This window comes from Myotis nattereri, assembly GCF_964212035.1.
Source record: "Myotis nattereri genome assembly, chromosome: X".
Taxonomy (NCBI): domain Eukaryota; kingdom Metazoa; phylum Chordata; class Mammalia; order Chiroptera; family Vespertilionidae; genus Myotis; species Myotis nattereri.
Genome location: NC_138078.1, coordinates 98,276,058 through 98,420,236, shown reverse-complemented (window position 1 = coordinate 98,420,236; position 144,179 = coordinate 98,276,058). Strand labels below are relative to the sequence as shown.

Below are 144,179 nucleotides of genomic sequence, written 5' to 3'. Positions count from 1 at the left end.
TTTGTCTGAATCCAAAGTCTATGTGTTTAAATACTATACTACATAGCTCTTCACCTTCTACAACCAGAAAAGAACAATCCAAGGAGTCGGTGATTAAGTTCAGATTTCTGGTAAGTGAATGTCTTAAGCTAGCATTTCCCAAATAAGTGTTCCTTGGAACACAATTTTGCAAGATATTAATAGGAGAGCTGAAAAACTGTGTCCTGTGGTCAAATGAGTTATCCCCTTTTATTAGAGTTTTTCAGTGCATATTAGCATATGAAAGGCTCTGAGATGATCTACAGTTAAAAAAGAAAAAGGCTGTTTAATTTTAATTAATCTGGCATTTTCTGCTCTTAAATGATTACAGAACCCATTTGTAAAAGCACAGTTTCTAACTCCTGGAGAACAGTGTTCAGTAGAACTCGGTTTAGAGAATACTGATCTAGATGTGTTGGCAAACGTTTTCTGTGAAATTCCATAAATAGTTTAGGCATTTTGGTCTCTGATGCAATTTACTCAACTGCCATCTTAGTGTGAAAGCAGTCATACACAATATGTAAATGACTGAGCATGGCTGGCTCCAGTAAAACTTACTTTACAAAAAGGCAACTGGCTTGATTTAGTCCACTAGCTATATATAATGTGTTGACCTTAATTTAGATTATTCCAGAAGCAGACCAGTGAATTCTGGCCATAAAATTCCATACAACTGGTGCTTGACTACCATCAGTAGTCCTCCCAGTACTCAAATAACTATGTTATGTGATATAAAAGTTCACCCTAACCAGTTTGGCTCAGTGGATATAGCATCGGCCTGCAGACCAAAGGGTCCTGGGTTCAATTCTAGTCAAGAGCATGTACCTCGGTTGCAGGCTCCTCCCTGGCCCAGGACCTGGCTGGGGTTCCTGCAGGAGGCAACCAATCAATGTGTTTCTTTCACATCAATGTTTCTCTCTGTCTTTCACTCTCCTTTCCACTCTCCCTAAAAATCAATGGGAAAATATCCTTTGGTGAAGATTAACATAAATAAATGAATAAATAAATAAATAAATCCTACCTGTTATGAAAGCTTGAGACTTCATCTTACCAAAAAAGATCAATGATTTTTGCCTAATGAATATGGGGGGACAAAATGGGAGAAGGGTGGGTATGAGCAGCCAGTTCATGAAAGGTACTAGTCCCAAGACAGAAAAAAATATTAAAACAGATAAGACATCTACCTGTAAGCTTCTTCCATGAAAATTAAGCCAGAGAATTTAAAGCAGCTGTGGGAGACAATATGGGGGTTAAGAGTAACACAAATACATCTTAATGCCAACACATGAAATATAAAGAAATTTAGCCACACTGGAACAGCCATTCATACTGTTCCCCAAACACAGATACAACTAAGAAAGTAAGTCACCTCACGTCTATTCTAACTTACAAAGGTATTTTATAGCTAATGTCCAACATACAGTAAAATGTAAGAACTTCCCACTTAGATATATTTAGGGTACAAACGTTTAAAGTTATATGATCAATAAGGAAAATTTCAGGTATTAACTTAAAGGGGCATATATTATTTGAAGAGACTATAGGGTGTCCCAAAAATGTATCACACACTTTGAATAATTATAAAGACAGTGTTTATTAAAATACATTTCATTTGCAAAATTGAGCTATCAGCTATTAAAGCGTGTACACATTTTGGGGGGCACAATGTAGTTCTGGTATTTTACTTTCCACTGAATATTAGCCTACTGCTTCTGTTGGAGCTTTGGTTGCAACTAACTTAATGTGAAAGAATAAGGCATTGCTGATGTTAGTTTGAAAGATATAAACAATGACCTACATTCAACTTAATTGTACCCACATACTCAATCCAAACACTTACGTGTAAAGGTATACAGATCAAAATGCACAAGTACATGCACACATACTCATATTCCTATAGCCTTTAGTATTTGCACACATTTAAAAGCAAGACTGAGACATGTAGTTGGCAGAAGGTGTGACTAGGTGGATGGGAGAAAGCAAAGTCTGAAGAGGCAGATATTAGAATATAACAGAAATGGGCAGGCAGGTAAGTGGTATGTTGAAGACAACCAGTTTCTATTCTCATAACTAAACATTCCTTAGAATTCAAGAATTAGCCACATGGGCAAGGACTTCAAGCAATCTTCACTCTTTGTTCTGTTTCCTATAAAAATCTGTGGTTATAGTAAAGGGAGAAACTTAAGAGTCTTTTATAATTATAAATGTTTTGGGGATTATGGAAAACAGTAGAAACCACAATTGCCTCTTCTCCTGGTGTTTTTTTTTTCTTTTCACATTTGGGAAAACACAAAATTGTGGAGACATTCTCAAGAGATTATTAATGGCTAAATACTGTATCCATATAATGTCTTAATATGCACACACCTATACACTTGTGACACTATTTTAAATATTCAGAAAAATCCCAAAGTCTATGAGGAGGAGTAGAGGAAAGAGAATGAACAGGATTATCTAAATTGTATCTTCTCTTACCTCATTCAGTTACTCACCTTCATGTTCAGATAATAATCTCCAGGTACAAGCAGATTCCATATCTTCTTTTCTTTTGACTGTTCATCCTAGCATATCATGAACACTGTAATCCAAAACAGAAATGATGACTATATGGCCTAGTGGAAGCCTGGAGTAAAAATACAACTAAGGCACTACAGAATTGGGGAAGAGAGAAGGCCCAATAAGCAAGTGGATAGCTGGAGTGGAAATGGGGGGATCACATGAAGATAGACCAAAAGCAACAGTCTTTAATTTGAACAGAAGAAAAAAAATAAAAGGATAGACTGTCTGCAAACTGTTATAGAGTATAGGTATTGGTAATGTTATATTGGGCTCTGAATTGGGTTACTAAGGGAAGTATAGGATTTATGGAGTATACCTCTAATGTTTGAGGACAGGATAAGAGAGAATGGCTGTGTCTTTCCACAACATGTTTTTGGAGCCATTGGTAAAAAGAGAAGACCATAAATTGAAATACTGGTATAAGAGAAACAGTCTAGAGAGTTAAAAGACCTAGGCCCCGGTTCCATTTCTATAACATTCTACCTATGAACCTTGAGTAAGATTCTTCTACTTTCTGGGTCTGTTTTATTATTTTTTAAATGGCTGGGGAAATGCTAGCCCAGGGTTGTTTCCAGGTTGAACACTGTATGATCAGTGGTTCTCAGTCCTAGCAGCACATTAGAATAACCTTCATATCACCCACCAGAATTTTTTTTTCTTTTTTGCAATATTACATATCACTTTTTAACACATTTGATAATTTTATTATATTTATGGTTCTTTTTTGGTCTTTTCCACTTACATTGAAATAATGGCTCCAGTTCTCAGAATTTACCATGAACTTTGCACACAAAAAAAGTGAAGCTTATTTTCCCATCTTTTACCTTTGAGCTCAGCCTTGAGACTTGCTTCGGCTAATGGAATGTCACAGATGTGACTTAAGCAGAGGGTTGAAATGAAATGTGCTTGGACATGTCCCCTCTCATGATTCTGCCACTGCCATGAGAGAAACAAGCCCCAGCTAGGTCACTGGTCTGAAGATGAGAATACATGAAACAGAGCCACCTCAGTTGACTCACAGTTCTACAGCAAGAAAAGCAGAGTAACTCTAGCCTGAATCAGAGTTACCTGCCGGGAGCCGGTCCATCCTTGCTGTTTCAAGGGACCTGGCATACATGGCATACTGTTCTTAATATGTTTGCTCACCTTCTTGGCACTATGTGTTTTAACCAAGGTCACCTCTCTGAGAAAGGTTGTTTCCCCAGGTAGGGATTTTCCCCTGAAGTTAGGGAGGGAATAAAACCCCTTAACTAAGTGCCAGGCGGGTAATTAATCACTTTAACTATGAACAATCATGCTTAAGCTACATAATCTTTACTCCCTGGAATGGAGATAAGAAACGCCCTAACTTTTGGAATAGAGATTGATAGGCTTGGAATCAACTGGTATAAATACAGATGTAACAAGACAACAGAAGACAGAACCTACACAGAACCTAGAGACAGAAGAACTTCGCTGGAGGGAACACGGCAAAAGATCCTGGACTGAACCTGACTACAGAAATTGGCAAGAGAACCTGACTAGAACCTGGTGACTGAACCTGGCTGGAGAACCTGGACAGAACCTGGCTGGAGAACCTAGCGAGGGAACATGGCTACAGAACCTGGCTGGAGAACCTGGAGAACCTAGCAAGAGAACATGGACACAGAACCTGGCTGGAGAACCTAGCGAGGGAACATGGCTACAGAACCTGGCTGGAGAACCTGGAGAACCTAGCAAGAGAACATAGACACAGAACCTGGCTGGAGATCCTAACCAGAACTTCGCTGGAGATCCAGACCAGAACTTGGCTGGAGATCCTGGCTAGAGATCCTGGCTAGGCTGCTGATCAACTGAACACTGTCTCCGTGTCATTCCTTCTTCGCCGACTCCGTCTACACCTTTGGGGACCCCTAGACCTGCTGGGGCTGGACCCCAGCAGTTACCCAAAACACACAGCACTACCTAATCAACTGAATCCCAACTGCCTCCAGATCTGTGAGAATAAGTGCTTAATAAATTGTTAATTTTTCATACTATTGAGAGTTTGTAGTTGTTATGTATGATTGTGGCAATATCTGATATATCTTACTAGAAAGTAAATGTCTAGAAAGTATTTGGCATAGAGAAGACATTCATTAAATGTTGATTGAATAAGATCAACCGAAGGACTTATATGCAAGCATATAGGCCTAACCAATGAACACGGACAACAGGGTGGTGAGGGCATGAGCGGGGGGATAGGGGGTAACATGGGGATAAGGACACATATGTAATATCTTAATCAATAAAGAAATATATAAAAAATAAAAAGCATCTTAAAAAATGTTGATTGAATAAATTGAAGGAATAAATAAAAGCTTTCTATTAAAAAATCCAATGCCTAGTCTATATCCTGATAAATTAAATCAGAATTTTTGATGATGAGCTTTGGCATCAGTTTTTTTAAAAAAACACCCCAGGTAATTCTAATATACAGGCAGGAAAGAGAGCCACTAGTCTAAGGTTGAGCACATAGGCTTTGGAATCAAACTGACTATTTGCTATGTTACAACCATGAAATTAACATCTCTAAGCCTCAGATTCCTCAATTGTTAAATAGGGATCACCTGCAAGGTAATTAAGAGGATTAAATGAGATAATGTATACAAAGTATTGGTATTTATATGGTACACAGTAAGAGCTCAATAATTCTAAACTATAGCTAATGCTGGTATTGCTATATCTTTTGATATCGAGTAGAAATGTCTTTGAACTCAGGCCTTACTTCAATCCCTTTCCACTGCTTTCTAGCAATATGACCTTGAGTAAATTGCTTAAACTCTCTGAGATTAAAGTAACCCACATGTAAAATATAGTGATAATAATAACTACTTCATTGTGAGAATTACTTAAGATGACATACATAAAACACTTAGCACTAAGTGAAACTAAGTGAAACTAAGTGAAATATGGGGGTGGGGAAAAGCAGGTTACCGTTATTTGTATGGAAATAATACAATTAATAAGTAATAATACAAGAATAAACTATGTTTCATGTACTCACAACTATAAACCTACTTTTGTCCATCCTTGTATAAATAATAAATTGTAGAGAAAAAATAAAATGGCATTTATTGTAATTGATATAAAGAAGTTACATTTCATTAAAATCTTCACATAACAACTTCATTCTTATGAGATGGAATGTTCTTTCCCAGCACAGTGTTATATGTTCCCATACTCTGGACTCTGCCCAATCACTAGGAATATCACATCTTCCAAAAAATAGAAACAATCCTGTAGTTTCAAATTATTCCAGTAACCATTCCTACCCTGAGGTAATGGAGATGAAGGGGTGCATGGCTACTCACTCTCTTCCTGGGTACTCTCAACGATGCCCATTATTTCAATTATCTTCCGATTCCTAGTTGTTTATCCCAGTCTAGCCCTCTCCTCTGATATCCAAATTTATAGATCTAAAGGCCTATTCAGCATCTCCACATTGATGTTGACAACCCTCTTTTTCTTATCTCCTTTGGTAGCTATTGCTTGGTTTGTCCAGCATTCTTTCAGAGATCCCATCCCTCTGAATGGAATAATCAGATCCTCTGTGCCTAAATTTTAAACCTAAATGGAGAGCACAGAGACTGAGGTTCTGCTACCCAAAGGCCACAAGCTTCCTTAGTCCCTGACCTCTTTGAGGCATTGTTTGTTCAGCACTTCATTTGGTTTTGAGCAACTCCGGGGTCCTTCCAAAACTGTATGTTTTTTTTTTTGTTTTGTTTTGTTTTTTTTGCTTAAGTTACTCAGAATAATTTTCTGTGGCCGGCAATTAAAGAACTCTAACACAGAAATTACACAGGAGAGTGAATTATAATCAACAGACCTTTAGAGAATTATGGGGGTGTAATTTATAACTTTTTATTAGACCCAGTTAAAGTAAAAGGCTGTGGAGATGGCCCAATTTTCAGGATGGGAAAGTAGTATCCACTGTACTAGGATCTCCACTAGACTGCTGCCCTTTCTAAAAAGACAAATCAAAGTAAGATGTCTTTCTCCTCTGGGCAGTTGAATTACAAAGTGGTAAAATGGTACTTTTTCCTCTGGGCTGGGGTAGCACCAAGCTAGAAAACACCAAGTTAAAAAAGAATGGTATGGGTTAATTTCAGTCTCATTCACACCTTTGGCTGTGTGCCTTTTCCATCAACAAACTATACTGCTTTTCTTGGGTACTCTACCTGGTATAATGCTGTTAAAAATAAAGGAGAGAAATGCTATAAATTTAAATATCAAATATCATCTCTAGACCTACAATGAGACACTATGCTTTTTAAAAATTAAGATATAATTCACCTATGATAAAATTCACTCCCTTAAAGTGTACAACTCAATACTTCGTAGTATATTCACAAAGTTTTACCACCATCACCACTATCTAACTCCAGAACATTTCCATCACTCCAAAAAGAAATACTCTACCCATTGGCAATCACAATTCTACTTCTATCTCTAAGGATTTGCCTATTTGGGGCATTTCATACAAATGGAATCACTCAATATGTGGCCTCTTGTGTCTGATGTCTTTCACTTAGTATAATGGTTCCCAAGATTCATTCATATTGTAGCATGTATCAGTACTTCACTCCTTCTTATGATTAAATAATAATCTACTTCACGTCTATTAAGATGGCTATAATTTAAAAAGTGGAAAAATGGGAAAAATGTGGAGAAAGAAATTGGAACCCTCATACATTGCTGGTGGGAATATAACATGGTGCAGCCACTGTGGAAAAATTTGGCAGTTTGTCAATAAGTTAAACATAGAATTAACATATGACCCAGTACCTCCACTCCTAGATATATACCAAAAAAAAATTGAAAACAAGTATTTAAACAAAAAATTGTACAAAAATATTCATGGCAGCAAATGATGAACACACAAATAAAATGTGGTATATACTTAAAATGGAATATTATTCAGCTATAAAAAGAAACAAAGTACTGAATCATGCCACAACATGGATGAACTTCAAAAGTATTATGCTAAGTGAAAGAAGCCAGATACAAAAGGTCATATGTTGCATAATTCCAATTATATGAAATATACAGAATAAGCTAATCCTTAGATAGAGAGTATTGGTTGCCAGGAGTTGGGAGAAGGAGGGAATATGTAGTGACAGATAACCGTATGGGATTTTTGTTTGGAGTATTGGAAATATTCTGGGAATTAGATAGTGGTGATGTGTGCACAGCATGGTGAATATAGCGATTGAGAAGGTGACTCAGCTGTGAATCCAGCAAGAACCAATAAGCATGGTCCGAATGACTACCAGGAGTCAAAACATCATCTCACTGCCTGATAACTAAGGACAATAACTAACATCTGTGGACCTCCAGGGCTGCACGTAGCTGCATTCCTTTCTCAGTCTCACCCTAGTCCATTCTCCTTTATAATCCTGTCCCCTGCACCTTGCTGTAAGACAGGATTTGAATGCTTGTAAGCGCCTTGTCTTGGTTGGCTAGCCTTTTCAATAAATGCCTTATATGTCAACCCTGCCTTCATTATTAGACACAGCGACAGGCAGCCCGAACCCACACCGGGGTTTGCTGGTAACATATTTTGGTGACTCCACAGGACTCTCCTCTGAGCCCTAAGGTAATACCCTATGGGGAGTGGCAAAGGACTCAGGGTGGTTGCCTAGACTTGGGAAACTTCTTGCAGGCACCTGTGCAAACTTAATAGCAGCTCTGAGTTATTTAACTCGGGGACTTTCCGTAAGTGCTTACAAACTTTCCCAGTGGCCTTTGCTATTGGTTGAATCAGCATTCTGTTTGCGCGCCTGTTATCTCTGTATGTCCTGAGCACTGTAAGCCAGGAGTGGCATATTTAAGGTACCTTCTGTTTCTGTTTCTGGGTGTTGAAAAGCATGGGAAATGCACTGGCAACCCCACCTGGCAGCCCACTGGGCCGCATTCTGGCTGATTGGTTGACTTATGCTTTTGATTCTATGACTAAAAGTGAAAGGTAACATGTAAATTGCATTGTAATGAAATATATAACCACGCCATTTTAAATTTATTTTTTTTTGTCATTTACAGCCAGTCATTGTTTTACTCTGATACATTTACAAAGATGTTACATCTTCTGAAAGATCCATGGAAAAGGGCTCTGATTTATTTTAAGCTACATATCTCTGAGACCATTCCCTCAAACTAGATAAAAATTATTAGAACTCTATAGCGTATTTGGATTTATATAAATACTGGCAAGAAAAATCAGGAGAAACAGAATTTGATTATAGGACTGAATGAAATAAAAATAATTGTATGCTTTTTGTAATATTTATTAAAAATATTGATTTTAACCTTCTTGTTTTCCAGACATAGAGGAACTTGTTTCTTTTCTTAAAGCAATTTAGTAAATTATACTTTCATAAGCAATGTTGAGGCATTTATATTTTTCTCCCTACTTTATCCCTCTAGAATTTAGATACTCTTAATGAGTATTATTGTTCTCATGACAATGTGTTTGTCTGCATAAATCCAATAAGAATTAGATTTCTTCATAACAGGACATAATCCAGTTTCCAACTGTGGTTTTATTAACCAAGGCTTTGCTGGAATATCATGTCTAAAAGAGACATGCCAGGACTCTGGATGTTACCAGAAAGTGCTAAGGAATAAAGATTGACTTTGAAGCCAATAAGTCCCTTGGATAAATAGCCTGGTACCTTGCTTGGTCACTGGTTCATGGCAATCTTTCCAGGTAAAGAACAAAGGTTGCTTTCCTAAAAGATATCAAGAAGGAATCTCAAGATACCTGTGGGTACCTCAAAAACTTGAGGAATATACCCAAACCTATAGGTATTGCAAGCAAAGCCTGATGGCAACTGTGTGGCCTGGCTTCTTTGCCCTGAGAGGAAACTTTCTTGTGAGATTCCAGCAAGGCAGATTTTTTAAAAAGTCTATGTAATCAATTACTATTTCTGTTGTGTTTATGCAAATAATTAGGCCAAACTGGAACTCAACTGAATACAGTAAATAATTTAGTCTTGATTTGGCTCTTTGATAAAAATAAGGGTAATCTTAGGGAGAAAAACTATATTTCGATGGAAACCATAATCTGAGTTTGCCTATTTTTAGCTTCTTATTACAGAGAAGCTAGAGAGTAGATTTAGATGTGTTAATTAATATGTCTTACTTTTTTTTGAAATATAGCTTTTAAAAATGTGAATGTATTGCTAATCTGAGGAATGTTATTGCTTCCTTGTCACCTAACAATTGTTTCTAAGAGTTAAGAATTTTAACTAGTTAGAAAGTAGTTATATTTCTGAATGAGTTAAGAAGAAACAAACTAAAAGGGACTAGGCAAGTTACAGAGGGTCTGTGTAAGCTGCAGGAGGTCTGTGTAAGTTAAAAAAGAATTAGAGTTAAGGAAGTAAAAAAGTGATAAGGGACATAAAGAAAGGGATATAACAGGAAGAAAGGATATTAGAATAGAAATACTTAAGAAGGGAATAGAAAAAAGTTATAGTGTTGGTAATAGAAGGCATGAGGCATAGAGATTCATTTTGAAAAAAAAAAAAGAAAGTGAGTTAAAGTTATAAGAATGTTTGTAAAAGTTGTAAGAAGGTTTGTGAAAGTCATAGAAAGGTTGTAAAGAGAAATCTTAAAGGAAAATTATAGGTATACTGAATAATAAATCTAATTAGATAAAAAAAAATCTAAAGTAAACTAAAACAGAATTTGTTTGGTTCTTTTTCAGTCTGTAAAAAGGGAAGGCTTCTTTACAAAGGAATTTACTACTCTTACTTCATGGCTACCCAGCTGGGCTGGTATAAAGGAAGACTTCCTCATTTTTTTATTCATTACTGTAATTTGTTTAATATCTTGTTGCTGTATTCAATGTATGCCTCTCTTTTCTAGAGCAGCTGTCAATTCAAAAGACTTAAAAGGGGGTAATCGCCACATAGCAGGGGTGAAATTAGTGGCACAACCCCAGCATGTGGCGCCCAAACAGGGACCCCTAGGTAAGCCCCCCCCCCCATTGAGAACCCCACACTCGGGACGGATAGGACTCCACCAGGGTACTGCAGACCCCCCTATAGAGGATAAGTAGGGTAAGAAGGTGGATAGTACAGAACTTAGATTGAGAAGATGTGCCATACTGAGTCCAAAGAAAGAAGACTCTGTATTGATCTTTTAACACATATGCTTGCTAGCAGAGGAATTAAGGTTACTCCCAGTCAGACAGAACGTTTTATACAAGAAGTATGTCCATGCTTTTCTGAAGAAGGAAAGGTAAATGTAAAGGCATGGGAGGAGGTAGGCCCAAGGAGCCTTATCCTTAACCCCACTGCAGCCTTTCCACCCCGGGAAAGTGCAGGATTGGCAAGCTCTCCCTGGGGTGATAGATCAGGACTCAGGTAATAGCGGAAAGCACCAATCCTACTCTTAAAATGGATACAAGAGAGCATTTGGGGTTTTTCTTTTTAATGCCTGCTTTTAAAAAATAAAAAAGGTGGACTTTGCCGGGAGCCGGTCCATCCTTGCTGTTTCAAGGGACATGGCATACATGGCATACTGTTCTTAATATGTTTGCTCACCTTCTTGGCACTATGTGTTTTAACCAAGGTCACCTCTCTGAGAAAGGTTGTTTCCCCAGGTAGGGATTTTCCCCTGAAGTTAGGGAGGGAATAAAACCCCTTAACTAAGTGCCAGGCGGGTAATTAATCACTTTAACTACAAACAATCATGTTTAAGCTACATAATCTTTACTCCCTGGAATGGAGATAAGAAATGCCCTAACCTTTGGAATACAGATTGATAGGATTGGAATCAACTGGTATAAATACAGATGTAACTAGACAACAGGACACAGAACCTACACACAGAACCTAGACACAGAACCTACACTGAACCTAGAGACAGAAGAACTTCGCTGGAGAGAACATGGCAAAAGATCCTGGACAGAAACTGGAGACAGAACCTAGAGACCGAACCTAGCGATAGAACATGGCAAAAGATCCTGGACAGAAACTGGCCACAGAACCTAGACATAGAATCTAGCGAGAGAACATGGCTGAAGAACCTAGAGACAGAACCTGGCTACAGAACCTGGATAGAACATGGCAAGAGAACCTGACTAGAACCTGGTGACTGAACCTGGCTGGAGAACCTGGACAGAACCTGGCTGGAGAACCTAGCAAGAGAACATGGACACAGAACCTGGCTGGAGATCCTAACCAGAACTTCTCTGGAGATCCAGACCAGAACTTGGCTGGAGATCCTGGCTAGAGATCGTGGCTAGGCTGCTGATCAACTGAACACTGTCTCCGTGTCATTCCTTCTTCGCCGACTCCGTCTACACCTTTGGGAACCCCTGGACCTGCTGGGGTTGGACCCCAGCACAACAATATAATGAATTTAAAAATAAAATTTAGTATAGTATAAGGTTGATAGATATCAACTAATCTACCTAATCAGAGAGGAGAATGATAGAGGGACTTATAATCTGATAGAGTACCTGAATTAATCTGAAAAATAATCAAATTATTTTAAATCTTAAAACACATATACTTATGTGTATAGGGGGTTACATTTTTCTTAAGTTTCCTTTTCAAAGCCTGTGTGAAGTGATTGAGGAGGTGACTCAGCTGTGAATCCAGCAAGCAGAACTGATAAGCATGGTCAGACCAACTCACCAGGAGTCAAAACATCATCTCATTGCCTGATGACTAAGAATAATAGCTGACATCTGGGGACCTCCAGGGCTGCACGTAGCTGTATTTCATTCTCAGCTTTACCCTAGTCCATTCCCCTTTATAATCCTGTCCCCTGTACCTTGCTGTAAGACAGGATTTGAATGTTTGTAAGCACCCTGTCTTCTTGGTTGGCTAGCCTTCTCAATAAATGCCTTATATGATTCAACCCTGCCTTCATTATTAGACACAGCAACAGGCAGCCCGAGCCCACAGAGTGGGGGGAAGGGGGAGGTTCCCGTTAACACTTACTTGAAAAGGTGGCAATTACAAGACAAGAAAAAGAGTTAAGCATTTATCCTCTTTCCTATAGGAACTGTATTTTAGGCATACCAAAGAGCCCTAGTAGATGAAGGACAGAGGTATGCTATCTAATAAATGCTGAAAGAAGGATAAAATCAGAAAATCATTACTATGAAAACCTAATGAAAAATTGATTCAGATAACAGTTATTAAGTGGGTGGTAAACTCATTAGGTGAAAAAATGATAAAGAACTTTAATTTGAAGGGATCAAACTATCACCATTTCAATCCATTTTTAGTATCACTAAAAATGAGACAAGCAGACATCATGTAAAAGGAAGCAAATAGTATCAACTATGAAATTATCTTGCCAAATAATAATAAATAACCTGAATCTAATCACGTATTTAGATCTAATTTCCAGTCTACAGGTGTTATGCCCAGATTTCAAGATCCCCAACGACCACCAGGGAGCCAAGTCCAATGCAAAAGCAAAGAGCCTTATTCAAGCTCGAGCTCGGTCTCTTCGCCTCTACCGACGCAGCAGCAGGATGCAAAAGAGCCTTGAGTTCCAGAAGTATAACAATTTTATATGGCTTGGGGTCGGGTGATGGGGTGATGCTTGGACCACTGAGTTGGCTGACTCCGATTGGTTGGGTGAGGGCTAGGGTCCAGTTACACAGTGACGGGATGCGGTTAGCATACTTTTGGCCTTTGGTTATTTCCTGTGCGTTCCTATTGGCTGATTCTAGGGTGGGTTGGGTAACTGACACATTCTGTGTTTTTTTTTGTTTGTTTGTTTGTTTTCAGAAAAGGGGTCATGTCGGGGACATAGTTACACAAGATGGAGAACGCAGTACAAAATGGAGTTAGTCCTGCTCTGCTCTTTCACAGGCAATATAGAGACAGGTAAAACAGATCCTCAAAGAAGTTATCAGCCAAATCTAGAATGTAAGAGAGAGTCTAAAAACAAACAAACAACAAAAAAACAAAAAGAAAAAGAAAAACTTTAATGTTGGCCAAGCAATAGGAAAAAAAAAGAGAGAGAAAGTCTACAGGACAAATGTCAGGTTTCTTCAACAAGCCAATGGCATGAAAATAAAAGGAAAGAGTTATTGTTCTGTTTTATCTTTTTAAAAACTTAAAGTAACTTAAGCAATATAACTTCATACAATGAGTTGATCTTGGTTAGATCCTGATTAGAACAAACCCTGATGTTAATAACATTTTTTAGACAACTGGAAAAAATCTGAGTACATGCTGGGCATTAGTGTGATAATGGCATTATGATTACATGAGCTATCCTTTTTGGTATAATTTTGTGTGATGCATACTGAAATCTTTATGCATGAAATCATATGACATTCTTGCTTAGCCTAAAATACCCCAGCACAAAAAAGGGGAGGAAGATAGCTGAAAAAGTATGGCAAAATGTTGACGACTATTGATGCTGAGTCATGGCTCCATGGAGGTTTATTATACTCTGTACTGTCATTTATATTTGGAAGTTTTCATAATAGAAAGTTTTTAAAAACTTCTTAATGCAAGTCAATGCATTAACAATTTAAAAGGGAAAAACTATATGTCCAACTTATAGGTGAAAAAACAATTGCATGTGTTGTTGGCTCAATCCTTAGAGTGGGGTGTGCAGGAGGCAGCTGATCAATGATTCTCTCTCATCATTGATGTTTCTATCTCTCTTTCCCTCTCCCTTCCTCTCTGAAATCAATAAAAAATATTTTAAAAATAAAATAATTATGTTGTATATGTATATAATAATATATGTATCTATATGTGTGTGTGTGTACATACATATATATTCTAACACACACAAATACAAACTGGGCTTTTACAATTGATATATTTCTGTGTTGTTTGATTATTTTTATAATTAGCAGCTATGCATTATTTACAAAATATTGTGTTAATCATTTGCAATATATACAGATATCAAATCATCATGCTGTATGCCTTCAATTTATACAATGTTATATATCAATTATATCTCACTAAAACTGGGGTGGGGGGAAGGAAAAAACCCTTTAAATGAGTACTTCCATTTTTCCTAGGATAAAGTCCAAAATAATTAAGGGGGCCTGCTATTCAGCCTCAGCTCACAATACTCTCCCCCTTCTTTAATATGCTCTAGTCATAGGAGATGCCTCTCAGTTCAAGTCCTTTATACATGTTCTAGCTTCAGGTCTCTCCACATGCTGTTCATTTCCTCTACCTAGAACACTTCCTCCACCCACCCCTCATCCATCTCCATCTATCCCAATTGAATTTTCAGTTCTCATCACTTCTTCAGGGAAGCCTTCCCTGACATTCCAAACAGGGTCAGATCCTCCTGTTATAAGCACTTACAGAACCCTTATTTTTCCTTCATAGTTCTTACCACAATTAGCTGTTTTCTATTTACAGATGGGATTATTCATATCTGTTGTCACTCCTACTAGACTATAAGCTCCATGAGAGCAGGACTGTTGTCTGTCCTGCTATGTCCTGATATCTAGTAAGAGCTCAGTAAATATTTGTGAAAGAAGGAACTTCTCCCTGTTAATCAGAGTGGACCGTGGCTTTGGCACTAGTTCCATTTTCTCTCCATTCCAACCCCTGCCATCATATAAGTAGCCTAGATGACTATAGATGACTCACACAACATTCTAGCCTCACTGTCCTGTGACCTCCCCTACTTCTACAACCTCTGGCCACATGCCATTAGTGTTCTAATCTAGACAACCCCATAACCATGGAACTGCTCCACTTCAAAATCCCTGAACTCCACTATCCCAATCTCTGGCTACAACCTCCTATCCTTATTACTTCTTGGCTCTCAAATACTCACTCTTCATTCATCAAAATCTCCCTTCCTTTGACTTCTCACTGCTTTACTCCCTATCCAGTCTAGATGTTATAGTACATTATTTTAACAGTATCTTGTTAGCAGCCTTACTGCTCTTACCATTTTTAATCTACCATTTACTGAGCAGTTACTGCGGGCCACCATAGATACATTATCTCTCAAACTTCTCACACATATATGAGGTAGAAACCACCATTATCCCCTTTTACAGATAAGGAAAAGAATTCTTAAAAAGGCAAAGTAACTTGTCCAAGGTCACACAACTAGAAATTGGTAAAACAGGGTGGAGGTGGGATTTGAACGAGATATATCTGACACCAAGGTCTATGCTCTGAACCAGTAGGTTATTTTGTCGCTCAGAGAGAAAGATAACTCTGACTGCAACATGCAGAATGAACAGGATGGAAGCAGGCAAGTTTGAAGGTTTGGAGATCAGCAATCCAAAAGAGTGTTGTTGGTGGACTAATAATCATCTACCCAAACATAGTAAAAAATTCAAACTTACTTCAGGTGTGTGATTTTATAGGATGGACTTAGTGGGCTTTGTCTGAGGACAGCACAGCTAGGTATGCCTAGAAGAGACCAGAAAGAAATCAGCAGTTTAATACATTCTTTCAGAATAAAATTTTTCCTTTAACTTCTCTTGACATATACATACTGTATATATTGCCATGTATTCATTGCTTCCATGTACTGAGAATTTATCATAATCATATTTACACTTACAACAACCCTGTGAGCTACTATCCCATTTTATAAATGACAAAAGGGAGGCACAGGAAGACCAGGGAAATTGCTTTTGGTCACACAGTTAGTTAATGGTAAAGATCGGATCAGAACCCAAGTCCGCTGGTCTCCTTTGAGTCACTTACCCAGCAAAACTCCAACCTGAAGATCATATTCCCCATACTACTCACAGGCTGTTGAGACACTTGTGTGTGTGGGGGGGGGGGCAGTAGGTGGTAGTGGTAGGGATCAGACCAGGACACTACAAATCCCTATGCTCCAACCTTGGCAAGAAGCCAATGGGCAGATCTGAGGCTGGTGAAGTCACCAGGCTGGCACACCAGAAAGGGCCTTGTTGCAATGTCCAGCACTCAACTTTATGGGGAAGGCCATGAGGTCTTACACCGGGAGTGATCCCATTGTATACCCCCACTCAGAGAGCACTGTGTCCCTGAGGAGCATCAAACCTAGCCTGGAAGCCACACCAAGCCCAGGACATGCTCACAGAAAGAGTAAGCAACAGCTCAGTCACCTGTTCCTTTTCTCCTCTCACAGACTCAAACAATGTATGGGAAGTACCAAAGTAGCCTATTTGGGTTTTCTTCCCCTCTTTAAGCAGTAATCTGGGGTCCACGGGTGGCTATTGTGGGCCCTGGACCTCTCTCTGCTTATGAGCAAACCATTTGCCCTTTCTTTTTTTCCTTTTTTGAAGAGATGGTCAATAGTTTTCCTCAGTATTTCAAACAGGTCATGTCCACCCTCCCTGCCACCTCAAAAATAAAAAGTCAGTGAGGCAGGATACTTAGATATTAGGAGAATTTTTGACAATTGGGAAAAGGGAAACTGAGACAGATGGTTAGCCAAATAGGGCCAAACAAGTCAAGCAATTTACATTCAGCTAGTAAATTGCAAAATCTTCCACAGACACTTGAGAGCAAATGGTTTAACCTCTCCTCCCTAACCAGAGAGTAAATACGTAGCTTAAATCACCCTGATCAGGGAGAGAGATAACAGAGACCCAATCAGTGCAATTAGTGCCAGCCAAATCCAAGGATGGATTAAAGTCAGGGAAATAAATAACAACAAAAACCAATTAGAACCAAACAAATCCAAGATAGAGACAAAGCTGACCAGAAAAAGACCCTGGTCTCTCTATGCACTCATTTGGGTGCACCAACATATTACAGTATTTGAAAACACACCTGGAAAACTGATGAATATTCTGCAGAAACCCTCCCCTGAGACCTCCTCTAGGACCTCCCCTCCCTCCCCAAAGATAAATAAAAGCCCTCAAGATAAAGGATGCCAGCGGCTCTTTGGCTCTTTCCGGAGCATGGCCACGCTGTTTCTTTCTCCCACGTGAACTTTCTTCTAAACTCTAAGGGTCCCCAGGGACCTGTAACCAAGCTGCTCCTTGGCTAACCCTCTGAACCTGTCTCCAAGCCTTTTCTCTAACTTTTCTAGAGAGCCAAGCAGCCCGCCTAAGCTCTCTCCTGTTGCTTCTTCTATCTGAAGATTTCATTTCACTGTTCCCAACTTTAATAAAGTACTCTCAAAGTCATCTAGACTCGTATTGTGGAATCTTTCCTGCAGGAAATCAAGAACCCACACACTACAGGCAACCTCCTACCTCCTGGCTGGTCAGGTGACATTAGCATTCTTTTCCCTTCTCCCCTCCCCCTACACACCTGTAAATCGACACAAACACACACACACACTGTCCCTCCGCACATAGGCACATCCCCAAAATGTTCATCTATACAACCCTCCACACGCTCATCCAGGGAGCCTCTCCCTCCCCCCTCACCCCTCTTCCTTCTCCAGGGCTGGCTTCTGGGCCCTGCAGTCCTTGCCCTCCTCTGCCCCCCAGCTTTGCGGGCAGCGATAAGTCCCTCCTAGTAGCCAATTCCCTCCTCACATCACAGAATATACGGCGCTTGGCCAGAATATACGGCAGGGAAGCGAGTCACTTGGCCAGAAAGAACTCCCCTGATTTCCTTTCCCTCCAAATGGCTTCTTGCTCGTTGGACAAAGAGCTCACCAGGTTCCCAAAGCTGGCTTGCCCTTCCTCTGCTTCCCGTCAGAGGGGGATTCAGAGGGAAATACAAGCTTTTTGGGGCGGGGAATTGGAAATGACTCACAAAGGAGGCGGCTCCAAAGGAGGGGTCAGCCTGAAAAGGGGAGGGGGAATTGGGAGGTGGGAGAGAAAGGCGAGAAAAAAAAGAGGGCCGAAAAACCCTGGCGGGGACAGTTTTGAGGTTGTTTAGTATAGTCCTGGGAATCCTGCCTGGTCAACACTGAAACTAGGTGTCATTGGGCTGGGTCATTTCCTCGGTGCTGGCCTTAAACTCGTTTACCCCACACCAAAGACAGCCATGCCAAGACCTTTGGCTAGGAGCTCACCAGGTACCACGGAATCTGCTGGTCTGGGACAGGGCTTGGAATTAATTCTTCATGGGGCCAATAATTTTTGCCTCAAAGGGTTGCTTAGAGGATTAAATTAGTTACTACATCTCAGATGCTTAGAATAGTGTCAGGGAGAGTGTAAACTATCATTGATAGCTCCTATTATTACAAAAGTATTCATTTGTTGATGATCTGTTCCCCCTCTAGGTTATGAGTCTCATGAGGGCAGAGAGTATGTGTTTCATTCATCACTGAACTCCAGCACCTGGCACAAAGAGGTTATCAATAAATTACTTGGATAGATAAATGATTGAATAACTGACTAGTGGCTATGCCAAGACTCTCTCCTCTGCCATGTAGGAGGTATATTTGTGGAGGTTTGAGGAAGAAAGACTATGATTGGGAAAGGTGGCACAAAAGACCCCTGTTGTTTGCTATATAAAGTGACTTGTTCTACCCTTGGAAAATGGAATGTCTTTGGTAATTTCCTAAATGGACACATTGAAGACTGTCAGACAACTGACCTGAAATTTGAAACTGAGACATGTCTAGCTAGAGCAGCATTTGCATCTTTTGCAGTTAGTGAGTAAAGCAGGATGGGGGAGAGGGCTGAAGTGGAAAACTCAAAAATAATGGTGGCAAATATGTGTTCCAAGTAAATTGAAGTGTGTATGGAGGAGCATAGTCACCCTCAAAGGGATTAGGATGGAGGTCCTAGATTAACAATAATGTTATCCACCTCTCTGTTCTAATCATAGGGTTTTTGATGATCTGCCCTGATGTCCCAATATTTGGGGGGTAGGTATGCAGATTAGGCTCCTACCACTATATTCAATAAACTTGCATTTATGGAAAATCATACTGTTAGAGCTAGAAGGGACTTTAGAAATTATTCATGCATTTCAATTCATAGCTAAAAAACTAAGAATCAAACTAGCAAAGGACTAGAGGGCTTTGGGATTCTCTGACCTTTGTACTGGATCTTGCATACCCTGAATTCATTGTGTGTTCCCTTACTCCTTTAATCCCTGCACCACCCTATCCCAACCCCAAAGAAACTTAGAAAAATGAAGGGAGAGGAATAAGAAGGTCAGCAGAGGGTATGGAGAAGGGAAGTTCCTCAATAAACCTTACTTCACCCCCTTTTACTAATTCCCAGGGAAGGTAGCTGGGCCTTCAGTTAACTAATGTAGAATGGCTTCCCCCATGTACCCTGGTAGCCTTGCTCTATCCACATAAACTCCACAGGCAAAGATTTGATTACAGCCAATCTGAGTCTTGGCAGAATACCTGTGATCCTCCCAGAGCACAAGAGGTTTGGAGGCTGGTTAGAAGATGCTTCAAGGCCATCTCTCACTCTCCTCCTAACCCCCTCTGCCCTGGGAGACTGTCAAGAAATGATTTTTCAAAGCTTCCTACCTACTGGGATCTGATAAGCTAAAATTCTTTCTAATTCATCCCTCAGAATAGAGCTACAGAATATGAAGCCATTTAGTTCAGTACAGAATTGGCTTCTTAGCAACAGAATATCCCACAACTACCATTGCAGTCCTCTGGCCCCTTTTGTTTAAGTGTCCTCCTTTTTGGTGTTTGGACAAAGACTACTAGGAGCAGGAACCATTGACTACTTTTTCTTTCACTGTGTAAATAATAAACTGTTTGAATCTAAAAGTGATTTATTATATCTTTACTGATGAGTCAATCAGACCTTGGATTCTTGCTTTGCCTTGTGTGCTTAACAGCTGCTTGCTGAGAATTTCACATTTCTGGTAATTAAAGCACTCTCTCCCATCACTGAGAGCATTGAGCTGGACAAAAGTATATGTAGACAATTGTCTATCCACTATGCTGTACACTTGAAAAGAATATAAATACATTTTGAATGTCAATTGAAAAATAAAAATTTAAAATTGTATCTTAAAAAAAGATATGTAGATCATAATGGCTTTTTCCTGTCACTGTTCATCAAAGAGAAAGTCAGCCCAAATTCTATTGTCCGGGACTTACACTCTGGCTGCACATTATTAATAGCTAATTTATTAATTCTCCTAGTTGTTTCCTTTGGAGCTGACTGGCCTTAAAGAACAATAGCCTCTTACCAAGTAGCAGTTGTGAGAATGCTGGACCAGGAATATGTGTCTGAGGGGGATCATAGAAGTGGTGGAGTGGAGTTCACCTAAGACAAACCTCACAGTGTAAAAGGTGGCCCATTTGTTGTTCCCCTTATCAGGTTCTAATTTTATTCAACCAGCATTTACTAAGAATCCCCAATGTGTAACCTGGTAAGAGCTTCCTATTCTCATCTCTGCATTTACAGTAAAGGCTTCCATTTTCAGCTACCACTAATAACTCAAGTTCATAGAACAATAACTACTTGGGAAGAATTATAAAATTAGGTACCTCACTAGACTATAAATATTAGGAATACTTTCATCTTAATATGACTCCACAGAAATGAGAGGAGTACTGGGAACATAAAGAGTGATCAGTGAATGCCTTTTGAATGACCAGGCTAGACCAGCCACAACTTCAATTTGTATACTGTGCCCAACAGTTATAGAAAAACCACCTTGATCCTTCACCCCTGGGAATTCAGTGGAGGAGGAGCTTCCTCATTAGCTATTATGCTATACACATTTGCAATATCCATGTAACAACCTACTTGGTCTCTGTTACTCCTTTATAACAGACCACCTCTCTCCCACCTACAGATTCAGCTTCTCTGAGACTATAGGACCAACCCTATTCCTATGTGGGGGAACACAAAGGACCCAATGTACTCTGGCCTGGCACATTAAATGGAGTCAGCCTTTCCAAACATTATACCCCCAAAATTATATAAAATCTTAGCTGTGGGTAATAGCCCCATATTTGGAGAGCCCACATTGCTCTCCAGTTAGACTATTAACCCCAATATTCCAAATTCTAAACTCTTTTGTATTTTAATCTTCCTTCTTTTCAGCTATAGTTCCTATGGGCTCTTGATCTGACAACATGTTTCCAGGTACTTCTCCAGCTGCCACTCTTGACTGGCCTGCTTCACTTCAGGCTACATGCCCCCTTTAGTCTCAGTGCAACCACAACTCTGATTCACATATGCCTAAACCCAATTTGAGGCGTAGTGTAACCCTCCCAGGCGCCTCCTACAGAACAGCAATTGAACAGCAAGTCAGCTCACTTGTGGCTCTAGCCCAACCTTAATCAATACATTCTAGCACTGAGATTTTCTTTGGTCTTCCTTAATTCCGAACTTCTGCCCCAACCCCTGAACTGAGCCATGTTTTCTGGGGCCTTATACCTTAATATCCTTAGTCTTTTTTACTGTTTACTGCTTCTGAAACTAGTCTTCATGATTGGATCTCCATTTCCATATGCCATATATCCTCTCTGCCCAAATCTCCAGCTATTTCCCCCAAATCATTTAGACAATTCCAGTAACTCATAGCTGTCTTTCTTTTAATCTCCCCCCAATTTAAATTCCAGTAAGAGACAATCAAGAACTCATTAATACATATATATTTATTTAATTCATAATATAGTATTTTGGATGGGCTGGGATGTTTTAAGGGATGAGGCTGTGTAATCTACAGATGCTCAGATTTCTATACTAGGAGAGAAGCTATTGGTCCAGAGCTCCCAGTACAAACAAGCCATGGGTAAAATATTTGATTAAAAATATTCTAACAATATGTCCGGCTGGTGCGGCTCCACGGTTGAGCGTTGATCCATGCACCAAGAGCTTGCTAGTTCCATTCCCTCTCAAGGCACATGCTGGGGCTGCGAGCTCAATTCCCAGCTGGGGACGTTCAGGAGGCAGCTTATCAATGTTGATGCATCGATATTTCCATCTCTCTCTCTCTCCCCCTTTCCCTTCCTCTCTCTCTAAAATCAATAAAAAACATTAAAAATATTCCAACAATAGTCTAATAAATATTTTAGCCAACAACAACACAGCATATGTATGAATGGCAGATTAGACCATAAAAAGCAGTTTTACCTGACCTGATGACAGTCAACCTATAATACACAGCCAAATACAGCCCAATGGATCCAAAGCTGCAATTGGCTTTAGGAATTGAAACAATTGTGGGAGTGGTTCTTGTCTGTCAGCATCACATTCTCCATTCTGTCGAGGAAAGAATGTCAAATATTGGAGCTTATCAAAAAGTCCATCCATGGATTATTCCATCCAGGTAGTCCATGTATAAATATGTAAACCATGGAAGCTTAGAAAATTCACCTAGTGTATTTCAGCTGGAAATATGTAAATGATTTTGCTGCAATCTGAATGTCACTGCATCCAAAGTTACACAATGGAAATACATGATAAAAACAGATGCAGTTACTCTTACTTACAAGTAGCCTGAACTCCAATGTGGCATTAAAATTTCTTTCATATACTCGAAACAGGTTTAACTTTATATTTTATTATTTTTGTGCTTTCTTCAATAAGACAGTACAAAAGTGGAAATAAGCATAAATTGCAGACAGATAGAACAATTTGCTAGCAGAAAGGATTGTGGGGGAATAAACTGAGTAGAACAAGAGCAACGAAAATTTACGGAGTTACCTTCCTTGATGTTAAACAGGTCCTATTTCCTTTGTTCAACTGGGTTCAGCTAAAGGTGGTCAATGATGTCTTTTAAGGTCCCTGGCATTACCAGTATCCTATGAAAGTCTTAAGTTTACTGAAGTAAGTATCTGGGACTCACCACACCCCCACTGAGTACTTTGTCACCATGTTGTCTCTTGGAAAGCAATTATCGTTTCATTATTTGGCTCAGCAATTTAATTGTTTATCCCAAGCCCAATTTCATTTCCTACTTTATTCAGTAGGCTTAGCTCTGATTTTTGGTTGTAACCAAAATTTAAATCTACTTTCAAAGAACGAATTTGGAAAATATTGAAAAGTGATTGAAAAGAATGGTGCCACATGCTCCAGACAATTCCCCAAGCCAACTTCCAAAGAGCTTTTGAGGAGGACAATACTCGTACTCATTTATGCATATAAGTCATGGGACATCTGCAAAATATTATCAGTATAGCCCAAATGGAAAAGCCCAAGCTTTTCCGCCCAGGAAACAACAAACACTAATATGGATATCAGAGTACAACGTTGATCATTCATTCATTCATTCATTCATTCATTCGTTCGTATGTTCAATAAACATTAGGCAACTACTCTGTTCCACACACTATCTCAGGTGTGAAAAATACAACAAAAACAAAAGACATAGACCCTGCCCTCAAGGTATTCATAGTCTAATACAGAAGTTGATTGTTATACATTAAATTTGTGTGTGCATCAGAATTACCTAGAAAGCTTGTTAAAAATGTAAAATTCCACCCATGTGTCCAGATATTCTAATTAAGTAGATCAGGGCTGGGATCTATGAATCAATTATTTTATCAACCAAAAGTGATTCTAACAAATGATATAAGGTCCACACTCTGAAAAACATTGCTATCTAATATGATTATCACCGAGGCCATAAGGATGCTCAGGGTGCCATGGGAGCTCTGAAGAGGAGAACATAACCCAGTCTAGAGGCCGAGAGTTAATCTGATTAGGAGGGGTGAAAGGTAGCCCAGGCTAGCATCAAAAGTAAGATGGGGAAGTTTAAGCTTTGTCTCAGGACACTAAAATCCAAAGGGCACAAAAAATGAATGGCGTGGGAGACCCTAGACAAGGTACAGGAAATTGGACTGAGGTGGAGGTGGAGTGTTTTGCACTTTTAGCAGTTTCATTCTATTCCCTTAAGAACAATTCCTACCGTTTACTTCCTGTGGGCATCAAAATTGTTATAATGTCTCTGTTCTAGGCTCAAAGAACAACTTGTGTAAATAGTTAAGGTTGGCTAGGGTAACCAGTGTGAGGGGGAAAGTGACAAAAGATGAAGCTAGGAAAACACACAGAGACTTAAAAAGCCAAACCCTCAGTAATTGGGACCTTCTACTGAATGCTATGGAAGAAAGGGCAGTGAAAGTTTTTATTAAGGGAAGAAATCACTTGCTTTGTTTAAGAATTGGGGGATAGGCCATAAAGGAGAGACCAGAGTAACTTAGAAATGAAAGGCATACATTTTTAAGCACCACTACACTCTACTGGGGCAGGGGCTGGGCGAGGCAGTGGGGAGAAGCTTAATAATCATTATACATTTAACGCCAAGGGTTGTGCTATGCAGTTTACATGTGCTTTTTTAAAATTGTCACCTGAGGATATGTTTATTGATTTTAGAGAGGAAAGAAGAAAGAGAGGAAGAGAGAGAAATGTTGATGTGAGAGAGAAACATTGATAGGTTGCCTCCAGTACATGCCCTGACTGGGGATTGAACCTGAAACATAGGTATGTAGTCTGACTGGGAATCAAACCTGCAACCTTTTGATGTAAGGACGACACTCTGGGCCACTTGGCCAGGGCAACATGTGCTATCTTTTTAAATCTTTGCAAAAGCCTTGTTAGGTAGGTATTTTACAAAAGAGGAAACAGAGTCTCAGAGAAATGAAATTGTTGCTCTTGGCCATACCGCTAATTAATTGCAGAGAAACTAGGGTTATTTTAGTACAAAGGCTACGAGCTCCCCATTAGAGCAAGCTATTTCCCAGAATCTTACTGAGGTTGTTCATTTCCTGATTAGCAGTAAGTACATATGGTTTTTTAAACCAAAAAGCTCACTTTGCCACTAGATATGTAAGTCTGAGCCAGCCATTTGCATCTGCCTCCATCTTGCTTTCCACGTTAGTTGAACAAACAATACAAAAGTGTTCTTCAGGGGATGTATATAGATATGGTGTCCCTCCTACAAAACAGTAAGCCATTTCACAGCAGGGACTAGGTTTTATCAGTATTTCAGTGGCAGTGTGGTACCTGGCATCTAGTAAGTAGTTCACTGACTGAATTAATAAATGAATATCCACCGAAGTGGTGGAAAGAAAGAGGGGAGAATTTGGGACACTCAAGGCTCCAATTTGGGAGCTTGTTACAGCTACAGTTTGGTACAACAGTAATGTTTTTACAACTCCCGAAAAGTAGACTCCTTGAAGCAGACTCAGCTCCTGGAAAGGAGACAGCTCTGGTTCTGACATCCCCATTCCAGCAGTGAAATTGACCATGATAGTAATAAGGCCTGGGATGAAGTTTATAAGTGCATTTGCAATGAAGGGTTAGCTAAGTAGATAAAGAGTGTAAACAAGATTGCAAAAAGGAATGATTATTTAGCCTGTTTAAGAAAACAAACTGTTCTCAAGCATTCACATCCCCCTCAGGCATTCTTAAGAAAATTCAAGTACATTTATATGCAAATAGTTGTATCCCTAACACTCCATTCTGATTAAGTAAACAAAGCAGGTTCTTAAAGAACCTCCATTATTTTTTTTGCATAATTTTAGTGACTGTATGTACTTGAGAATAAAAGAAAACTTATTTCTGTGATAGAATTTTTAACAATTCAGACAAACCTCCTCTATTAGGTAGCATCAATGAAACTGTGCTACATGTAACACTTCTACCTGGATCAATTTTCTATCTAGCAATAGTATCTCGTATGTAGTATTGTCCCTCAATGTCTCCTAATCCAACCTAGAGCTCTTCCTACCATCTATGTCATTATTGCATGTGAATGTGTGTGTGACAGTAAGGAAGAAAAAAGGGATGAATGGAGGGAGGGGATTAATGTTGACTGATTTTGTTGTTCTCTATAGGGGACAGAAATGAATTGTATAATTTATTTCCCCTTCCAGTATATTTTTGACCCAAATGAACAAATTAAGTTGATTATGTATATAAAATCTAGAAAATGAATAAATGATACATATTTATTCATTTTATAATTATATATACATATATGTTTTCTTCATAATAAATCCTTGATTATAGATTTTTATTGTAAGCTATATATAATATGTAACCATTTAACACTTTCAAATTCTACTGGGCCAAGTTGGCCAACACTAGAAAAGCTGACACCCCTATTTCCAGCTGGCTAGTCCCTTGTTCAGAGCATCATTCTACACTATTTACCTAGAATTACCCTAATTCCTTTCAATATCATTTGTACTTATAAATCACTGGGAAGTTTTAATTCTCTAATGACAAGAGAGGTATTTTCTAAATTTGTTCTCCAATGGCTTGAACCCAGACTACTCAGATAATTTGTTCTAAGAAACTCAAAACATTACTTCAAATATGAGCTTTAATGCACAAAAATTAAAGCTATAATATCTAGTTATTTTGGATGCTTCAAATGAACTTTATTTGGTATCTTGTATATTGGACACTAACTGAAGTTTAGGAGGGGAAGAACTGCTGAAGTGGAGAGCCAGAGAATTATATGCTTTCTTGAAATTTAATGGCAAGCTTTCATCCCAGAAACATAAGGGGATTCTTGAGGCCTGCAGTTGCATTCCTGACGCTCAGGGTAATCAATAAAATCTGGGGCAGGCAAGCCAGACAGGATCATTAGGGATTTGTTCCAGATTGTGAATGTTGGACAAACTGGAAGAATAAAGGTCACATCAAAAGTATGAAGATGCAGAGAGTTAGCTGGATCATAGAAAGACAGCATATTGTTGTCATAATCCAGAAGGACACCCAGGCGCTTCAACTGTGGGGGCACATCCACCAGCATTTCCTTGTTGTTATGTCTCACAACGAAGTTACTATTGCATCGAGAGAAAACCCATGAGGAGGCATTCTTGCCAATCCATTCATTCTTGGGAGCTGATTTGTAGGCAATGCCAATTGCATACCTGTGAAACAGTGGAAAGGAGAGAGAAATAAATATTTAGTAATGATCTGTGTTATGCTAGATACCATACAGAATACATAAGAAATAGAATACATGACTCTTCCTTAAATAGTTTATATTTAGATCCATAATGTTGATACCACTAGAACTTTAATAAGTTAGCAATTAAAGTGCTGTAGTAGTTTCCAACTCCTAGCTCAGTATATTTTCCATGATTTATTTTTAAAAGCTGGCACATTTTTCTAGGAGTGGTTTTCATCACATGTTTTTTAACCTTGACTTACTGGTATTATGTCTATGTTATAGAACTGGATCTCAGGAACCTAACAACAGGGGAGAGAAGAGAAAAGAATAGTGAGATCCACTCACCATGTTGAGGAAGCCATGACTACCTCCCAATAGTGGCAGCCACTGTCAATGAATATATTTCCTGCTGCGCCATAGCACCCTGTGCCACTAAACCTCTCTGGAGTATGGCTTTTCTTCAGAGAGCTTTCATCCTTCTCCATCTGCAGTCCATCATTGGAGATCTTCAACTTCTTGTGAGTCATTTTGGGATCCAGTTTAAAGGGTTGGCCTGAAAAAAGTAGAAATAAGAAAACGCATGAGGAAATATTTAAGAATTCTTTGTCTTCCAGGACCATCACTACCAGAGGAGCCTTGATATGATGGTCATTCTTGGATCAGTGCAAGTTGGCTGTTTTTTGTTATATGAAGGAAACAGGCCAAAAGTCACCATATTCAATAAAATAAGAATATGCTGCCCTGGCCGGTGTAGCTCAGTTGGTTGGAGTGTCATCCCATACACAGAAAGGTAGCGGGTTTGATTACTGGTCAGGGCATACACCCGAGTTGTGGGTTTGATTCCTGGTCAGGGTGCGTGTAGGAGGCAATAGATAGATGTTTGTTTTCTCTCTCTCTCTCTCTCTCTCTCTCTCTCTCTCTCTCTCTCTCTCCCTTCCTCTCTCTAAATCAGTAAAGAAACATATCCTTGGGTGAGGGTTTAAAACAATACTATGCTGCCCCCTTCATATATTACCAAATTAAAAGGGGACTCTTAGGGTCTCAAATACGTTTATTATTTTACTTTTATTTCAGTAGGTGATTTGGTATTTGACTGGATTTTAGTGTTTGAGGTGAGACAAAGTGAGGGAATTGATGAGATCATTTTTGCTTATTAGCAGATCAAAACTGAAAATAAATCAGCAACAGGACAATTTTTTTTTGCCCTCTTCCAACTGGGATATAAATAATGTAATTAGGTAACTTCATTAGAGTGACTATTGCATCATCAATGGTCAGATAAAATATTTGTTGTGTAAGATCATTCACAACAGATAATTCCTTATCTTCATATGACAAATCCAGGTACTAGCACCACCAATTGCTGTGAATGGCAAGAGCCATATCAGACAAAATTTGTCTGTGGCAGACACTGTTGGTGAACACAACACCTATTTCCTACTTTTTCTTTCTTACCCACTTTCACTATAGAGGCCAGAAAAGCTAAATACTCCAGCACCTAAGTCTCCCTTGCTGCTAGGGGCAGCTAATAAGATGGAAATAGTTGGAAGCCGAAGTCAGACAGGGTGTGAGAACCTTCTGGGAAAGTGCATGTTTTTGTGATAAAAGGAATAGCCATCATGTATACCAGCCCTTTATCTTTCTTCCTTTCTTGAAAGAAAATATGACATCTACTGGTTGCAGTAGCTCTGTTGTGACCATGTGGCAAAAAGCCAATACAGGAGAAGGGGCCTGAGTCTTTTACGACATCACAGAACTGATGCAACACCCTGAACTGCATACCTTCAAACCTCTTGCTATGGTATTTTTAAAAATATATTTTTATTGATTTCAGAGAGGGAGGGAGAAGGAGAGAGAGAGACAGAAACATCAATGATGAGAATCATTGGTTGGCTGCCTCCTGCATGCCCCCTACTGGGGATGAGCCTGCAACCCAGGCATGTGCCCTGACTGGGAATCAAACTGTGACTTCCTGGTTCATAGATCAATGCTCAACCACTGAGCCACTCCAGCCGGGCCAAACCTCTTGCTATGTTAGAGAAAGAAAAACAATACTTTGTTTGAGCTACTAACAAGTAACTATTTGTTAAGCTAAATTAATTGAATTTTCTGTCACTTGCAGTCAAAAGCATTCCTAACAGGTATGGCTTCTCTGCAGTAGGATTTTAGCAGATTATCACAAACACAGTCATGCTCCACAAAATGATATTTCATTCAATGACGGACCACATATAGGATAGTGGTATGCCATATAGCCTAGGTGTGGAGTAGGCTATATCACCTAGGTTTGTGTAAATACATTCAATGACATTTGCACAACAACAAAATTGTCTAATGATTCATTTCTCAGAATATTTCTCTATTATTAAGTGGTGACTGTAATAGTCTTTTTTTTTACTCAACTGTCCCCCAAACATGAGGATGGAGTGCAGAGAAAACCACTTCACTAACATCCTCCAAAGCCACCAGCTAGTTTATGTATATCTGTATCCACATATCTTCCAGAGCCTTGAACAAACCCCTCGATCAAAGCACAAACTATAACAGTAAAGCTCCTCTACCCAGGGCCTCTGATGTCTCCTCAGGCTAAGTGTACTCCCTGGCACAGAGGGGAAAACTGATGTCTCCTTTCAGAATCACCATAACATACTGTTTGTTTTTAGTCGGGTAGGTTCACTGTTACGGCTGCCTGCTTGATTTATAGCTTTAACAATGAAGATGTAGCGTGTTCCACTCTGGAGTCCATGCACTGTGTAATGGTTCTGCTTAATGTTGGGAACAATCATCCAGCTATCCACCGAATTATACAGGCCTGTAACATGGGGAAAGACAAGGACATTAATCAGTAGGTAATAGAAATAGAATGAAAAAGCACACTGAAAATTCATCATAAGCGCCCCCAAAATTGATTTTTTTTGTGTGAGTCCTGGAATACATAGTGAAATGAACCTCCTCTGCTTTTTTCCTGCCATGGAGCTAGGCTCATGCATAGTTCCTTGCTTCTGGTAATTAAATGTAACCACTAAGGAAAGTGAGGTTACTTTAATTTTCTTCAAAATAATATAGGAAAAACTATTCCACAAAATCACAGAATCATCTCTTTTATGGAGTCTCTAGATCTTCACCCCAAAGGTCCAATCCTCTGAGAGCTGAGTCTGGCCTTGTATGGATGGAACAGTCCTGTGCAGAGTACAGGAACATTGAATCTAAAAACCAAAAGGACACCTAGACACCATATTTCCCTCATTTCACAAATGGGACACTCAGATGGAGAGAAGAAAAGTGATTTGCCCAAGGCCACAGATAGATGGTGATGATGCTGAGAGTAGAAGAAACCTAGTCTCCTTAACACTAGTTCGGTGTTCTCTCCATTGCATCACAAGTCACAGGGTGAACAACTATGTCTTGTTGTCATTGCAAGGTAGCAACTCTCTTAGGGCTTATGACTCAACTCTCCCATCCCATCCTCACTCTTATTTCCAAGACTAGTTGGGCTCTAGGTATGATAGGGAAGCCAAGGAGGTGACATGATAACCAAAGCAAAATATTATCTCCTCACTTGACACTACAGTTTTATCCCTTCCTGGTTCTGATCCCAATATTCTTTTGGGGTTGGGTGACTCAGAAACACACTATTATCTTGAACATTCTTTCCTCCCAAGTCAGGAAAAGGTTCAGAGATCTATGTTTCTGCTTTTGAAACTATTTAGAGCATAAACATGGACTTAAACAGAGGGAAACATACAGAACTAAAAACGTATTTGGCTAACTATTAATACAAGAGGTATCAACATTCTAGTCTATGGATTACCTATATTTCTCTCTTCTGTTATCTTCTTTCAGTCAGTTTACTGCTTTTTAAACACAATTCTACCAAAGGGTGGAAAGGAAATGGTGAGGAAAATGAGTGATGAATTTAGTCACTTCTATACAGCTGTAGTAAAGGGTTTAAGTGAGATTGAAAAGAAAAAAAACAATAAATTTTTAAAAAGCAATTTTTTCAGCAGGGTTTTATAATTAATTTGGGGGGGATAGAAAAAGTATAAATTAAAACTAGAAAAAGAAGCACAATGGAGGGCAAAAAGATATGCTATAGAAAGAAGAATAATTAGTGGAAATGATCAGTGATTCTTAGGGAAATATAATAAAGGGATAAGAGCCAGGGACAATGCTTGAGTGTTTGGCTGTCTACACACCAATGCATAGTATGAATCATAAACTGCACATGAAATTTTAATACAAAGAGGGAAATATATGATCTTCCAGACATACTTCTAACAATGCAAAATAGAAAACAAAACAGGTTTCATAATGAAGTATTATGCAATAGTAAAAATGAACTGATATTGAGTGATTTCCAAGGTATATTGTTAATTGAATTAAGCAAGTTGTGTAAAAGCATGCATAATATTAGTATGCTACCTTTTTGCAAGAAAGAAAGGCAAATAAGAAAACATACATACACCGGGGGGGGGGGCGGGAAGGACACATATGTAATACCCTTTGTAATAATTTAAGCAATAAAATAAATAAAAAAAAATAAAAAGCAAAAAAACCCCACAACAAAACAAAACAAAAAAAACCATACATACATTTGTGTGGAGTTATAAAACAACAATAACAACAGGAAGGAAAAAAAACCCAGAAAATAATGAAGTTGGTTATTTACAAGGGATGGGGATGGGTGAACAGGATTAAAAGTATATGGTAGTGACTGTGCTTTATCAGAGCTGTTTTTAATGATGTTATTCTAGAATGTGTTCTTTCCAGATGATGATGGAGAAACTTAAAAAAATGGTGCCAGGTACCACAACAGTAACAGAACTTTGCTGTTTTATGGAGATTTGTTTTTTACCTTTTTTTTATTGGAGTGTGCTGGATGTCTCTAAAATTTTGTTCAGATGACTGGAGAACCTGGAAAATCTGTTGCTGCTATTGATGCATAAAATACTGCTATTGATCTTTTTAAATAAATAAAGTATATATATATATATATAATTTATAAATTATATATATATATATATATATATATATATATATATATATATATATAGTTTGAATTTTTGAAAACTTTAGTTGTGCTGTCAACTTTGGAAAAACTATCCCAGTTGTACTGTGTTGGGTTGGCATTGTAGAGAAGTTAACAGCCATATTGGTCTAGAAACGTTCAACACATTTTTTTTCTATTTCTACAGGGGTAACGCACTGTATTAAATATGTAAGGTCTTAATCTACATGGGTTTGATTACAGAAACTAATAAAGTATTATCTAAACAAAAAAGTATATGGGAGAGAATGACACTTATATGAATATACCTTTTTTGTACAGTTTTCCTTTTTGGAATCATGCTGCTGTTTTATAAATTCAAAAGTTAAAATAAAATTAACATGATTGGGAAGAGTGAATACTAAAACTAAAGACAAACTGAAACAAATGAGCCCAACTGCGTTTCAAATGAAAAATAACCACACCAAAGGGATGGGGGTAGGAGGAGAATTGCAAACAAGTCCTGAACTATTGTTTGTTTTATAGTGGTTTGGGCAAAGCAAATTCTGAACCTATTGTAAATATATTATGGAAGTGAGCAAATGAGTACATGTATTAATGTTGTTAGGAGCCAGGGTTCTCACTGTGAAAGTAGGAACATACAAATATGTAATGGGGGAAGGCAAGAAAGAACCTGCGGGATGAACTGAAATTGGAGGTATTGATGGAAACTCATGATATCTAAATATATATATGTATGTGTATACATATGTGCACATATGTAAAGTATATGTATATATACTCTTTGTGTGTTCATATATATACATACATGGGTGGATGTGTGTATTTCTAATCTCCATGTCTTGGTCTCCAATACCATTCTCCCCCTAAATAAAGTGGTTTAAAAAGAGAGAAAATGTGGAAAAACCTTAAGGGAAGTGTCTCTCAGAAGCGAGGTTCAGTCAACAGGTAGGACTGGAACCATGAATTTTCATGAATACTTATTCTTAGTAAAATAGTTTTAGTTTATCTGCCCACTGCCATAAAAAATTTTGCTTCAGGGTCTGCCCTTGTCCCAGTCCTGTTCTACTTTTCTATCAATGATCAGAGGAAGACATGGAAGGCAGCGTAGAAGGGGAAGTAAATGTATTGGAAGGCAGAAACTGGTCAAAGGGATATTAGCAGGCTAGAATGAGGAATCAAAGGTGTTGTATTTCCATGTAGACAATAAATTAATTTAACAGGAATAGGATTTAAAATTCCTAGGGATGTCAGCTGACTATATGCTCAGCCAACACTGACTAATCAATACAGCTATTCATTAAATAAATAAATAAATAAATAAATAAATAAATAAATAAATAAAAAGGTTCCAAGGAGAAGGGTAACAGCTAATATACAGAGAAATAATCCAGCTGTCCCCTGCAATGGTCAGACTACTTTTGGAGTGTGTTCACTTTTTTTAAATTCTCACCCAAGGATATTTTTTCCATTGCTCTTTAGAGAGAGTGGAAAGGAGGGAGAAGGGAGAGAGGTACACAGAGAGAAAAACATTGATGTGAGGGAGACACATTGATTGGTTGCCTCCTACATGTGCCCTAACTGGGGGACAGGATCAAACCTGCAACCCAGGTATGTGCCCTTGAGTGGGAATTGAACTCGTGATCCTTCGGTTCACGGGCTGGCATTCTAACCACTAAGCAACATCGGCCAGGGCTATATTATGAAGCATTTTGACAAGTAGCAGTGTGTCCATACAAAGACTACTAGGATGGTAAAAGGTATGGAACATGAGAAGCAATTCAAATAACTGAGGATGTTTAGCCTGGAAAGGAGAAAATTTAGAAGAGACACAAGAACTACCTAAAATAATCTGAAGAACTGTCATGTGAAAGATTGATTAAGTTTGTTAGTGAGGCATAAAATGGCAGGCCTAGGACTAATTGGTAGCTGTGGTTTAATACAAGAAGCATTAGCTTGAAGTCTGACAGGCTTGAGTTTAAATCTTGACTCCATCAGTTTGTAGCTTTGTGACCTTGGGCAACTCATTTTGACCCTCAGTTTCTTCATCTATAAAATAGAATTAATATCATCTATTTCATTAGGCTAAGTAAGAACTCATGAAGACTAAATAAGATAACGTATGTGGGAGCAATTGCAAATGGCAAAACATAATACAGGTGTAAATTATTATTGTCATTATTATTTACTAGGGAAAAAGTTAGAACTTTTATAAAGAAGCACTGACAATTATTTACAGCTGTTTAATTCAATGAGCTGTTTTTTTAGAAGTGAAATATCCATCACTGAAAATGTTCAATCAGAGACAGGATAATCATCTACTGGGAATCTGGTAGAACAAAAGAAGATTAGAACAGATGACTTCTAATGTCATCCCTTCGAATTCTAAGATGCTATAATCGCTTTGCTATTAACAATTAACCTTTAAGCTTTTTTTTTTTTTTTTTTACAAAAGACTATATAACCTTTAAAATAAAGGTGGCAGCCTTTAGATCTTTGCCAATATTTGGACTTATTCTCAACTCCAGGAGTCTACTGTTCTCCCCATATCAGGAAGAAGAAGCACAGTTGCTGGCTCTAAGACTTTCCAGAGCAAGAGAGACAAGTGCAGAAAAGCATGTTGGGAAGGCCTTAGAGTTTGTGACTTCACAAAACGAAGAAATACCCAGGAACACCCAAGATCACAGCTATCTTGGCGAAGTGGCTTAGGTTGGAACTGCACGAGGCAAGTGTTTTCGAGAGTTTGACCCCAAATGTCCTCTCACCTCTCCACCCCACTACGTGGCCCAGAATTGTCACAATTCAGCAAAAGGAAGCCTATCAGGAGGGTTTCACTGGAAAAACTCCTCTCATGCAAGCCTGTGAAGTCAGAAACAGAAGCACAAACACACAGGTAAAAGAAAATACTAATTAGCAGCTATGCAGATGCAACCTTAGGATGGAAATCAGTTCCAGTGTTGAATCTAGCTTTAATTCTTCTTTCATTTCCATTTTTCCCCAGTGCACTGAGGGGAATTTGCACCTTGAACCCTCTTATCTGGCAATCGATGAGTTAAGTTCTTACTCTGCCCTGTCTTGATCCAATTCATCAGAAGGTGAAACTGTAAGAGCTAAATGACTGCTTTTTTAACATCTTTCATTTTGTGGCCCACTGACAAGTTTTTATATTTGGTGTAATTCTTTGAGGAAAGGGAGAAGGGGTAAAGGAAAGAGTGACAGAGGCAGGAAGCTTGTCACTATATTTACTAATACAAATGCGTATGGTAAAGGAAGTAGTAGTCTTTGAACATAATGTATTTTACCATGGTAATGAAGTGGAAGAAAAGTCAAGGGGAGAGATGTTCACACACATAGAATCAGCAATGATGGTGGCTTAGCTACCCAGGAACAATATATGAGCTCTATTCTAACTTGAGAGAGTGGAGTGACATGGATTAACTGAGGAAAAGCTAAAGATTACATAAACAAATGGGAGTGGCCCCAGTGACTGCCCAGCAAGGAAATACACTACTTGCTGATGGGCCCGTTGCAATGCAAAGCTGGGGGAGCTTATACTGTCTACAAAACACTGTTCTAAACAACCTAACATGTCTTACAAACACTTGCCTCGTGGCGCCCCGGCCAATCTTGAGCAGCTTACTGCTTCCTTACATTTCCTTATCTCTGGCCACAGGCCCCAACTACACCATGACTTACTGATGAAGTTAGCCTGGCCAGTGAATATGGTGTACTGAAGCTCATAGGAGCTGATGCTGAACTCATCATCCGAGATCCAGTGGACTGTAATGGTATCATGGGAGGCAGTACAGAGTTCCTCTCGGATAGATGGTGGGTTTGGGGCTGTAGGAAAAGGTGGAAAAGAAGGTAAGGAAATCACATTTTCTGTTCTGGAATTTTACAATCATTACTTTTGCTGCTCAACCCAACATCTTGTGAGATTTTAATGAGAAGCTTTATACTTCACATACCATAGAACCTAAAGCAAAGGGTAGAGACCTCAAGCTCCCCCAACTCACTTTTGCTTCAATGATAAAGACTTATTAGGCAAAGATATAAGCCTAAGTTATTGAGATGAATGACCAATTGTCTACACTGTCTGCAAACACAGGTAAATATTAGACCAAAGTGGTCACACCATTTTCTTATTACATGACCTTCAACCTATTACGTTTTATTTCAAAATAAGTTTTACTATATATGTTTGGCAGTATACCAAAATGCAAAATAATATGTGTTCCCTTACCTGTAAAATAAGGATGATAATTAAATCATAGATTTGTTGCAAGGATTCATGACATAAAATTAATATACAGTGTCTGGCATAAAGTAGATGTTCAATAAATGACAGCTATTTTAATATATTAACAAAAATAACTCAAAGTTATTATGTGTGTGTATTTTTCTCAGGAAATGATCATTCAAATAACCCTGAATATAGCCAGCATTTTTTAAAGGTTGGTTGCATTCCCTCATTTTCTAAAATTCTCTGCAAGCCAGATATTTCTTACATTTTTCTTCCTAATCTGCCAATTCTTAAGTTTCCTTAAAACGATTTGAGTAGTATCTGTACCCATGTGGGACATTCTCTAATATTCCATAATTTCCACCTGAGTCCTACCCCCATAACAAGTAACAATATATTACTGATAGGTTCATAAGGAGAACTCCTTTAGCAACTATTTCTTTTTTACCTTTAAATATGGATGTTATACCTAGTCTGCCCCAGAAATATTTGACAAATCATCTTTCTTTTCTGTTATATTAACAAAAATGTGTTCTATTTAAAAAGACACATGTATCATTTCATAGGTTATAAAAGCATTTACATTATACATATTGTCCTTTCCAGATTATTTTAAAGTATAAGCACACCAAAAGAAAAAAATATGAGAAAGGAAGCACAGTATTTTCACACCTGTTAAATAATCTAGCCCCTCTAGCAATTTCTTTTCTCTGGAAAAATCTAAAGCAAAGTTTTCAAAGGCATCATTAAAATTGATGTCGGGAATCAAAACTTGAGAAGATGCAGTTGCCATAGCGACCCTGCAAAAGAAAAAAAGTACATCAATATACATCAAAATAAGTTTGCAATCATTATGCAGTGTTTGATTTCTGGCTTAACAAGGTAAAATTAAATGACTTGTAAGACTTGATTCATTAAGTGAAAAATCTCATATCTGTGCTTTGCCAATGGAAACCATTTAAATGTTAATCATCAGGAACCAATTAAGGGTTGTATCATATTTATTCACATATATTCACTTCTCAAACACCCCCCCCCATCCTGTCTTAATTTTGAGAAGTAAATACAGGATTTCCCCCCCACTGCATCAACTTCCATCTGGCAGGTGTCATCAAAACTAGACCTCTGAAGGCTTGGTAAGAGCAGTTTGAAAGATTTTCTTATGCTAATCAATAAGATTAGCACATTGGAGCTGAGTTAAAACCTTCCCCTAAGAACTGTACTTTATTTGATCTTTTCTAACATTTACATTTAATTGTATTATTATCTAGTTGTATAATGTTATGCTAGCTTTATCTCTTCAACTAATTCTAAGCAACTCAAGAGCAGGGTTCATATTTTGTACCTCATATCTTCCATGGTCCCTAACAGAGTGTTGAACACATGCTAAATCAATAATTACTGAATGAATAACTTAATAACCAACAACAACACAACTGCTAACATTTATTTAGTATTTTACATACATACCTTATATACATACATACTTTACATACATAAATACATACATAATTCACATACATTATCTAATTTTTTTCCATTTTGTAAATGAGAAAGATGACACATAGAAAGATTAAGAAACTTGCCCAAGGTCATACAACCAGTAAGAGTCAGGAAAAAAAAGAAATATAAAATATAACTGAACTTATATTCATCGGCTTCTCAATTTCATACCTTAACTATTTAAAACAGTTCCTTTTTTGAACAAAAAAAAATGTATGTATGGATTCCAAGATGGCTGCAGAGTAGGTGGAAGCTAAACTCACCTGCTCCCAGTGCCAAACCAGATTTACAGCTAAATTATACAGCAATCAACCTGAATAACCAACTGAAAGCTAGCTGAACTGAAATATTATAACCAAGAATTTACAGAAGACACCATAGAACCTGATAAGGGTCAAGACGCAGAAAGATCTGGGAAGCTGGAGGGATATCTCAGTTGTAAAACTCCCTCTCCCCAGCAGCGTGGGGTCTCAATGCAATACTGGGATTCTCAGCCCAGAGCAACAAAGATGAGAGAAGGGAGTCTGCTAGAGACCCACATGCCCCCTTCCCAGGTTCAAGCACTCCTATTGTTATAGCACCACCTAGTCTTTCAACTACTGGAGATACCACCTTGCTGAGTTCAGGTCCTATACAGGGGTCAGCTGGCTGCACCCAGCCAGGAGCTTCAGCGCACTCTTTTCCGGGGAAGCTCTTGGTAGAGACTCAGACAGTGATTGAACTGTGTAGTTTGGGAAGTGGACATTTCTTCCCCACCTCTAAGCACAGGTGGTGCCACCCCCCCACACTTGTTGAATTATTTGGACTGCCCTACCACCATAGAGGGATCAGAGTGCCAGAGCTGGAATGTTCAGAGCATGTCTCCCAGGAAGGATTTGTCTGAGAAACAGACAGATGGGTGCTGAGTTGTGTGGCTACATCACAAGGGGGATCAGAGGGCTATTCAGAGCTGGATTCTTTGGTGCATGTCTATCTCAGATGCTCTTGCTGGGAAGGGGAAGAAGTGCCCATCCCCCTCGTACAGGCTCCCTGGCACCACCCCCAACAGGAGACTGTTTGGATCTGCCCTCCCAAGTCCCAGTGGTCCCATACTACTGAGCTCAGGCTCCTCCCGGCAGAATATGAAACAGACTGAGTTGTGTGGCTCTAGGACATGGGGCATTTTCCCCTTGCATGCCCAACTGAAGTATAGCCCTCCCTTCACATAGACAAATCATGGTCCTTTGGGCCTGATTAATTTTGCTGGCCTCACCCTCATGATTCACTGAGACCATGCCCCACCATAAAGGTGTCTGAGCACCCAGCAGGTGGCAGCTAAACTTAGTATACCTAAGGACTTTTGCTGAGTGGCCACAGAACCAGCACTGGCACCATATTTGAACCTGCATCAATCTGGTAAACACTGTCACACCCCTATGTGGTGACTCACTTAGAGTTTACCTCAGGAAAATCAAATACCTCCAGAGGCTATTTCAGTGACTGAGCATAATAGGAGCCGGGAGATGGATATAGGCTAAGTATCTCAAGGTGCTTTGGGACTTTTGATGATTTGCCCCTGGACCTGGTGGTGGTAATAACCAGCCCTGGTGTGCAGTTTGGTCCTGCCCATGCACACCCCGGATAAGTACAGACAGCCACAAACTGTACATCACTTTGTAGCTCCAAACAGATTATCCAGGGCCAGTCACAGACAGTGTCTGCCATGGGCCTGCACCAGAGTCACTCCTAGAAGCCCAGAAACAACACATCCAGTGCCCAGCTACAGACAGCATGAGAACAGGATCCAGTAAGTTTCACAAGCAGCATACCCAGAGGAAAATCTTGGTAGGCACCTAATCCTGCTGAGGTGAATTCTGTGTCAGTTGGTGAGTACCTGCACAGCAGCTTGCATGCTGTGGTTGGGGTTGATCCTCACAGTCAGTCAGGCTGAAGGATGATCCCATGCACAAACAGACCAATAGCAATCAAGTTTTCAATTACAACAGGAGGGGCAACACAAACTGGACATTCCTGGAGCACCATATCAAGTGATCGAAGAGACTGCATCACTGGACCCCACAGGACACCTATTACATAAGACCAACTTACCAAAACTAGAAGTCACAGCAGATCAACCTAGTACATAGAAACAAAAACAAAGAAGCAGCAAAATGTGGAGAGGAAGAAACATACCCCAAATGAAAGAACAGAAGACATCTCTAGAAAAATAGATAAATGAAATGGAGACAAGCAACTTATCAAATGAAGATTTCAGAAAAATGGTTATAAGGATGCTCAAGGAACTTAGTAAAAACGACAATGTACTTAGTGAGAACTATAACGACATGAAAAAGGATGTAGAAATCATAAAAAAGAACCAGTCAGAAATAAAGACTACAATATCTGAAATGGAGAATGCATTAGAATAAATAAACAGTAGGCTGGACAATTCAGAGGATAGAATCAATGATTTGAAAAACAAAAGAAAAAACAACCAATAAGAACAGAAAAAAGAAAAAGAATTTTAAAAATGAAGATAGTTTAAGGGACTTTTGGACAACATGGAGTGTAACACCTGCATCACAGGGGTACCAGGAAGAGAAGAGAGAGAGCAAGGGATTGAGAACATATTTGAATAAATAATGACCAAAAATTGCCCAACCGGGTGAAGGAAAAAGACCAGGAAGCTCAGACAGTGCCAAATAAAATGAACCCAAAGTGGCCCACACCAAGACACATCATAGTAAAATGGCAAAGTACAAGGACAAAAAGAGAATCTTAAATTCAACAAGAGAAAGAGTTAGCTATAAGGAAGCTCCCATAAGACTGTCAGCTGATTTCTCAACGGAAGTATTTCAGGCAAAAGGGGATTGATGTGAAATATTCAAAGTGATAAAAAGCAAGGACATACAACCAAGACTATTTTACCCAGTAAGGCTATAATTTGAAGTTGAATGAAAAATAAAGAGCTTCCCAGACAAGAAAAAGTTAAAGAAGTTTGATACCACAAAACCAGCACTATAAGAAACGTTAAAGGGCCTTATAAAAGAAAATAAGAAAAGAAGTAGGAGGGGAGGAGGAAGTGGAGGAAGAGAGGAACATAGTTAAAAGAATAAAATGGCAATAATTACGTACCTATCAATAATTACTTTAATGTAAATGACTTACATGCTCCAACCAAAAGACATACGGTTGCTGAATGGATAAGAAAACAAGACCCATATATATGCTGTCTACAAGAGACCCATTTAAGAATTACAGATACACAGAGACTGAAAGTAAAGAGATGGAAAAATATACTTTATGCAAATGGAAAGGAAAAAAAGCTAGGGTAGCAATACTTACATTTGACAAACTAGACTTTAAAACAAAGACTATAGTAAGAGACAAAAAAGATACTACATGTTGAGGAAGGAAGCAATCCAACAAGAGGATATAACCTTGTAAACACATATGCACCAAACACACAAGCACCTAAAAATGTAAAGTAAATGTTGATAAACATAAAGGGAGAGATTGACAGTAATACAGTCATAGTAGGGGACTTTAACACCCTATTGACAGAAATGGATAGATCTTCAAGACAGAAAATCAAAGACATAAATGACACACTAGATCAGGTGTATTTAATTGATAGCTTCAGAGCATTTCACTCTAAAGCAATAGAATATACATTTTTTTCAAGTGCACATGCAACATTTTCTAGGATAGACCAAATGTTAGGACACAAAACAAGTCTCAATAAATTTAAGAAGATTAAAATCATATCAAGCATCTTCTCTGACCTTAATGGTATGAAACTATAAATCAATCACAAGAAAAAAACTGAAAAAACACACAAATATAAAGGCTGTATAACATGTTACTAAACAATAAATGGGATAAAAGGAGATCAAGAAATAAATCAAAAGATACCTTGAAACAAATTAAAATGAAAACAGAACAACTCAAAACCTATGGGACAAAGTAAAAGCAGTCCTATGAGGGAAATTCATAGCATTACAGGCCTAGCCCAAGAAACAAGAAAAATCTCAAATAAATAATCTAACTTTACACTTGAAAGAACTTGAAAAAGAACAACAAAGCTCAAAGAGAGTAGGAAGAAGAAAATAATAAAGATCAGAGCAAATAAATGATATGCAGTAAAAAAAAAAGCAATACAAAAGATCATTGAAATAAAGAGCTGGTTCTTTGAAAAGATGAACAAGATCGACAAACCTTTATTCAGACTCATCAAGAAAAAAGAAAAGGACCCAAATAAATAAAATCAGAAATGAAAGAGAAGTAACAATTGATGCCACAGAGATACAAAGGATTGTAAGAATATATTATGAATAACTATGTGCCAACAAACTGGACAATCTGGACAAAATAGATAAATTCTTAGAAATATACAATCATCCATAACTGATTCAGAAAGAATCAAAGAATCTGGACAGAAATATTACAACTAGTGAAATTGAAGCAATAACCAAAAAACCCCCAACAAACAAAAGACCTGGACCAGATAAATTCACAAGTGAATTTTACCAAACATTCAAAGAACTAATACTTATTCTTCTTACACTATTCTAAAAAATTCAAGAGGAGGGAAGACTCCCATGCTATATTATGAGGCCAGCATTATCCTACTCCAAAACCAGATAAAGATATTAAAAAGAAATAAAATTATAGGCCAATACCCCTAATGAACATAAATGCTAAAATGCTCAACAAAAAACTATATCCAGCAATACAATCAAAAGATCAGATTCCATCGTCAAGTGGGATTTATTCCAGGGATGCAAAGTTGATACAATATCAGCAAATGAAATGTGATATAACACATAAACAAAATGAAGGATAAAAACCACATGATCATATCAATGAATGCAGAAAAGTCTTTGATAAAACCCAGCACCAATTTATAATAAAAACTCTCAAAAAAATGGAAACAGAGGGAACATATCTCAATGTAATAAATGCCAAATATCACAAACACACAGCCATTGTCATACTCAATGGGAAAACACTACAGGTGTTTCCCTTAAGATTGGGAATAAGACAGGATGTCCACTTTTACCATTCTTATAAAACCTATTACTGGAAGTCCTAGCCATAGCAATCAGATAAGAAGAAATAAAAGGCATCCAAATTAGAAAAAAAGAAGAAAAACTGTCATTATTTGCAGATGACATGATACTATATACAGAGCACCCTAAAGATTCCACCAGAAATCTTCTAGAACTGACAAATGAATTCAGTAATGTAGCAGGATACAAAATAAATATTCAGAAATAAGTTGCATTTTTATATACCAGCTAGAGGCCTGGTGCACAAAATTCATGCAAGTAGGGCCCCTAGCCTAGCTGGTGATCAGGGCTGATAGGGGTCTTCCAGCTACCGGCCAGGGCCTTCCTTCATTCCGCACTGCCCCTGGTGATCAGCGCACATCATAGCGAGCGATCAAACTCCCGGTCTCCTGGTTGAACTCCCGAGGGGACACTTTGCATATTAGCCTTTTATATATATAGATAATGAGCTATCAGAAAGTGAATCTAAGAAAACAATAGCATTTAAAATTGCATCAAAAAATAAAGACCTGGCAATAAATTTAGCCAAAGTTATAAAAGACCTGTACTCATAAAAATGTAAGACACTTAAGAAAGAAACTGAACCCAGACCCACCAAGGACAGATGGCAGAAGATGGAGTGCTGGCAGTGTCTGAGCTACTACATAATAAATGCCAAAACAGAAAAAGGAAGAAAGGAAGAAAGGAAGGAAGGAAGGAAGGAAGGAAGGAAGGAAGGAAGGAAGGAAGGAAGGGAGGAAGGAAGGGAGGAAGGAAGGGAGGGAAGGAACTGAAGAAGTTACAAATAAGTGGAAGTATGTACCATGTTCATGGATAGAAAGAATTGACATCATTAAAATGTCCACACTACCCAAAGCCATCTTTAGATTCAATGCAATTCCTGTCAAGATATCAATGGTGTATTTCACAGAATTAGAACAAATGTTCCAAAAATTTATATGGCACCACAAAAGACCCCAAATAGCCACAGCAATATTGAGAAAGAAGAACAAAGTGGGAGGAATCACACTACCTGATATCATACTATACTACAAGGCCATAGTTATCAAAACAGCATGCTACTGGCATAAATACAGACATATAGATGAATGAAACAAAATAACAAGCCCAGAAATAAACCTCTCCTCTATGGTTAATTAATATTCGACAAAGGAGGCAAAACATACAATGGGCTAAAGATAGTCTACTCAATAGATGGCATTGGGAAAATTGAGCAGATACATGCAAAAAAAAGAAAGAAAGAAAGAAACTAGACCACCTTCTTACACTATACACAAGAATAAACTCAAAATGGATTAAAGACTTAAATATTAGACTCAAAACCATAAAAATACTAGAAGAAATTATAGGCAGTATAATCTCAAACATTTTTTGCATCAATATTTTTCCTGATATATTACCTCAGGCAAGGGAAACAAAAGAAAATATAAACAAATGGGACTACATCGAACTAAAAAGTTTTGGCACAGCAAAGGAAACATCAACGAAATGAAAAGACAACCCACTATATGAGAAAACATATTTGCCAATAATACAGCTGATAAGGGGTTAATATCCAAAGTTTCAAAGTACTTATAAAACTCAACACCAAAAAACCCCACAAACAATTCAATTAAAAATGGGCAAAGGTTTTCCCAAAATGGAAGTGGAGTAAGTGAAAGCTGACACTCTCCCAGGACCAAACTGTAATTACAACTAAGATACAGAAAAACCATCCTGAATAATCAAATGAAGATGAGTTGGAGAGAACTCTGATAACTGAGTATGGAAAGTGGAGACCACATAGAGACAGGTAGGAGGGGCGGAGGTCAAAAGGGCTGGCCAGACTCCCACAGACAACACCTGAAGTTCTAGAGCAGAGGTTCTCAACCTGTGGGTCACGACCCCTCTGGGGGTCGAACAACCCTTTCACAGGGGTCACCTAAGACCATCGGAAAACACATATATAATTACATATTGTTTTTGTGATTAATCACTACGCTTTAATTATGTTCAATTTGTAACAATAAAATTGGGGGTCACCACAACATGAGGAACTGTATTAAAGGGTCACGGCATTACGAAGGTTGAGAACCACTGTTCTAGAGGGACATCTCAGCTGTGGGGGGTTCCCACCGAGAACTCTGGGGTCTAAATCCCAAGCTGGGCTCCCCAGCCCAGAGCACCAAAACTGAGAAAGGTGCCCACATAATATCTGGTGGTGAAAGCAGCAGGGTTGCTGTCTGCCAGTGAGAGACTGCCAGAGATGCAGGCACCTTTTAAAGGGCCAACACACAAAATTTTGTGTGCAGCCGCTCACCTTGGGTTCTGGCAGAGGCAGGGCAGGTTGGACTAGAGCTGAATGAGGAGATTTCAGGGTAGGGAGCTCCGGGGTTAGAGTTCAGAAGGCAGCCACCCAGGTTTCCTGTGCTGAGTAATTCCCTCATACTGCAGAGGACATCTTTCTTTGGCAGACCTTTATTAGCCAGGCAGCTTTTGCCTGGGGGGAGCAATTGCCCCACCCTGTTGGAAAACCTCTTGCCCTACCCTGTGGAGTTTACACCTTTCTGTGGTCTATAGCCTGAGGATAATTAAGACAGAATAACAATCAGACTGTAGGCAGAGGCTGATCTCTGGAGGCTTTGAGTCTTTGCCTAATCTCCTTCTGGACCTAGGCTAGAAAAAGCAGACTTTGGTGCACATCTTGGTCCTTTCCAAAGGCACCCAGTACCAGCAAAGGAAGCCACAGCTGTGGATTGCTAATAGCTCCAAACAGTACTCAGGGTCAATCACAAACAGTGTCTGACATTGTCCTGCCTTAGAGACTGGGGGTAATAGCAGATTTACCTAATACATAGACACAAACCCAAACAGGCAGCCAAAATAGGGAGACAAAAAAAAAACAAGCCCCAGTAGAGCTAAATGAAGTGGAGAGAAGAAATTTATCAGATAGAGAGTTCAAAAAATGGGCAAAGGACCTGAGTAGATACTGCTCAAGGAGGACATACAGATGGCCAATAGACATATGTAAAGGTACTCCAAGTCACTAATCATCAGAGAGATGCAAATTAAAACTACAGTGTGGTATCTCCTTATACCTGTCAAAATGGCTATCATCAATAAATGATCAAACAAGAAGAGTTGACGTTGATGTGTAGAAAAAGGAACCCTTGTGCACTATTGGTGGGAATGCAGATTGGTGAAACCGCTGTGGAAAGCAGTATGGAGTTACCTCAAAACATTAAAAATGGTACTGCTTTATGACCCAGCGATTCCACTTCTTGGAATATATACAATGAAACCTGAAACACTGATTTTAAAGAACATTTGCACCCCTATATTCATTAAGTGCTATTTACAATAACCAAGACTTGGAAATAGCCCAAATGTCCATCAGTAGATGAGTGGATAAAAAAATATGTGGTACATTTACACAATGTAATATTACTCGGTCATTAAAAAAGAAGGAAATCTTACCTTTTGCGACAGCATTCATGGACCTGGAGAGCATTATGCTAAGTGAAATAAGCCAGTCAGAGAAAGAAAAGTACCATATGATTTCACTTATATATGGAATCTAATGAACAACATAAATTAAGAAACAAAATAGAAACAGACTCATAGCTACAGAACAGACTGACAGCGGTCAGAGGAGAGGGGAGCTGAGGGACTGGGTGGAAAATGTAAAGGGATTAAGCAAAAAATAAAGTCATAGACACAGAAAACAGCATGGTGATTACCAAAGGGGAAGTGGGGTGGGTAGAAGTAGAAGAAGGTATAGGGAGGATACATGGTGATGGAAGGAGACTGACTTGTCTTGGGGTGCTGAAAACACAATACAATATACAGTTGATGTATTATAGAACTGTATACTTGAAACCTATATAATTTTTTAACCAATGTCACCCCAATAAATGAAATAAAATTTTTAAATTAAAAAATGAAATTGAATAAAAATAGCAGTATAAGCATGTTATAAAATAGCAGTATAAGCAAGCATAAACATAAAATTTATGCCAATAGAAACAGTTAATAGAGCTAAAATTACTTGGCTTTGTTTTAAAAGTGTAGACTATGGCACTAGACTTCCTGGGTTTGAATCCTACTTCTACTCCTTTCTAGTTGGGTGACCTTAGTCAAGTCACCCAAGTTCTCTGATGCTCATTCTCTCATTTAAAAAATAGGGAATAATAACAGTGTTTATCTTAAAAAGGTTTCTCAGGACTGAGCTAATACTTAGAATAATGCCCAACAATAAATAATGCTTAGTATTATTGATGGAGATCAGAAATTGGGGTGAGTAGAGGATTGTTATTTCTTGCAATATGACTATTAGTAATATTTGACTTTTTAATTACACAAGTATTGCTTTAATATAAAGAGCTTTAATTTTTTTTAAGAATAAATTAGAAGTGATAAAATGGAAAATCTTTTAAGAAATTTTCTGTGAAGGAAAGGAGAGTGATAGAGCAATAGCTACAGGAATTGGGAGGTAGAGGAAAGTTGTGGGTATTATTATTATTTTTGATAGGTGAGACATGAATGAGTTTAAAAGTGCATGTGAGGTCTACTAGAGTGGTGAATAAATTAAAGAAAGGAAAAAGAAGGCATGTAACCAAAGCACAAATGAAGGAAAATCTCTTTCATTATAACCAGAAGGAAGATGAACGTGACGGATGTAGTTGTAAGTATGCCCTGCAGTTTGGTATGGGATATTGAGGAATTTATTATTTCATACCTACCACTCTCTCTGTAAAATAGGAGGTAAACTCATTTGCTGAGCATAAGCAGAAAGGTGGCAGGGTTGGAATTTTGAGATGAATACAGAAAATTTGAAATAGCTATTATTGAAATAAGGAAAAAAGAAAGCTGACCAAAGCAACACGAAGGATTTCAGGTCAGTACTAAGAGCCAAAGTAAGATTAGAGGCCATGAATTTGTGGTGTAGTAGTACCAAAATCTTTGGTTATATGATTTTCTCCAGCAGGATTCTGAAACTCAAATATAGGCATGGAAAATGTGGGAATAGGTGAGTTGGCCTATTATCAGGATGGTGTGATAAAAAGGCAGTGGGGCAAGGGAACTGTGGTTATTAAAGCGAGTAGCTGAAGTGAAAAATCACAGATTCTAAGTAGGCCAAAGAAAGAAGTGAAGGCAGTTGTGAAGACAGTCAGTAGCTGGTAGGTAGGAATCAGAACTTAGAGGTCCCAATGAAGCAGAAGAATAGATGTACTGGAAGAAAAACAGACAACTGTAAATACAGAGGTTGTAGTTAGAATTTGTAATGTTTTTATTTATGATCTAAGTGTAATAATAAGTGATGGTGAAGTTTAGCATGTGGGCCATGGAATTGGGTGGATGAAGTGGAGTAGAAAGAAGTAAGGGTCACTGGAGGAGGATATGGCAAAGAGCCAGGAGACTAGATGGCTAGAGTATTAGATGGGTCAGCTATGTGGATGCTGCTAACATCACCAAACTAATGGCAGAAGCAATAAAAAGAATACTGTGAACCTGGAGCCAAAGTCTTCAATGAATGAGAAGGAGATAGGAGATCAATTCTGGCCTAATGGGCCCCTATTGACCCTTGAAGCCTTGGTGACTATAATGAACAATGTTTCACTGTAGACTTCAGATTCTTTGCAAATGAAGAATTGGTAGGCTGCAGAGGCAGAGAAGGGTCACAGAAATCAACAGGGCAATCCATCACCGAGGCTTAGTAAGTAACTAGCTGGTAAAATCTTCAGGTGGCAACTGCTACATACATGCCTGAACAGAATTAAATGACTTTAAGCTGGCCCCTTTTCATAAGAGCAGGCATGTCAAAAGAATATAAGGAACTCACCTCTCAGCAATATTTTTTGCAGACTGGAGAAACCGTGCTTGGTCATTTTCTTTCAGGATATGCTCAGCTTGGTTGATGAGGACTGTTGACCGTTCAAGACACTGGCGGCAATTAGCAACCTGCTGTGCCAACTTTCTCAGTTTCATAACCTTAAAATAATTAGCAACAGAAAAATAAGAAAAAATATCCAGTGCTTAATTAAAAACAATAAAACAACAGGAAGGAGATCTGCCGCAGTGACTCTAAAAATAAGGCCAATTCACATTAATATCCAATGGTCTCTTTACTAACCATTCACCTTCTCACCCTACCCTCTATGTCTGTCATGCCAACCCCTCCTCCTACCTACAGCCTGCTTACTTACCCTGCAACACAGTCATATACTCAAGATTATCTGCTCCTCTTTTTATTGATAACGTTAATTTTTCTGGTCATAAAAGCAATGCGTGCTCATATAGAAAATGTAGAAAATAGCCCTAGCTGGTTTATTCAATGGATAGAGCATCTGCCTGAGGACTGAAAGGTCCCGGGTTCGATTCTGGTCAAGGGCAGGTATCTTGGTTGAAGGCTTGATCCCCGGCCCAGGTCAGGGTGTGTGTGGGAAGCAACCAATCAATGTGTCTCTCTCACATCAATGCTTCTCTCTCTGTGTCTCTCCCTCTCCCTTCCATTCTCTCTAAAAATCAATGGAAAAATATCCTTGGGTGATTGACAAAATAAAGAAAGAAAGAAAAGAAAAGTAAAATATAAAAAGATACCCCACCACCCAGGGATCACCCTACCACCCAGGGATCATTGTTTACATTTTATTGTCAATATATTTTCACATACGTGTTTAATAAAAAGTACCTCCTCTTTCTTTATGAGGCTCTACATTTCTATGTATATATTTTTCCAAGTATCTTTACACATACCTGTGTGTTCACAGATCTGTGTTCCCGAAAACTTCAGTTGCTGTGTTAGCTGGAACCACCCAGTATGGCATAAAGTATTGGTCACCACTCCAGGCTCTCATAACATCTCATTGTATACACCGCATGAGGTTTTAATCACTACCCTGACCAGCAGACCCACAATTCTAAAACCATATAGATTCATGGAGTCTCATACCTGACTTTCTTGATTATGATTCTTCAGTTCTCAAGCTAAAAGCCTAGAAGTCTTCTCTCTGTCCTTCATCTTTTCTACCTAATCAATTGATGATTCCCATAATTTCCTTCTAGAGATGCCTGTTATGTTCTTCCCTTCAGTTAGTACTGCCACTTCTCTGGATTACATCTTCATAAACTTATACCAAGAATCATTCCATAAGTCTCTGAACTTGCTTCCTATATAACCCTGCACACCTCTGTCATATCAATCAGTCTTTTCTCTTCCTAAGAAACTAGAATGGTTTACCTATGTCTTTCATATTAAGCCCAAAGTCCTTATCATAGCATTCATGGCCCTTCCATAATTCTGGCCCACATTCCTACCACTATATTTTTTCTTATATTGACTTATACTAGTAACATACATACAGCAAAGCACCCAAATATGAAGTGAGCAACTCAATGATTTTTTGCATATACAGATACCCATGTTACTACCAACCAGGTAAAGATAAAGAATGTTTCCAATGCCCTAGAACTGCCAGCATTTTTATGGGATTCTCAGCATTAAGCCAAACATTGCTTCTTTACCTTTCTCCCTAAAACCTCATTTCTTCTTGCTTTCATGATCCAAATTCAAACTAGAATCTTCAGCATAAAACCTTAACTTTTGTAAAGTCAACTTTGCCTTGACCTCACTGAAGTGCTGTGCTTTACCTTTGTCTCTTTGATTTTGACAGCAATCATTTGCTTCCTCTGCTGGATGATCTCTACCAACTCGTCACATTCTTCCATAAGTTTTGCCTCATGCATAGCAGTATTCACCTGCCAAGAAAGTCCAGAATATTACACAGTGATTGCTGCCTTTGTCCTCTGCTGGATCTCTGAAAGGTTCAGACTGACAGCAAAACATGCACAACTTCTTCCATACCTCCCTCTTAAGATCCACTGCTAGAGGAAGGGTAGAGATGATGATATTAATGATGCAAAGGCATTGAAGCACCACAGACAGGAAACTCTCCGGCCTCTGGTAGATCATGATGATTAATGGAAGGCTGGGCAGAAGGACAGATGAGATGGGGGCATATTATTCCCACTGTGCAATTCCCATTACTCCCGCACCCTGTCCTCCTGCTGTTCTTTTGGAAAGAGGGTAAGGAAATTTAATTACGTCAGGGAAAGAGTATTCCTCTTCACAGGAGCAATGATATCAAGATAATATTACAACAACATATTTCTACCATCCTAACAAAAATGTTTTCAGTTTTCCTTATTCCCTTCTAATTTTAAAATATATGAATGTACAGCTATAAATTCACAATAAATACATGAGTGTAGATAAATTTTCACATAGTTGTCATCATGTCTCAGTAGATATTTCTCACCTTGAGCTGTCCAGTATCTGAATACCTTTCTGGTTTGGGGACACTTGCTACATCAAAGTATTTCCATTGCAAAATCAGGGTGGGATTAGGGAAAAAGAGCCATCATTGTTGATTATTTTTCTATATACTTATTTTTCCTTCTTTCCATCTCTACTAACAGTAGATGGCATGAAGCTCCAAAAAGGGTTAAATGAGAGCAGGGGATCTTTGGGCTACCCAAGTGTAAAGGAAAAGGAAAGGGAAATCAACTTACATCTTTTAAACACTTAATGTACCAACTACATTACAGATAAATTATTACATGTAATTATCATAAACACTTTATAATATAGAGCCATTTTATCCCCATTTTGCAGATGGGGAAACTGGGGCTCAGAGACTTTCAGTGACTTGCTCAAGATCACACAGCTAGTAAGTGGTAAAACCAAAATTCAAACTGAATTCTATCAAGCGAGACCCTTGGGCTGGCTGGGTGGGCAGATGAGGTTTTAGTTCCATTTCAGCAGCACACAGAGCAGTCACACTAGGAAGCACAATCATTCCAAGAGTCTATTCAAGGATCACTCAAACAGAGCTCTAGAATGCTGAGGAACAGACAATGAGTTACTTGAGCATCAAACGTCAAGGGGCCAGATGAGCTTCATTAGCAAGGTAGAGCTGCATTTCCAATTGCTAGCTCTCTTAGTAGAGTTACTTTATATATTCTCAGAAAAACACCTGTCACTGGACTCTGCTGCCTCCTCTCTTATCCTCTAAGGTCCCCAATTAGCCAATTTTATGTTTTATTCTTAACTGAAATAAAATGTGCTTGCTGAATTTCAACCTTATTTTGTTTTATTTCCATTTTCAAGGGGGAATGCTAAAATGAGTTTCCACTTATTCTGAATGAACAGGCCCACGCTGCCCATTCTAATTTTTTTTTCTGATTCCTCACCCTTTTCCTAAATTGGATCTACCTTTCCAAGGAAATAATCTCACACTCTCAAGGAACTCCTACTCATGTGAGAATAAGAGATGCATCTATTCATCCAGTGCTCCCTGGATCTGTGCTTAGAGTATCTGGAGACTTAGACTATTCTTATTTATAGCTTCTTTTTGAGGCTGCTGATGGTGTAGGTTTAGTGTCTTGTGTCTTATAATTTAGGCTTTGGAATAACCTTTACATAATACTCACTATATGCCAGGTACTGTCCTAATCAGTTTACATGTACAGTCAGCCCTCCATATCTGCATGTCCGGCATCCTTGAATTCAACCAACCACAGATTGAAAATATTCGGGGGGAGGAGGGGCAGTTACATTGTAGCCCAGCCAGTGTGGCTCAATTGGTTGAGCATCATCCATGCACCAGGAGGTCACTGGTTCAGTTCCAGGTCAAAGCACATGTTTCTATCTCTTTCTACCTTCCTTTCTCTGAAATCAATAAAAACATATTTTTTAAAAATGTTTCATTGTTGCTGATGTGTACTATGTAGTTAGGCATATGAGGTTGCATCTGTGCTGAACATGTACAGACTATTTTTTCTTATCATCATCCCCTAACCAATACAGTATAATAATTATTTATATAGCATTTACATTGTATGAGGAATTATAAGTAATTAATAGATTATTTAAAGTATAGGGGAAGATGTGTGTAGGTTATATGCAAATACTATGCCATTTTATATAAGGGTCTTGAGTATTCACAGATTTTGGTATCTGTGAAGGGTCCTGAAACCAGTCCCCTACAGGTACAACTGTAGTAATTCTTTCCATCACCAAAACAACTCAATGAGGCAGGTACCATTAATCTCATTTTACAGTTGAGAAAACCTGAGCACAAACAAAGTGACTTGCTCAAGGCCACACCTCTAGTAAGTGGCAGAGATGGGATTTGGACCCAGGATATACAACTGGAGTCTACACCTGTTTTTAAAAGTTTTAAATATGTTTTTACTGATTTCAGAGAGGAAGGGAGAGGGAGAGAGAGAAAGAAACATTAATGATAAGAGAGAATCATTGATCGGCTACCTCCTGCATGCCTCCTACTGGGGACTGAGCCCACAACCCAGGCATGTGCCCTGACTGGGAATCAAACCATGACCTCCTAGTTCACGGGGCAACACTCAAGCACTAATCCATACTGGCTGGGCATTCAGGCATGGAGTCCACACCTTTAACCATCACACTATACTTCCTCCCAAGATGAGTGTAACAAAATCCCTATCTTTAATTTCTGACCATTGTTCCTTCTTTTGTACATCCATCTTTATTCTGTCTTCCCATTCTCTTTAGTCATTTCATACTACTTATTGTTCCCCTACATTCCTTGTACCTCCATGTCTTGTGACTTTACTCAAGACACTCCTTTAAGTCATTTCTCTCTTTGTTTATTGAACAAACTTCTATTTATCTTTTCAGGTCCTGGTCAAAGATCACTACTTCCGTAACTATTTCTCACCTGCTTTAAAAAAACAATTGGTCTCCTGCCCTAACTGGTTTGGCTCAGTGGATAGAGCATCAGCCTGTGGACTGAAGGGTCCCAGGTTTGATTCCGGTCAAGGGCATGTACCTTGGTTGTGGGCACATCCCCAGTAGGGGGTGTGCAGGAAGCAGCTAATCGATGTTTCTCTCTCATCGATGTTTCTAACTCCCTATCCCTCTCCCTTCCTCTCTGTAAAAAATCAATAGAATATATTTAAAAAAATAATTGGTCTCTTATTTATATTCCTATAATACTTTATACGTAAGTTAATTATACTATTTACTGCCTTATGTCATAGGTATTCATTAGTCTGTCTTTTCTACCCAAACATGAGCTCTGGAGGCCAGGGGTTGTGTTTTGTTTGCCAGCATAGTGAGTGGCATATGGTAGATGTTCAGTAAATATTTGTTGAATTGAATTGAATGAGAGGAGAAATGCATCTCACTGCTTGCTAGACATGTCCATGTGGTTACTCAAGTTACCCTAAACTCAGTATGTCTAAAAACAAACTCATCATCTTCCCTCTAAATCTGACCTTTACTCCTGATTTTCTTTTTTTGTTAATGTTACTATCATTATTGCAGTTTTTCAGGTTTAGTTACCTGTGACTGCTCCTTCTCCTTCTTCCCCCACATAAATCCACAGCAGTCCCAAGTCCTTCCATCCTTTTCCTTTTAATTTCACTAAGTTCTTCTGGTAATACAATGAGGCTCTGAGCCAAGGGACCAATAAGTTGAAGTTCGTATCACCCTTTAGGGCAATTATTGTAAAAACCTCATTAATTCATCCCCCTACCTCTATAATCGTCCCTTTGCCCCATCCTATACCAAGAAACCAAAAAATATCATGATCATCTTCATCATCAAACATGTATTAATCATGTCTTTTGTGCAATGCCCTCAATAAATCTGCTATCTGGCTAGTGAAAAGCCTTACATATAAAACAAGTAAGTCAAGGTAGCATAAAATAAATACCACGGAGTGCCAGGGTCCAGCCCCAGTGGTCCAGGGGTTCCCAAAGGTGTGGACGGAGTCTGCGAAGAATGTTTTACAGGGAGACAGTGTTCAGAACGCTCTAGCTCTCTCTAGTCTCCGTGGATCTTCCTGTGCCTGGCTGAGGCCACAGAGAAAGATCCCGAGGCAAACTAAGCCTTTATTTTTATAGTCAGAGGTAAACAAGGTAGTGGTTACCAAAGTTACACTGTTCTTGTGAGTTTCACTTGTTTACACTGTTCTTGTGAGTTTCACTTGTTTACACTGTTCTTGTGAGTTTCACTTGTTTTTGTTCTTGTTGCACTTCCCTCAGCCATTAGCTTCCCAGGTAAGATCTAGGGAGCTATAAGGTCAAGCCTAATTATGCTTAAGAGGACTGTGCCCTCTAAGCTGGGACTTGTTTGTGACTTTGCCAACAGTTCAGTCCGAGGCTTAACCCTATATCGGCTCCCCACAATGGAGTGATGTAGATTATAATCTATAGAAATTAAAGAAAAAGATCATTCTTGGTGGGAAAGTAGAGAAAAATTGCCTGAATGAAATGTGACTTGAATTGAGCCTGAATGATGGATAGCACACAGATTAAAAGAAGAGAAGGAGGGAAATTTTGAGCCAAGCTAATATGATTGAGCCTTGTTCTTTAGTTAATATGGTATCTTTTTAAAGTATTTTTTGGAAGAAGGAGGGTAAAAGGGTCATATAATGACCTTAGTTAACTTTTTAAAAAGATGTACTGGGTCCAGATCCACGATGGTGGTAAAATAGGTGGATGTTACATTCACCTCCTCCCAGGACCAAACTGGAATTACAATTAAAATATAGAACAGTCAACCTAAATAACCAATTGAAGAATAACTGAATAGAAGACTTATCACCAAGGATTTATAGAAGCCACATTGAGACTGGTAGAAAGGGCAGAAACGTGAAAAGGGCTGGCCCTACTCCCATGGAAGGTGGCTGAGGTTCTGGAGAAATATCTCAGTAGCAAAGGTTCCCTCTGAGCAGTTGGGGTCTCAACTGCATGCTGGACTCCCCAGCCCAGAGTACCAGAACCAGTAATAGGCACCCAAAGAACATCTGACTGTGAAAATTGAGGGAGAGACAGAAGTCTTCTAGAGACAAGTGCCCACCTAAAGGGCCAATGCACAAAATCTCATTTGCAATCACTCACCCTGGCAAACATTAACGACAAAGAGAGAATCTTAAAGGCTGCAAGAGAGAGAGACAGAGAGTTCCCTACAAGGTAGTTCTCATGATATTATCACATTATTTCTCAACAGAAACACATGAAGCCAGAAGGGAATGCAATGAAGTATACAAAGTGATGCAAAGCAAGGGACTGGATCTAAGAATACTCTATCCAGCAAAGCTATCATTCAAAATTGAAGGGGAAATCAGGAGCTTCGCATACAAAAAAAGGACAAGGGGGTTTATCACTACCAAGCCAGCAATACAAGGAATGCTAAAGGGACTGTTGTAAAAAGAAGAAATAGAAAGGGAAGAAGAAAATAATAAAGAATAAAAGGAATGAAAGGCATAAAGAATAAAAATGACTACAAAAAGTACCTATCAATAATAACCTTAAACATAAATGGATCAAATTCTCTAATCAAAAGACAATGAGTGGATGAATGATAAGAAATCATGACCCATATATATGCTGTTTACAAGAGACCCACCTCAGGACAAGGGACAGACACAGACTGAAAGTGAAGAGATGGAAAAATATTTTTCAGGCAAATGGAAATGAGAACAAGGCTGAGATGGCAATAGTTATATCTGACAAAATAGAACTCAAAGTGAAGGCCACAACAAGAGATAAGGAAGGTCACTTCATAATATTAAAGGGATCAATACAACAAGAGTATATAACTCTGGTAAACTTATATACACCCAATAAAGGAGCACCCAAATACATAAAAAACTTCTGGAAGATATCAAGGGAGAGATCAAAAGTAATACAATCATTTTAGGGAACTTATTGAGAACATCAACAACATATAAAAGGACCAGTTAGAAATGAAGGATACACTAAGTGAAATGAAGAATAATTTACAGGGAATCAACATCAGAGTAGAGGGTGCCAAGAATCAAATCAGCGATTTGGAATGTGAGGAAGCAAAAAACACCCAATTGGGACAACAAAAAGAAAAAAAAGAATAAAAAAATGTGGAAATCATGTAAGGAGCCTTTAGGACAACTTCAAGTGTACCAATATTCACAAAATGGGGTTGCCAAAAGAAGAAGAGAGGGATCAAGAAATTAAAAACCTATTTGAAAAAATAATGACAGAAAACTTCCCTTACTTGATGAAAGAAATATTAGTTCAGGAAGTGCAGAGAGTCCCAAAAAAGATGAACCCAAAGAGGCCCACACAAAGACACATCATAATTAAATGCCAAAGGTTAAAGACAAAAAGAGAATCTTAAAAGAAGCGAGAGAAAAGCAGTGTTACCTACAATAGAGTGCCCACATAACTCTTAACTGATTTCTCAACAGGAACTTTGCAGGTCAGAAGGGAGTGGCAAGAAATATTCAAAGTGATGAAAAGCAAGGACCTACAACCAAGATTACTCTACCCAGCAAAGCTATCATTTAGAATTAAAGATCAGATAAAGAGCTTCTCAGACAAGAAAAAGCTAAAGGAGTTCATCACCACCAAACCAGTATTACATGAAATGTTGAAGGGTCTTCTTTAAGAAGAAGGGGAAAATATGAACAAAAAAAGGCAATATATATGTATCTATCAACAATTGACTCTAAAAATCGAAATAAATGAACAAGGAACCTAATTAACAAAATAAACTGAAGAATAAAATAGTACCAGAGGCATGGAAACATGGAAGAAACTGACAAATTTCAGAAGGGGGGGTGTAAGAAGAGCTTAACCAAAGAACTTATATGCATACCTGCATTACCCATGGACACAGACAATAGGGTGTTGAAAGCCTGAGGTGAGGCTGGATCTGGTTGGAGGGGGGCAATGGGGAAAATAGTAGGGGAACATCTGTAATACTCAACAATAAATATTTTTTAAAAAGAAATAATGACTAAAAACTTCCTTAACATGGTGAAAGAAAAAGACACACAAATTCAAAAAATGCAGATAAGCTCAAACAGGATGAACACAAAATGACCCACACAAAGACACATCATAATTAAAATGGTAAAGGTTAAAATAAAGAGAGAATCTTAAAAGCAGCAAGAGAGAGTCAGTTACCTACAAGAAAGCTCCCATAAGGCTGTCAGCTGATTTCTCAACAGAGGGGATTGGCATGAAATATTCAAAGTAATGAAAAGGACCTACAACCAAGAGTTCTACTTCACCAAGCAAGGTTATAATTTAACATTGAAGAAGAAATAAAGAGCATCCCAGACAAGAAAAAGCTAAAGGTGTTTCCTACCATCAAGCCAGTATTACAAGAAATGTTAAGGGGCCTTCTTTAAAAAGAAGGTGGAGGGGGGAAGTGGAGGAGAAGGAGCAGGGGAAGGAGGACAGACAAATACAGCTAAAAGAATAAATGCAATAATACTTTACTATCAACAATCACTTTAAATGGCTTCAATGCTCCAATCAAAAGACATAGGGTAATGATTTCACTAATATGTGGATTCTAATAAACAAAATAAACTGATGAACAAAATGAAACCAGAAACATGGATTCATGGAACAGAATGTCGGGTGCCAAATGAGAGGGGGTGGAGCTGACTAAATAAACAAAGTGAAAAGATTAGCTAAAGAACATATATGCATACCCCATAGACACAGACAATGGTGTGGTGAAGGCCAAGGAAGGGGGAGGCGGAGTTGGGTGGAGGAGGGCAAGTGGGTGGAAATGGGGGACTTCTGCAATAGTGTCAACATTAAAACTTTTTAATAAAGAAGACATAGGGTAGCTCAATGGATAATAAAATAAGATAAACATTATAAAAGTACTATAGTAGATATATTTTGTAGAGAAAATGTATATTGAAGTGAGGGATTTAGAGCAGAATTTGGACAGTTGCACCGGGTGAGATATAACAGCCAGGTACAACTTTGAGAGCAGAGCAGGAAGTTGGCTGAAGAGGCAAAATCCCAAACTAAAGGCAAAGCACTGACATTAAAATCTTTCCATGTCAAGAAGCAGCCTGAAAGAGCGGGGTCCTTAAGTGTTTTCTGAACAGGAAACACTCCAGGGAAAAACTATCTTCATGATGTGAATAAAATATCTCAAATTGCTTGGAAGGCACTTGAAAGGTCTGGTAGTTTCCTTGTCTGCAGTTTTCTTTGAATTTACAGTATGGTATTTCACTTGCTTATTAAACCTTAGTTGAAAATTACTGGGGATTATCTTGATTAGCATTCTTGGTTGGTTAGTTGGTTGGTTGATTTGTAGAAGACTCCAGCTCTTTATTTGGCCTTTGTTCTTTGGGTTAGTCACTAACCCGTGGTCGGTGAACAGTGGCTTGCGAGCCACATGCGGCTTTTTGGCCCCTTGAGTGTGGCTCTTCCTAAGCCTTAGGAGTACCCTAATTAAGTTAATAACAATGTACCTACCTATATAGTTTAAGTTTAAAAAATTTGGCTCTCAAAAGAAATTTCAATCGCTGTACTGTTGATATTTGGCTCTGTTGACTAATGAGTTTGCCGACCACTAGGTTAGTGCATTTAACTAAATGGCTTTATGTCTGTGAAAAACTCTATGCTGCCTGAAAATACTAATATGCTAATCTTGACAACCTACTTGTGTAAATATCTCTATCCCAAAAAGACTTCTGGGCAGTTTCTGATGTTTAAGACTGAGTCTCAGAGCCAGTCTTCTAAGACATAAGCACCAAGGAACACAGGCGATCCTAAAGTCCCCAGGTCCTCTTCTCTGCTCTATGCTCTTTTCTTTCTTCTCAATGGCCCACCCTACTCGATTTCCTGAACGTCTTTCCTACCTCCCAGCCCAAAGATTAAACCCTAATCTGAAAGAAAATCTTCCCTAAATGATCTTTAGAGAATTTGAGTCAGACCCAATGTTCCCCAATTTGCACCCTTCCCTGACACAAACACACATGTCCTCTGTTTGAAGGATTTTACTGCTGGTCACTACAAGAAAATTAATATATAGGAGTTTACAAAAGGCACAGGATGAAAAGGTTTAACAGATGGTGAAATGTTACTTTGGTAATTGTTTCTATTCTGCATTGAAATGTAAATGGACTAGATCTTTTTACCCTTTTTACCTCAGAGAGTGTATTTGATAGTTTCTAGGGGGATATCTCAAACACTTATTCTATAGATATTTTATTCCTAGGTTTAAAGCTCACCAGCCTTCTCTATATCCCAACTCCATGAGAAATTTCTACTCATCCCCTCCCCTCAGCTCAGTCATATTCATCAGTCCTGCAGAGCACTGCAAGGAGTTCAGAAGGAACTGAGATTTCCTGTTCAGGTGGGACAATATGTATGAATACTGGATGAGCCCTATACCCAGACTCAAATGAAATTCATTTGTAGAGTAATACAACTCCTCGTTGGCATCTCCACCCCAGGAAACCCCCGCCCCCCCCCTACACAGTCAATTCCATCTTATTTTATTCCCTGAAACCTTCTGCCCAAATTGATTGTTCCCTTCCACCTAGAAGATTTTTTTGAAATGCCATTTAAAATATTATTTAGGGGAGTTTTTATTTCAGCAAACATTTGGTAAGTGCCTGCACCATACGTAAGGCATTATGCAGGTTCCTAAGTGGGACAGAATTATGAAAAAATTCAGCTTCTGCCTTCAAGGCACTTACAATCTGGTGGGGAAGATGAGTGTGAATTCAGCTAATTACAATCGAAGGAATAGCAGAACAAGTAATAGAATATAACCAAAGCTCTATGAGAACACAGAGAAAGGAAAACTCATTTTGCCTATGGAAAAAGACAATCAGGGGATTAGGAAAGGTTTAATGTAGCTGAATTGCTCTTGAAGGATGAGTAAAGACTTGGTTGCACACAGAAATGAGGTTTAAGGGGAGAGAATTCCAGACAAAGAGAATGATGTGAATAGCATGAGTAAAAACACAGGTAGGAAAGTAGAGAAGGTGTTTGGGTAAAGCCTATCTAACAAATGCAAGAGAAGAAAATAAGGGTAGAAATGGAGGTTGCAGACATATTATGGACACCTGTGCTGTCCCTTTGAGACTTTGAGTGTACCTGGATACAATATCAGGATCTTAACACTATAATAACATCTTAACTATTGTTAATTAACACCTTAGTTGAGAACAAAGTGGGGAGAAAAAGCAGGCACAATACTCAAAGAAGTGGGAGGGCACAACAAACTTCTGACTTGCGTTATTGCCCAGGACCACTCAAGTGACCATCATCCCACCATCTCAGATTCTACAATATCAAAGACAAAAGACTAAGGTGGGCTTCATTCAACATGCAGTCACTTTCTGTGCAAAGGAGATGAGAAGGAAAAGTGAGAGGTAAATTGAACATTTTAGGGATTATCAACGAGTTAGGAACAGCTTTGTCACCTTACTGAGCTGCAACTAAGTCATCACTGTCTTATAACAATGCAGTCAAGCAAACACAATGTTTTCTCTATATCTATGAATTTGATTATAGTTAATTATAGGTTCCTTAATTATAGTTAATAAACAACACTGTATTGTATACTTGAAAGTTTCTAAGAGAGTGGATCTTAAATGTTCTCACCACAAAAAAGGGTAACTCTGTGAGGTGATGGGTGTATTAACTAACCTTGCTGTGGTCATCATATATATATATATATATATATATATATATATATAGCCTATAAAGATATAATATGCTAATTAGACCGAATGGTAGAATGACCTTCTGGAACGACCTTCCAGAACGACCTTCCAGAATGACCTTCTGGAATGACCAGTGGGTGGGGCGAGACCGCGGGGCCTCGAGGCAGCCGGGGCTGTGAGGGCTGATGTAGCTGGGGCTGCGAGGGCCGAGCTCCTAGCACAACTTTTGTGCATCAGGCCTCGTGTGTGTGTGTGTGTGTGTGTGTATGTGTGTGTGTGTATGTACACATACATATGTGTATATATATATAAAATCAGATTGCAAAACTTAAATGTACACAATGTTATATGTCAATTATATTTCAACTAGAGGCCCGGTGCACAAAATTTGTGCACTGAGGGGGGGCGGTCCCTCAGCCCAGCCTGCACACTCTCCAATCTGAGACATCCCTCTCACAATCTGGAACTGCTGGCTCCCAACCACTCGCCTGCCAGCCTGATCACCCCCTAACCACTCCCCTGCTGGCCTAATTGACGCCTAACTGCTCCCCTGCTGGCCCAATTGCCCCCAACTGCCCTCCCCTGCTGGCCTGGTCATCCCTAACTGCCCTCCTCTATAGGCCCAGTCCCCCCCAACTGCCCTCCCCTGCATGCCTGGTCGCCCCCAACTGCCCTCCCCTGCCAGCCATCTTGTAATGATATGGGGGTGGCCATCTTATGACCACATGGGGTGGCCATCTTGTGTGAGGGTATGATGGTCAATTTGCATATTATCTCTTTATTATATAGGATAAAGCTGGAAAAAGTAACAAAACATGATATTAATGAAGCAGATATAGCACCTACCGTGGCAACATTTAAGCTATTAATCCAGATCATGCTTTAAAGGGCAGTATCTCACACATACACACACAGCACCACCAACAACAATCTTTTTATCAGGAAAGTTCAAATGTATAAAAGGAAGAGGAAAATGGGACAATCTTCTTTTTTGTGTTCTAAAGCAAAACACTGCAACATATTAAAGATAGCCTTTATAGCTTTACATAAAAATAATTAAATCAACTATGGCTGCTTTTCTTTAAATGGATTTTATCTGCTTTTTAGATTTGGTTGGGGAAAGGGGTCACTTAAAGTAATAAAGGATATGTAAAGCTATTGATAAGATTTTTTAGTCCCCAGTATTGGAGAAGCTGCAGTTTAGGAGGCAAAAAGAATTATTGAGGCATAGTGAACAACTTACTAATTCAGTGCCTAAATTTATTTTTTTAATGGAGGAGGGGATGAGGGGTTGGAGGGTAAAGGTAGGTGGGGGATAGAGGTGCTGAAGTTATAAAAGTAGTATGCATGAGGAGGTGGCGGGCAGACTGTCCTTAGAAGTGTAAGCATCTTAGTATATTGGGCTCAGGAATTCATGCTGTAGGAGGCCTCCTGACAGACATGGACATCAACCGACAGACACATTTCCTGTCAGATTGTGGGTGCTTATGATGCACTATGCAATGTTCTAATTGTTTCATATATTTTTACCCATTTGTTTTTCATATTAACCCTATGAAGGTGGCACTATTATTATCACTGTCATTTAACAGAAGAAACTAAGAAATATAGAAGTTATGTAATTACCCAAGTTCATATAACTAATAAATGGCAGGGCCAGGATTTGCGCCCAAGCAATCTAGCTCTTGCCCATGATGATAACCACTGAGTGTGTGTGAGAGAGATAGAGACAGACAGAGACAGAGACAGAGAGAAGCAGAGAGACTGTGCTCACAGGTATATTTCTTTTCCTCTTAGAATTGCCTCTCAATATAATCACATTCCTTAGTTAACCATTGCAAACATGTTGTGTAACTCCTTCCTGACTTCAAAAATATGTAGTTTATAAATGCATATAATTTAATATTTATAAACCATATAATGTGCACATTTTTATATGGACACACATACATATTCCATGTTTATTTTACCCTAAGCCTAACTAATAAAAATATTGCAACAGAGGGAGAGAACAATTCACTACATATACATCATTTAAGAATGGCCTTGTGCCACATAGCTATTCTGTCCTTTATTCTCAGGGATCAGACCTTCAAGCCTTTGTAGCCTTATATTTAGTTTACTTTCTCCCACATATTCTCTTTCTACATAACTAGAACATGCAAGGAAAAGAATAGAGGGGTATAATCTAGGTTTTCAACTGGAATTCTATGTATATAGCTATAAATCCTACAAGAGATGAGGAGATGAGGCAGAAACCTTTCTATCTCTTTAGAACCACAAATTGTTAGAAAAGACTCAAGAAATCATCTATCTTGTCACTTTACAGAGAGAAATGTAAGGTCCTGAGAGAAGGGCTTACCCAACATCATATTATTGATCAATAACAGAACAATGCTGGAGCCAGATCTTTTGACTCCCCATCCAATGTTCTTTTCATGCTACTGCTTGTTTTGTAAGCCCCTCTGAAGATATAAAACTCCCTGAATTGCACCCTTGTGTATTTATCCTAGAAATAAGAACATTTATATCTATGCAAAAAACTTATAGAATATTCATAACAGCTTTATTTGTATTAGCCCACAGCAAGAAACCACCGAAATGCTCTTCAGTGGGAGTGGGGGATATGGATAAACAAATTGTGGAATATCAGTAATAAAACAATAAAATACTATTTATATAATAACTTGAATGGATCTCTGTGGCAGTATGATGAGTGATGATAAATAAATCACAATATTCTACATACTATATGATTCCATTTACATAACATTCCACAAATTACAAAACCATAGTGATGAACAACAGACCAGTGGTTGCCAGGTGGGCAGATGTGACTGTAAAGAAGTAGCACAGCCTTAACCGGTTTGGCTCAGTGGATAAAGCGTCGGCCTGCAGACTCAAAGGTCCCAGGTTTGATTCCGGTCAAGGGCATGTACCTTGGTTGCAGGCACATCCCCAGTAGGGAGTGTGCAGGAGGCAGCTGATCAATGTTTCTCTCTCATCGATGTTTCTAACTCTCTATCCCTCTCCCTTCTTCTCTGTAAAAAGTCAATAAAATATATTTTTTAAAAAGAAGTAGCACAAATAAGTTTTGGTGGGTGATGAAGCTGTACTGTTCAAATTATGATGGTGATTACACACATCTACATGTGATAAAGTTCATGGAACTATGTACCCTCCCCTGAGCCCTAAAAGGTTGAGTTCATGTAAAAACTGGTGAAATTCAAATGAGGTCTGTGGTTTGCTTAGTAAAATATTGTGCCAATGACAGTTTCCTGGTTGTGATAGTTAATGTGGTCATGTATGATGTTAACATTGGGGAAGAATACGTGAAAGCTATGTGGGAATTCTCTGTATTATTTTAGCAACTCCTATGTGAGATGAGACTTATTTCAAAATGTAAAAGAGAAAAAGAAGAAAAACTCTATAAGTCCCATAATATTTCGGACAGGTATGGTGAGCCAACATTTACATAGTTTTCCGAAGTTATAATTAATAGATTTTCAGGACTTTGTCCAAATGGCATCTCATCTCACACCCCACTCTGTACCCTAGTTTATTTTTATCCATAGCACTTATAACCCTCAATAAAAAATATAGCCATTTATTGTGTCTCCCCCAAAGAGAATGTAAGCTTCTTAAGGTTAAGGTCTTTGTTTTATTCATTCCTGCATCCCCAACATCTAGAATAATGCCCAGCACACTGTAAATACTCAACAACTATGTGTTGAATGAATGTGAGTGTGTTGGCTCTGAAATAAGAGCTCAATGAGAAATTGTATACTTAATTACATGAGACCAACTTCCATTACACTTTCTCTTTATACAATTATTCAAACTGGTAATTTTGTTCTGTCATTTACATATTGTTTGCTGCATTAGGAAAGATTTGGAAAGACGCTGGAATAATAACTTTCTAGGAGACAACATATTCTGAAATGGTTCCTTACCCAATGTTGAAAGAAAGATAAAGTAACCTCTCCTGGATAAATAGCTATGCTTTACTCGCCCTTATGATCCATAAAAAATTCTTATAATAGATAACCACCAGAGGGTACTGTTTATTCAATTATCATTTCTCAGTACCTATCATGTACCAAGCCACGTGCTGGGTATAAAAAAGTAGATAAGACACAGTACCTACTCTCAGAGTTTACAGTCTGGTGAGGAGATAAATCAGTACATAGAAGTACTATGTAGTACATATATACAATGGAATACCACTCAGCCATAAGAAAAGATGAAATACTGCCATTTGCAACAAGATGAATAGATCTTGAGAATATCATGCTAAGCAAAATAAGTCAGTCAGAAAAAGTTAAGAATCATATGATTTCACTTATATATGGGATATAAAACTGAAAGTAACAAGGGAACAAACAAGAAAAACAAAACTCACAGACACAGACAACAGTATGGTGGTTACCAGAGGGAAAGGTGTGGGGAGTAGTAAAGGGTAAAGGGGAACAAATATATGGTGACATCAGATGATTTGACTTGGGGTTGTGGGCACACAGTGCAATATACAGTCATGTATCACAGAAATGTACACGTGAAACATATGGTAATGGCTTCCTGGGGGCATGATGCCTGAGCTGAGTCTTTTGGGGAAAGTAGTAGTCAGCTAGCAGAAGCAAAGAGGTATAAGTTTTCTGAGAGCAGGTGACCATGTTCACATTGTATTCCCAATCCCTGGCCCAAGGCATAAATATGCTTAAGTATTTGTGGAATGAGTGAACAAAGTATAAAGTGCAGGTGGTTAAAGGGCATACTAGAGAAGTAGGCAGGGTCCAGATAATGATGCATCTTAAATATCATTATCTTAATGGCAATGGGGAACATTAGAAGGGTTTTTGGTAGAGGAGTGACAGGTGGGCTTTGCATTTCAGCAAGCTCATCCCTACAACTATGTGGAAAATTGATTACAGGAGAGTAGCATGAGTAAGAGAGACCAGTTAGGAACTGTGTTTTTCAAAATGAATGTGGCATTGTCAAGGCCTCTGCCTTTAAAAAGCTTATAGTCTAACGAAGGAAACAAGACATAATCAGATAATTCCAATACAGCATAGTAGAAAATGTAATAGAGGTATTATACACAGGTTTGCTGATCCCTAGTCCACAGCTTTCCCCCAAGGCCTCCTTTTCACTGCCTTTCACAACCACTGAATTATGTAAGGGAAGGAGAGCAGAGCAATCCATTGAAAGATTACCCTTTCTTTTGCCTCAGACTAGATTGTGGGGAGCACTTAGCCCCTCTCTGTACTCAAGTCTGACTTAGCATCCTTCCACAAGACCTTTGTCTCTCAGAGATGGCTTAGCGTCCTGATACTCTATAGATACATACAGAGCAAGGGATCTCTACTGGGAAGGCCAAGGAGATTCACACACTGACAGCTAAGGACTCTGATAAATAAGTCATTCTTTCTGAGACAGGGGACTTCAGATGACAGAAGGGAAAAAACTGGCTCCAAGTTCAGAAAAGGGAGATGGTCACTAGAAGAAGCAAGGGTCCAAGTGGAAGAGTAAAAATAGCTGAAGAAGAGTCTATATTGTTCTAAGCTGCTCAGGGTTGGGAAAGAATATGGAGAAGTACCAGGAAAGAGCTCCAGGACAAGGATCTGAAGAATTCTGTATGAGAGCATCAGTGGGAAAAGAGGCCCAGAAAAATACCCAACTCCATAACCAGGTAACAAAGATGTCTTGAGAGACTATTTCCATGTGTCCCAACTACTTCATGATTCAGGAGAGAGATTAGAGGTAAAGAGTTTCTATGGGAGAAAACCCAAGGCAGGAAGGAGGTCCTGAGGAGAGCCCTTGGTAATGTTATCTTTGTGTGGATGGGGTTGGGAAAGGGACAGAAGAGAGAACAGGGGCTCTCTGGGCAGGGTTCCTGGGAGACCTGGGGAGGGGGGTTTATCTTTACTGAACCAAAAATCAAAATTAAATTGGAAATAGTTAAAAGAATGGGGTTTGAGGTCAGATAGCTCCAGGTGAACCTCCTGATTCTGTCTGGTTTTGAACAAGAGGGCCAAGTTTCTTCTTTTATAAGTGAAGATAATATCAGTATTTAGCCTCATAGGACTTTGTAAATGTTTATTAAATTAAATAACAGAATTAAAGCACCTGATTCACTTTCCAATATATTACAGTCAAACATTTGCTTTTTGTGTTGTTTTGTTTTTACTACTACTAATGTGATGATGACAATGACTGTGGCTACTATAGCTATAACCATCATATCTTTTGGGACTTTCTGTAGAACAAACAAGCAAGCATGGCTTCATCATCTGGTATATTTGTATTCAGTTTCTGTGTCTCTTCTTCTTTCTGGAATATGATTTGCTTGTATATATGACTGCCATGTTCCTTTTATTATACTTCCCACACCTAAGCACCTAGACCTCATTCCCAAATGCACTTACCTTCATACTGCTGCACAGGGTTCTCCCTGCCTCTAAAGGAAGATGGCCTCTCTTCCTACCATGAGTCAGACCATCACCTACTCCCTCCACTCAGAGCAGGGTACTGGTGCCAGGAGAGAGGTCAACTTCTGATTTCTGACAAAATATCTATTCAATTTCACATCCTTGGCTGGCAATGAATTTGGCTGGTCCAAGCTTGTTATTTTCTGATTTTATGCTCTGGGCTTCCCCATAATTAACACAATCCCCCAGGCTCAGATCCCAAAAGATATTAGGTTGAATCTAAAAGAAATAGGTGTGTAAGCAAGAAAGCTATCTAACACATTCCCTCACTTATAAAAATATAATACTGCAATTATATTACATTTTAGTCTCCTCAGCATTGTTCCCTGAGGGAGCCAGCTCGATCTGTCCTGTACTCTGACTCCAAGCAAAGTAGAGTTCAATACATTGGAGGCTCATTAAAATACTTGCTAATGCATTGATCCTTGTGCACCTTCCAATTCCTGCTCTACAGAGCAGGGATCTAGGAATTAGCCTGTCGGTGGTATTGATTAAGAAGGATGAAAGGCGGTTGTCAAAAATATGAATATCGGGTAGTATTAGGAAAGTATTTCTTGAGTCAGAGATGGCCCTCCATTACATGGCTTATCCAGGGATCCTATCCTGATGGGCTCTGCCTTATAATGAAAATCCCAGAGGCTCACATATGTGTCAGTGGGTGTTTGTGTGCCTGTAATGCCTATATTCATAATCTCTCGCCACTGTCAGTAGGGTAAAGCAGATAGGTCTGTATCCTTCACCCTTACACTTTCTCAGATGAGCATCTATTCCCTTATAAGTCTGCTCTTGATGTTTTTTCTCTTAACCTACTTTACCTATACATAAATGGTGAGGGTATTAGTGGGCACAAGTGTGATATACTTTGGATCTTTACTTTTTGCTTAGGGATCAAAGCTCAGTTCCTTTGGGAAGTCCAGTGACTTCTAGAGAACATATAAAGCAAAGGAGAAAGAATCTCAACTTGCTGGGAAATTCCAAAGGACTGATCATCTTAATATATTGTTACTGTTAATAAAAAAAATTCATTCATTACATTTGTGTAGTTATTATACCTGTAAAGTTGTTATGGTTTAGACTAGAGACTGCTTTAATATACATGTGATCTTCACAACAACCCTATGAGCAGGCATTACTGTCCGAATTGTATGGAAAAGGAAACCAAGATCCAGAGAGATGAAGTGAATTATTGAAATCATACAGGCTATCAAGTGATAGAGTTACAACCCAAACTAGCTTTTCTAATTCCAAGGCCAGGGCTCCTTCAGATTCCCCATGTTTCATTCTAACCATCAAAGTAACTGTGCCCTTTGATTATTCTATTTATAACTACAACTATTTTTTTGTAGGCAAAAGCACCCTCTTTTTTTTCTTTTTTCTTTTTTTTTATTTTTTTTTTATTTTTTTTTATTACTATTTTTTTTTAATTGCTTAAAGTATTACAAAGGGTATTACATATGTGTCCATTTTATCACCCCGCCCTAGACAGTCCCCCAGCCTCCCCTATGCCCCAGTGTCTTATGTCCATTGGTTATGCTTATATGCATGCATACAAGTCCTTTAGTTGATCTCTTACCCCCCTACCTCCTGCCCCCCAACCCTCCCCGGCCTTCCCGCTGCAGTTTGACAATCTGTTTGAGGCAGGTCTGCCTCTGTATCTATTATTGTTCAAAAGTTTATAATGGTCTCTATTATCCATGAATGAGTGAGATCATGTGGTATGTTTCCTTCATTGACTGGCTTATTTCACTTAGCATAATGGTCTCCAGTTCCATCCATGACGTTGCAAATGGTAAGAGTTCCTTCCTTTTTAGAGAAGCATAGTATTCCATCGTGTAGATGTACCACAGTTTTCTAATCCATTCATCTACTGATGGGCACTTAGGCTGTTTCCAGATCTTAGCTATGGTGACTTGTGCTGCTATGAACATAGGGGTGCATATATCCTTTCTGATTGGTGTTTCTGGTTTCTTGGGATATATTCCTAGAAGTGGGATCACAGGGTCAAATGGGAGTTCCATTTTCAGTTTTTTAAGGAAACGCCATACTGTCTTCCATAGTGGCTGCACCAGTCTGCATTCCCACCAGCAGTGCACAAGTGTTCCTTTTTCTCCACATCCTCTCCAGCACTTGTCGTTTGTTGATTTGTTGATGATAGCCAGCCTGACAGGTGTGAGATGGTACCTCATTGTTGTTTTGATTTGCATCTCTCGGATGATTAGTGACTTTGAGCATGTTTTCATATGTCTCTTGGCTTTCTGAATGTCCTCTTTTGAAAGGTGTCTATTTAGGTCCTTTGCCCATTTTTTGATTGGATTGTTTATCTTCCTTTTGTTAAGTTGTATGAGTTCCCTATAAATTTTGGAGATTAGGCCCTTATCAGATATGACATTGGCAAATATGTTTTCCCACACAGTGGGTTTTCTCATTGTTTTGTTGATGGTTTCTTTTGCTGTGCAGAAGCTTTTTATTTTGATGTAGTCCCATTTGTTCATTTTCTCTTTAGTTTCAAGTGCCCTAGGAGCTGTATCAGTGAAGAAATTGCTTCGGCATATGTCTGAGATTTTGTTGCCTTTGGATTCTTCTAGAATTTTTATGGTTTCCTGTCGTACATTTAAGTCCTTTATCCATTTTGAGTTTATTTTTGTGTATGGTGTAAGTTGGTGGTCTAGTTTCATTTTCTTGCATATATCTGTCCAATTTTCCCAACACCATTTATTGAAGAGACTATCTTGGCTCCATTGAATGTCCTTGCCTCCTTTGTCAAATATTAATTGAGCATACTGGTTCGGGCCGATTTCTGGGCTCTCTATTCTATTCCATTGATATCTATGCCTATTCTTGTGCCAGTACCTCTTTTTTTTCTTTTTGAGGATTTTCATATGCTTAATTTCTTCCAAGCTCCTTTGTTCTCCTAGAAGGCAACAAAGTAGAATAGAAAGAGCTCTGGACTTAAGTCAAGCAGGACTGAGCCTGAATTCTAGCTTTGACACTTACAAGCTGAGTGACCTGGGTCAAGTTACTTAACATCTCTGAGCCCATCTTCCTGACGGTAAAATAGAAACAATGTTACCTATCTCATAGGTTGTTGTGATAATCAAATGAGATAACAGAGATAAAGTTCTTAGAACAGAATCTGGAACAAAGTAGTATAGCCTTCCTCACTCCTCCCCCACTTTAACTTGCTCCTCTAGTCTGGAAACAAGAAATACCTCTTTCCCAAAAAGCTGAAATTCAGATTTGATTAATGTCTATACTTACTCCTTATACTGCAAAATGGGATGACTGGCATTTTGACTCTTGATGATTTATCATTTACAATGGATATTTCCACAACTTTTTGTTGATTAAGTAAGATAGTTTTAGAACTTATAACTTGTGTGTATGTGAACACACACAAATGTGTTTCTATTACTCAGAAATTACTTCCATTCTCTAAATCTGGATAAGTGCTTCTTCTTAATCTCGAACCTAAAAGGCTGAGTTGGTGTTATTTGGATAGTGAGCTAACTTATTCAGTGACTTTGCTTTGAATATTCAGGTTTATGGTCTCTTAGAGTTCAGATCTCACATTTCCAGCACCAGATTCCAAATATATTTTCTAAGAAAGGATGCATTTACTAGTGGCCAATTTCCTGTGGGCTGTCTTTGGACAATAATGTGGTTTGGTTCTTGCGGATCTTTCCCTGTTGTCACCTTCTCTTCACTGAAGAGCTTCAAACAATGTGACCAAAAAAAGAAGATAAATTGGGCCTGGAGAAAATCAGGCTGGCCCTGAGAATGGAAATATGGGATTTTGATAGACAAAAAATAACCTAGGCCATATAAGATTTTTACTTGAGTGAGGGCAGGAAAAACTTTAAATTGTTTTATTTTTAAAACTTAGCATTATTTTACTTCTTGCAGAGAATATATGCCACTATTACCATTTTAAACACTTTGATTATGAAAATTTCAAAGCATATTTAAAATTAGAGAATATGATGAAACCTTATGTACCCATTACTCAGCTTCTATAGCCATCAACATTTTGCTATTGTTGTTTAATCTATTTCCCCCTTTTTTGCTGAATTATTTTAAAGCAAATCCAAGATGTTATATAGTTTTATAATACTCCTAAATACTTCAGTTTTCATCTCAAAAATAAAATGATATTTCATTGCGCCCTGGCTAAGTGACTAAGTTGGCTGGAGTATTGTCCCATACACCAAAAAGTTGCAGGATCAATTCACCATCAGAGCACATACCTAGGGTTGCGGGTTTGATTCCCAGTCGGGGTGTGTACAGGGGGCAACCAATCAATGTTTCTCACATCAATGTTTCTCTTTTTCTCTCTCCCTTCCTCTCTCTCTAAAATCAATGAACATATCCTTGGATGAGGATAAAATAAAGGTATTTCATTGCATAATCACAATGATTAAGATAATTCCTTTATATCATTCATCTAATGCTTGTTTCATATTTAAATTTTCCCAATTATATAAAAACTAGAGGCCCGGTGAACAAAAATTTGTGCACTCGGGGGGGGGGGCTCCCTCAGCCTGGCCTGTGCCCTCTTGCAGTCTGGGACCCCTCGGGGGATGACCACCTGCTGGCTTAGGCCTGCTCCCCAGGGGATTGGGCCTAAGCTGGCAGTCAGACATCCCTCTGGCAGCCTGGGAGCCCTCAGGCCTAAGGGCTAGCGGGGAGCAGGCCTAAGCTGTAGTTGGACATCCTTAGCACTGCTGAAGAGGCAGGAGAGGCTCCCACCACCACAACTGTACTGGCAGCAGTCAGCCTGGCTTGTGGGTGAGCAGAGCTCCCCCCTGTGGGAGCGTACTGACCACCAGGGGGCAGCTCCTGCATTGAGTGTCTGCCTCCTGGTGGTCAGTGTGTGTCATAGTGACCAGCCATTCCCAGTCGTTCTGCTGTTAGGGTCAATTTGCATGTTACCCTTTTATTATATAGGATAGAGGCCTGGTGCATGTGTGGGGGCCAGCTGGTTTTCCCTGAAGGGTGTCCCGCATCAGGGTGGGGGTCCCCGCTGGAGTGCCTGGCCAGACTGGGTGAGGGGCTGATAGCTGTTTGCAGGCTGGCCACAGCCCCTTCAGGGTGGGGGTCCCCCCTGGGGTGCCTGGCCAGCCTGAGTGAGGGGCTGAGGGACGTTTTCAGACTGGCCACAGCCCCTTCAGGGTGAGGGGGTCCTGCTGGGGTGCCTGGCCTGTCTGGGTGAGGGGCTGATGGCTGTTTGCAGGCTGGCCAAGGCCCCCAGTAGGGACCCTCACCCCATGAGCATGTGGCCATCCTAAGTGAGTGGCTGATGGCTGTTTGCAGGCTGGCCATGGCCCCCAGCTACCCAAGCTCCCAGTGGAAGCTGGCTGGAGGCAGGTATCTGGGATTTATTTATCTTTTATAATTGAAACTTTGTTGCCTTGAGCGGAGGCCACAGCTGGCCAGGGCAGGCAGGAAGCTTGGCTTCCTCCATCGCCAGGGCAACCAAGCCTCCTGCTTGCTCCAGCTCCATGGCTGCTGGCTGCCATCTTGGTTGGGTTAATTTGCATATAGTCACTCTGATTGGCTGGTAGGCGTGGCTTGGGGCTTAGTGGAGGTGCGGTCAATTTGCATGTTTCTCTTTTATTAGATTAGATGTAGTTTTACAGTTGATTTGTTTGAATCAAATACTTTATAAAGAGGAGTTTAATACTGACTTTTCAAAGGTCATGTACATTTCTAATGAAGAATTAAATACCACTGTTTCATAGTGAAGAAAATAGAAGACTCCAACAATATTATGCACCACTTCCACTAACCCTTAAAATTCTACCTTCAGAAATGTATATCCTTTATAAAAATGCAGATCTCTGTAAAGCAGTTTTCATTCATGAAGGACTGTAGATTTCAGTGTCATAGAAAAGACGTTTTGAAGGAGATATTGGAAAGAAGGAAAAGTCATCCCTGGGCAGCACAAAGAGGGAAAGAGTTGGGGGGTACAAGGAAGGGAGTGGCAGGTATTATGGAGGGAACTACTTAAGGCACAACAAGGGGATGTTTAATTGCTTAATCAAAACTGCTTCTGATTTCTCTGACCTCTCTCTGTACTGAAGCAAGTCAAGCCACAAAGACTCAACAGTATTATTTGAAACAGCAGTACTAGGCTTACTGAATGACATCCATCAGTTTTGTTGACCCTAACTCTAATGCAATAGGAGTTCCTCCTCTAAACAACTACCTGGTATCTAAGAATTTTTCTCTTATAGAAAAGACCAAAAGGCTAGGTATAGGTGACTGAATTCAGTAACTTTCTGTAACAGCATGGTAGAGAAAAATATAGGAAAGTCCCATCTGTTCCTTTGTACATTTCTGGCAAGGGTGTAAATTGTCTTGGTGAACAGAGATTGTTGACAATATGTATCAATGACTTTTATTTATTTTTTATTTTTTAATAAAAGGCATTTTATTTATTATTATTATTATTATTATTATTATTATTTTGGTTAATCCTCACCTGAGAATATTTTTCCCTTGATTTTTAGGGAGAGTGGGAGGGAGAGGGAAAGACAGAGAGAAACATCAATGTGAGAAAGCTTCCTGCACACACCCTGACCAGAGCCTGGGCCAGGGAGGAGCCTGCAAACAAGGTACATGCCCTTGACCGGAGTCAAACCCAGGACCCTTTGGTCCACAGCCGATGCTCTATTCACTGAGCCAAACTGGCTAGGGCTGTATCAATAACTTCTAAAATGCATCTTTGCTTTAAACTATCAGTTGCACCTCTAAGAAACAAACATTGTTACAAATAGGGTAAATGATAAGATTAAAGCATAAAAAGCTATAGTGTGAAACCTACCAACCTACCAATGAAGTAAGAAACATTAAAAAAAATGAGCAAGGATATAAAGGATTTGAAAAAACCTACCAATAAAACAATGTAATAGGCCCTAACCAGTTTGGCTCAGTGGATAGAGTGTCAGCCTGCAGACTCAAGGGTCCCAGGTTCGGTTCAGGTCAAGAGCATGTACCTTGGTTGCAGGTACATCCCCAGTAGGGAGTGTGCAGGAGGCAGCTGATCGATGTTTCTCTCTCATCGATGTTTCTAACTCTCTATCCCTCTCCCTTCCTCTCTGTAAAAAATCAATAAAATATATTTTAAAACAAAACAAAAATAACAATGTAATAGTTATATAGAGAACTTTGTACCAGATATAAAATACAGTTGGCACATGAGTAACATGGGTTTGAACTGCATGGGTCCACTTATACACAAATTGTTTTCAATAAATACTGAAAATATATATTCTCTTCCTTACATATTTTACAAACTTATTGTTGAAAGCTTTACAGATGTCCTTTTCCCCCCATTGGCCCCTTCCATGCCATATCTACCCCTCCAGAACATTTTCTTTTCTCTAACTTACTTTATTGTAAGAATACAGTATATCCTATATAATAAAGAGGTAATATGCAAATTGACCACCACACTCTCACACAAGATGGCCGCCCACATGTGGTGAAAAGATGGCTGCCACAAGATGGCCGGCAGGGGAGAGAAGTTGTGGAAGACCAGGCCAGCAGGGGAGGGCATGTGGGGGGTACCAGGCCAGAAGGGGAGGGCAGTTGGGGATTACCAGGCTGGCAGGGGAGGGCAGTTGAGGGGGACCAGGCCTGCAGAGGAGGGAGGGCAGTTGGGGAAGACCAGGCCTGCAGGGGAGGGCACTTAGGGGTGACCAGGCTGGCAGGGGAGGGCAGTTGGGGGCAATTGGGCTGGTAGGGGAGCAGTTAGGCATCAATCTGGCTGGCTGGGGAGTAGTTAGGGGGTGATCAGGCAGGCAGGCAGGTGAGTGGTTGGGAGCCAGCAGTCCCGGATTGTGAGAAAAATGTCTGACTGCCAGTTTAGGCCCAGTCCCTATGGTTTAGGCCTGTAGGATCAGGTCTAAACCAGCAGCTGGACATCCCTTGAGGGGTCCTAGATTGGAGAGGGTGCAGGCTGGCTTCAGGGACAGCCCCCCCAAGTGAATGAATTTCATGCACCGGGCCTCTAGTATATATATATATATATATCATTCAAAAAATGTGTTGTAAGATGGTTTATTTTATGGGTAAGGCTTATGGTCAACAGTAGGCTATTAGCAGTTACATTTTGAGGTTGTGAAGTTATACATGGATATTCAACTGCATGGCTGGTCAGTGGCCCTAAACCCTGTTTTTTTTTCAATAGCGGAAGCATTCTTCTCTTCTATTCATGGCACATTGACAACTGATCGTATACTCAACCACAAAGAATGACATAATACTGATACATTCAAAATAGAAGAAATTTTAGTCTACCTTCTCTGATCATAATACTGTAACAAGGAAGAAAATAACAAAAATATGAATTCACTTAGAAATTAGAAAACATACTCCTAAACAATTTTGGAAATTCAAAACTCAAATTCCTAATTTTATAGAAAATAATGAAGAGACACAATAATAAAATTATAGGATGCACTTAAAGCTCTATTAGGAAAATATCTAAAGATTGAAAATAAATGATTTAATATTTCAATTTAAGAAACTGGAAAAGGACAATAAAATAAACGAAAATAAATCAGAGGGAAGAATTTCATTTTTAGAAATCTGAAATAAATGAAATCAAAATGAAACAATCAAATGATAACTTAAACCAAAAGTGGATTCTTTAAAAACCCTGATTAAGCCATGACCAGTTTGGCTCAGAGGATAGAGCATCGGCCTGTGGACTGAAGGGTCCCAGGTTCGATTCCAGTCAAGGGCATGTACCTTGGTTGTGGGCACATCCCCAGTAGGGGGTGTGCAGGAGGCAGCTGACTGATGTTTCTCTCTCATCTGATGTTTCTGACTATCCCTCTCCCTTCCTCTCTGTAAAAAATCAATAAAATATATTTTAAAAAAATAAAAAACTCCGATTAAGGAAAAAGGAAAGTAAAACAAAACAAAATGCAATACTAACAACAGAAAATAGATAAAGACAGTAGTTTGCTCTTTAAAAAAGCCACTATTTATTGACTTCCATTGTATAAAAACTCCCATCATGGTGGATTTTAAGCTACCAATGTGTAGGCACTAAACCCAAAGATGGGAAGAAATATGCCAAGGGTGAGCTAGCTCTAGAACAGGGGTGGGCAAACTTTTTGACTCGAGGGCCACAATGGGTTCTTAAACTGGACTGGAGGGCCAGAACAAAAGCATGGATGGAGTGTTTGTGTGAACTAATATAAATTCAAAGTAAACATCATTACATAAATGGGTATGGTCTTTTTTTTTTTTTTTTTTTTTTTTTAGTTTTATTCATTTCAAATGGGCCGGATCCAGCCTGTGGGCCGTTGTTTGCCCACGGCTGCTCTAGAACATTATTGTGTAGATATAAAAGTATTTATATGGGAATATGTGCAACCTATGTCACATGGTTGTCTATTAAATACTACCTAATTTTATCCCTTCTCCAAAGTAATAAAACCTCAAGACACTGATAACTTTAATCCATATTGGAAAGGTGATTAAATGTATGTAATTTTTTAAAAATACTCCAAGTTCAGATTATTTTAGAGATGAGTTCCATAAACTTTTTAGAGAACAGATCATTCCATGCTGTTTAAACTATTGAAAACCACAGAGAAAGATAAAAAGATCCCAAACACATTTAGTGAATCATATGAATACAATATTAGAAACCTAAAAAAGATACCAGAAATAATAAGACTACATATTGATTTCATTTCTGAATATACACACAAAAAATTCTAAATAAAATAGAAAATGAAATCTAAAAGGGCAACAAAAGAATATGCCCAGCCAGTGTGGCTCACTGGATGAGCATCAACCTATGAACCAGGAGGTCACCATTTGTTTCCAGGTCAGGGCACATGCCTGAGTTGTGGGCTCAATCCCCAGTAGAGGGAGTGCAGAAGGCAGCTGATCAATGATTCTTTCTCATCATTGATGTTCCTATCTCTCTCACTCTCCCTTCCTCTCTTCAATCAAGAAAAATATTTTAAAAGAATAAATACTATAACCAAACACGGCTTATTCCAAACGTAAAAAAAAAATGATTCAAGAAGATCCAAGATGGCTGCCGACAGGATGTGCAGGAAGTGTCTGTATTTATGAGTGAGGGACAGCTATATTCCAAGGCACTGTTGGGGACTGGCGGACCGGGCTCCCTGGGCTGGGCAGCTTCTACTGCTGCTGAAATCTCTCCTGGAACGGCTGGCTCTGCCACAGAGACTGTGCCATCTTGAAGGGGAGAGTGGCTGTGATCTGAAGCCCAGCCATACTTTCAACTGGGGAGACCTCAGATACCTCCCGGGACCCTATTACCACAATGCCCAGGAACCAGCTGCCTCAGCTGTGAACCAAGGAACACTGGGACTCCAGCCGCCCCAACCGCAGGCACCTAAAAAGTCTGTACAGGGGGAGATAAAGTGGTGCGAATACACAGATGAGCCCTGTACCTTCTCACAGAGCGGACAGAAGGAGCAGCTGAATCGAGTAACATCCACCCAGAATTGACAAATTAAACACAGCTGGTGAGGCAATCCATGGATGGAAAGGTCAGATATTGCCTAGAGAAAGTCAACACAGGAGAGAGAGAGAGCTACATAACCAGATGCCCAGAGAGGGACAATCATGGGGAGACAAAGAAACAGCCTGCATACAAAAGAAAAGGAGGATCACCAGAAAAGGATGTAAACGAAATGGAGGCAAGCAATATGTCAGAGAAAGAATTCAGAGCAATGGTCATAAGGTCACTGAAAAGGATGGAAGACAAATTCAACAACATGTGTAAGAACCAAGAGGAAATGAAGAACCAAGAAGAAATGAAAAATGATATCACTGCAATAAAGAACTCAATAGAAAGCATCAACAGTAGACTAGAAGAAGCGGAGGACCGCATCAGTGAGCTAGAAGACAAGGTAGAAAAAAATACCCAAGCAGAGCAGCATCTAGGAAGAAAAAAAAAACAAAACTTAAAAAACAGGAGGAGAGCCTAAGGGAACTTTGGGACAACACGCAATGAAACAACATCTGCATAATAGGGATGCCAGAAGGAGAGGAAACTGAGCAAGGAACAGAAAACCTGTTTGAAGAAAGAATGACAGAAAACTTCCCTGATATCTGGAAGAAAAAAACTCATACAAGTCCAAGAAGCTCTCAGAGTCCCAAACAAGATGAATCCCAAAACACTGGCAGCAAGAAACATTATAATTGAATTGGCAAACATCAATGACAAATTAAGAATCTTAAAGTCATGCAAAGGAAGGGTCTGAATCCAAGAATACTGTACCCAGCAAGGCTATCAAACAAAATTGAGGGTGAAATCAGGAGTTTCACAGACAAAAAAGTACTAAGGGAGTTTATTACCACCAAACCAGCAATGCAAGAAATGCTAAAGGGTCTGCTGTAAAAACAAGAAATAGGAAGGGAAGAAGGAACACAGGCATAAAGAATAAAAATGGTGACAAACAAGTACCTATCAATAATAACTTTAAATGTAAATGGATTAAATGCCCCAATAAAAAGACATAGGGAAGCTGAGTGGATAAGAAAACATGACCCTTATATCTGCTGTCTACAGGAGACCCACCTCAGAACAAAGGACTCACACAGACTAATGGTGAAGGGATGGAAAAAAGTTGTTCAGGCGAATGGAAATGAAAGAAAAAGCTGGTGTAGCAATACTTATATCTGACAAATTAGACCGCAAAGTGAAGGCCATAACAAGAGATAAGGAAGGTCACTTCATAATACTAAATGGAGCAATTGAACAAGAAGATATAACTCTGGTAAACATATATGCACCCAATACAAAAGCACCCAAATATATAAAAGACTTATGGAGGATATCAAGAAAGAGATTGACAGAAATACAGTCATAGTAGGGGACTTTAATACCCCACTAACACCACTGGACAAATAGTCTAAAGAAAAAATCAGCAAAGAAACATCAATCCTAAATGACTCACTAGATAAGATGGAATTAATTGATATCTTCAGAACATTTCACTCCAAAGCCACAGAATATACATTCTTCTCAAGTGCACATGGGTCATTTTTCAAAGATAGTCCACATATTGGGACACAGGCAAAATCTCTTCAAATTCAAGAAGATGCTTGAAGTCATATCAAGCATCTTCTCAGCTCACAATGGTATAAAACTAGAAATCAACTACAATAAAAACAATTAAAAAATCAAACAACTGGAGGCTAAATAGCATGCTATTATACAATGATTGGGTTACCAAAGAGATCAAAGAAGCAATAAAAAGCATCATAGCAATAAAGGACAATTAAACACAACAATCTAAAAATCTATGGGACACAGTGAAAGCAGTCTTGAGAGGAAAGTTCATAGCTCTACAGTCCTATATCAAAAAATAAGAAAAAATGGTAATAAATTATCTAACCCTACAACTCAAAGAGCTAGAAAGAAAGCAACAAGAAAAGCCCAGTGTAAGTAGAAGGAAGGAAATAATAAAGATCAGAGTGGAGATAAACGACATAGAGACCAAAAAACATTACAAAAGATCAACAAAACCAAGAGCTGGTTCTTTGAAAAGATAAACAAGATTGCTGAACATCTAGCCAGGATCACCAAGAAACAAAGAGAGAGGACCCAAATAAACAAAATCAGAAATGAAAGAGGTGAAGTAACAACTGACCCCACTGATATACATAGGATTGTTAAAAAATTCTACGAAAAAGTCTACTCCAATAATCTGGACAACCTTGACGAAATGGATGTATTCTTAGAAAAATACAAGTTCCCAAAATTCAACCAAGAAGAATCAAAAAACCTGAATAGGCTGATAACTACCAAAGAAATTGAAGTAGCAATCAAAAATCTTCCAGCAAACAAAAGCCCTGGTCTGAATGGCTTTACAGGGGAGGTCTACCAAGCATTCAAAGAACTAAAACCTATCCTCCTCAGACTATTCCAAAATGGTCTTTCTATGCTCTTTCTATGAAGCCAGCATTACCCTAATCTCCAAACCAGACAAAGGCACCACAAAAAAGAGAACTACAGGCCAATATCCTTGATGAACATAGATGCTAAAATCCACAGAAAAATTCTAGCAAATCGGATCCAGCATGACATTAGAAAGATCATACACCATGACCAAGTGGGATTTATTCTGAGGATGCAAGGATGGTACAATATTGCCAAATCAATAAATGTGATATATCACATAAACAAACTGAGAGACAAAAATCACCTAATCATATCAATCGATGCAGAAAATGTACTTGACAAAATCCAAAACCCTTTTTTGATAAAAAGTTGCAGCAAAGTGGGAATAGAGGGATCACAACTCAACATAATAAAAGGCTTATATGACAAACCTACAGCCAACATCATAATGGGCAAAAACAAAACTCATTTCCCCTAAAAATAGGAACAAGAGAGGGATGCCCACTTTCACCACTCCTGTTTGATATAGTACTGGAAGTGCTAGCCAAAGCAATAAGACAAGAAGAAGAAATAAAAGGCATCCAAATTGGAAAAGAAGAAGTAAAAGTGTCCTAATTGACAAATGACATGATAGTATACATAGAAAACCCCAAAGACTCCATCAAAAAACAACTAGACCTAATAAATGAATTTGGCAATGTAGCAGTATACAAAATTAACACCCAGAAATCTATGGCCTTTTTATACACCAATAATGAACTCACAGAAAAAGAAAGCAAAAAAAAATCCCATTTACCATTGCACCAAAAAAATTAAGATACCTAGAAATAAACTTAACTAGGCACATGAAAGACCTATACTTGGACAACTACAGGACATTGAAAAAAGAGATAGAGGAAGACATAAACATATGGAAGAACATACCATGTTCATGGATTGGTAGAATCAACATCATTAAAATGTCCATACTATCCAAAGCAATCTACAGATTCAATGCAATCCCCATTAAAATACCAATGGCTTATTTCAAAGATCTAGAAAAACTCCAAAAATTCATCCTTAATAAAAAAGACCCAGAAAAGCCACAGCAATCCTGAAAAAGAAGAACAAAGTTAGAGGGATTGCATTACCAGATATCAAGCTACTTTACCAAGCCACGGTTCTTAAAACTGCCTCGTATTGGCACAAGAACAGACATATAGACCAATGGAACAGAACAGAGAACTCAGAAATTGACCCAAGCCATTATGCTTAATTAATATTTGACAAAGGAAGCAAGATCATACAATGGAGTCAAAACAGCCTCTTTAATAAATGGTGCTAGGAAATTTGGACAGATACATACAAAAAAAATGAAACTAGATCTCCAACTTACCCCATACACAAAAACAAACTCAAAATGGCTAAAGGACTTAAATGTAAGATGAGAAACCATACAAATCCTGCAAGACTCCATAGGCAGGAAAATAGCAGACATATGTCGTAGCAATATCTTTGCATACACATTCCTAGGGAATTGGAGACTAAGGAGAAAATAAACAAATAGGATTACATCAAAATAAAAAGCTTCTGCACAGCAAAAGAAACCATCAACAAAACAACAAGAAAGCCCATTGCGTGGGAAAACATATTTGCCAATGTCATATCTGATAAGGGCCTAATCTCCAAAATTTATAGGGAACTCATACAACTTAACAAAAGGAAGATAAACAATCCAATCAAAAAATGGGCAAAGGACCTAAATAGACACCTTTCAAAAGAGGACATTCAGAAAGCCAAGAGACATATGAAAACATGCTCAAAGTCACTAATCATCCGAGAGATGCAAATCAAAACAACAATGAGGTACCATCTCACACCTGTCAGACTGGCTATCATCAACAAATCAACAAACGACAAGTGCTGGAGAGGATGTGGAGAAAAAGGAACCCTCGTGCACTGCTGGTGGGAATGCAGACTGGTGCAGCCACTGTGGAGAACAGTATGGAGTTTCCTCAAAAAGTTAAAACTGGAACTCCAATTTGACCCAGTAATCCTACTTCTAGGACTACTAGTATATCCCAAGAAACCAGAAAAACCAATCAGAAAGGATATGTTCATAGCAGCACAATTTACAATAGCTAAGATTTGGAAACAGCCTAAGTGCCCTCCAGCAGATGAGTGGATTAAAAAACTGTGGTATATCTACACAATGGAATACAATGCCACTATTATAAAGAAGGAACTTTTACCATTTGCAACAGCATGGATGGAACTGGAGAGCATTGAGCTAAGTGAAATAAGCCAGTCAGAGAAAAATAAATATCACACAATCTCACTCATATGTGGGATATAATGATCAACATAATTTGACGAACAAGAATAGATCCAGAGACAAATGGTAGGGGAGGGGGGTTAGAGAGCAACCAAAGGACTTGTATGCATGCATATTAGCATAACCAATGGACACAGACACTGGGGCAGTGGGGGCTTGCCCAGGGTGGGAATGACTAGGGGTGGGGGTCAATTGGGGAAAAAGGAAACATATGTAAAACTTTAGACATAAAAATAAATAAATAAATAAATAAATAAATAAATAAATAAATAAGCTGCTGCCCAAGTTAAAAAAAAATGATTCAACATTTGAAAATATATTAACATATAGTGTTATGATACATTCTAAGAAACTTTTAAACAAAATTTAGTGGCTAATCCAAATAAAAATTCTAAATAAAGATAGCATTGAAATATAATTAAAAAACAAATAGCAATAATCATACTAAACGGTGAAAATGCTAAGGTCCTTCTGAGATCAGGAACGAGGTAAGGATGTCTGATATCATCAATATTATTTACCGGTGTTTTTAATAGTTTTAGCTGAGGCCAAAAAAGAAAATGAGAAAATTGAATAACTGGTATAAATATTGATATAGAAGAGATATAAGTACTTCAGATAAACCTAAGAGATTCTAGTTTTTTTAATCTAAAATTATTAATTTGGTAAGATTATTACATACAAGTAAATACATAAAATCAAGGGCTTTTCTCCATATGCTGTTTCATATGGAAATAGAAAAGTAATGCATTCACAACAGGGACAAGATCATAAAATACCTAACGATCAATTTAACGATAAAGATACTGTACCTATTTGAAACAAAACAGTAAAATATTAAAGAGATCTTGTGGTACTTTTCTTTCTCTGACAGGCTTATTTCACTTAGCATAATAATTTCTAGGTCTATCCATGTTGTCACAAAAAGTGAGATTTTCTTTTTTTACGGCCAAGTAGTATTCCATTGAGTAAACGTAGCACAGCTTTTTTATCTACTCATTTACTGATGGGCACTTGGGCTGTTTCCATGTGTTCACTATTGTAAATCATGCTGCAATGAACATATGGGGAGGGTGGGGGAGGTAGATGTGGGCAAAGGGGGGGATAAATGGGGACAGAAAGAGACAACTCTGAGTGGTGAGCACACGATGCAGTATACAGATGATATTTTATTGAGTTGTACACTTGAAATCTGTATAGTTTTAACCAATGCTACCCCAATAAATTCAATAAAATAAAAAGTAAAGATAAATAAATATAAATAAGTTTTTTAAATACAGTAAAGCGAAGTTTCCCACAAATAGAACCTGAGAAAAAATGCAAAGATAAAGCATGATTTTGTTTGGAAAGATTTGACATCATTTCTTCTCAAAATAAATATCCTAACTAATAATAGACAAACATGGTAATTAACCATAACTTCACTACCCTTCCCATTGGCTAATCAGGGCGATATGCAAATTAACTGCCAACAAAGATGGCGGCTAATTTGCATACATAGGCACAATGATGGAAGGCAAAAGGGGAAAGATGGAAGAATGGTGGCAGGCAAGAGCTGGGGGGGCAGTGATTGCCATCGGAAAGCCCGGCAGCAGACCAGGAGACACCCCCTGGCTGAGGGTGCCAGTGATCACCATGGCGATCAGAGGAAGAGAGAGCTGGGATGCAGGACCCCCGGGGCCAGGGGTGCCGGCTGGCCTGCGGCCCCCTGATCTGCGATGGTGAAGGGAGGGGCGGGGCCCCAGGCATGGCGGCACCCCGGGCACTGGGTGCAGCCCCAGGGTGCAGCCATGCCTGCAGCCCCCTGATCTGCAATGGTGAAGGGAGGGGCGGGGCAGCAGGCATGGCAGCACCCTGGGCACCGGGTGCAGCCCCAGGGTGCAGCCATGCCTGCGGCCCTCTGATCTGCCATGCGAAGGGAGGGGCGGGGCCACAGGCACGGCTGCACCTGGGGGACCTGGTGCAGCCTAGCCTGTGGCCCTCTGATCTGAGATGCGAAGGAAGGGGCGGGGCCACAGGCATGGCGGCACCCAGGGCACCAGGTGCTGAGGTGCCTGTGGTCCCCTGATCTGAAATCAGGAAGTGAGGGGTGGGGTCACAGGCACGGCTGCACCCGGGGGAGTGGTGCAGCCGTGCCTGTGGCCCCCGGATCTGCAATCGCGAAGGGAGGGCTGGGGGCGCAGACATGGCAGCACCCCGGGCACCCCAGCACCTGACATGCAAAAGTCGGGGATGAAATGACTTTTCCCAACCACATGTGCAAATATCCTGGGAAAGGCATCACTAAAGAGTTCACAACAACTCTCTTACTTGGCAAGGAAGAAAAACGTTGGCAAGGGAAACAATCCCTTACATTAAAGTTAAGGTCCCTCTGAGTAAAAAAGAGTATTTACAACGTAAAGGAGGAAGCAGGCAAAAATAATAGGTTCTCATGACTTCCACTGAAGTTTGAGCATATGACAGAGTCAAAACGAACATACAAATTAAAACAGACAGTGGACATTCAAATGACCCGAATCAACTGTCACTGTTTGTTCCAAGAGCAGCAATGCTTATGTGATAATATAGTATAACATACAAAACAAGTCACATGATAAGAGAGGTTCGGCTTCTAAAGTAAATTGAATATGTTCTTTAAAAATTCTCATGTCCTCCCCTCTGACTATAATTCTTAATTTTCCAATCAGAAAATTACCCCAGGTGATCCAGTAATATGTAGAACTTCAGTAACCTAACTTATTTAAAAAACAAAACAAACATCCCAACCATTTTTAAAATATTTAAATTGATATTTTAGGATTAAAATTATAGAAGATATTTAGATCCAAATATATTTTCTGAATAGAAAATATTTCAGTTTTTTATTTAAAAAAATAAACATAAAAATATATATAAGTGACACATTTTCCCAAGGAACTCTGAATTAGTACCTTTCCCTCTAACTTTCTTCAAATTAAGAGAATCTATGGAGTTCCCTATACTGCACAAGTTTTAATGAAAGAAAATAAGACTTTCTAAGAGCATCTAAAACATGTTTTGTTATTTACAAACATATATACTCCTCTCTCTCTCTCTCTCTCTCTCTCTCTCTCTCTCTCTCTCTCTCAAATATATTCTTACTGATTCAGAGAGGAAGGGAGAGGGAGAGAGATAGAAACATCAATGATGAGCCCTGGCCGGTTTGGCTCAGTGGATGGAGCGTCGGCCTGCGGACTGAAGGGTCCCAGGTTTGATTCCAGTCAAGGGCATGTACCTTGGTTGTGGGCACATCCCCAGTAGGAGGCGTGCAGGAGGCAGCTGATCGATGTTTCTCTCTCATTGATGTTTCTAACTCTCTATCCCTCTCCCTTCCTCTCTGTAAAAAAACAATAAAATATATTTTAAAAAAAGAAAGAAAGAAACATCAATGATGAGAGAGAATCATTGATCGGTTGCCTCCTACACGCCCTGTACTGGGGATCAAGCCCACAACCCGGGCACGTGGCCTGACCTGGAATCAAACTGTGACTTCCTGGTTCATAGGTCGATGCTAAACCACTGAGTCACACTGGCCGGGCTCCATTCTAATTTATAAATTCATTCCAAGGACATATACAGCTTGAAAAGCTTTGGAAGTAGTTTCAAAAAAACTAGCTTTTAAGTAACAAGAAAACAGTTATAGAAGAAAGTTTAAATTAAAAGAAAAAATTGTTTTGATTTATTCAAGAGTGGGAACATCCTCCATGAAAATGTGTACCTTGACTATGGATGGCTGGGTGGCCTTATCACACCTTAGGAATTCAAATGCTTTTTACAATGAAAAGAAAGAGAGTTTCATCTCATTTCTCTCCCAGGGTAGATGTCTGTCAATAGAAGGTGGACATCAATAAAAGAAGGGGCTTGCACAATAAATCCAGAAAGTCAGCAATCTATGAATAATCCAGAACTGAGTATTTATCTCCTCTGCCACACACCCTCCCTCCCAGCCAGTGAGCAAGATAATTACTCTCAAGTCAAGCTAAGTGCCCCCCAGTCACAGTGGCCCAATGCTGACATACAAAGCATACAAATAATTCTCACTCTGGCATAAAAGTGACAACTTTCTTGGAAGAAAAGCAGATACTGTAAATTTCTCAAAGTCTTCCTGAAACATTTTTTAAAGTAATTTTTACTTCTTTAGAAAAAATGCCATGGGAAACCATCTGTAATAAAATGCCCATTCTATAAAATAATCCATCTATACTAATAAAAGGGTAATATGCTAATTAGACTGGGAGACCTTTCAGATGTTCTTCTGGACAAAGCCATGGTGGCGGGGCTGAGGTAGAGGCGGTTAGAGGCCAAGAGGGGAGGGCAGTTGTGGGTGATCAGGCTGGTGGGAGGCAAGGCCGTTGAGGGTAAGCAGACCAGCAGGGGGGCCAGTTGGGGACAAGCAGGCCATCAGTGGGGGTCAGTTGGAGGTGATCAGGACAGTGGCGGGGGGCAGTTTGGAGTGAGCAGGCCAGCAGGGGGACAGTTGGGGATGAGCAGGCCAGTGAGGAGGGAAGGTAGGGGTGAGCAGGCCAGCAGGGGGGGGCAGTTTGGGGTGATCAGGCTGGCAGGGGGGCATTTGGGGGCAAGCAGGCTGGCAGCGGGGGGGGCAGTTGGGAGCAAGCAGATGGGCAGACAGAGTGGTTAGAGGCAATCAGGCAGGCAGGCAGGCAGGCAGGCAGGTGAGTGGTTAGGAGTCAGCAGTCCTGGATTGCGAGAGGGATGTCTGACTGCCGGTTTAGGCCCGATCCCTGTAAACTGGCAGTAGGACATCCTTTGAGGGGTCCCAAATTGGAGAGGGTGCAGCCCAGGCTGAGGAACATCCCCTCCCCTGTGCACGAATTTCGTGCACCGGGCCACTAGTATAGAATATATTTATTCTTCTCAAAATAAACATAAAACAATGATAATCACAATCCAAATTGAGTATATTTTATAACTGGATACAATTATTTTAAAGTTCTTACAGAGAACAAAATATCTAAGAGTAGCACGAAATTTATGACAAAGAAATACCAGATATTACTAAATATTAAAAGTTACCGTAAAGCCACTATAATAAAAAATAGTAAGGGTTTGGTTTAAGAATAGGAAATTAAATTGATGGAACAGAGTAGAATCTGGGATAAGTCCAAGTACTTATGGAAACACAATATATGGCAAAATTGGCATATGTGTTCAATAGGAAAAAGACTTGTGTGAATAAATGCTCTTGCCATAGTAGCTATTTATTTGGAAGAAAACAAAACTACATAACCTAAAATAAATTTTAAAGCTTCATATCCTAAAATAAATTGCAGGTACATAAAAGACTTAAAATAGAAAACAGAAAATCACTGAAAATATGAAAAGGAAGTTTAAGGAGGGGAGACCTTCTTCCATGAGTGAGAGAAAAAACAAAAATCATACAAAAAATATATAAATGACAAACTGAGAAAAAATTACAACACATGACAGATAACAGGTTAATATCACTAATAATAAAACTATATAATATTGGATTATTATTAACAAATCTTATATAATAAAAGCCTAATACGCAAATTATTCCCTCGGGTGGTCGTTTGCTAGGAGTTTGACCCTTCGCTAGGATGTGCGCTGACCACCAGGGGGTGGCATGGAACATGGTGGGCGTTGGTGTCTCAGTGCTGGCAGCAGGTAGCAGTGGAGGTGTTGCAGCCTGATGGGCCCCAGGGACCATGGTGGGATGGTGGAGCAGGTGAACGGGCAGTGGCAGGCCAAGGCAGGTGTGAGTGGGGGGCTGATCACCCCACTGCCGATCACCCTACAGATGTGGACCAGCAGCCTTCAGGCCCTAATTGCCCTATTGGGGCCAGGTCCCAGGCTGGAATGAGGAACTGGGGGTGTGTGGCTGCAACCAACCTCCTGCAGGGCCCAGGTAGGGGGCGCGGGTGACAGGATGGAGGTGCAGTGAGAATGCAGGGTTGGGGTGTCTGCTGAGCTTGCTCTTACTCCCCTTGCTACCCTCCCCCTGGACGCCAGGGCTTGTGCCCTGGGGAAGCCCCCCCCCCCCTGCGCTCAGGTGCCAGGCACCCACAAGGAGCCTGCTCCACACCAGCACAGCCTCTTCTGGGACCACAGGGGCTGGTTGGATTCCCCATGGGTTCACACAGGAGCTGGTCTGCGAGGCTGGCCAGGAGAGAGCACGCTGCCTGCCTGGTTTCCATCTGGCTGCGCTCACCACGTCTCTGCATGGAGACTCGGGTGCCATGACTCAGGCAGAGGGGGGTGTGCAGGGGCCTGGGGGCCCAGGTGCTGCCCAGGGCCCAGAGGTCAGATGGGACCTGCCCTTCCACTCCAGATATTCATGCTTTGATCCCTGGCCAGGCCTAGGGACTGCACTTGTGCATGAATTTCGTGCACCGGGCCTCTAGTGTATTATAACACTATACTAGAGGCCTGGTGCACGAAATTCATGCACTGGGGGGTGGGGTTCCCTCAGCCCAGCCTGCCCCTCTCACAGTCCGGGAGCCCTCAGTGGATGTCCTACTGATAGCCACAGTCTGGAAGCAGAGGCTCGGAGCAGGCGTCCCGTGTGTGTCTGTGTGTGTGTGTGAGAGAGAGTGTGTGTGTCCCCACTGGGGGCCTGCCCCCAGCTGCATAGGAGGCTCAGAGCAGTCACTCTGTGTGTGTGTGTGTGTGTGTCTGTTGGGGGCCTGCCCCTGCCCCCAGCCACACCGTGGAGGCTTGGAGCAGGTGCCCCTCTGTGTTGATCTCTCAGTCTCCTGGCCTCCACTGCGTGTCATTCTCTCCCTTGAGCTGTGGCCAGGGTGGGGTGCTGCCTGCAGGCTGCACTCTCCTGCTCACAGATCACCGGATTGCCGCGGAGACCTGGGGGCAGGCCCTCCTGGGTGCTGCCTGCAGGACACACTTTCCTGCTATGGGATCGCAATGGCGACCCAAGAGCATGCCCACCTGGGGGCTGCCTGCCAGCCACACTTTCTTGATATGGGATCACCATGGTGACCCAGGAGCATGCCCACCTAGGGGCTGTGCTTTTCTGCTCTGGGATCACCATGGTGACCCAGGAGCAGGCCTTGCTGGGTGCTGCCTGCAGGCTGCACTTTCCTTCTCTGGGATCACCATGGCAACCCAGGAGCAGGCCCTCCTGGGTGCTGCCTACAGGTCGCACTTTCCTTCTTAGAGATTGCTGGATTGCCACAGTGACCCGGGGGCAGGCCCTGCTGGGTGCTGCCTGCGGGCGGCACTTTCTTGCTCTCAGATCACCATAGGGTCCCGGCTGGCGGCGGGGCTTAGGTGGCACATGGGGGTCCCAGCTGGGGGCAGGGCTTAGGCAGCCCAGGGCCACACACAGGGCCTGGATGGTGGCTTGCACTGTCCCGCCCTGCCTGCAGTATGCAAATTAGCTGCCATCTTTGTTGGTGATTAATTTGCATATCGTGCTGATTAGCCAATGGGAGGCGTAGCAAAGGTATGGTCAATTACCATCTTTGTCTATTATTAAATAGGATATTAATATATTTTCTAATGTTAAATCATTTCTTACTTCTGGAATAAACCCAGTTTAGTTATAGTATCAAATATATATCAGTATTCCAAGGATTCTATCATGTGAACTCTGTCTTAGGTGGTCTCGTCCATTTCTAAGTTCTCAATATCACCTATACAGTCATGAGCCAAAGTAGGTTTACAGTTGTTCATATGGAAAATAATACAATAATTAACAAACAGTACAAGAATAAACTCTGTTTGGCATACTCACAGAACATTTTGGCTAGTAAACATTTAAAAATCCCAAAGAACCCTCTCTTTTTAAAGCTACTAGAGATGAATGCATGAGTCCTTCCATAAAATGTGTGCCTTTGTTTAGTGTCAGTAATCAAGAGGATTTGGGCAGGATAATAGGCAAGTTTACTTAAGTATCAGCTTAAAGATATTCTTGCAGAAAGGCAGTGAACACTCTCTATTAAATAAAATTTGTTTAAATTAATAACTGGAAATTAGCAGCTTATTTATATATATAAAAGCCTAAGCGACCATTATGACTGAATGACTGAAATGACCGGAACAACCAGTCGACCAGTTGCTATGATGAGCACTGACCACCAGGGGGCAGGCATTCAATGCAGGAGCTGCCCCCTGGTGGTCAGTGCACTCCCATAGCCAACCTCCTGCAGCCCCACCCCCACCAGCCATCCAACCTCCTGCAGCCCTTCCCCCTGGCCGACCGGCCCCCTCACTGGCCCCAATCGGGGGGCCGGCCAGCCAACCTCCCATGGTCCCTACCACCAGGCCCTGAGGGGGTGGCCAGTTGGCCAACCTACCAGGCTCCCTCCCCCCAGCCAGCTGGCCCCCTGATAGGCCTCAATCGCTGGCCAGACCTAAGGAGCCCACCCATGCACAAATTCGTGCACTGGGCCTCTAGTTGAGTATAATAATCTTCTTTACTGTAACGCCTTTGCAGAGTTATTGGTAGATTTTTTAATAGGGTCATATGGCTAAGATTCCCAACATTTTCAGTGCTGCAATTTCAATACCACTCCCCCTTTCCAAGAAAAGTTCTAGTTCATGTATGTTAAATTTGAAATTGACTGTGAGCATTTGGGAATGACTGTCCTTCCCACCCTCAGAAATAACTCTAAATACCCCTAGAATTCCCGATGTCAGGGCTAGGGATCTCTGGCAAAGGTGTGGTGTCCAGAAATATTACTATAGTAATACTTACTAATAACTGCTCTTATTATTATTCCTACTCCTATTAACACTGTTGTTGCTGCTGCTACAATTACTACCACCATTTATTGAGCCTCAACTATATGCCAGACAGAGCAGCAGTGCTTTAACATGTACTGCCTTGTCCTTCAAGGTATATAATTAGTCCAAGTTTTATAGATGATGAAACTGGGGCTCAGAGAAGTTATGTGTCCAAGGTTACACAGCTAGCATGACTCCTGTCTGCCCAACTCCAAAGCTGCCACAGTATACTGTGTTCCAGAACCTATATTTCTAGGAGGAGAGAGTTGTAGAAACTGAAGCTTTGGAACTTGGAAGAGGACCCTGGACTGGAGAGATGACTGGAAACCAAATAAAAGAAATGAAACATGTGTGTCCTGAGTCACTGGATCTAGTAACTCCTGCTGTTAGCTACCCAGTAACAAAATAAACAACTGGAATATTCTATGTGTGTTTGTAAGTCTGATTTTTCTTCACTTCAAAAAGATACTACCACTCTACCTCTCTTCACCTTCATGATCAAATTTCTTGAAGCCTGCATTTTCTTACAACTTACTTTCTCCTTAATCTTTCTGAATCTATCTTCTATCCTCACCTTTCCACGAACATCCTCCCTCAAAGCTCTTCCTGTATAATGTGTCTGCCCTACTGGACTCCATCAAACATTCCACACCTTGAAGGCTTCTCCTCCTCTGCCATCTCAATCCTGTTTTGTTGGTTTACTTCCTCCCTTCTGCTCTTTCTGTTTCTCTTTTGCTCTCCTCCAGATTTCACATCCCTGTTTCATATCCCTTACTCACTACAAGTCTCCTTATGGGATGGGTCAGGAACCACTGATAAGGAACAAGGGACATCCAAGTGATGTGTACCTTAACTTTACAAAAGGAAATGCCATGGGGTGGTTAAGGGTACAGGCTCTGGAGTTAAAGTACCTGGGTTCAAATCCCCACTCTGTTACCTAGTGGCATGACCTTGGCAAATCACTTCAATATCTTTATCTGTAAAGCAGGAATAAAACAGTAGTTACCTCACAGAGTCGTCGTGAGGATTAAATGGGTTAACATATAATGTATTTACCTCAAATATAGGAAATCTTCAATAAACATTACTTATTCTTAGTCTATGAAGGTATTCTAAAATGTTGATTATTTCCACAAACCAATAATTTACTTCTGATATTCAATTTGTTAAATACATATTTTCCCTTAGTAATTCCATAGAAGGCTGCACAGTCTTCCCATTTATTTTTGGAAGGTCAGTTTGACAAACAATTGTGCTGATCTGTTTTAGGCATTCTTTTCATTCTACACATTCTCTGTGACTCTAAGTGCTACTTGGATGCTGATGATTCTGAAGTCTTCATTCCTTTCCCAGACCTCTTTCCTGATCTCCAGGTCTAGCCAGCCAGCTGCATACTAGGCATTTCCTACCTAACTCTGACCCACAGCACAACAAACATCACATGTCTAAAAAGAACTCTATTTACTAACCTAGTTAAAAGCAACATATCCATTCAGTCACCCAAGCCAGAAACCTGGGGATCATCTTACTAATTTCTTCTTTTTTTGGGGGGGGGGTATGAAAATGTTCAAAACCAACTTTTATTTTACATTCATGATAGAGTGCATTGTACAAAAATGGAGGGTCAATCTCCAGGGCGGCCAGGGGGCAGTGGAAACATCACTTCTGACTGTTCGGAGTTGGAGTTTGTTGTCAAGTAGCCTGGCTGACAACAGACAGTTAGAAGGTCTTTGTTTCTATGTGAGTTCCACCAAACCCAGTGGCCTGTAAAGCTGTGGTAGAAAATAATGACAGCTGGTGTGTGACTATCCGTGTCTTCTTAGCCTTGAGGGGGTTAGGATAATTCACACCAATAGTATTTGGGAGAAGATCATGCTGGCATCGCATTATCGCATTGGCTTAGTGGGCAGGGTTGTCTTACTATTTTCTCACCCCTTCATCCACTGCATCTAACTGATCACCAGGTAGTATTGATTCCACATTCTAGAAGTGTTTTGAATGTATACCCTCCTCCCTAACCCTACTGCCATTTAGACTGGGCCTTGGTCTCTCTCACCTGAATGGTCTCTTTGCCTTCATTTTTTAAAATAATTTTTTTATTGATTAAGTTATTACATATGTGTCCTTATCCCCACATTACCCCCTATCCCCCCCACTCATGTCCTCACTCCCCTGTTGTCCGTGTCCATTGGGTAGGCCTATTTGAGCCTTGAGCCTTGTTCCATATGTCTCCATTCAGGATTGCCAGAACAATCCTGAAATGCAGATCTTATCCAGTTATTCACCTGCTTTAAATCCTTCCATGGCTTCCCGAAATCTTCAGGATCAAGTCTAAACACCTACACATGGCACACAAGGCCCTTCATTATCTAGGTTCTAACTACTTCTCTACACTTGCCTCATGTAAAGATTTCCACATTTCACATTCTGTGTGGCTAAACTAAACTTCTGGTAGTTCCCTGAACACCTATATGCTGTTTACCCTTCTGTGTTCTTGCATGCTGTCCCTTTATTCTCTTATTTCATTTTTGTTGGCAAAATTCTTTTATTTCAAAATAACTCAATTCTCATATCCATTCTGGAGTCTTTCCTAACTCCTTCAAGCAGACCGAGGTGTTTCTGTCTCTGTGCTAGCTTATCCTTTTGCACTTACCTTCATTAAAATAATTATCACTTCACAATTTTTTTGACATTTTATCTGTCAGGTAAGTTCCTTGGGGGCAGGAACCATTCCTACTTATCTCTGTATATACAGTGTATGCCCAGGGTTTTGAGTACCATTTTGCCCATACAATTTGTTCATTTCTACCTCTACTAATACCTCTGCTCTCTGTCTCAGCAGAGAGAGTAATTTATTTTTCCTCCTTAAAAATTTGGCTACAATGAATTATCTTTATTAAATTTTACTTGGTTATAATTACTTCCCTCTAATCACTTCTTTATTGTATCATGTACTCTGTGCTTGGAAAAGACTCCTCCAGTAAACATATTTGTGTGCTTTAATGACTTAGATTCTATTCTTTCCTTTATCTGGAGCACTCTAAAATATTTAAGGATCATCTGCTGAAATCATCCATTAGCAGATTTTAAAAAAATTAATTTCTATTAAGACACCTATTTTTATGCTTGGTGAAGCAGTCAGGCTTGATTCTTGCTTTTCCCAAACCAAATCCCCTTTCAGTGAGCAATAGGAGCAAAAAGGGAGACCACCAAGCCACCTACAGCTTGAACTCCTAACAGAATAACTTCTGAAAGCTACTGAAGCTAAAACCTGGTGGCAAGACCAAAAACTGAAATATCCTGAACTACTGAAAGCCTCTCCCTCTCTTCCAACTCATCTCCTTTGTTTCTTCTTTATCTTAATTCTAAATATCAGTGCCACCTAGCTCCTTAAAAGGCTTGAGAAGAGCCAGAAAGAAATTGATCAGCCCACGGAGCTCCTGGGATGGACTAACCCATGGTACTATAGCAGTTCTGATGGGGAGGAAAACAGATGACACACAAAATACCCAAAAAAGTGCTTTAATATGCTCAGTGCCCTAAAAATTAACAGTAAGACTAAATCAGTAAAATTGGAAGAGCTGCACTACATTCACTTGTACCCTATACTGTACTGCATGCTGCTTTATAAATACTCCTCTTTCTCACTAGACACTGTGTTTTCCCTAGCTAGAGTAAAAGTTCCTGGAGGCCATCAGAAATGTTTCTTTTGTAGTTGTCAAATTGCTCACCACAGTGAGTACATAGTTCTTGCTCAAGAAACGTTGACTGACTGATTATGAAGTATTTAACAATTTTTCTTTCCCTCAGTATTTTCTGGAATGCTAATTACTCATAAAACTATACAGTCTTGGAAGCCAAAAGGAAAGAGTCATCTGTTAGTATATATTTTGCTTTGGCTATGCATTAAACAGAGATTTCCTTTGGAAATGTAAACAAAGGATGCCTGATGAGACAGGACAAAGAACTATATATAGAGATCAAGTGGCCAGAGTAGCAAGGTCAAAGCATGTCCTTCCTTAACTAGATTAATGGAGTCTTGGGATAGAAAATTTTCTAACTGCCTTTCCACTAAATTCTGAAAGCTGGGAAGCATCTACAATAGGCTGCATTACCAAAGAATTCAGCTAACAAATCTCTGGTGATCCTAATCTCTGTTTCTGTAATAATAGGAAGACTGCAGCTTTGTTTACTTTCTGAGGAGAATAGAGAACAGGGAAAAAGAACCAGGAGAGGGAGGCAGTATTTATGGCCCCTTTATGAAAAGTCAATCTGTGACAAAAACATTTGCAGACAATAAGGAAGGGGAACAGGTTTGGCAGGAAAATAGTTTTCTCAGAAGTGCCTTAGCTTGAATCCTCCACCCCCACCTAATGTGAAATGCCGGGTTTACACTATGAATATAATAATTTTCTATAGACAAATCTGGATTAGATAAACTGAAAAACTGTCATATCACCCTTCACTGTCTGGCTCTCATGATGGACAGTATGCTATTATTTATTTCATTTATAAAGTAGTTATAAGCACTTACGAAGTCTCAAGTTCTTTCTTTAATTGCATTTTTAATGTGCATGTTTGTCCAGAAGCCTTCTGGACATAGGCTCTGTGTTGAATGAGTATAATAAGTACCCTGGATTCACCCTACTATTATGGGGAAGTTTAGAGCACATCCCTAACCTTTCAGAATGGGTGATGTCACAGGGGACAGCCATGGTCTTCCATAAGCTATCCTGTAGAGCCATTGTTAAAATAGCATTTTAAACTGAATAGACCATGAAGTTAACTCCCAAAATACACTATCACCCTTGACATGTAATGCAGTATCTCAGGAATCGTTCCCAACTGTTAACATTTTTATTCCATTGTCTGTCTATATTTCCTACACATGTGTATCCACATCAGGGTAGATGTGGGTACTGTGTAAACCCTCCAAGGTAAATACTATGTCCATGCCATTTTTCTTTGTACCTAGTACAATGTAATGGACAGCTATTATTAAAAGGTGAACTTCTGTGTGCCAGAACAGACAATGGCCTACAGGATGGATTTAATAAGCATCCCTAAGGGAGCCTCTTAAACACCTCCCTTGCTGGTTCATGGTGGGGCTGCTCTTCCTTCCTACTTTGCTTACATTTATAAGCACTAGTGTCAGCCCTTGAAGACTAAGCAGGAATACTAACTTCAGAAAGGTGCTGTTAAAATATCACCTTTTACCTAAAGGGCAAGAATGAGTCCTCCTCTATTAACACAATGATGCATTGTTTTATGAGACTAGCTCCTTGCCACTTGAAAAGAGAAGGGTTCTGAATTTAAAGGTATGATTGGCGCAATGGGCTGGGAAATGTTGGAACAGGGCATTTGGGTGAGGCTGGATAGAGAGACAAGATTCCCAGGTGTAGGATAAGATGTCATAGAGTTCCTGAAGTGAACAAATAATGAAAATAAATTGCTTACTTTTCTAATTTGACTACAAATTGCTCTATATTTAGTCTTTTTGATGAGAATGAGGAAGGTGATTATTATAATTTCTAACCAGAATTTATCTACCATTAGCTGTTACCCCACCCTCAATCATGCAAATTCTAAACCAAGGGATTCCTTATCTTGTCTCCTACTTACAATACTTCCTTGTCTTTTCACCAGTGTGGGATTATTATACTGTAATCTAACAGCATAATCAGAAGCTTTGATATAGTGGAACATAGAGTGACTCTGATGATCTGAAAAACACTCTAAAATGCCTCTGTTTTATTTCCACCTGCCCGGGGAAAGGATGAGACTGAAAAGAAAAAGGAGAGAATAAAGAAAGTAACTATTCACCTGTGAAATCTGGGAGAGACATCAAAGGTCATGTAGTCAGTTCAACTGCTCATTTTATAGGTAAGGACACAAGCTGAGAGGCTAAATGACTTATTAAAGTTTATATTACCTGTTAATGGCAAACTTTAGTCTAGAGTCCAGTTTTCCAACTTACATTCCAGTATTCTTTCTTTCCAATCCTTATGCTTCTTCCTAAATTCCAGACCCCATTGCACAATCTCGTAACAGGGTATAACTGGTATCGTATGTACCGTACATTTAGCACCACTCTCTTCCATAAATGGAGTGTGCAACAAGGATTAAATTGCTATAATACAAGTACAACATACAAGTATATCCTAGTTTAAGAAACCCAATACTTGATTGATTGCTGGGATCCAAAATGGCAACAGTGTAGGTGGACGCAACACTCATCTCCTCTAAGAACCAAACTAGAATGACAACTAAATTATAAAACCATCATCCTGAATAACCAACTGAAAACAACTGAAGAGAACTCTTATAACCAAGGATTTACAAAAGAAGCCATATCCATATTTCACAGACCTAGAACGTACTCTCCAAAAATTCATCTGGAATAAAAAACGACCCCGAATAGCTGCAGCGATGCTGAGAAAGAACAAAGTAGGTGGGATATCAAGCTGTATTACAAAGCCACTGTTCTCAAAACTGCCTGGTACTGGCACAAGAACAGGCATATAGATCAATGGAATAGAATAGAGAGCCCAGAAATCAGCCCCAACAATACGCTCAATTAATATTTGACAAAGGAGGCAAGAACATACAATGGAGTCAAGATAGTCTCTTCAATAAATGGTGTTGGGAAAATTGGACAGATACATGCAAGAAAATGAAACTGGACCACCAACTTACACCATACACAAGAATAAACTCAAAATGGATAAAGGACTTAAATATACGACGGGAAACCATACAAATACTAGAAAAATCCAAAGGCAACAAAATCTCAGACATATGCCAAAGCAATTTCTTCACCGATACAGCTCCTAGGGCATTGGAAACTAAAGAGAAAATAAACAAATGGGACTACATCAAAATAAAAAGCTTCTGCACAGCAAAAGAAACCATCAACAAAACAACAAGAAAACCCACTGCGTGGGAAAACATATTTGCCAATGTCATATCTGATAAGGGCCTAATCTCCAAAATTTATAGGGAACTCATACAACTTAACAAAAGGAAGATAAACAATCCAATCCAAAAATGGGCAAAGGATCTAAATAGACACCTTTCAAAAGAGGACATTCAGAAAGCCAAGAGACATATGAAAACATGCTCAAAGTCACTAATCATCTGAGAGATGCAAATCAAAACAACAATGAGGTACCATCTCACACCTGTCAGACTGGCTAACATCAACAAATCAACAAACGACAAGTGCTGGAGAGGATGTGGAGAAAAAGGAACACTTGTGCACTGCTGGTGGGAATGCAGACTGGTGCAGCCACTATGGAAGACAGTATGGAGTTTCCTCAAAAAACTACAAATGGAACTCCCATTTGACCCTGTGATCCCACTTCTAGGAATATACCCCAGGAAACCAGAAACACCAATCAGAAAGGATATATGCACCCCTATGTTCATAGCAGCACAATTCACCATAGCTAAGATCTGGAAACAGCCTAAGTGCCCATCTGTAGATGAATGGATTAGAAAACTGTGGTACATCTACATGATGGAATACTATGCTGCTATAAAAAAGAAGGAACTCTTACCATTTGCAACAGCATGGATGGAACTGGAGACCATTATGCTAAGTGAAATAAGCCAGTCAATGAAGGAAAAATACCACATGATGTCACTCATTTCCTGATAATAAAGACCATTATAAATTTATGAACAAAAATAGATACAGAGGCAGAGCTGCCTCGAACAGACTGTCAAACTACAGCAGGAAGGCCGGGGAGGGTGAGAGAGCAGGAGGGGGGTGGGTCAGAGATCAACCAAAGGTCTTGTATGCATGCATATAAGCATAACCAATGGACATAAGACACTGGGGGGGGGGGGTAGGGGAGGCCAGGGGATTGTCAAGGGCGGGGGGAAAATAAAAGGAGACATATGTAATACTTTTTGTAATACTTTAAGCAATAAAAAAATAAATAAATAAATAAATAAATAAATAAATAAATAAAACCAAATAAGAAAAAAAAAACAAAAACAAAAGAGGCCATATCAAGACTGACAGGAAGGGCAGAGTTGCAAAAAAGGGCTTCCAGAGGGATATCTCAGCTGTGTGTGTGTGTGTGGGGGGGCGTGTTCCCCCTGAGAAGCATGGAGTCTAAACCCCAAGGGAGGCACCCCAGCCCAGAGCACCAGAGCTGGGAAGAGGCACCCAGATAATATCTGCCTGTGAAAATAAGCACAGATTCTGTCCGACAGTAGTCTGCCAGAGAAACAGTAGTCTTAAAGGGCCAATACACACTATTTCACTCACAGTCACTCACTCTCTGCTCTGGCCGAGGGAGAGGGTAACAGACTAGTGTAGAATGGGGAGTCTGGCGTTTATGACTCTGAGGAGAGAGCTGAAGAGACAGCTGCCAGGATCCCTGTGCTGAGTCCCTCTCCCACACCAGAGAAGCCATTTTTCTTGGATGGAGCACAGCCCTCTATGTGGCATCTGCCTGAGAGAAAGCAATAGCCCCACCCTTTGGACTCCCTCTTGCCCCACCCTGCAGAGTTTATACCCTGCTGAGGAGTCAGCTGCCTAGGCCTGCATGTAGAGGTTTGGGCAGACTCAGGGGGTGTCAGTGACAGAGTTGTGTGGCTTTGGGGTGGGGTCGAGTACCTCATCCCCCTGTGAACCTGATTGACACTCCCCCTCAAGAGAGTGCTAGTCCCACCCTCCATGCTCCCAGCAGCCCCACCTGCCCAACTCCTGATAGCTCCATCCTGTGGAGGACTAGGCAAAATTCAGAATAGGCTAAGTTGTGGGGCTTTGGAGCAGGGCCACATCCTGCACCTTCCCTGAAGCCTGACTAGCACTTTCCACTCACTGGCCATCCACTAACCCCATCCTCCCTACCCCTGGAGGCCCCAACCTGCTGAGCTTGGGCTCCTCCCAGCAGAATCAAGGACAGACTGAGTTGTGTGGCTCTAGGGCAGCAGCTATTTTTCCCTCAGATGCCTGACCAGTACAGAGCCCTCCCTTCACCTGCCAGATCTAGGTCTGTTAGGGTCTGATAAATCCTGGAGGCCTCACTCTGATGACTCCCTGAGACCCCACCCCAACACAAAGATGTGTGAGCACACAGTGGGAGGTAGCTAGATTTGGTATAAACAGGGACATATACTGAGTGGCCTAATACCCAGCACTAACAACGAGCTTGAACCTGTATCAATCTGGTAAATACCACTCGCTCCTACCTAATGACTCACTGAGAAACTACCTCAAGAAACTCGAGTAATGCCAGAGGCTCTTTCAGTGACTGAGCCTAACAGGCAGCAGGCAGGTGGAGACAGGTGGAGGTGGATTTCAGAATGCCTTCAAACTTTTGCTGACCTTCCCCCGGGCCCGTTGCTGATGAAAGCTGGCCTTGGTGCACAGCTTTGGTACACCCAAGTCCAGCAGAGGTAACTTCAAACTGTGGATCGCTTGTAGTTCCAAACAGGTAGTCCAGGGCCAGTCATGGACAGCTTCTGTCATTGGCCTGCACCAGAGTCCCTACCAAGAGCACCAGAACCAACACACCCAATAGCCAACTTCAAAAAATCCCTGAGAAGGATCCAATAAGCTTCACAAGTAGTATGCATATTCAAAGAGATATCATGGCAGGTGCAAGACCCTGCTGAGACAAGCTCTGCTTCGTGTGGTCAGCACCTGCACAGTAGCTCACATGCTGTGATTGACATTGAGCCTCACAGTCAGCCAGCCCAAGGGTCAATCCCACACACAAAGAGGCCAATAGCAATCAAGACTCAATTATAACAGGAGGGCCCACATAACACACACAAGAGACGTTCCTGAAGTACCCAGATCAGGTGATCAAGGAGATTGTACTACTGGACTCTACAGGATACATAATTTACGTAAGACCACCCTACCAAGACATAGTAGATCCATCTATTACATATAAACAAACACAAAGAGGCAGCCTATTAGGGAAACATGCTCCAAATGAAAAAAAAAAAACAGAGACATCTCCCAAAAAAAAAGTGCTAAATAAAATGGAGGCAAGCAATTTATAAGAGATGCTCAAGAAGATGAAAAAGGACAGGGAAACCATAACAAAGGAACAGTCAGAAATGAAGAATACACTGGTAGGAATAAACACTAGGTTGGAGGAAGCAGATAATTGAATCATTGATTTGGAAGACAAGTTAGAAAAAAAAAACACACCCAATCAGAAAAGCAAAAAGAAAAATAATTTTTAAAATGAGGATAGCTTAAGGAACATTGGGACACCATGAAGTGTAACAACATCTGTATCATAGGAAGACCAGAAAAAGAAGAGACAAAGGGATCAAGAGCCTAATTGAAGAAATAATGATCAAAACTTCCCTAACTTAGTGAAGGAAAACAACACACAAGTCCAGGAAGCACATAAGTCCCAAACAAGATGAACACAAAGAGCCACATACCAAGACATATCATAATTAAAATGGCAAAGGTTAGGACAAAGAGAGAATCTTAAAAGCAGAAACAAAAAGATAGTTACCTATAAGGGAGTTCCCATAAAACTGTCAATGGATTTTTCAACAGAAACATTTCAGACCTGAAGGAATTGGCATGAAATATTCAAAGTGATAAAAAGCAAGGACCTACAACCAAGACTTCTTTACCCAGTAAGACATCAATGGATAGATTTTCAAGACAGAACATCAAAAAGGGAATAGTATGCATAAATGACACACTAAATCAGATAGATTTAATTGATAGCTTCAGAGCATTTCACCCTAAAGCAGCAGAATATACATTCTTTTCAAGTGTACACGCAACATTTTCTAGGATAGACCACATTTTCAGACACAAACAAATCTCAATAAATTTAAGAAGATTGAAATCATATCAAGCATCTTCTCTGACCTTAATGGTATGAAACTATAAGTCAATCACAAGAAAAACACTGAAAAAGCGCACACATATATAAAGGCTAAATAACATGTTACTAAACAATGAATGGGATAAAAATGAGATCAAGAAATAAATCAAAACATACCTTGAAACAAATTAAAATGAGAACACAACTCAAAACCTATGGGACAAAGTGAAAGAAGTCCTATGAGGGAAATTCATAGTATTACAGGCCTACCTCAAGAAACAAGAAAAATCTCAAATAAACAATCTACCTTTACACTTGAAGGAACTTGAAAAAGAACAAAAACAAAGCCCAAAGAGAGTAGGAAGAAGAAAATAATAAAGAGCAGAGTAGAAATAAATGATATGCAGTGTAAAAAAGCAATACAAAAGATCCTTGAAACAAAGAGCTGGCTGGTTCTTTGGAAAGATAAACAAGATTGGCAAACCCTTATTCAGACTCATCAAGAAAAAAGAAGAGGACCCAAATAAATAAAATCAGAACTGAAAGAGGAGAAATAACAATTACCACCACAGAAATACAAAGAATTATAAGAATATATTATGAACAATTATGTGCCAACAAACTGAACAATCTGGACAGAATGGATAAATTCTAGAAACATACAATCTTCTACAAGTTAATCAGGAAGAATCAGAGAATCTGAACAGATTACAACTAGTGAAGTTGAAGCAATAACTAAAAATCTCCCAACAAAGAAAAGTCCTGGACAAGATGGATTAACAGGTGAATTTTTCCAAATATTCAAAGAACTAACACGTATCTTTCTCACACTATTCCAAAAAATTCCAGAGGAGGAAAGAATCCCAAGCTCATTTTATATGGCCAGCATTATCCTAATTCCAAAAGCAGATAAAGACTTTAAAAAGAAAGAAAATTAAAGGCTTAAATGTTAGACTTGAAACCATAAAAATATTAGGAGAAAACAGACAGTAAAATATCGTACATTTCTCATAGTAATATTTTTCTGATATATTGCCTCAAGCAAAAGAACCAAAAGAAAAAAATAAACATATGGGCCTACATCAAACTAAATAGTTTTTGCACAGCACATGAAACCATTCACAAAATGAAAAGTCAACCCACTGAATGGAAGAACTTATTCACCCACACATCCGAAAGTTATAAAGAAGTTATAAAACTCAACACCAAAAAAAACCCCAAAAAATAACACAATCTAATTAAAAATAGGCAAAGGACCTGAATAGACACTTCTTCAAAGAGGACATACAGATGGCCAATAATCATATTAAAAGATGCTCAACATCATTAATCATCAGAGATATCACCTCACACCTGCCAGAATGGCTGCCATCAATAAATCAACAAACAACAAATGTTGGCAAGGATCTGAAGAAAAGGGAACCCTCAGGTACTATTGGTAGGAATGAAGATTGGTGCAGCTACTGTGGAAAGCAGTATGGAACTACCTCAAAAGATTAAAAATAGAACTGCCTTAAAATCCAGTGATTGCACTTCTGGTAATATATCTGAAGAAACCTGAAACACTAATTTGAAAGAACAAATGAAGCTCTATGTTCAATGCAGCATTATTTACAATTGCCAAGATTTGGGAGCAGCCCAAATGCCCATCATTAGATGAGTGAATAAAAAAAAGCAGCAGTACATTTATGCAATGGAATACTACTTGTCCATAAGAAAAAAGGAAATATTACCTTCTGCAAAAGCATGGCTAGACCTAGAGAGCATTATGCTGAGTGAAATAAGCGAGTCAGAGAAAGACAAATACCATATGATTTCACTCATATGTAGAATGTAATGAACAAAATAAACTAAAACAAAAAATAGATACAGACTCATAGAGAACAGACTGACAGCTGTCAGAAGAGAGTGGGGTTGTGGAGCTTGGTGAAAAATGTAAAGGGATTAAGCAAAAACAAAATAACAACAAAAAATCTCATAGATACAGACAACAGTATGGTGATTACCAGAGGGAAAGAGGGATGGGAGCAGGTAGAAGAGGGTATAGATGAGATAAATGATGGATAAAGACTTGGCTTTGGGTGGTGAACACACAACACAATATACAGATGATGTTTTATAGAATTGTATACCTGAAACCTATGTCATTTAATTAACAATGTCACCTCAATAAATTCAATAAAAAAGTTTAAAAAAAGAAACCCAATATTTTAAGAAATCCAAAAAATCATGAGCGGTTATTCATAAAAGAAGATCATTTTCCTTACAAAATTCTCTTCCTTCTCTTAAATAGGAATGGCTAGGTGGGTTTAAGATATGAGATCACAGTAAAATTATTATATTGTTGAAAGTAAAATAAACTTGCACCATTACATTTATTTGTCATACAGTTAAGATTAGAACTAGACTATCAGGTTGTACATAGAATTAGAAACATTTTTATCCAATCACTGCCCATGAGGAGTCCTATAATATTTTACCCACTATTTACACTTTAAGCACTTCTATTGCCTCTTTAACAAAAGCTACAGAAAACAAAATTTTTTAAAAAAACATGCAAGAGTAATAAAAAGGGAAAATAAGAAATTAAAAAAAGAAAACCAAGTGCTACAGCTAAAGTTTCACATTCTTGAGAGAGAGAAATAACATCTTTCTTTTTTTTAAATGTATTTTATTGACTTTACAGAGAGGAAGGGAGAGGGATATAGAGTTAGAAACATCAATCAGCTGCCTCCTGCATGCCCCCTACTGGGGATCGAGCCTGAAACCAAGGTACATGACCTCGACCAGAATCAAACCCGGGACTTTTCAGTCCATAGCCCAATGCTCCATCCACTGAGCCAAACTGGTCAGGGCTAACATCTTTCTTTTATTGCATCCACTTAAGAAGAGGTTGACTCCTCTCATAAGCTGTGCTCTGAGATTTCATGTAGGTAACCATTTCCAAAAACCTTATACTTATGTAACACTTTAAAACTCACGGACAACTTTAACATAGATATCATTTGTTGATGACAAGAATAAGTGGAAAAGTGGTGAGTGTGGACCAGGTAAGGAGCATGGGGACAAAGGGAGAAGAGGCTAGGAAGAGTAGCAGTCCTGATAATATTGTTATGAAAACAATATGGCACTGAATGAGCCTCACTCTACTCTGATGACCCAGACTCCCAACTTCCCCATGGCACTACAGCAATCTCTTCAAGGAACTATAATGTCTAGTTTGATGAAGGAAGAAACACACTTCATGTTGGATTCTCATATTGCCTGTTTGGAAAGGAGAAGGGACTGTCCCTTGGATTGTTGACTCCACAACTCATCACCACTTCATACCTATATTTTTAAACAACAGTTATCCGCCACTTTTCTGAGAACACAAGCATCCTAAAGAAATGAAACTTCCTAGAACTGCCAGTCAGTCCTTCAGTCCAAATGGCTGATCTGCAGTCTGACAAAATTCAAGCCCCCAGGAATTCCACTTCTGGAAATATATCAGAAGAAACCCAAAACACTAATCCAAAAGAATATGTGCAGTCCTATGTTCACTGCAGTGTTATTTACAATAGCCAAGATTTGAAAGCAGCCCTAGTGCCATCAGTAGATGAGTGGATTAAAAAGCTGTGGTACATTTACACAATGGAATACTATTCAGCCATAAAAAAGGAAATCTTACCTTTTGCAACAACATGGATGGACCTGGAGAGTATTATGCTAAGTAAAATAAGCCAGTCAGAGAAAGACAAATACCATATGATGTATACTTTTATGTAAAATCTAATGAACAAAATAAACTAACAAACAATATAGAAACAGACTCATAGGTACAGGGAACAGACTGACAGCTGTCACAGGGGAGGGAGGTTGTGAGGCTGGGTGAAAAAGGTGAAGGGTTTAAGCCAATAAATAAATAAGCAAACAAATGAATAATTCAAGTCCCCCCACCCCCCAAAAAAAGAATCAATACAGGTCCTCTGAAGAAATCACAAATATTTCTGTTACGTACCTCAACCTGCTGGCAGATCTGTATTAGCTTGGCCATTTGATTTTCTAGTTCGCTGTTACGCTTAACCAGGTTGGTGAGGTTCATCTCTAGAGTTTGCTATCATCGCAGAGTGTGAAGCAAGAGGGAAAAGGGTAAGAGGGGGGGAAAAAAGAACAAACATTCAATGAGCTTGAGAACCAATACCATATGGAGATTAGTTAGTCAGTCAGCAAATACAATATTCCTTTTTTAAAAAATGTTTTTATTGATTTTAGAGAGAGAAAGAAGGATGGGAGATGGAGATAGAAAGAAACATCATTAATCAGTTGTCTCCTGAATGCCTCCCATCAGGGATCGGGGCCGCAACTCCAGGCATGTGCCCTGACCAGGAATGGAACCAGCAACCTCTTGGTGCATGGGCCAACGCTCAACCACTGAGCCACACCAGCTAGGCGGCAAATACACTATTTCAAAGATTCAATGAGCACTTGCTATGGGTTAATCACTCTTCTAAGCACTTAATAATACTATACATTTGATCCACTATCACTGTTGGGGAAAAGCTGACATTCATGACTTTGTAGATATAGGACTTTAATGACATTAAAACAGCTTTATGTTTTCTGTAATATTTTTAACTTTTTAAAGTATTTCATAGTCAATATTTCATTTTACCCTCATAGTATACCTGTAATATAGGGAGAACATATATTATTATCTCTTTTACAGATGAGTAGACTAAGAAAACTATAATTTATTGAATGATTACTACTTGCCAGACACTATGCTAGACATTTTCATATATATCATTGAATGATCATAACAACCCATGAAGTAGGAGATGTCAACATTTTACAGATGAGAAAACTGAGCTTCAGAGTGGGGTAAAGTATTTTTGCACAGTCATATAATTAGTATATGGCAAAGCTAGGGCTGTAACTCAGGTCTCTAGCATTCAGTCATGGCTTTGCTCCAGAATCCCATGATTTTTGTGTGTTTTTGTTGTTGTTGTTGTTGATAACATTTTATATTTATCAGTAGATTCCTTCAGAAAAAAATACGGTATTTTAAGTGTGGGATTCCTCAAAATCTAGCATCATATCTCAGTTTCACTTCTTTGGCACTAAGGAAGAGCCCATGGAGATGCCAGACTTCAAAAAGCAAAGCCTGACTGTATCAAGATAGGACATCCATTGCTTATCACTGCTTACTACTATATAGATACTTTTAAGGTATACATTAGAAGCACTTTGCAAATCCGTTTAATATAACATAGTTCAAAAGTACTCAGAACTTTTAGCATATTTTCAGTTGAGCAAGCTACTTTCTCCCATTCCTTATGTAAGAAAATAAAATTTTATTTACTCTAGATCAGGGGTCCTCAAACTACGGCCCGCGGGCCACATGCAAATACAAATATTGTATTTGTTCCCATTTTGTTTTTTTACTTCAAAATAAGATATGTGCAGTGTGCACAGGAATTTGTTCATAGTTTTTTTTTAAACTATAGTCCGGCCCTCCAACGGTCTGAGGGACAGTGAACTGGCCCCCTGTTTAAAAAGTTTGAGGACCCCTGCTAGATTGATAATGAACTTTTTATTCCTTCCCATTCCCGTCTTCAGCTGTGGTGGCTGCTTTACCCCGGGACCTGCCCCAATATCCACTCCTCTCTGACTCACCATCCCAACGCCCTCACAAAGTCTGTTCCAAATGTAATACCCCAAATTCCTGGCCCTTACACTATTATCATTTTTTCCCTTGGCCATGTTGCTTCATTGCTGTCTCTACAGTTTTTATAGTTTGTAGTTGTTCAAAGTTTATGTTTTCAGTAGGAGAAATGGGGAAGGGGAAGAGGACTCATGTACTTGGCCCCTTGCTACTAAAAAGCTGTTGCTGCTTAGTAACCTTGGCACTGTCGAATGAATCTATTCTAAAGGATGTGTTCCTCTGGATATGTGTATTTCTAGGATAGGCAGTTTGAATTTGCTTGTTCTCAAACTGGATTATGAAAACCATCTTAATTTTTGCTTCCCTTTTTGCCAGATCTCTCTTGGTTTCTTTGGCTTTGTTCCAATGGAAGTGATTTTTCACAATTTATTCCATTTTTTGTGGTTTGGGCACAGTGTCTCCCCTGGTCTTCTTTAACTCCATGACCATTTCAACTGTGGCCTTCTCCTTAGCAATGGCAGAGAGAGAAGAAGGAAAAAAGAAGGGCCACAATCATTGATTTGGGCATAATCTTTAAGCTAAGTAGATGTCAGAGGAAAAAAAAGAAACAACAGTTCAGAGATTTAATACCACAAAAGGTATTGAATATCTACTCTGTCAAGTTGCAGTGACTTCAGAGATAAAGAAGAAGTGAGATTAAGATGAGTCTTGAAGGATAAGTAGGATTTTAATAGACAGAGATGGAGGGTGGCAGGGTGTTCCAGGCACTAGGAACAACATGAACAAAACTAAAATGGAATAAAGTATAGGACATGTTCAGGGAAGAGGCTTTGAGTTTGGCTAGAACAGAGGGTACAAGAGAGTAGTGTGCAGGGGAAGCAAGACTGGAAATGGAAATCAAGGCTCTGTTATGAAGGTCTTAAATGCCTAGATGAGGAGTTTGTACCTATTTGTGAAGCAGAGGGGACTTTCCAGAGGCTTCTGAGTAAGATAATGATATAATCAGGGCTGTAGTTATGAGATCAAGCTACCAGCAACATGTGGGGCAAACTGAAACAGAAAAGCCTGGGACAGGGACACTGGTTAGGAGAAAGCTTCAGTGTTCAAGGCAGTTGGGAATGCAGGTCTGGGCCAAACTAATGTGATAATTGAGAAAAACACATTTCAATCAAGGATTTGTCACTATCATATATGTAGAGCGTGCAAGAAAGGCAGCTGGATTTGGTAATTAGAGGTCACTGGTGACCTTTGAAAAATTAGTTTCAATAGACTTTTGGAAGTAGATGCCAAACTGTACCGGATTAAGTATGGAGGTGGTGATAACGTGGAGGCTCCAAATCTGGGCTCCTCTTAAAAATTTTGATCATAAGATGAATATGACAGAGCTGCAGTTTGAAGAAAAGGTCCAGCTTAAGTTAGAGAGTGGGCATTAGTAATGGACCTGATGAATTTGTGATTATCTCTAGCAGAGTGGTCCAGATTCCTAGATCAATGGAAACCCAATATATTACAAATGTCTATCTTGACATATTAGGTAAACATAATGTAGACTGATGAACACAGAACAGCTATATTAGAAATCTGCGCTTCAAACTGCAATATGTTTCCATTCAAACATAGGATGCCATGGGGAGAATGTTTTCTAACGAGTACATGCAACCTGCTGCAACACTTGTTATGAAACTGATATCTTATAAATAATTCATAGTGCAGAGCAGGACTAAGATCCCTGCTGGGTGTTCCTCATTTATGGCCCAGAACTGAGACTCATAGCTTCTGTAAAGCCACTGAAAACAAAAATTAGGGCTGAGCACATAATTTGGGGTCTAATTAGACCAGTGATGGCGAACCTATGACACGCGTGTCAGAGGTGACATGTGAACTCATTTTTTTGGTTGATTTTCCTTTGTTAAATGGCATTTAAATATATAAAATAAATATCAAAAATATAAGTCTTTGTTTTACTATGGTTGCAAATATCAAAAAATTTCTAAATGTGACACGGCACCAGAGCTAAGTAAGGGTTTTTCAAAATGCTGACACACTGAGCTCAAAAGGTTCGCCATCACTGGATGAGACTATGGACCTTGGGTTACCATCACAAAATTATGGCAAATGGCTATTTTGCTCCTTCCCCCTAGCAATTTGCAGAATACCAGCACATTTTTACAACAGACAATTACAACTGACAAGATGCCTCTAATTTCAACCTGACTTCATTAATATGAAAATGCTTTGAAAAATAAATCTTTGGCTAATAAAAACACCATCTGTTGATGGCTTTTTGCCACTGTTTTCTTATATTATGAGAGATAATTTGAGGAAAACACCAAGCATTTACTTACTAACTTCCTACTCATTTACAAGGAATTAAAGTCTCCCCTGAAACTGAAATTGATTCTCAATAATGAACCCATGTACAGAGGAGAACTGACACAATTATGCAGTATATTTCCACACCCTTACTTCTCATGCCTTGTACTGACTAATCACTTAGAACTAGATATTCTGGGCCACCCTAGGTTTTATTGATTTAGCCAAGTAATTATCTTGACTATACTCTGGCTGAGTAAACAAAAAGGATATGTGTATATATATAAAATCTTATACTAAAAAGTGTCTCCATTGTTTGCTTGGTTTAGAAAAATTGTTTTATTTTGCTCTTTTCTTATGCAGTCCTATTAATGACTGGGCCAAGCTCCCTCTGTCTAAGCCTAATTAATGCAGTTTTCTCAGTACAGTTGAACTATGACAGTGAGAGAGAGTCAAAGTGGCAGGGAAGATTGGAATGGAGATAACTGCTGGGAGGAAACCAGGACAGGAGGTTGGCAAGGGGAGCAGGATGAAGCTCCCATTTCCTGCTGCAGGAGGTTACCTCTGGGTTCTCCTGTGCTTCCCATGTGTGAGGGTTAGAGAAGTCATTTGAGCTACAAAACTATGAGACTCTCTTCCCCTCCAGATGACTACATCATTAGAGCTCTCACAAAATTGTACATATGTCTAAATCGCACAAAGTGAGGGGAAGATTAGGTTTATTTGCATAAATGAGATTTTAAAAGGCCCAAGTTAGCTAAATTGGCAGACTCCTACATGGATGCCATTTTTACCCAAGTTCCACTTCATTTGTGTCATATAGACTTGGCCTCTTTGTCTTCTTTTATACCCTTCCAAAAGAGAAAAATATTTTGCCACTTCTGAGAAAATCAGGCACAGGCTCTTCTTTTTCCAGACAGCATCCCATAAAAAGAAACGGTTTTTCTAAACCTCTGAAGTAATTGCTGGGGTTTTTTGTTTGTTTCAGTTTTCTAGATACAGGTTATTTCTGGTTACTTTTTCATTGGCTCCCTCAAGAAACCTAACAATGCATCAAAACACCAGCTCTTCATTAAAGCTAGAGTGATTTCCCTGTTGGCATACACTTGACCATGATCTCCATTTGTCATGCTCTGTGAAGGCACATGTATTCACATAATATGAGCACACTTACAGACACCTACCCTAAATAGCAAACCTTGAAGCCTAAAAGAGGATGGAGCTTTCTGTTCTATGGAAACATGTAGTTTTGCCACCAAGTGTCCATATGCTCTCTTTAATTTTTTTAATTTATCTTTATTGTTGAAAGTATTAAAGATATCCTCCCTTTTCCCTATTGACCCACTTCGCACCCTTCCTAAGCTTACTGCACTAGCCCGTATGCCCTCTTGCTATCTAAAAAGTATGACAAGTCAAATCCAACCAGAGTAAATTTTTAAAAACATTTTCTTTTAATCTTCATCTGAGGATATGGTTTTTTAAAAATTGAGGGAGAGGGAGATGGGAGAGGGAAGAGGGGAGAGGGGAGAGAAGAAGAATCTGCAGTCTAGATATGTGCCCTGACTGATAATTGAACCTGCAACCTTGTTTGGTGTATGGGACTATGCTCCAACCAAATGAGCCATCTAGCCAGGGCCCACCAGAGTTGATTTTTTTAAAAATAAAATAAAAGACACAAGGGGGGCATTATCTAAACCTTTTTTGATGTGGGAACTGAACCTTAGAAGTGTAGGGAGAGAAGGGAAGGGGGAAGAAAGCCCAACTCATTACAAACCTAAGCCTTCCCAATTGACAGAAGATAACTTCATCTTTAAAAATAACCTGAGCCAGTGTCCCTATTACTATTCCTTGGCATGTTATTTTTTGACATCCTGTCTATTCACGGATGTTCCCAGCTTTTCCACAAGCTAGAAGCCAAAATCTTAGCACACTTTTGGGGGTCACGTTCTGCCTTCTTTTTTTTTAACTGCTTGTCTTAAAATACTTAATTTGCTTTTGCTTCAGTCTGTCACATTATGTATCAATTACATATGGCCTTTCCAAAGCAGAACACACCATCTGTTCCATAAATGAAAACCCATACCCTTATGCCAGAGTTTTATTCCTTCCCCAAACATTTATTTGCTGCTGTATATACACAGGCTATGTCACAGAATGAGATGCAGGAGATATACTGGATGTGTAAGATTTACTCCACCTAAGGCTTCTTAGAGATAATCAGACCAGTCCTCGGGCCAGGCTGCCATCCCTCTTTCCAGAACTTTAAAAAATATATATTTTTATTGATGTCAGAGAGAAAGGAAGAGAGAGAGAGAGAGAGAGAGAGAGAGAGAGAGAGAGAGAGAGAGAGAGAGAGAAACATCAATGATGAGAGAGAATCATTGATCAGCTGCCTCCTGTACGCCCCCTTCCGGGGATCGAGCCTGCAACCCAGGCATGTGCCCTGACTGGGAATCAAACCATGACCTCCTGGTTCATAGGTCAATGTCCAACCACTGAGCCACGCCAGCCAGTCATTTGAACTTTCCGAAATCATTCAGGAAAGACCCACACTCCCTTAGTCACCTTATGAGACATGCTACACGAAACATCCCACATTCTTTCCCCTCTCTTTAGATGCATAACACTGTTAATCTCTAGCTCAGATGTATAAATTATTATTTGGACCTTCTAAATGAAAACCTGCACTAAAAATGTAAATCTAGCACCATTTTCATAATACTTAGAATAGTGAGTCAAAGCTAACCCTACATTGCTGGAGGCCTCAATATTGTATTCTACTTGCACTATTCCTCTTCAGTCTCTGCCTCTCCTACACATCCTCCTCCTGCTCTTCCTCCATGACAAAATTCTAGATCATTAGTGTGCTGCAAGGTTCATTCATGGGCCCTCATTAGCTCACCACTGCATAGCTCTACCTCCATGCTAAAAACACCAAATTTATTTCTCTAGACCTGATCTTTCAGCCACCATAAAGGTCTGACTTCCAAACTCCTAAAAAACAACTTGCCCTTTCAGTTCTAAGAGTACCCCATGCTGGCTCTCCTTCAGATATTTGAACAAACTATTTTATTTTAACTAGAGCACTTACTGTGGCCCTTGCTCCCAACAAGGAGTCCAAAAGCCCACCCAAAGTCCATGATGATGTCTCTTCTATGCTCTCTCACAGCCTTCTGTGCTTCTGCTGTCATAGCACTCACTATATTGTCTCATAACTGTGTCCTTAATTGCCTCTTGACCCACACTAAGCTGAGAACTCCACTAGGGTTGGGACTATGTTGTCTTTATACTTGTAACCCCTACATCTCTTCTGGTGCTAGGCACCTAAAGGTTGTGGGAGTACAGGTCCTCAGACGCTGGGTATTGGAAAACGATATGAGCAGTCGCAGGCATATAAGAAAGACTTTATTGCAGACCAAGTAGCCATTGCTACTAAGTAGCCATCAGACAAAGTAGTTCTTCAAAGTAGCCTCACAAAGCAGCCCACAAAGCAGCCATACACGGGCTGGTCAGTCACTCATTTCTATACCAACTTAGACAATAGAGGCTTCTTGCCAACTAGTGACATCAATATTTGGGTTATAGAAAGGTATGCCTGCACAGTGCATACAGTAAAACTGCTGTGTCCTTGCTTTTCACATGCATATGGCAATTTGGCCTTGAACATCTGGCATACTCTGTTTAGGGTTCCCACATAGGTGTTTAGTAAATGTTTAATAAATGAGTGAATGTTGAGTCAACCCACAATCACATCAAACTCAAATCTAAAGTCAAGTCATCCCACCAAACTGCTAGCCCCTTCCTAATTCCATTTCTGTCCCCGATACCACAATTATTCAAGACATCTACTCAAAGATCATGTTTTAAATTCTTTCTCTCCATTGTCCATAACCACTATAATCATTCACCAAGTTCCATCAATTCTTTCTTCACATATTTTCTCCAGTTTGCCCTCCTCTCCAACAAATCCATTCATGAGTCCCTGTTTTTGAGCTTGATGACTTCCTTTCCCAGACTTTTCCTCTGTGCTCCAGAGTATCCTGTGCAATCCTCTGTCAAGGCACTTACCATACTGAATTAGAATTTTCTATGTATATTTCTATCTCCCTTACTTACTCAGCTCAGAGCACCTCGGGGCAGGGACTGTGCCTTATTTTCTGTGTCCCCAGCTCCTACTACATTGAAAAAAATTAGCATTCATTATTTTTAGTAAATGAATGAATGAAACTCTGTCCTAAATCCCTGGTGCTACGGTTTAATTAATATTAACTCATTATGTCAATCCTTTATGAACTTGAATACCATTATCACATTTCCCCTTTAAACTTCACTTCTTTTTGTTCAATAATTCTTTCTTTAAATATATTTTTATTGATTTCAGAGTGGAAGGGAGAGGGAGAGAGAGATAGAAACATCAATGAGAGAATCATTGTGGTTGCCTCCTTCATGCCCCACACTGGGAACAGAGCCTGTAACCTGGGCATGTGCCCATGACCAGAATTGAACCCAGGACCCTTCAGTCTGCAAGCCAATGCTCTATCCACTGAGCCAAACTGGCTAGGGCTGGCTCAATAATTCTTGTTTCCTTAATATTTCCTCACCTATATTATATTTTTATAAAATATTCTTTTGCCCAATATTAACAGACAGGATTTTCATCTACCCAAGAACAATCTCTGAGTCAACATTTTGTAAACTGTTCTCAGATGTGTTGATGAGAAGACTTAGGACAAAAGAAATAACAGTAAAACAGAAAGATAAGAGCACAAATTGTTGGAGTATCTACTTGCTAAACTTGTTCTCAAACCTAAGAAATAATATAAATCATCTTTTAACAGAGAACCCTGTTAATGCTACATGAGAACTGAGCCAGAGAATCAATATAATTATTAGAAGAAAAATAATAAAGGTCCAAATGAGTCTTAGCACACAGTTTAAGCAGAGATGGAATAAAATGCATTTTTAGCCCCATACACATACAAAAGTTGAACAGGTTTATACATATTATAAATAATGGGGAGCAAGTCTTAGGCAATTAAGAGACCACAAAGAAGCCATGCTTACAAGCAAGAATGATTTTACAATAGTGAATTAAAGGCTTGGTTAGCTGAGACACCCCATGACAGATATTACTCACACCCCCATACACACCATCCACTACATACCTTAGAGAGTGCAAATATGGACTGAAATTCCTTGCTCTTGTTATATTTAGCTACTGTGATTCAGTATCTAAGTGTGTGAAAGTGAGAAACAACTTTTTTTGCTCCCTCACCCATGATAACCGGCCCTGGTCTCAACCTGGAGACATTTCTTATCATGAGAATATATGAATTTTCTCATTTATTATGGCAATCCTTAGTATAAGGAGGGGTTCTGCTGAGGTCCTAACCTTCCCTAGTGTAGCCACAGAAAACTTGCCTTACACTTATGGCCTCTCATATCCAACTTATCTACAGATACCCACAGAAAATTAACACATACATTATTTCCTCCTCCACACAGTGATACACATTTATACATACACATAGACACACAGACAGAGTCATCCTCAGCCACTCATCCATGCAAAAACACATACGCTTATATATAGTGACACATGCATATATATGAAAATATACCCACTCTCAACTCAGGCTCATAAAGATACTTCTCTTTCTCTTATATTCATACTCACACTTGTTCAAAAACAGCCAAATGCCCATTGGTAGTTATGTTGAGAGGGTATCTGTCGTGGCAGACAGAAGTGGGTGTCAAGTGGGTGAGTAGACAAATGCCTGTGAGAAGGTAGTGGCTGAGAGAGGAAGGGTGGGTGGATGACAGAGTGACTGAGTAGGAAGAAGGACAAGCAATCAACTATGATAAGATTCCAGAATATCATATTTTCCAACCTTTTAATTCTCATTATGGCTTTCCTTTGAACATTCTCCAAGTCTCATATCTTCCTTCTTTGACTGGCAATCTTTAGCTTTCTCTGTCTCAGTCTTTCTTCGTGTGTGTGTGTGTCTGTGTGTGTGTGTGTGTTTTACTTTCCCATAACCAAAAGCTAATCTTTGTGCCAGGTAATATTTTTTAACAACAAGATCCCTGATGTGTAAATGTAACTGCATTTAAGAATTATTTGAAGTAATGAATTTGTGGAAATGTAATGAGAAAAAGAAAATGTGCTTGTTTATTCCTTTCAGGAAATTCCTCTATTCCCCCTGGGTTTCATCAGCTATATTTTTGGCAGGCTGTGGGCATGGAAATGTGAAGACATCACTCTCAAAGAGAATTATAATAATCACATATGATTTATACAGATGTCACAATAGGGTTAGGAAGTTGGAAAATCCAGCAATCAAAATGGATAGGCATTTAAAATTAAGAACATGAATACTTTTGCTAAAACTCTGATTTTTAACATTATCAGTAGTTCACAGGAGATTTTTTTCAGACTGCTAAAGAAATCATAATGGCAATACAGATTTATATCTTATAAGAACCAAAACAAGCTACAGATACTGGTATACTTGCTGCAAATCCATTTCAAATATTTAATTCATTTGGATTTCTTAAACCCTGAACCCTGACTACGTGGGCTAGACACTGAGGAGGATACTGAAGAAAAGACCTTGTGACTTGCCTCAAAGAATTTATGGTATAGTTGGTGTGTGCTGGAGTGGCCTTGTGGGGTTTAAACTGAGCACTAAAGAATAGGTTGGATTGTTAAGCAGGCCAAGAAAAGAGCATGAGTGAGAGTGAGAGTGAAATTTCAGAGTTGGAAAAGAGAATTATATGTTTAGCAGATAGTTAGGAGGCTACCCTGGGTAGATGAAGGTAGCATGTTTGAGAGTGGAAGGGGGAAAAGACAGAAAGGCAGCATGAGGACCAAGTTGCACAGGACTCAGAATATCAAGTTGAGATCAAGCACTGATAGAGAGAGCCACTGAAATGGACCTCTTTTTATAAAGCCAACATTTACTAATACAATAATATCAATCTTTTCTAAGATGAGAAACTCATGTGACAATGAAAACTCTAAAATGTGAAGCAGTTTTATAGAAAAGCAGCACAAATAATGAACTAATTTATATACTGTGGTTAGTAAGTAAAAAGAGAGGTAATGGAAAAAATAACTACTTTGACAGGCTTTACTACTGTAATAACTGTCATAAACACAATTATTCTTTGAAAGTGAAGAATTAATTAAACCACTGGTAGTCTTCTGAAGGCATGTAAGTAGACTGGACAATTAAGTAAGAAATAATAAACTATACTAAGTATCCCAAACCCTCTAAACCATTTTGAATACATGTTAACTAGCTACTGGTTATTCTGATCTTGCACCTATTACATAATGGTTTGTTTATTCTTTATTGAACAAATAAATATTAGAGAATACTAATCCTAAGCACAGATGTTTGTACAGAGTTATAAATGCCAAGAATTAAGCTCCAGAACTAAAAAGTGCAAATAAATACTGTATCAGTTACTGGCCAGAAAGTCAAACCCATATATATATATGTATGTATGTATGTATTTGCTATCATTCTTCCCCTTCTCCTGTAGGACTGCTGTGCTTCCCTCAGGCCAGGGAAGTATGCTCAAGGCTATCTCCCCCATAGCTTCTGACAGCTAATGTTTTCCTTTCTCCTTGGAGAAGAATCAAGTAGACTAAGGGGATAATCCTAAATGCTTTTCTAAATTAACTCAAAAAAGTGAGTATATGTGACACTGAAAGTCAGATTTTCTCTCTGCTTTATGTGGTGAACTAATATCCTTTTACACCTGGCACCAAACCAAAGTGACCCCACCCACCCACACACACATAAGCAGCACTTCCCTCTCCCTCCCCAAATCCAAGATGTTCCAGACAATATAACCACACAGTTGGGAATGATTCATATGTTTCCACTCTCTGTCCAAAAATGAGCATAAAGAGTTTCTACTTAATTTATAATCAGATTTTTCTGCACATTTCCTTAAAAAATTAAAGGGGAATGATTCAAAATCCGCACTTTCTCTAAAAATTACTGATTAGTTACAGACTAAAGTATATTTTGGTAAAATATTTTTGTGTTCCATCCATCCCTAGAGACGAGGGCCATAGCTGCACGATGCCAAATATCTAATCCATCATCCAATGTTTTCATGTTTTAGATGTTTTCAAAAAGCTGGTGTTGTGTAGATACAGGCTTATTATATCCAGTCTTTTGTTATCTCAATAGTACATATGGATACAGATTTTTTTCTGTTTGGAATATTTCTCAAGGCCAATGCTTTATTTATAGTTCTAACACCTGCAAATATTTGGCAGAGATTGTTCCATCCTCTCCATATCCCCCATTCTTCCTGCAACCCCACCCCCATCTCTTGCCATTATGAAGCCATAAGTTTATACAATATGTCCTTTCCTTGATGCTGCTAATTGTCTATCTGTGTGACCTATAAGATGTATAATTGCTGGAGCATAATGTTTAGTTTCAAATCACATTTCATAGGGAAAACTTAAGTCTAAAATACAGTGGCAGCAGGCTGCAGTACAAAGGATCCTTAACTCATGGTCTCTAGAGGAAACCTTTGGAGTAGCGGTTGCCAACTGGTGGTCCGCGGACCACTGGTGGTCCATGAGGTCTGAAAGGTTGGCAACTGCTGGTCCAGAAGCTTAGATCCAGTTCCAATTTTGTGATTTTGACCAAATTGCTTAACCCCATGGTCGGCAAACTGCGGCTCGCGAGCCACATGCGGCTCTTTGGCCCCTTGAGTGTGGCTCTTCCTAAGCCTTAGGAGTACCCTAATTAAGTTAATAACAATGTACCTACCTATATAGTTTAAGTTTAAAAAATGTGGCTCTCAAAAGAAATTTCAATCGTTGTACTGTTGATATTTGGCTCTGTTGACTAATGAGTTTGCTGACCACTGGCTTAACCTATCAAACTCTCAGTTTATACCACTTTAAAGTGTAGGGCTTCAACTAGACCAAGATCAAGGCCTAACTTCTTATGATTCTAAAAATTGAAACTAATAAAATTATTCTTCTCTGCAGCAGAATTTTTTATCATTGACAGTATTATAAATGTCCCCCAATTTCTCCCCCGCCTATGTCCTATGTCCCCCTCTTCCCAGGCCCTGCCTCACCCAAAGCCTTCATTGCACTATTGTCTGTGTCTATTGTTTATGCATATATGTATACTAGAGGCCCAGTGCAGGAAATTCGTGCACTGGGGGAGGGGTGTCCCTCAGCCCAGCCTGCACCCTCTCCAATCTGGGACCCTCGGGGGATGTCCGACTGCCGGTTTAGGCCCTGCAGAATCGGGCCTAAACAGGCAGTCGGACATCCCTCTCACAATCCGGAACTGCTGGCTCCTAATTGCTTGCCTGCCTGCCTACCTGATTGCCCCTAACCGCTTCTGCCTGCCAACCTGATCACCCCCTAACCACTCCCCTGACAGACTGATCAACGCCTAACCACTCCCCTGCCAGCCTGATCAATGCCTAACTGCTCCCCTGCCAGCCCAATTGCCCCCAACTGTCCTCCTCTGCTGGCCTGGTCACCCCTAACTGCCCTCCACTGCCGGCCATCTTGTGACCACATGGGGCAGTCATCTTTGACCATATGGGGGCAGCCATCTTGTGCAAGGGTATAATGGTCAATCTGCATATTTCCTCTTTATTATATAGGATAAGTTCTTTGGTTAATCTCTTCCCATCTCCTCCCCTCCTCTGAGATCTGTCATTCTTTTTAATGCATCCATAACTTTGGACCTATCTTGTTCATCTGTTTATTATGTTCATTAGTTTCCACTTATAAGTGAAATCATGTGATATTTGTCTTTCTCTGACTGGCTTATTTCACTCAGTATACTAGCACCTTGAATGAAATAAACATAAACATTGAACTATGTACAAATTTATAAATATTAGATATAAATAATGATCAAAAAAGGCATAAACCGTCTGGCTGGTGTGGCTCAGTGGTTGAGCATTGACCCATGAACCAGGAGGTTAGGGTTCAATTCTCGGTCAGGGTGCATGCCTGGGTTGCTGGCTCAATCCCCAGTGCAGAAGGCAGCTGATCAATGTTTCTCTCTCATCAATGTTTTTATCTCTCTATCCTTCTCCCTTCCTCTGGCTCTAAAATAAATAAAAAAACATTTTTTAAAAAGGCACAAAGCATTGTCAATGTGACTACTCTCAATATTGCTTGCCATAAATGACAGAAGAGAATACGTATACTATTCTGAGTATTGCTATCCTCTCCAACATCACAAATTTTACCTAAGTTACATCAACTTTTCCAAAGCATGGTTAGAGGAAACTCTCCACCCACTTCTTGCCTTCCTTTCATCCTATCTAGATCTCCCTTAGAGCTTGGCTTATATATTCAGGCCCTATTTAGCAGTGGTAATCTGACTCATTTACACATTTTATTTGTCTGAAAATTCTAAGAGAAGTTAAATCACATGACAGGCAGGCAATGGGAATAAAACAATTTGCTGGATCTGACATTTTACTATCCACATGAGGTAGTAGGGCTTTAAAAACAGGCATTTAGAGTTGCACATAAATATATATGGCCCAACAACTTTGGAACTCTTTCCACTGAACACAAATGAAAGAGTAAGAATTTCCAAGGCAGGACTGCAAACAAGTGCTTCAGTCCATTAACCACAAAAACGAACGCTGGCACAAAATCTGATACTGGATTAAATATTTATGGCTTTCAGTCTAAATGTTTAGTTCAGGTATTTGATCATTCCTTCTGACTTCATGGTACACTGAAGTTCCTTTTTTAGGAATTGTTAGTCTGTTTTGTTGTTGTTGTTGTTTATTTTAATTTTGGTGGTGGTGTTGTGTTTTTTCGGTTGTTTTTTTTTTAAAACCAGGCTTAGAATTAGCCCTGTGTTAAGGGCTTGATGGCAATTTGTAGTGGCCAGTGCCAAACTTTTTTTCTTTAGAGTACTGAGCATGCAAACATATACTACTGTTCTCCACAAAGATCTCCCACCTACAGAGATCTACTCAGACACCTCCACCCATACCTACACAGAAACACACCAAACCTTCCCATTGCTATACACATAAATAGGCAAATAAGCACAAATGCTAATTATGGCACACCTACACAGGTACTCACATACTTAAAAGAAGAGGTGGAAAAAATCATGGCAAAGATATGTAGTGTGTAACGTGTCACTGAAAGAGGAAATAGAGTGCTGTTTCCCTGGATGTACTATTGGTGTAGTGGGCAATAGGCCAATTCCCCCAGAACTGGCCAGACACAAGCAGATTTATACAACAGATGAAATAGGTTCCAGTGAGAGCTAGCAGGTGAGTAGGTTATTCCTCATGACAACTTGAAGTTAACTCACTTTTCATATAAGAAAAGTGACTCATTTTACTAGTGAACTTGCCTCCCACATAACAGTGTACAAAGACACAAAGTTGTGTAAGGGATATTTCCCAGATCCCTTACCTTGAGTTTCTCAAATCGATCATTCAGGGACGCAACCTGATGGTCTCGGTGACGCCCCACTAGTTTGCATAAGGCACAGATCAATTGGTCATCAGATACACAATACATGTTCACTTTCTCATTCTCATGGTCCAGGCACGTGATCCCTCGAAGATGTGTGTCTGGCACTGGTTCCACCAGGCGGTGGCTGGTGAAAGGCTTCTTGTTGGGGTGTGTAGCCCTCAGGCAACGATCACAGTAGGAGACCTCACAGGTGATGCATGTTTTCACTGCATCTCTTGGTGGGTCCTGTTCACAGAATTGGCAAGCAATTCTCTCACTAGACATGGTGGTACTGGGCCTATAAGTCCTCTCCCGGCGGCTCTCACTTGGGGAATTGGGCCCACTGACTGAAGCCTTCTGAAAGCGGTCAATAATGTTCTGCAGAGTCACATTCCTCTTGAGGCCATCCAGGCCCCGGTGGTTGAGTGAGATAACATATCTGCATGTAGGACACTGGAAAGCAGTAATGGGTTCAATGGATTCACCAGAGCTGCAGCTGGAGACCAAGATGCGGTGGGCACAGCTGAAGCAGAGACTATGAGCACAAGGGAGCAAAAGGGGATCTTCAAATAACTCTAGGCAGATTGGGCAGGTCAATTCAGACTCCAGGGTTTCCATCTTTATTGAAAATAATCCTGCTGAGGCATTAAGAACCACAGAGGCTGGGCTTTCACCTGCAAGGAATACAAAGCAAGAGTCATTAAGCATTTCCAAGGGAAAAGTGAATGTAGTATAATTCTTCACTAAGCAATGGAGACTTTACATACTGGATTCCCCAGGGATGCTGGAGTAATAGGAAAATGATTCAGGAATTAATCAGAAAGCTTTTCTCCCCCTTCAAACCTTGTTTCTGACAAATGCTTCAGTTTATTTTCCTGCACTAATAAATAGAACTAGTGGCTACCTCTGAATCCTGGTTTACTGATTAACATTAGTATTTAGGCTCACAACACTGGCATATATCATTCTCTCACATATTCTCCACTGATATTTCTTGTCCTCCATGACTATGACGAACCTAAGGCCCTGAAAAATTCTCAATCTCCATTTTCCAATATTTTTCTCCATTCTACTTCAAGGTAAAATATAGAGGCTGCTCCTACTTCACATCTAGTGGAAGGAGAACAAGGCCATATTTCAAACTAATTCACTAGTTCTTGAAATGATTCCATTCTAAGAGCCTGCATAAAAAGAAGAGAGAGCTTTAGAAAAATGTAGTTCTTGATTGCAGGATAATAAGTTTTTAAGAGTGTGGATCTGAAGTAATTCCTACAAACACATATGGAAATTTCTGTTTTGTCCCATTTCTAGTATAATGAGGTACTAGAGCCAAAATATGATAGTTTTCATTTTCACTTTCTTCCTTCACCTTCAGAAAAGTCTTCATTTCATCAAACTAAATGATCAATGATTTCAACTTACTCAGCAATAGTTGCAGATCAATAATGAAGACATATTACCTTGTGGCTTCAGTTGGTTTTTAACACCTGCTAAACTGAACTAGCACAAGTCTGCTATGAAGCTCACCTCCCCATGTGTCTTTTCATACTTTCTAAAATATAACAAGATGCAAATCAAGATCTAGATATAAATTAGCAAAGTGTGGAGCGAGAAATTTTCAGATCTGGTAATCTTCATTTTAGTGTGCATCAGATAAAAGAAGTCACCCAACTAAGAAGAAACTAAGCTCTTGGTCAATCTATCTCTTCTTTCACGGGCACTTCTGAGCTGAACATATAGATACTTGTTGCCATAGTTTTTCCATTAATTAAAATCAACACACAAAAATATTCTAAGCTAGCCTTAACTAAGGAACAATGTAAAATATCTTATTGACTAAAAGTATTAATCCTATTTATCCTTTTGCTTTTGAAAAACTTTTTGTTCATCATCTCTCTACCATTGGAGACACTTATCAGGGCATGAGAATTTTATTCTGCCATTTACATTTGTTCAGATTTGGTCATCTATCAGAGATACCCACATAACCTTCTCACAGGATATACAATTATACCTTCTGCAAAAGTACAATAGATGTATCCCTAAAAGCTGTTTCTAAATCAAACCTTTTAAGTACACTGAAATAACTATTTTGCAGAAATATATAGGCCATTGATATAAAAGTGAAGAATCTTTTTGTAAAATGGTCACTCTCAGTTGGTTTGGTAAGTTTGTATAACCACTTTTAAAAAAATGAGACTTGTGGTATTCTTATTTTACAATTTACAAGTGCTTGAAAATTGTTGGCTAGTATTCTGTAACATAACATCTATCAGCATCCACATATAGAGATAAAGTAAAACAATTAAAATGTACATATATCATAGAATCTTAGAATTGGAAGATACTTTGGAGATGATAGATTCCAACTTCCACTCAAGGCAGGAGTATTGTTTTTGATAGCTTCACTGCTCAATTCAACATATCCATAAGTGAGCTTGTTATTCTCCCCTCCCTGAAACACACACACACACACACACACATACACACAACCTGTTCCTCTTCCAATTTTTTCTATCTGGTGAATATCACCATCCAAGCCTAGAAAACTAGAACTTCTCTCATTTACATGTTTATCACCTCAACCACCAGTAGCTTCCAGAATATTGTTTTCTTTCATTTACTTATCTGTGTCTCCAGCTAACTCTCCGTGCTCCTTGAGGGCTTCAACTATTTCATATTTATTCAAAGTATGGAGCTTCATACACACTAGATATCAATCATTGTTAAATAAAGAATCCCTTAAAGTAGAAGTTAGAAAGGGACCTAGCATTTATAGAGCACCTCCTATATTCTGAGTTCTGTGTTAAGCACTTCACACACATTATTTCATGAAATTATATGAAGAAATCTGTGAGGAATGTATTACTACTATATATGTATTACTAGAGGCCTGGTGCACAAATGCGTGCACCAGTGGGGTCCCTCAGCCTGGCCTGCGGGATCGGGCTGAAACTGGCTCTCCAACATCCCTAAAGGGGTCCCGGATTGTGAGAGGGTGCAGGCCAGGCCAAGGGACCCCAATGGTGCACAAAATGGGCTGGGGAGAGACATGGGAGGTTGGCCAGCCAGGGAGGGACTGCAGGAGGGCTCTAGGGCATGTCCAGCCCATCTTACTCAGTCCCCATCAGCCGGACCCCAGCAGCAAGCTAACCTACCAGTCGGAGCATCTGTCCCCCTGGTGGTCAGTGCACACCATAGCGACTGGTCGACCCGTCGACTATCTGCCCTTTGGTGGTCAGTGCACATCATAGAGAGCGGTTGAGCACCCTTAGCATATCAGTAGCATATTATGCTTGATTGGTTGAACAGCCAACCGGTCAACTGGACACTTAGCATATTAGGCTTTTATTATATACGATAGTTAGGAATTTGGGGCTCAGCATTGTTAAGTAAATCAACCAAGAACATACATACACAGAGTACTGTGTCACCATGCCTGTGCTCTTTTCCCTACACGTCTATTTCAATCATCTCACCTCCTTCATTGAACTTTATCTTGACTATTTACAAGAGGATTTCTAAACAGCATATTTCCGCTTCTATTTTTGTCTCTGTGTCCCTCTGAGTTTCTCTGAATCTGCCTCTCATTCCAAGTCTCTTCCAAATTGTATCTCTTTCTTCTAGGCCTATCCCCATCTCACACTGCATTTCTATTACTGTCTCTTCCAGAACTGCATGTCTGCATTCCTTAAAATCTGTGTTGGAAGCTACCTGGGAGGATCAAGTACAGCCTCTCACCAAAATGACAATTGGACAGAAGCATTTTTGAAAGACATGTCTATGTACTGAAAACTATATAAAACAAATACCACAAGTATTCTAAGTCTTAGAATGGTGTTGTATAAATACTGTACTGAGGAAAAGCTCATTGAATTTTCCTAGAATCCTAAAAATTGTTCCCATGTGTGACACTTGAACTTCACCATGAAATTAAGCTTGGGAAAGTATGGTATGGGTCAGGATTGCCTTAGATAAGATCAAAATAAGATTTTTAACCAGGGATTGCTGAATTTTCTAGAACTGTTTGAAGAATGTAATGTGTATGTCATATTGCCCAGGGTCATACTTGTTTGAAAGTAGCAAAGCTAAGATTCAGACCCAGAATACAACTGAGAGTTCAGAAATAAACTCATAGCCCTAACTGGTTGGCTCAGTGGATAGAGCATCGGCCTGAGGACTAAAGCGTCCCAGGTTCGATTCCGGTCAAGAGCATGTACCTTGGTTGCAGGTATATCCCCAGTAGGGGGTGTGCAGGAGGCAGCTGATCAACGTTTCTCTCATTGAAGCTTCTAACTCTCTATCCCTCTCCCTTCCTCTCTGTAAAAAATCAATAAAATAATTTTTTTTAAAAAAGAAAGAAACTCGGGGAGGAAACCAAGATGGCGGCAGAGGTAAACACCGGAAATTGCTGCCTTGCACAACCACTTCAAAAATACAACTAAAAGACAAAATGGACATCATCTAGAACCACGGAAAGGCTGGCTGAGCAGAAATTCTACAAATAGAAGGAAAGAGAAATGCACACTGAGACTCAAAGGAGGTGCGGAAGTGCAAAGGTACGGAGGCGCACACGGCAAGGGCTGGCAACTGATTACACAGCTGTCTTTCTGAATCAGGAGGGAATCACAAGCCCCCGACTGCTCTGAATTCCAGTTCCACGTGAGTCTGGGGACCCAGACTCATACAGGGAGAAACTGGACTGTCTGGCAGTGGGCAGAACTCGGAACTCGAGGGTGGCTTTCTCTCAAAGGTGCTTGCAGCGATTGCCGGGACACTGAGACGTGGGGCCCCTTAGGGCAGGGCTGAGGATCAGCCATAGCTGCTTGCTCCTCCCTGTTGATTCCCTGAGATCCCACCCCACCCAAGTTGAGGCAGAGGCTTTTGCATATGAATGCCCTGGCCCTTTGCAATCTGAAAATTACCTAACAAACTGCAGCTGGGCCAGACAGACCCAGAACATCCAAGAGAAGGCCCAAGGCCCCACAGCAGCTTGCACGGCTTCACAGCTGGGCCTCATTTGGGCACCTCCAAACCCCAAACAAAGAAGGGGAATCTGCAGATCTCTTCGTAGCTCCTGATGGGTAGCCTCAGGCAGAGGCTAAATTAGCACCTCTTTAGATACAAGAGTCAGTGTATCCAGTGGTCAGAGTGGGACCATCCAATTACAACTCCTCAGATCCATAAGGGACACACTCAGGGGGCCAACTCAGTGAGCACCAAAGCCCCACTGAAGCAAGTCTTGCCTCATAAGGGTGTCTTCAGCACAGAAGTTCTCCCACCATAGACACAGCTGATTCTTACAACCAACTGGCCTGGAGGTCAATTCCTCCCAGTGATACCTACAACAATCAAGGCTTAACTACAGCAAGAATGTGCACAAAGCCCACAAAGAGGTGCACCTCAGGTAATTGGGGAGGCTGAGCCACTGGGCCCTATAGGACACCTAGCCCACAAAGCCACTCTACCAACACAGGGAAGCATAAAAAATGTGGAGACAAAGAAACAGGTCACAAATGACAGAAATGGAGGAAAGCAAATGACTGGATATAGAGTTCAAAACCACACTTTTAAGGTTTTTCAAGAACTTTCTAGAAACCGCCGATAAATTTAGTAAGACCCTCAAAAAGTCTGGTGAGACCGCCGATAAATGTAGTGAGACCCTCAAGAAATCTGGTGAGACCCTCGAGGTTATGAAAAAGGGCCAACTAGAAATTAAGCAAACACTGACTGAAATTAAGGATATTATGCAGAGTTCCAATAGCAGACTAGAGGATGGCAAGAATCAAGTCAAAGATTTGAAATACGAAGAAGCAAAAAACACCCAACCAGAAAAGCAAAATGAAAAAAGAATCCAAAAATACGAAGATAGTGTAAGGAGACTCTGGGACAGCTTCAACCATACCAACATCTGAATTATAGGGGTGCCAGAAGAAGAGAGAGAGCAAGATATTGAAAGCCTATTTGAAGAAATAATGACAGAAAACTTCCCCTACCTGGTGAAAGAAATAGACTTACAGGTCCAGGAAGCGCAGAGAACCCCAAACAAAAGGAATCCAAAGAGGACCACACCAAGATACATCATAATTAAAATGCCAAGAGCAAAAGACAAAGAGAGAATCTTAAAAGCAGCAAGAGAAAGACAGTTAGTTACCTACAAGGGAGTACCCATACGACTGTCAGCTGATTTCTCAACAGAAACTTTGCAGGCCAGGAGGGAGTGGCAAGAAATATTCAAAGTGATGAATGCCAAGAACCTACAACAAAGATTACTTTATCCAGCAAAGCTATCATTCAGAATTGAAGGTCAGATAAAGAGCTTCACAGATAAGGAAAAGCTAAAGGAGTCCATCACCACCAAACCAGTATTATATGAAATGCTGAAAGGTATCCTTTAAGAAGAGGAAGAAGAAGAAAAATGTAAAGATACAAATTATGAACAACAAATACACATCTATCAACAAGTGAATCTAAAAATCAAGTGAATAAATAATCTGATGAACAGAATAAACTGGTGATTATAATAGAATCAGGGGCATAGAAAGGGAGTGGATTGACTATTCTTGGAGGGGGGAAAGGGGTGTGGAGGATGTGGGAAGAGACTGGACAAAAATCATGCACCTATGGATGAGGACAGTGGGGGGGGGGGTGAGGGTAGGAGGGGGTGGGAACCGGGTGGAGGGGAGCTATGGGGGAAAAAAAGAGGAACAACTGTAATAATCTGAACAATAAAGATTTAATTTAAAAAAAGAAAGAAACTCATATATTTATGGTCAATTTGACTTTTGACAAGAGTTCTAAAGCCATTCAATGGGGAAAATAATAATCTTTTTTTAAAAATGATGCTGGCACAAATAGATATCCACATGCAAAAGAATAAAGTTGGAGCCCTACCTCACACCATACATAAAAGTTAATTCAAAATAGATAAAAAATCTAAATATAATTGCAGAAACTATAAAACTCTTGGAAGGAAACATAGGTATAAATCTTCATGAACTTAGTTTAGGCAAGGGTTTCTTAGATGACACCAACTGCACAAACAACTAAAGGAAAAAAAAGATAAATCAGACTTCAAAATTAAAGATTTCTGTGCTATAAATTATACCATCAAGAAAGTTAAAAGACAACTCACATAATGAGAAAAAGGCATTTGCAGCTCATATATGTACTGTGGGTCTAGTATCTAGAAATATACAATAACTCTTACAACTCAACAATAAAAAGACAAAAAAATTAAAATGGACAAGGATTTGAATAGACATTCCTTAAAACAAGATATTAAAATGATCAATAGGGATATGAAAAGATACTAAACATCATTAGCCATTAGGGAAATACAAATCAAAACCACATTGAGATACCACTTCATACTCACTAAGATGGCTATTATACTACTTCACACCCACTAGGATAGCTATAAGTTTTAAAATATAGCAAATGTCAACCAGGATGTGGGGAAAATGGAACCCTCATACATTGTTGATGAGAATGTAAAATGATCCAGCTACTTTGACAAATAGTTTGGCAGTTCCTCAACAGGTTAAATGTAAAGTTACTATATGATCCAGAAAAATTGAAGACATACTCAAAAACCGGTACACAATGTTCACTGCAGCATCTATAATAATAAAAGCATAATTTGCTAATTAGACCAGACAGCTGAACGACCTTCCAGATGTCCTTCTGGATGAAGCCGGGGCTGCAAGGGCTGAGCCCCTTGTATGAATTTCGTGCATCAGGCCTCTAGTTATTTATAATATCCAAATGATGGAAACAACTCAAATATCCATCAAGTGATGAATGGATAAACAAATGTGGTATATCATATAATAAAATAGTATTCAGCAAGGAAAAGGAATGCAGTATTGACATGTGCTACTAAATGGATGAATTTTGAGAACATTATTCTAACTGAAAGAATACAGTCACAAAGGGCCTCAAATTCTATGATTCCATTCATATGAGATATCCAGAATAGGCAAATCCATAGGAACAGAAAATAGATTAGTGGTTGCCAAAGGCTTGGGGGTTGGTGAGATAGAGTTACTGATAATTGGTATGAGGTTTCTTTTGGGGATGATGAAAATGTTCAGAAATTAGTGGTGATAATTGAATAACTTTGTGAATATACTAAATACCAATGAATTGTACACATTAAAATGGTGACTATTATGATAGTGAATTATATCTCAATTTTTAAAAGTTTCAAACACAAGTCTGACCCAGAGCATGAACAGTTAACCACTATAATATACTGTCAACTATGTAATTATGTAGTATTTCTAAACTCTCTTGGATTGCTTTCTCCTTTCAATTGTTTTCCTAGGTAAGTGATTTCCTGTCTAGGTTTTGTAATATCCTGGGATATCTTTAATGATCAAAGGGTGTTATAAAATTCTCAGTTCCCAATTGTATTAATTTAAAAAATATAAAACTCCTAAAAATATTTGACTCCTATATCACAAAATACTTTTAGGAAGTATGGGGGTATGGTATGACAAAAATAAAACAGAGCAGAGTGTTGCAACTTTAAAAATTTGTGAATCACCAACCTATGCAGAATTAGAGTTTGCTAAGAATAAAGACAGGATGTGAACCTGATAGATGCGATGCAATGACAGGTAATCATGAAGCATTTTCCAGAAAACACAATGGTTTGTCATAAAAATTCATTGATAAAATGTCTGGGAGAGTAGAACAATTGCCATGATAAAAAACAAATGTCCACGTCCACATACACTTATTTGTTGCCCTCCATGTAATTTAGTTGATTCCACTCATTAAATAAGTATGTTCATGTATTTGCCCTTGCTCTATTATAAAATTGTTTATCCATGGCTTATCTTCACCCTGAAAAAAAAACAAGTTGATGAGAATAAACTATAAGAAGGTATAAAGCTGTGTGAGTAGGTAGAAATAGAAAAGAGGAGTTTAAAAGCAGGCGATTGAGATAAAAATAATACATTCTACATTACAAAATGAAAAGACTGATTTCAGCATCACCCTTCAAATCCAGCATTTACTAGTAGTTAACTTTGATCAGAAAGAGAACTCATGATCTACAGAGCATGGCTCTAGGCTTTCACTACCTCCCTGAGGAGCCATGGTTTACTCTTCTTCAGAGAAAAGCCATGAATATGAAACCAAGTCTGACCTCTGGGCTGTAGAATGAGGACTGGGCTGAGTTGTAAGATTTGTTTAAAAAACAAATTAATATAGCCCTTGCCAGTCTTTCTCAGTGATTACAGTGTAGACATGCAGACTGAAGGGTCTCGGGTTCAATTCAGTCAAAGGCATTTACCTGGTTGCCTGGTCGGGCACAGTGGGAGGCAACCAGTCAATGTGTCTCTCTCACATTGATGTTTCTATCTATGTGTCTCTCCCCCTCCCTTCCACTCTCTCTAAAAATCAATGGGAAAAAATATCCTCAGGTGAGGATTAACAAAAAATATACACACAAATTGATATAAAATAAAGATTCTTTAGGATATTAACATCAATGTCCTATGAACTCTTCCTTAAGCACAACTACACAATGGAATACTACGCTGCAGTAAAAAAAGAAGGAATTCTTACCATTTGCAACAGCATGGATGGAACTGGAGAGCATTATGCTAAGCGAAATAAGCCAGTCAGAGAAAGATAAATATCACATGATCTCACTCATTTATGGAACATAATGAACAACATAAAGTGATGAACAAAAACAGATCCAGAGACAGAGAAGCATTGATCAGACCGTCAAACCTCAGAGGGAAGGTAGGGGACGGTGGGGGTAAGGGGGAGAGATCAACCAAAGGACTTGTATGCATGCATATAAGCCTAACCAATGGACAGATACCAGGGGGGTGAGGGCATGAGTGGGGGATGGGGGGCAATAAGGGGTAAGGACACATATGTAATACCTTAATAAATAAAGAAAAACAAACAAAAATACAAAAGAAAAAAAAGCTATAAACTGTCTCCTTGTCTTGAGGAATGAGCAAATAACATCAGGCTTAGTCTGATGTTTCCTTAACTGTAAAATGTCATTAAAGTTGGGCTAGAATCACCAGATGATCTCTTTAAGATGCTTTCCAGGTCTGACATCCTTTCATTACAGAGATCTTGCTATCTGTATCACATAGAAAAGACACCTTGGATTATTGAAAACTGGCCCCTCAAAATACAACTCTTATTTATTAGTGTGACTAGAAAAGCTGACAAACAATGGACATCATCATGAAAGAAACTGAAATAAACAGAATGCATTTTTTTTTTTTTTTTTTTGGCTAAAGCCAAGGTGATGAAGGGCAGTGGCTGGCTTTGTCTGCTGTATGTACCTCAAGAAAGATATAATGGGTGTTCCAGAAGACAAATAAAGGGGAGGGGAGTATAAATGAGTGAGAACACTTTTTGGAACTGAAAAAGAAGACAAAATCCTAGAATACTATTAACAGGGAGAAAAAACTCTCGAAACTCAAACAAGATCATTTGGGAACATAAAAGGCAACCAATACATAGAATTTTCATCCGAAAAGGATAAAGACTGAAAATAGAAACCCCTCAAAAAGAGGCTAGATGATCAGTAAGCATAAATAACAGTAAGAATCATCTTACATCTGTGTACCATTTTATACTTTTCAAATAGTTCCAAAGCGATTATCTCATTTGATCCTCATAATAAAGCCTGGTTGTAGTACTGACTCTAAGATGAATTAGCTGAGTGATTCTAGGTAAGACATTTAAACTCTTTCGGTCATAGCCTCCTCACCTGTCAAATCACAACTACCTGCCCTACCCATTTCACAAGCTCTTGTGAGGATCAGATGAGAATAAAATAATTAATTTGCTTAAAAAATATAGTCTCATCATACATTCACAGATGACAGATATGAAATGCATTATTAAGGAAAACAGTAATTTTTATTATTTGGAAAAACAAATTTCATTACCATTTAGAATAAATATAAATGTCCTACCATTTATTTTATTTTACTTTCTTTTTTATTGAATTTACTACAGGCCTGGTGCATGAAATTTGTGCATGGGTAGGGTCTCTAGACCTGGCCAGTGATCAGGACCAATCTGTGGGGCAACCAGTGGGGTGATCAGAGGGCCCCCACTGGCACCTGCCTTGACCAGTCTGGTGCCACCTGCTCACTGACCCTGCCCCCTGCCATCGCCACCAGTTGCCTCCCTCTGCAGGGTGATCGGGGCGGGGGGGGGGGGGCTGCTGGCACTGGCCTTGGCTGGCCTGGGGCCTGCGGGCTGGGGACAGCTCCTGTGTTGAGCGTCTGCCCCCTAGTGGTCAGTGTGTGTCATAGCCACCGGTCATTCTGCCATTTGGTCAATTTGCATATTAGGCTTTTATTATATAGAACTGGGGTGACATTGGTTAATATAATTATGTAGGTTTCAGATGCACAATTCTATAATATATAATCAGCATATTGTATTAGGTGTTCACCACCCCAAGCCAAGTCTCCTTTGAAAATTCATCCCAAACACATAGTTGACATGTAGAGGACATTACACTCCACCACAAGTTTTCTGGAGGACTATGCATCTGATTGTGATATTCATTATGCTCATATGTCTCTCCTGTGAGACTTGAGTTCCCTAAGGCAGGAACTGTCTCTCTTCTTTTCTTTAAGCTTTTATCATGCTCAGAGAGAGCTCAGGACTGGAAGTTGATTACCAACTGACAGAGAGTGTCAGAGTCACTTCCCGTCTAATAGGTTATTAAAGCTTACTTAATATTTTATAGTATGTGGATTCAATGATATTTTCTTTACAATAATTAGCTCATAAATCCAATCATTGGTTATTTTATATAATATAGTAATCAAAGACATTAAAATGAATATCACAATAGCAGAGCTAAAAGTCCTAAATCTGCTACAACTGCAAAATATATAATCTGAGTAACCAAGAAACGGATTTGCCAAGGTAACACATAATTCAGGAATCCTAAGTACAATTCATAATACCTTTATCTTAATGCAGATCGCATTGGCAATTGCAAGGTTCAAGAACAAATGGAGAATAAATTTAATTTAACTACTGCTACTAGTACAGCTTACCATCTATTCTAGGGCTGTTTTCCCAATCTCTGTTATCCAATGAAATATCTGTAAATGTTTAAATGTGCAGTGGCACACCTGAATGGACAGGCACCTCTACTTCCACAGAATGAAATTGGCAATATATGTATATAGGGCATGCTATTGAATGTTAGGCTGAGAGGACCCCAAGTTCAGTACAGAAACAAGGGACAGAGAACAAAAGCCTATTTGAAATGAAACTTCTACTCCCCTAGGAACCACATGAATCCTAGCAACACTGAACAAAGGGCTATAGACAAAAGAATCGAGGATTCTGGACCATAAACCATTTTTCTATTTCTGGGCTGTATACATTCAGATATTTCACTGTCCTGCATTAGCATTATCTTCCATGCCCACACATTAACCCAGCAAATTGTAAATAATGGTATTTTCTGTTACAGGAGGATTTTACATTGTATAATGAGTTTGTTATCTGATCATTTGGTCTCTGTAAGAGGAAGATCCAGAGACTGGAGACACTGTTCTGTTCATCAACTATAGGAGTCTGACCTGCAGGAAAGAGGCTGAGACAAAGCCCAAGGTCAGGTAGTCAGAGCTCTGCAGAGAGACAGGAACCCAAGCAGGACAAGCCTTACTAAGGTTATTTTACTAACCCATTTAGGTTGAACCAACACCCTAGTGTGCATTCAGGTAAACCCCACATGGAGAAGGGAGTGGTGGGATGTTGGCACATTATTCAAAATCCCTCCACCTTCCATATTTTAAACATATGGTAGTTTTAGAAGCTTATAGGATTTCTAAGGAAAATGAAGAAGCTGGGAGATTGACTTTTGAAAAGATGGTGTCTGCCTATGGCCATGGAGAATGGGAAGATGAAAAACGACAAACAGTAGAAATAGCCACAGACCTCCAGTGCTCACAGAAGACATTCAACAGACGTTTACTTCAAGAAAAATGAAGAAAGAAATATATGTTGATTCTCGGGAAAGAGAAAAAATAAAAACTGGACTAGCAGCCTGCACAGGGGGATAACTGGATATAAATGTCTAGTCTCAGGGAGTAGAGGGTGAGAAGAGGTAGAGGAGAGTATAAGTGGGATAAATGGTGATGGATGGAGACTTGATTTAGGGTGAAAAAAATACCATACAGTGTACAGATGATGTGTTGTAGAATTGTGCACCTGAAACCTGTATAATTTTGTTAACTAGTGTCACTCCAATAAGTTCAATAAAAAGAAAAAAAATAAAGAAATTCAACAAGCTGAAAAAAAAGGTAGATACTATTATTATTTATAGGTGAGGAATCTGAGGCTCAGAGAAGTTAAGGAATTTGCCCAAGGCCTCATAGCTAATAGGGAAACTTGTTAGCATTATTCAATACAATGTCTGAGAAACACTTTTCTAGTCTTTTCTCCACCTTGCTCAGTGATTAATTCAATGCTTTTTGAGAGACTGGAAATACAGATCTTAGTGCAATAACGCCTTGGTCCCAAACTTTTAATCATCAAAAAGTGAAAAACTGTGAGCTTTCCTAATATATCATATGTCCAGTATCAATATGTTACATGTCATATTTTGATGATGCAAGGCTCTAAGTCAAGATATTCAGCTTAAGTATGGAGTTATTTTCCAAACACACTGCCTCATATTCTCCTTTGCAGAGAAGACAAAATCTTAGTGCTAAATGGAAATGCAGCACCACTGGCCTCCACTAGCACCCAAATCCCATTGCCTAATAGCTAGGGAGTTACCAAAATCCATAAAGAGTGAGTGACAGACACACCTGAGGCCAAGCAGGTACCTCTTAGAAAAGCCATTTGAGACACATTCTGTGACTCAGTCCTGTCTTTACCTGCTTGTTAAGAAGCTGTGTCCCAGTTGGAAAAGAGAGAACCTGAGTGTCAAGGAATATAGTAAAAAAAGACATTCTCACCTCTTCACCAAGCCAATGAGGTTTGGTGAATGGTAAAGACATACTCCTCCAGCAGTTTCCTTCTCAACTGTCATGGTGTCAGCAGATTTTATGGGAGGAGAGGGGAGGGATTGGATAGGCTGACCCAGAGCAATTTTTAGATGCAATTATGAGACCTCACTGGCACTGCATTAGAATCTGCAAGTTGGAGCAGGTTGTCCTGCACTTAAAGAGAAGGGATTAACTAAACCAACTTCATCTAAATCAGTTTGCACTGTTCAGATGATACGTTTGTATAGCAATCAAGTCACTCTGATTTGTGGCAGTACTTCCCAGGGGGTGGCTATGCAAGGCACAACATGCAAGATGAGAAGTCTAGTAGTCAGGAAAGTAAACCAGAGAAACAATTGCCCCTTCATAGCCTCTACCCTACCCCTCACAGCCCCTCCCTGTCCTGATCCTGGAGCTGCAAGTAAAGAGGTAGGCCTCAAACAAGCAGGAGGCCAAAATACTAGGCCAAGGCTGGGGCCTCGGCACAGTCAGCAGAGGTCTCTTCACATTGTAGGCACTTAATAAATATTATTGACTCAACTCTACTAGATCCTAATCATGCTTATATAGCCATACCTAAAATTATTTATGCAACTTTTCAGAAATTAACTAACTGCCCCCATAAAGGCAAAAAAAAAAAAAATGGGTGAGGTTATGTTTTCAGATCAGCCTGACTCAGATTGTTAGGTTGCAGTACATTAGATATGATATAAGCCTCTACTTAAAATAATCACCATTACTCTGTATATCTAGTTTTATGTATGTTTCATTCAGTTGTTTGTGCATTAGGGGGGAAAAACAGACTTAGGGCCGAAGTATGGTGATAGATTTGGCTCCAGGGGGGCTAATAATGGCAAGTTAAGATTTCCAGAAACTAGGGTTCCTACTTATACCCAGTCAATCTATTATACCAATAAAAAGGTTAATGAAGCACTTTCTTTGAAAAGTGTAATGCTGAGGTTGTATAGAACCCTTCCATCTTCCAAAGGCCAAGAGAAAGCTCACAATATCTAGTACACAATATTATGCCTTTTATACAACTGCATCAACTATGAAAGAAAGGTCAGAAGAATGTCCTAAGGCCATAGAGATAACGCAATACCAGATCTGGGATGAACTCTCTGATCGTCTGGGCCCCTAGACCCATATTTCAACCACATAAATCTAGTTGTAAGGAACAATCAGAAAAATATAATTCACATTATATATCTACTAGTATATTAACTTAATTGATTGGGCAGGAATATATAAAAATAGTAGACTGGTTCCCCCTCAGGGCATGATGAGTGGAGAGGGTTGGAAGGATGTGAGGGTTAGGGGTAGAGTGGGAAGTAGGGAAGAGACTCTCTCTCTTCAGCATTTCCCTTCTATTGGAACATGACCAGATAACTGATTAGAGTACTGGGAGGCAAAAGGATGGGGTTAAAGGTAGCCCTTATGGCCCAACCTGGAAATCAGAGGAATCAACTCTCCCGCAGTATTTGTCTATTTACGTAGTCTCTAATATATTCTTTTATAAGGGTTCCTCCTCAGGGACACACAACCATCACTCAACACATTCCCCACACTCAGAAATCCTGAAAAAGGCAAACTGGTTGAGGAGCAAGAGACTGCATAGCTGGGAAGCTGGGAGTACACAGGGTGGAAGGGTGTGTGGGATGGGTAGGTTCTGGTGGGAGATTTAGGTAGGCAGGTTAGATGTGTAATAAGGTGGAAGAAGGAAGATGTGTGATAAGAAGGAAGGTGAGTGTGAAGGTGGGTTGGGAAGTGTGAGAGAGCAACAGTGAAGAACACAAGGACCCCAGGATTCCAAATTACTGCTCTGAGGAAAACCTCCAAGAAATAATGTGCTACACACAAAGTGCTAAGTAACCTAAACCTTATCACCAAAACGTTTTTGTAAATCTTACTCCACAGTTATTTACTTAATTCTTACAAGCCAGAAATGGAAAAACATCATCTCTCCCAGAGTCAGTCACAGTCTGTCGAGTGTACATATGTAAGTTTCCCCTCTCCCCCACTGAGCTGGTCTCAGAGCTAGGCCAGAAATAAGGAACCGCCCAGAGACTTGAGGATCGCTCCCCTGGCAAAAAAAGAAATTAAGTTTCGCTGGGCCTCCTTGCCGGCAGGGTGTCCACGGCATCTCTGGCTGCCACAGCAGCCACCCCCGGCAGATTGCTGGTCAAGGGGCGCCGGCCAGGCTGAGGAGGCTGCCGGCCACCGGAGCGTGGGAAGGCGCTCGTGGGAAGGAGCCGCTCTACTGGCCGCGCCAGGCCCGGCCGGCTGCGCGGGAGGCCTCGGACCGCCCCCGCCCGCACCCCGGAGAGCAAACTCCGTTCCAGGAGGGCAGCAGTGACTAGCACCCGGGCCCCAACAGCGCAAAGGGATACCAGAGCTGGCCTGGCGCCCCTGCCAACGCCTCGAGCCTCGCGGGCCCCATCGCCCAGCCCCGCCGAGCCCGGGAGCCTTTGGCCCGCGCCGGGCCCGGCGACACCTGAGAGGCAGCCAGAGCTGCGGCGCGCGAGCGGGGGCGCTCGGCCCCCCGAGGACCGTGGAGAAGGGGCGCATTTTACCCAGAGCGTTTCCGCGTGCCTGCCATCTCCTGAGCGCGCCCTAGAGCGCAGGGCGCTCGCCTGCTTCCGCCGCGAGCTGCCTCTGGCTCTGGCTCCTGCGAGAGCTCCCGGGCCGCCGCCGCCGCCGCCGCCGCCACCGCTACCGCCGCCTCTCTAGGCCGCCGCCCGCCTTCGCCTTCGCCGCTGCCGCCGCGCAGCTGCTGGGATCCGCCCTCCTGCGCGCCCCGCCAGGGACAGCAAGGCGGTTGCGATGCTCCGGAGCCAAACTTAAGAGTTTTCACCACCTCAATCCAGGGGCAGCACCATGACAGCAAGCCAGCACCACACTGTCATTTCCGCCGCAGCAGAGAAAAAAAAAAGCAATCGCTTCGAAAAGGGGGTAGGGTGGGGGCAAACAGGGCTGGGACTGAGGCCCTGAGGGAGCACTGGGAAGGGCCCCAGCAGCAGGGGCACTTGGCCACCTTCCCAACCTCACCTTCCGACGTCCCCTCCGCTCCCAGTTCCCCCAACCCCTCCTCTGGAGGCGCATTTACTTGTTTTCTCCCTGGATAGTAGTGACCCAAGAAACCTGAGCAAGCAAAAGCAGCGGGTGGGTGGGGTTAGGGTTACTGCTGTACCTACCAGCTGATTCCAGCAGCCTTTTCTCCAGCGCCCTGTCATCTTGAAGGAAGACACACGGAGAGGGGCAGAGCCGGGCGTGTGTCCGCGCGCGCGCGCGCGCACGCGCACGCGTGTGTGTGTGTGTGTGTGTGTGTGCGCGCGCGTGTGAGAGGAGAGAGAGAGAGAGAGAGAGAGAGAGAGAGAGAGAGAGAGAGAGAGAGAAACTGGGCGAAGAATGTGTGTGAAATGCAGAAAGCAGATTATGGCCAAACTCTTCTTCCACCCACCAGCCCCTTGGTCCCAGGAACCCTCAGGTTAGAACAAGGAAAAGGCCCTTGCAAGCGCCAATGAGATGAGAGCCCCAGTCCACAGCACAGGTCCTCTGTCTGATGAAGCTGCTCTATGCAAAGTTAACAACAGAGTAAAACAAAAATAGTGGAGGAGACAGAAAAGGGCAGACAATTGAAGGAAACCCAACCCCTCTTTCTTTTTACACAGGGAGAATGGCTGTGTTTTATTGGCCATGGTAAAAACACACACACACACACACACACACACACACACAAACTGTGGGGATGGATTAAAGCCATCAAATTAAAATAAAAAGTAGGGTTTCATTTGCACATTCCAATCCTTGATGGACAAAACAAAAGAATCCTTACTAAAGAGGGCAATAGAATAGATGCTAGCTATCTAGGTATCCAATGTCCCTAAGAAGCTAATTGGTTCATCTAGAACCCAGAAACCTTTATTGGTATTAAGTACCTCTTGGCTGACCTGTCATTGGCTCAGAGACCACCTCCCCACTTACAAGGAAGATTCCAAAGGGAAGAAACAGGAGGCCCAGAGGAGATTAACTTCCAAACTTGTGGGAAATGGGGAGATGAAGGGGAAAGAAGCTAGAAAATGGGAGGAAACATCCCCTCTCACATAGACCTCCCATTACTGTGCATGTAAGCAAGCCCAGAAAAAATTAAGGTAACTCTGGGAAGCACCAGAGAAGCAGTAGTAATTAGGCAACACCCCTTTTAAACAATGTGCTAGAGAACACTGAGATGGAAAGGGAGGCAAAAATCACAACCAGGCTATCCTGATGAAAGTCTGGCCTTAAGAGAAGTAAAAGTTAGAGTCACACCAAAAGCACAGGCAAGGGAAGCAAAATTGACAGGCGGGACTACATCAAACTCGAAAAATGTGCAGCAGAAGAATCAACAAACTAAAAAGGCAAGAATGGAGATAAAATAGTTGCAAGCCTTATATCTGATAAAGCGTTAATATCCATAATATATAAACAACTCCTATTGGGGGCGATGAGGGGACATTGGGGGGATATGGACACATTTGTAATATCTTATTCAATAAAGAAAAAAAAAAACTCCTACAAACCAATAACAAAACAATAAATAACCCAGTTAACAAATGGGCAATGGAGTTGAATAGATATTTCTCCAAAGAAGACATATACAAATGACCAAAAAGCATATGAAAAGATGCTCAACATCACTGATCATCAGGAAAATGCAAATCAAAACCACAATGAGAAATCACCTCACACCTATCAAAATGGCCATTATTAAGAAGTGAACCAAAACAAAAAGAAAATGTGTTAGCAAGTATGTGGAAAAATTGGAACCCTTGTAAACTGTTGATGGGAGTGTACAATGGTGCAACCACTATGGAAAAAACTCAGGAATCCAGAGGTTCCTCAAAATATTAAAAATAGAACTAACAGGATTCAGTAGTCTCAATTCTAGAAGTATATTTGAAAGAATTGAAAGCAGACTCTCAAAGAGCTATTTGCACTCCCATGTTCATTGCAACATTTTTCACAATAGCCAAGTTGGAAGCAACATAAATATCCTCTAACGGATGAGTGGAGAGACAAAATTTGGCATATACATACAGGGAAATGTGGCATGTGATGAGGATGATGCTTGATGATAATACACTAAGTAAAATAAGCCAGTCACAGAAGGATAAATGCTGCATGATCCTACTTATAGGACATATCTAAAGTGGTCAAACTCATAAAAACAGAATGTAGAATGGTGTTTGTCAGGGGCCAGGGGGAGGAGAGGCAGGGAGTTGTTTTCTGTGGGTGTAGAGTTTCAGTCATGCAGGGTTTAGTGGAAGGGTTCTGAGGAATCTGTTCCACAACAGTGTGCGTGTGGTTGACAATATTGTACTGTACAATTTAAATTGTTGGGAGGGTGAGTTTTATGCTATGCATTTCTTGCAAAAATAAAAATTATTTTTTACAATGTTAATGGGGCATAAGATGATCCTAGCATAACAGTGGAATGGATAAAGAAGAATTATAAATAGATGCATGTTATATGTATACTAGAGGCCCAGTATATGAAATTTGTGCACAGAGGAGGATCCCTCAGCCCAGCCTGCACCCTCTCCAGTCTGGGACCCCTTAGGTCTAAACTGGAAGTTGGACATCCCTCTTGCAATCTGGGACTGCTGGCTTCTAACCGCTCACCTGCCTGCCTACCTGATCACCCCTAACCCCTCTGCCTGCCTGCCTGATCGCCCCTAACTACCTCTGCCTGCCTGCCTGATCACTCTTAACTGCTTTCCCCTACCAGCCTGATCTCCCCTAACTGCTCCTCTGCCAGCCTGATTGCCTCTAACTGCCTGTGCTCTGGCCCCCGCCACTGTGACTTTGTCCAGAAAGAGGACCGGATGACCAGAAGATGTCCAGTTGATCTGGTCTAATTAGCATATTACCCTTTTATTAATGTACATATATATACATATATATATACATACACATCATATTACATATTATATATGCATTATATATATGTATACATGTCAGATACCGTTAAATGAAAAAATCAAGCTGTGTATGGCTTGCTACTACTTTGTAAAAAAGGGGGGATGGTATATGTCCATTTATGCTTCTATATACATAGACTCATTAGTAAAGATATCCAAGAAACTGATTACACTGGTTGCAGGGGGTTCAAGCATGAGAGGAAAAAGTATTTAACATTGAATATGCCCTTTCCTATTGTTAGAATGTTTATAATGTCTCTGTATTACCTTTTCAAAAGCAATTTTAAAAGAATGAAGAGCATAGGAACAAGGTAGAATAGATGTCACCAGGGACTGAAGGGAGAAGAGAATGGGGACTTATTGTTTAATGGGTACAGATTTTCTATTTGGAACAATTTGAAAGTTCTGGAAATAGAGGGGATGGTCACACAACACTGTGAATGTACTTAATGCCACTGAACTGTGCACTGGAAAATGGTTAAAATGGTAAATGTTATGGTAGAGTAGACCTCATCCCTGTCCATGGTTTAGCTTTCATGGTTTCAGCTACCCAAGGTCAATCACGGTCTGAAAATATTAAAAGGAAAGTTCCACTTCACTGAATCTCATCACATAAGAATTGTATCTTCTCAGATCATCACAAGAAGTTTAAGTACAATACAATAAGACATTTTGAGAGAAGAGAGAGACTACATTCATGTAACATTTATTATAGTATATTGTTATAATTTTCTATTTTATTACTAGTTATTGTTGTTAATCTTTTACTGCACCTAACATATAAATTAAGCTTTATAATAGGTGTGTATGTATAGGAAAAAACACAGTATATATAGGGTTTAGTACTATCTGCAGTTTCAGGCATCTTGGAACATATCCCTTATGGATAAGGGGAGGCTACTGTATGCATATTTTTCTACAATAAAACAAATTTTAAGAAAATAAAAGAACGAGGAGGTTTACATAACTGGTAAAGATTTTTGTATTTGTGTAAGAATATATATATATATATATATATATATATATATATATATATATGCCGGTAAATGCATAGAAAAAAAATTGGGAAGGCACACTGTAAACAGTTTGAGCCTGGAATTACATGGGTGTTGAAGAGGATGTTTCTGGTTTGATTCTATGTATTTTATAACTGTTTGAATATTCTATAATGAGAATTTCTTTTATAGTTTAAAAAAGTTTTAAAATTTATGTCTCAAGAAAACCCCCACAAATTTGAGTGAATTGATTCCTGGGAATTCTTTAACCTCATTTGATATGATCCCTGCAGAGAACTGGAGAATTTTCTAAACTGTTAAGAACTGACCATTTTCATCACAGTTACACCTGAACCAAGCCAGCTAGCTCTTGGAAGAACTGGCACTTAGAGATTTTCTTTTAATGGCCTTTATTGTCCATTAATTTAATTTAATTTTATAATTAAATTTATTGGGGTGACATTGATTATTATGATCATATAGGTTTCAGATGTGTGTTTCTATGTTACAAGATCTATGTTGCACTGTGTGCCCACCACCAAAGTCAAATATTCTCCTGTCACCATATATTAGGGCTTCCTTAACCCCCAATACCTTTCCCTCTGGCAACTACCACACTGCTGTTTATGTCCACATATTTTAGTTTTATATCCCACATACGAGTGAAATCATATGGTTCTTAGCTTTTTCTGACCAACTTATTTCACTTAGCATAATATTCTCAGGTCCATCCATGTTGTTGCAAATGGCAGTATTTCATTCTTTCTTATGGCTGAATAGTATTTCATTGTGTATATGTACTACATCTTCTTTATCCAGTCCTTTATCACAGGACTCTTTGGTTGTCTCCATGTCTGGCCAC

The 144,179-nt window shown here is 39.7% G+C and overlaps 1 protein-coding gene and 1 pseudogene across 3 annotated transcripts in view; both read right to left on the bottom strand.

Annotated features, from left to right (window-relative positions):
* The window catches only part of LOC308511771 (NACHT, LRR and PYD domains-containing protein 3-like), a 26,773-nt pseudogene extending 24,195 nt beyond the window's left edge, over positions 1 to 2,578 (bottom strand). Inside the window, exons 1-2 of the transcript in view lie at positions 2,511 to 2,578; positions 348 to 424 (exon numbers count right to left, since the gene is read on the bottom strand). The product of the transcript in view is annotated as an NACHT, LRR and PYD domains-containing protein 3-like (transcript). The remainder of the gene's footprint in view (positions 1 to 347; positions 425 to 2,510) is intronic.
* A 23,827-nt stretch (positions 2,579 to 26,405) lies between these two features.
* On the bottom strand, positions 26,406 to 139,666 carry MID2 (midline 2). Of its 2 annotated transcripts, none has more exons than XM_081081273.1 (10): positions 139,557 to 139,666; positions 122,306 to 123,021; positions 106,888 to 106,983; positions 50,743 to 50,850; positions 48,935 to 49,083; positions 37,232 to 37,359; positions 36,013 to 36,156; positions 29,959 to 30,120; positions 27,654 to 27,861; positions 26,406 to 27,285 (listed from the first exon to the last, which is right to left on the bottom strand). In XM_081081273.1, exons 2-10 carry the CDS (start codon positions 122,963 to 122,965, stop codon positions 26,883 to 26,885), a joined length of 2,058 nt encoding a protein of 685 aa, XP_080937399.1. In that variant the 5' UTR covers positions 122,966 to 123,021; positions 139,557 to 139,666; the 3' UTR covers positions 26,406 to 26,882. The 2 variants fall into 2 exon arrangements, with proteins under 2 accessions (XP_080937399.1, XP_080937398.1); XM_081081272.1 differs by having other exon boundaries at positions 26,714 to 27,285; positions 35,923 to 36,156.
* Between the last annotated feature and the right edge of the window lie 4,513 nt (positions 139,667 to 144,179).

Bases quoted from the DNA above. Each gene is read 5' to 3' on its own strand.
- MID2 (XM_081081272.1), bottom strand. From the start codon at position 122,965: ATGGAAACCCTGGAGTCTGAATTGACCTGCCCAATCTGCCTAGAGTTA. The intron at 30,121-35,922 runs GCAAGTGTTTGT...CCCATGTTACAG, and splicing joins ATTGGCCGGGGCGCCACGAG to GCCTGTATAATTCGGTGGAT. The intron at 27,286-27,653 runs GTGAGTGGATCT...ACTGTTTCACAG, and splicing joins GTCATGGCTTCCTCAACATG to GTATGCAATTGGCATTGCCT.